The 122,889-nt window shown below is 48.2% G+C and overlaps 3 protein-coding genes across 5 annotated transcripts; 1 reads left to right on the forward strand and 2 right to left on the reverse strand.

Moving 5' to 3' along the window:
* Window positions 1-711: 711 nt before the first annotated feature.
* On the forward strand, window positions 712-25,656 carry TECPR1 (tectonin beta-propeller repeat containing 1). 2 transcript variants are annotated; one of them, XM_004774958.3, is made up of 25 exons: window positions 712-821; window positions 4,257-4,581; window positions 5,068-5,250; window positions 5,528-5,650; window positions 6,086-6,211; window positions 8,008-8,182; window positions 8,288-8,391; window positions 10,483-10,584; window positions 11,863-12,008; window positions 13,964-14,484; window positions 14,621-14,766; window positions 15,584-15,739; window positions 16,215-16,364; window positions 16,481-16,638; window positions 17,536-17,663; window positions 18,548-18,650; window positions 19,753-19,849; window positions 19,918-19,997; window positions 20,837-20,893; window positions 21,298-21,475; window positions 21,804-21,939; window positions 22,791-22,883; window positions 23,502-23,608; window positions 23,762-23,881; window positions 24,078-25,656. In XM_004774958.3, the coding sequence occupies exons 2-25, from the start codon at window positions 4,357-4,359 to the stop codon at window positions 24,237-24,239; spliced, it is 3,576 nt and encodes a 1,191-aa protein (XP_004775015.2). In that variant the 5' UTR covers window positions 712-821; window positions 4,257-4,356; the 3' UTR covers window positions 24,240-25,656. The 2 variants fall into 2 exon arrangements, with proteins under 2 accessions (XP_004775015.2, XP_044931050.1); XM_045075115.1 differs by lacking the exons at window positions 21,298-21,475; window positions 23,762-23,881; window positions 24,078-25,656.
* Window positions 25,657-25,709: 53 nt separating this feature from the next.
* Window positions 25,710-29,604, reverse strand: BHLHA15 (basic helix-loop-helix family member a15). Its single transcript, XM_004774959.2, has 2 exons — window positions 29,499-29,604; window positions 25,710-28,647 (listed from the first exon to the last, which is right to left on the reverse strand). Exon 2 carries the CDS (start codon window positions 28,592-28,594, stop codon window positions 28,031-28,033), a length of 564 nt encoding a protein of 187 aa, XP_004775016.1. The 5' UTR covers window positions 28,595-28,647; window positions 29,499-29,604; the 3' UTR covers window positions 25,710-28,030.
* Window positions 29,605-30,892: 1,288 nt separating this feature from the next.
* Window positions 30,893-113,242, reverse strand: LMTK2 (lemur tyrosine kinase 2). Of its 2 annotated transcripts, none has more exons than XM_013047071.2 (14): window positions 112,840-113,242; window positions 89,541-89,662; window positions 86,118-86,262; window positions 78,207-78,280; window positions 74,438-74,556; window positions 74,170-74,257; window positions 61,955-62,088; window positions 50,716-50,800; window positions 49,417-49,538; window positions 44,704-44,853; window positions 40,091-43,073; window positions 36,187-36,319; window positions 35,630-35,872; window positions 30,893-34,715 (listed from the first exon to the last, which is right to left on the reverse strand). In XM_013047071.2, exons 1-14 carry the CDS (start codon window positions 112,919-112,921, stop codon window positions 34,687-34,689), a joined length of 4,509 nt encoding a protein of 1,502 aa, XP_012902525.2. In that variant the 5' UTR covers window positions 112,922-113,242; the 3' UTR covers window positions 30,893-34,686. The 2 variants fall into 2 exon arrangements, with proteins under 2 accessions (XP_012902525.2, XP_004775019.2); XM_004774962.3 differs by having other exon boundaries at window positions 112,834-113,242.
* Between the last annotated feature and the right edge of the window lie 9,647 nt (window positions 113,243-122,889).

The raw sequence follows: 122,889 nt of genomic DNA on the forward strand, positions 1-122,889 counted from the left end.
AATGGGCGCCGGCAGGCGGCAGAGCACTCCCTTCTGGGCTCGCACTGGGTCCGAGGCCGGCCACCTCCCGTCAGGGGTCCTGTCACTGGCACCAGCGGCGTCTGTTGCCGCCACACCATGCCGTCCTCGCAGAAGCACGAGTCTGGAGGAATTCTCCCAAGAAGATTAAAGCTTTCGGCCTGTGCGCTCGAGGGCGACACGTCAGTCACAAGGGGAAGCACCTAGACACCTGTCCACCTGCGCCCGCCGGCTCGCCTCCTCCCGCCTCCGGTTGCCACAGTGCCGCCCCCCCCCCGGGCCCCTCACGGCCGCCCTCTCCTCGCCTTACGTCCTGAGAACCCAAGGCTGGCGGGCGGGTCCTGAAGGGCCGACAGGCCGGGTTCTGAGGTACAACCGCCCGGTCCTGAAGGGCCGACAGGCCGGGTTCTGAGATACGACGGCCCGTCCTGAAGGGACGACGGGTCGGGTTCTGGGGGGCGACAGGGGGTCTCTGGGAGGTTCTGGAGGCGTCGGTGGTCTGCGAGCCCGCTTGGGTCCCCACAGCGTGCACAAACCACACCGCACCAGCCGGCCAAGGCGCCTACTCCACGGCGTCTCCGGAAGTGGGTGGGCGCGCGACCCCCGGGCGGGCCCGTGATGCGGGGCGCCTCAGCCAATCGCGTGCGCCCGGCCTTGCGTCACGGCGAGGCCGGCCAATGGGCGCGGGCCTCACGGCCGCTTCCTGCCCGCCCGCTAGCCACGGCCGCCCGGGGAGGGCCGACCCGCTAGCCCGGCCGCGGACGAGCGATCGCGGCGACCCCGCCCGCCGGGCGCCCTCCCAGGTGAGTGCGGTGAGATGGGCGCCCCGGCCTCTTGGGACAGCTTGGGGCGGCGGAGGGCAGGGGGTCCTCCTCTCCCCGCCGCTGCGTTGGTGGGAAGAGGCTGTGCTCGTGCGATTTCCTGCACACCCTGCGGGGCGCCGTCGCCGTCCCTCGGAACGCCCGGTGACGCCCCCGCTCCAGCCTTGGCGTGGAGTGACTTGGGGAGCGGGTTTTGAGAGCCTGCGGGTTTAGAGGATCGGGCAGCGAGGAGCCCGTTTGTCCCTCCCCTAGGCAGCGGCAGGAGCAGATCTGCTTGTGGGATTAGCACGGGCAGATGGTGAGGGCCGGGCGCTCCCTCTGTGCCACTGGTGGCCGGGCAGGGGCCCCACCTGTCGCCCAAGTGCACAGAACCAGGCTGACCCGCCCGCGATGATGCGGGGTGGGATGGGGTGGGGTTCATCCCCAGATTGCCGGCTCGGGGCATCTGCTGCCCAGTGCGGCCGGTGGACCCTGCCTGCTTCGGGAAGGACTCGACTACCGAGCTTCTCCTGCCATTTTCTCCCGCGTCTTTGGACCCTGATGTCGCTTTTCCAACAGCCCCCGCAGGGGGCAGACCGTAAGCGACCATCCGAAGTCAGGGCTCTCTGTTTGCTCAAGGGGTGGGAGTGCCAGGGTGTGATAGAAAAACCAACAGGAAACCTTTCAGGAAGGAGCCCTAAGGCAGACTCAGGGGAATAAATGGTTCGGGAGCTCCCTTGGTCCTGCCATACCCTGGTCCTACTCCCCCTACCCTCACCGTCTCTTGAGTACGTTTTGGTCTCTGAAGGAATCTGTTAGTAAACCCCTGCAGAAAGGCAGATGGCTCTGACAGTGGTGAACAGGTGACTTCTTCGTGGATTGACTGAAGCTCCAGCTGAATGAAATTCATTGTACTGAAGTTCTCCATGAACCCAGGATTGCTTTCTTGGGAAGTGTTCACCCTAGCTCTACAAAACAAGGAAATCCCAGGATCCCAGAATCATGGGACTTAATGCTCAAACCTCCCTTTCAAGAGTCCTCTGACCTAGTGACCCCAGTGTCCCTGGATTGGTCACCTCACAGCCAGGAAGTGGCATATGGGGAGCTGGGGTGGCATCCTGGCAAGAAGAGGGGTGAGGCTGGCCTAGAATGTTCACCCCTGTCATCTTGAGCTGAGAAGCGATGGTGCCTTTCTGTCCACTCTGAAGTGAGTTTGCAGACATAACCCCCCTCCTGTCCTTTCTCTGCAATTAGCTGCCTGAAAGATTCAATTATGTCTATATGGAAATTAGTGCTTAGTCATTTCTCTGAAGGGAAGTGTACCAAGTAAGCGAAAGTCGCTGTTCATTGAACTCAACCTAGAGATAGCCTGACTTCATTGGTTTCTTGTACGGTGAACTCTGACCTGAGAGATGGCTTTGAAGAGTAGATTTATATTCACATGACATCGCAGGAGCCAATTCCCTTCACCCCCAAATTCTTCCTTTTCCACCCAGCAGCTTATGATGAGGATATTCAAACACATGGCCAAGTTTAAAGAATTGTAAGCCTACCATGTCGCCCAAGTGCACTTACGCCCACCACTTAAATTCTGCTGTTGATCTTAGTACTTGTTTTATCCCATACCTATCCACCTATCATGACCTCACTTTAAACCTTAAGTCATTGATGTCATTCAGCTTCCCTGGGGCAGTATTTCCATCTGAGCAGCGGATGGAGGCGGTAATGATTATCAGTCCACTTTGGGTGACCGCCCACTACATGCAGAGTACTGTTAGGTGCTTTAGAAATGAAGAGGCTGAAGACTCAGGCAGAAGAGAAGGATTTGATTTTTTTCTGTTTTCTAAGGGATGGGCGATCAGCAGTAGTTTGTTAAGAGCAGGTGCCAAGTAATAAAACAATTCCAATAACTCAGAGTTCTTGCTGCGGACTCAGCATTTTCCTAGGCTCCATACCTACATTACCTCACTTCATTCTTTTTTTTTTTTTTTAAAGACTTTATTTATCAGATAGAGATCACAAGTAGGCAGAGAGGCAGTTAGAGAGAGAGGGGGAAGCAGGCTCCATCCTAGGACCTTGAGATCATGACCTGAGCTGAAGGCAGAGGCTTTAACCCATTGAGCCACCCAGGTGCCCCTACCTCACTTCATTCTTACAACTTCATAAGTAGGTCTGTATTCTTTTCTGCCTTTAACAAATTAAGAAATCGAGGTGTAGAGAGGTTAGTTGGCTCCAGAAAGGGATGGAGCCCAGACCTAGATGCCAACGGTCCACCATGTAGTTGCCAGATGGGGAGAGTGGACCCCCCCAGGCTTGGTCAGGCAGGAGCGAACGGGTGTCTTGGGGTCAACACACCAGCTCTTCCATCTGGCTGCAGGTACCGGTTTTCAGATGGCTCCAGAAGACTGGTGTTGTGACTTCCCATGTGTTTGACCAGTCCTAGGTGCCAGGCCAGAGAGGTCAGGGTTCTGGGATGTCTCCCAAAACCTGGCTCCTGTTCCTTCTGCTTCCCTTCTTCCTCGTCCCTTTGTTCCTTCCTCCCCAGCCGGCGCTCTTCTTGGTGTTTGTAAGACGCGCTTTGTTCCAGAAGAGCCTATGTGCCTGTAGCAGTCCCTCTTGTTCTCTGCCACGTCGCCTCCGTCCTGCTGTCCCAAGCACCCACAGCCTTGGTTGGGCTGCAGGAGTTGAACAGCCTGGCCCAGCAGCCTCGAGGCACCCGTTCTGCCACTGTCTGTCTCCCGGCAGCTCTTCCCTCCTTCCTGGCCCTGGGGCAGTGTCAGGCTGCGCTTCTCACTGCTCCCCACCCGGGTCCAGGCCACCGTGTGTCATTCAGCTGTTCTGTTTTGCTGCTGAGATTCTGAACTTGTGGTCCTGCCTTGGTAGGAGGCTTCTCTCTACCAGAAGTCAGGCTCCAGGAATCAGGCCCCAGGGGGGAGCACCAAGCACAGGCAGCACTGGAGGTGTGGGCGTGGCCAGTGATAGAACTTATCAGTCCCCTTGCCAAGCCCCACAGAGCAGAAAGGAAGAGGAGAGAAAAAGGAGCAGGTGGGGAGGGGTAGGGAGGGAGGTGGTCCCCCAAGGAGGTCGAAGACAGGACCCCCATATCCCTGCCGTGCAGCTACAGGGCTCCACAGGACCTGGCCAGGGTGCCAGACCTATATGGAATTGTGACAATCCCATGGTCCCATGGTCCCGTGGGACCAGCCTAAATGAGGGGACTGCTCGTTATGGGGCAGAGGCCTCCCAGAAAGGCAGCGATGGGTGTAGGACTGAACTAAATCTGCGATGTCTCCTTTATTCTTTTGACAAAAAAGATAGGGAGGAAATGTTACCAAATAGTGACACCCATTAAATTTGGGGAGGTAGGTGCTTGGAACGTTACAATTTTTTTTTTCCCTCTGTACATTTTTGTGCATTGAAAACAATGCCCATGATTAGAGGGAAGGCGAGAACAGAGAAGGAAACCTGCCCCAGACTGTGGACACCGGGAGCTGCCCCCCGGCCTCCTGCCTCTGGCTCTCCTTCGGCTGCCGCGGCCATGCCCAGCTCGGTGCTGTGGGCTGTGGATCTCTTCGGGAAGGTGTACACGCTCTCCACGGCTGGGCAGTACTGGGAGCTGTGCAAGGACAGTCAGCTGGAGTTCAAGCGTGTCAGCGCCACCACGCAGTGCTGCTGGGGCATCGCCTGCGACAACCAGGTCTATGTTTATGTGTGCGCCAGCGACGTTCCCATCCGCCGCCGGGAGGAGGCCTATGAGAATCAGGTAGGGTCACGTGTGTTTGCGGGGGCTGCGTTGGGCCGGTCCTCTGGGAAGGAAATCGCCCCACCCCAGCCGTTCATGTCCTTAATCGCGCTTGAGGTCCGGGTTGTATAGTGTTCAGGGTCTTTGGGGCCAGGGCCCTCCTTGGGTCTTTATAAAGGCAGGCTGGCCGGGTCCGCACAAGGGTGGGCTGCTAGGAGCCTAGGGCAGGACCTTGACCTCTACTGCCTGCCCCTTAGGGCTCTGTGTCCTGCGGCAGGTTTTCTGCCCTTGGCAGCCATGCCCAAGTCCTGGCTCTTGGTGACGAGCCTAGGGAGGCTCTAATCCCTGAGCTCTGGGCAGACCCTCTGCCCACTCTCCATCCTGGAAGGAGGAGCAGGAAGGCCCCCCCGCCGTGGTGGGGTCCCACTCACCCCAGAGAGGTCCCCAGCACCCTGGACTGGCCGCAGGCCTCAGGCCTCAGGGCTGTCTCGGCTTCCCGGTCCTCAGCGCTGGAACCCCGTGGGCGGCTTCTGTGAGAAGTTCCTGCCAAGCGACCGCTGGCAGTGGAGTGACGTGAGTGGACTCCAGCACCGGCCACTAGATGGGGTGGCGCTGCCCTCACGGCACTGGGAGTGGGAGTCGGATTGGTATGTGGATGAGAACTTCGGAGGGGAACCCACTGAGAAAGGGGTAGGTGAATCCGGTTCCCACTGCGGCTCCCTTGTGGGGAAGGGGTGCTGTGGCCTGGACCCGTCCCCCCGTGCTGTCCCTAGCGCCCCAGCTCTGCCAGCACCCTGCATGTCCCCGCTTGCTGCTCGGGGCAGGTGACTCTGGGCGCTTCGGGCGGTACCACTGTCTCCCTGCCTGTCTCGCACCCTGCTCCCCACCTCCCTCGGCTCTGTCCTTCCCCAGGAGCCTTACAGAGCCCCCCCTCCAACCCACCCCCCACCCCCGCGTGGTATTTCAGGGGTGGACATATGCCATCGACTTCCCCGCCACCTACACGAGAGACAAGAAGTGGAATTCTTGCGTGCGGCGGCGCCGGTGGATTCGGTATAGGAGATACAGGTCCCGAGATGCCTGGGCCAAGGTCTGCGCCAGGGCGGGGCCCCAGGGTGGGGCAGCCAGGCCCCTGCTGGGAGGGTCGCCCCAGAGAGCACGGGCACAGCCAGCCTCATGGAGGCCTTACACTACAGGACCGGGTTCTGGGATCGGCCCCCTTCTAGAGGGGTCACAGCAGTCAGGCCACTGCAGGGCACAGAGCCGAGACCTTGCATGTGGACATCTGTCTTCCAGGCTGGAGCAGTAGTGACTCCTCGGGGATAGTGGCCCAGGCCGGGTGGCCGACAGAGGGGACCCAGGGCCAGGAGCTCTTTGTCCTAATGTTGCCTTCTCTGTGAAGTCACGCAGCTGTGGGCCCAGCGTGCTGGGAGGTGGGAGGGAGGGGTCCCCTGGGAGGGAAACAGTGCCATCTACTGGCCAGGTGCCCTTAGGGACTGACGGCCTCTGCCGCACCTCGTTTCAGATCCCTTCAAAGGATGACCCCGAGCAACTGCCTGACCCCTTCAATGACCTCTCTGTGGGGGGGTGGGACATCACAGACGAGCCTGTGGGCCGCCTGTCCGTGTGGGCTGTGTCTCTTCAGGGAAAGGTAAGGCCCGTGTCCCCCTGTGCCTAGGATGGGAGGGGGCTGAGGGAGGCTGGCCACAGGCAGGCCCGGAGAGACTGGTCTTCAGGTGTCCTGCGGGAGGGGGAAGAGACGTGGCGGGCTGCCCTCCTCACCTCGTGTCCTTACAACGGGTACTACCCTGCGCAGGCGAGGCGGCATGTTAGTGGGGTCCCCACAATAACGCCTCCTGTGAATTCTGCTGTCCTGTGGTCCTCCTCCTGCCAGACATCCCACCCATGCCTGGTCCTGGCCTGTCCCTTCTCTGAGCTCCCAGAGCATTGATCAGTGCTCATCCTGAGCTCAGAGGCCATCCACAGTGTCTCCTCAGATTCTGAGATCCCTGCCTATTCCCTTCTTGTGGCTTCCACACAGCAGTCTCCAATGGTATTGTGGATGGGGGGGAGGGATGTACATATGGCTAGGCGGATGGACAGGTGGACAGATGGGTGTTGGATGAGTAAGTGGATGGGTGGGTAGATGGCTGGCTGGCTGGGTGAGTAGGTAGATGGCTGGGTGCTGGGTAGGTGGGGGGAGGGGTAGATGGATGGGCGATGGGTCGAGGGGAGGTCAGTGGGTGGGTGGGTGGGTGGATGGATATTTAGAGAGGAGATTCTTCTGTCAGGGAGTTCATGAACTAAGGAGTAAAGCCAGCCCCTGATGTCAGGAACAGCATCGGTGGTCCTGCCTGCTGGTGACTGAACGCTTTAGCCATAGTGTTAGAGCAGATTTCATCTGTCCAGTACATTTGACCACAGATTCATCCAAATTCTCTGGTTGGCTTCAGAATAGACACAGTAGGTTTTAATCAGGCTTACCTCTGGGTCCTGTTTGGCGTGGGCTTAGGTCAAGCCATAGTTGTGGGTTTTCTCCGAGATATTCAGAGGGATGGTGGGGGGCTGGCCTGGAACAGAGCCTCCGTGGAGGGGCTGGGCCCACCCCGGATGCAGAGAGAGGAGAGCAGGAGCGTGAGAGCAGTGTGCGCGGTCATTGCACGCTGGTTGTGGGCCACGGCCGCCCCACGCCACTCCTGGGGACCTTGAGAGCTATGACTAGGGCCCTGGGCTCCAGGGAGAGCTAAAGAGAGGGGATCCCCAAACCACCAGAGGGAGGCTGCCCAGGTTCTGCAGTGTGGTCTGTAAGGGTGAGGTGAAGGAAGCCGTGGTCCCCTGTGTGAAGACAGTCTGGGAGGGGGTCCCCCAGCCTCCTGCACCAAGGTATAGCCCCCTCCAGGTGACGCGAGACAGTTTGGACAACATGTTCAGGTGGCTCAGCCTTAATATGTCATTATATTCATTGCTTTCAGGTTAAGGGGGAACAGAAGTGGACGTTTTAAACATTTGTATGAAACCCCATGGTTTGGGGGTTTCCCATCTAACCCCCAAGGACCCCACTTTCCCTGGAGACGGTGTGCTGAGAGTATATCACCACTAGGGGGCACAGGATACCAAGCTGGGGCCAGAGGTCTCACTGAGGCCCTAGGTGAACGAGGAAGGGGTTCTTGCAAGCAGTTGATCCAAAGGGGTTTGTCTCCCAGGATGGCTGAAATCCAGGGTTGCGTATTTTCAGGAGGGGCGGGGGACATCTAATCTGGCATGAGGATCCTGATGGCAGTGAGGGCAGGAAGAGCAAGTCTGGACAGTCAGGGCCCTCTGGCCCCTAAGACTCTACGCATGGCTCAGGTGTACACTAGCAAACATAGCCAGCTTGGGGCAGCTTTCCTGTCCCGGAGCCCTGGCTGGACCCTGTCTGACCCTGCTGTGGGTTTCTTCACCATCCAGGTGTGGTACAGAGAGGACGTCAGCCACCCCAACCCTGAAGGCTCATCGTGGTCCCTCGTGGACACCCCAGGGGAGGCGGTGCAGATCAGCTGTGGGCCCCACGACCTCCTGTGGGTCACGCTCTGGGAGGGGCAGGCCTTGGTCCGGGAAGGAATCAACAGGAACAATCCCAAAGGTGGGCAGCCCTACACCCCATACAGGGAGAGGCAGAGGACGCCCAGCTTCTCCCCAGCGTTCCGGCTGATGGGGGCCACCCGCTCTTTCTTCTGGGGTTGGGTAGGAAGTTCCTGGTCCATAGTGGAGCCTCCCGCCGCCTCTGAAAACGGGATCGTACACGTCTCCGTGGGAGTCAGCGTGGTCTGGGCTATCACCAAGGACCGGAAAGTAAGATGGGGTCCCTGGGGCTTGGGACAAGGGCTTTGTTTAATTTCTTCGCTTCCTTTGTTTCTTATTCTTAAAAGGAATCACTGGCCCTTATGGGAATCAGACTCAGGGCTGTGCAGTTTTTTTTTGTTCTTACAAGTGTGGTCTCAACCCCGTAGGACAAATCCAGGCTAACACTGTCCATTTTCTGGGCTTGAAGGCCTTGGTGATTTCTACCGTATGCCTGAACCCCGTACCAAGTGCAGAACAACCCTTTCACTCAGTAGGTAATGACATTTCAGAGTCAGATGCCAACTTTCTGAAATGCTCTCCTAACTGTATTTGTCCCTTTGCTTGTCACTTTACATCAACAAAGAAAGTCCAATAAAATAGGCACATTTCAGGTTGTTTCCATGGTCTCTTTAACCTCCCCTCCCGGGCATCCCCTAGCATGCCCGGGGGATGGATTCCCCCACACATCTGAGTCTCTGTCCGTGCAGAAGGTCCCTGAGCCCACAGTTCAGGTCACCTGAAGCCATCCACCTCCCACAAGGCCATAGCCTCTCTCAGAGCAACGCGTTCAGGGAGCAGAACTGTCGTATTTACCTGAGCCGTTTGCTCAGTCTTCAGCCAAATGTTTGTGCAAACCTTCTTTGGGTCAAGGAGACATTTTAGGCAGTCTAGAAATTGTTATAAAAGGGATGTGAGGGTTTCTCATTTAACTGGTCCCCTCCCTGCAACCCGCCTCAGGAACTGTGGTTAAACACGAGTGCTAAAAATGTGTGATCCTCTCAGCCTCAGAACTGCTGGGGTCTTGCTCACGTGGCCATCCAGAGTGGGTAAGGACAGTTGTGGGGAGCACAGCAGGGGCTGGGGTGGGGGAGTCAGCCACGGGGCCACATGTAGGCTTGAGGGAAATTTGGTTGGATTGTGTGTATTTTTATAAGTCAGCATGAAAAAATGTCAGGCCTTTTCTTTTATCTTTTTTTTTTTTTTAGTTTTTATTTATTTATTTGACAGAGAGAGATCACAAGTAGGCAGAGAGGAAGGCAGGGAAAGCAGGCTCACTGAGCAGAGATCCCGACATGGGATCATGACCTGAGCTGAAGGCAGAGGCTTAACCCACTGAGCCACTCAGGTACCCCCCCTCCTTTTTATTAAAGTAATCTCTACACATAACACGGGGCTGAAACTCATGGCCCTAAGATTAAGAATTGCATGCTCCAGTGCCCAGCCAGGCACCCCCAAAAAAGGCTTGAAGAGATGATTTCATAAAGCTATTTTCATATATTTCACATATCAAAAAATTCCAAAATAGGTTATTAATGTCATAAGTTTAGAAAAAATGGTTTTTCTAAATAATGTCGTTAAGACCATTATCTTTTTTTTTTTTTTAAGATTTTATTTATTTATTTGACAGAGAGAGAGATCACAAGTAGGCAGAGAGAGAGGGGGAAGCAGGCTTCCTGCTAAGCAGAGAGCCCGATGTGGGACTCGATCCCAGGACCCTGAGATCACAACCTGAGCCGAAGGCAGGCTTAACCCACTGAGCCACCCAGGCGCCCCCAGGCCATTATCTTACATAGAGCCAAGCTTGAGTGGACTAGATGGCATTTTCCAAGCATCAGGCAAAGATGGGGACTGCATAGAGGACCACGGGGGAGAGATGTCACTAGCAAGTTCACAAGGTCAGTGTCTGCATTAGAGATGCAGACATTGCCCACCTCCTGGTTCTATGTGCAGTCAGACAGCTGATAACCTGCTGCTCCTGCCTGATGCCAAGAGGTGCTAAATTGGTAGAACATTCTAGAAAGATTCAGGCAGCCTTATCTCCTGGAGGGGCCAGAGAAGAGACAGGAAGCCACAAGGATAGATATGGCTAAGGGCAGGTGACCCTCAGCAGTGTAGGACAGTGCCAAGCCCAGAGGGAGATGCAGCAGGCGTGTGGGGAAGAGGGACCTAGGTCACATCTCGTTTCTCAGTGATGTGCTGTGCTCCTTCGTGGCCTGAACCGAAGGACCAAATTATCCATTTGTTCTTCCAGAGCCTTTGAAAACCATCTTCTGTTTCAGTGACCCTCCACGGGGGCCTGTCGATTTCTGACTTTCCCAGGTGTGGTTCCGAAGAGGTGTCAACTCGCACAATCCCTGTGGCACCAGCTGGATCGAGATGGTCGGAGACATGATGATGGTCAACGTGGGGCTGAACGACCAGGTGTGCCCGGGACGCTGAGCCGTGGACCCGGCCGCCGGGGTCAGCAGCTCACCCCCAGTAAAAGTCTCAGAGTGGGGCCTTCCGCTCTGGGGCCCCCCTCCAGCCAGGCCCCACTCCAGCATGGGGGTGGGGGGGTGCCCCAGCTGCTCCTCGGGCTCCCAGCCTGCAAGGACTGGCTCGTCCCAGGCCCCTCCCCCAGGATGCTCAGCACGGTGGTGGGGAGCTCAGACCGGGGGCACACACCCCGGAGACCCGAAGGGTTTTGTCGAGCATTATTTGGACCAAATCAGCTCAGGAAATACAGAACGAAACTGATCTTCCCAGTTTTACAGATGCAGCATCTCTTGAACGTCACTCATATATTTGTGCAGCGTGGCGGCCTCAGAGATGACATTTGGCTGCTTTTCAGACTGCCTGTGGGAAGGCGACTCCTTTCCCAAGGCACTGCCCTAGAAGCTCTTTCCAGGGGTGCTGGCCTTTTCTGTGCCCCCACATGGTCCCCCCACCCACCCGCGTTGGCAGGGTGCACGGCAGCCAGGGGCAAGAGGGGTGCTGGCTGGTGTGCCCGGGGACTGAGGACGGAGGCCAGCCTGCCACGGCCCAATGATGGAGACACTGCAGCCCTTCCAGCAAGGCCGCCTGGGACCGCGCTGGGCAGGCCATGGCCCTTTAGGCACCCCCCACAGGCCAGGGCCCATCAGCTGCGCAGCACACCTTCCTTCCTCAGCACCCGAAGGCAAAGGGGAGGTTGTCCACCCAGCCACCTTTCTCACAGAAAATGAAGTCAGGATCAAGGAGGCTCTCTTGCATCTTTAAAAAGACCCCAACTGTTCTCTGGGTTCCCTTGGGGAGCAGCTTTTTTCCCACTGGAGGCTACACAGGAGATGGGGACACAGGAAGACTCTGTCCCAGCACAGTGCCCAACGGCCCTGCCACCTCCTCTGGGCTCTGTCAGCCCAAAAGGGTCTGCCTGAGGCCGGGGAGCCAGGACAGGGTCCCCGCTTCTCCTGAGCTTGGTGCTGTGCCCTCCCCTAGTCATCTCCAGTGTCTGTTCCCTGCATCTGACCCGTGCGCTGACCCGTGTCCTCAGCCCCCACGGCTGTAACACTCGTGGGTGCACACACGCCCCCACTGCATGTTTTGGGGGGGATGCTTGCCTGCATCTACAGACATGTCCTCCAGCCTTGGGGTGCTCTCCCCCATACCCCCAAAGGGACGCCCAGGGATCCTTCAGGTCTGTGCTGGCCTCTGACCCAGCCGTGCCTCTCTGTGTGCTAGGTTTGGGGCATTGGCTGTGAGGACCGGGCCGTGTACTTCCGCCAGGGTGTCACCCAGAGTGAGCTCAGCGGGAAGACGTGGAAGGCTATTGTCGCCAGCCGAGAGAGTGACCGATCCCACTCTGGTAGCTCTTCAAGTCTCCTCAGGTGATCCCAGGGGCACTAGGGCACGGAGGACACAGGTCGGGAAGGGCCATCGGTGGCCTCAGTGGGCAGCATCTGGGGGAGGCTGCGAGTTGGCCTTGCAGTGGGGCACTGGGCCCTATGAGGTCTCTTCCTCCCTGTGCATGGTGTCGGGGCTTGGCCTGAGGGTGGCCTCTGGGAGCAGGCTGGGGGCAGGGAGGAGGTGGCAGGTGGGTGAAGGTGGGGTGTCTGTCCATGTTGGAACCCGGGGTTGTCCCTGAACAGCGCTGGCCTTTTGGTTCTGAGGTCTCAAGGTCTGGGAGAGAAAAGGCTTCTCAGTGAGGAAGATACCAAGTCCCGTCTGTCAAATGAAAGCAGAGAAGAAAACAGAGGGTCTCTCTAGTCTAGAACAGGGACCTCAAACTTGGCCATGCACCAGAAGCGCCAAGAAGGCTTGTCCCCGCACCAACATCCAGATCCCGGCCCCAGAGCCGCTATTTCCGTAGAATTTTACATTCAGTAGATTTTGCGTTGTTTGCACGGTCCTAGGTGTGCCCACTGGTATAGCTCTGAGGACCATACCTTGAGAGCCATGTGTGTCGAGAGTGTGGATGAGTCCCGGCTCTGCCCACGGGCGTGAACAGCAGGCAGATGACTTAGCGTCTTGCGGGGGGTGCGGTTGGCGAATGCCGGAGCTCTGTACCTTGAAAGCCCGCAGTGCTTACCTACCCAGTCCAGTGGCTCAAGGGCCCTTGGGACAGCGCTCCACAGTAGCATGGACACCCCCAGACCCCAGTCCACATCCCTTTGCTCCCCCAGCTGACTCTGTTGCACTGAACGCCCAGGGGGCTGGCCAGGCTGGCCTTTCCTCATTAACCTGAGGGTTTAGGCTCTCAGCTGGAGGTACTCAGATACTGGAATCAGCTGAGAAGCTTCCAAAATTACTGACGCCAAACCTTACCCTTGGCAATGGCTTCTTAAATACGACATCAGAAGCACCGGAAATGAAGGGGAAAATAGAGGCATTGGAATCTCATCAAAATTAAAACCTTTTTGCATCAAAGGACGCCATTGGGAAAAGAACAAGACAATCCACAGAATGGGAGGAAATATTTGTGAAACCCATGTTTGACAAGGGTCCAGTACCTAGACTGTATAAAGAGCTCTTATAGCTAACACGAAGACGACAACTCAGTTTAAAAAGGGCAAAGATAGAGCGACCCCGTGACCCAGCACTCACCCCGCTAGATCTATACCCAGAAGAATGGAAAACCGATGTCAGAACAAAAATTCATATATGAATGTTTGTGAGGACGTTATACACAGTAGCCAAAAAGTACAGACAACTCAGATGTCCATCTGCAGATGAATAAATAAAACATGGCATATCCGTACAGCAGAATATTCTTCGGCAACAAAAGGATGTACTGATCCCCGCTACACCAGGGGTGAACCTTGACCTCATCATGCAAAGCAAGCGAAGCCAGTCACAAGAGACCGTGTCTTACGCGTTGCCATTTATATGCAGTGTCCCGAAGAGGCAAATCCATAGGGACGCAAAGCACATTAGTAGGTGGGGAAGTGGGGGTGGGGGGTGGGTATGGAGAGCTGCTCCTTAATGGGGACAGGGTTTCCACATGGGGGTGATGACGAAGTTCTGGAACAAGGTGGTGGTGGTCACTGTGTAACCTCATGGGTGTGTTTAATGCCGCATCGTTTGAGATGGTAAAATATTATATCACATGTATTATGCCACGTTAAGAAAATAATAATACCACCAGGTGTCCGGCCCCAGATAAATGACGTGATCGGCCTGGGCTGCGACCTGGGTGTTCCAGCTTCCTGGGAGGTAGCTGTCCCTGTGTGTGTGACGCAGCATGGCTGTGGGTTGTCGGGGTCACGATGGATGAGGCAGGCCTGCCCGCAGCAGCGCGTGTCCTTCCCTCGAGGGGTCACGGGTCTGCCCCTTTTGTCCCCAGTGCTGGCTGCTTCTTTGGCGACGAGGTAAGAGGCAGTGGTGAGTCCTGTGCACCGAGCGACACGGATGCCTCTTTGGAAGCCGACAGACTGGGGCCTGACCAGCCTGTTCCTGCAGAATCTGTGGACAGTCCCAGGAACTCCAGGGATAGCTCGGCCTCAGGCCCAGGCACTGGCAGGACCACGGAGCGTGCCGTGGAGGTCCCTGGCCCCGCCACTCAGACTTCTGGGCCCGAGCCTGGCCCCGCCACTCAGACTTCTGGGCCCGAGCCTTGCCCTGGCCTGGCCTCCAGCCCAGCCGAACTGCCCTGGACCAATATTGACCTGAAGGAGCCCAAGAGAGCACCCGGCCACTCGGCTGCTGGCTTCCCAGAGACCACCGGCCTCTCCTCGCTGGGGCTCCTCCCACTGGGCTTGGAGGAGCCCTATGGGGCCGATGACCACCCTCTGTGGGCCTGGGTTTCAGGAGGAGGCTGTGCCGTCGAGGCCCATGCTGTACTCAAGTGGTTCACCGTCCAGTCGGGTAAGCGCAGGTGTCTGGGGGCCCAGCACCCCAGAGGGTGCTCCTTGTGGTGGGGGGAGCAGAGGAAAGAGCCCTGGCCTGCTGCCCATCTGTGGGTGGGCCGGGCACCTTGCCCTGAGGCTCTGCTGGCCTGCAGGCCTGTCCCCGTCGGTGCAGACGCACTCCTTGTCCATCATGCCGGCCCAGACAGCCGCCTGGCGGAAGCAGATCTTCCAGCAGCTCACGGAAAGGACCAAGCGGGAGCTGGAGCACTTCCGGCACTACGAGCAGGCCGTAGAGCAGGTGGGCAGCTCCCGGAGGCACTGGCCTTCAGCTGGCACCCACTGAGCTCCTACAGTATACTGTCCCAAAGGGGAGGTGGAAGAGACAGAGACGCGTCCATTCCTTTGTCTGCCCAGCTCGGAGCGAAGCTGTCCCTTCCAGGCCCTGTAGATTCAGGGATGAAGACATGAGTCTATCCATCCTGAAGAACTCAGGCCCCATCACGCTCCAGGCACAGCCTCGGCCCTTGGGACCCAGATACCAGCCTCAGTGGGAGGCGTGGGGAGGGGAGTGCTGTCCTCCCCTCGCTGCCGGAAGGGCCCCCAAGAGCCAAGAGGGTGTGGCGTTTGATTGAGATGAGTGAGAACAGGGTTGAGGGCTGGCCTGGAGCCCCTTAGGCAGAGCCCACCTCCTGGACGCCCACAGTCAGGTTGGGGGGCGCAAGTTACGCCAGAAACATGGCTCCCTGGGCCTCAGCTGCTGGTGCAGAAGCATCTTGGCGGCCCCGAAGTGTTGGGCCTCCAGATGCAGGCCAGGTGTGGGCCCCAGCTTTGGCACCGACTTCTTAGGTGACATTGGATCAGGCACAGACCACCCCACCCCCAGCCCCAAGCCTCAGATTCACCATCTAGAGCATGCGGTAGCAGTGCTGAGCCCACAGGTGTTTGAGAATTAAGAGGGTGTGCAGAGACAGCGCCGGCTCAGGGGCCTGTTGAGTGTGAGTTCCACCTTGGTCACTAGTGGGAAGTTAGGGAGCTGGGTGCGCATGGGGCCGGAGTCCGGGGCCCCGCCGGCCTCCCTGTGACTCTGTCCTGTGCTCTTGGGGCCTGTGCCGCAGTCAGTGTGGGTGAAGACGGGGGCCCTGCAGTGGTGGTGTGACTGGAAGCCCCACAAGTGGGTGGACGTCCGCGTGGCCCTGGAGCAGTTCACGGGGCTCGACGGGGCTCGGGACAGCATCCTCTTCATCTACTATGTGGTCCACGAGGAGAAGAAGGTGCGTGGGGGGCTCCCAGTGGAGGGGGGCTGAGCGCTAGCCCGTGGGGACAGCGGGTGCGGTTGGTGGCCCGCCAGTGCATGGAGGCCCCTGCTGCAGCCTCCGCTGGCCTCCTCCTCACGGAGCCGCGGACAGTCGCTGGGCTGTCGGCTTGGGGAGTTAAAGCCCCTCTGCCCTTCCCACGGGGGTTCAAATCTGGTCAGTTGGGTTCTCGAGTGTCTTGTCGATGTCAAGAATGTCACTAAGGCACTTGCTCACGAGCTAGGTTTCCCTGACGAGCAGGCTTGGTCCCAGAGCCGTCTCGAACCCACAGGCCCCCGGACCCCTAGGACTCGCTTTCTGGAACCAGGGGCACCCCAGGCCTTCCCTGTCCCTCTACTGCGGTAGAGGCTTTACCCAGAGGCCCTCCGTGCCTCCAGCCCCACAGGTCCCCCTCTGGCTTGGTGACAGCTTGCCTTCCATCCTCCGTAAACAGTACCTCCACGTGTTCCTCAACGAGGTGACAGTGTTGGTCCCCGTGCTCAATGAGACTAAGCATTCTTTCGCCCTCTACACGCCTGAGAGGACCCGGCAGAGGTGGCCTGTGCGCCTGGCTGCCGCCACCGAACAGGACATGAATGACTGGGTGAGCGCACGTGACCCACGGGCCGGGCTCCAAGGGCAGAGCGGTCCTGGGGCTGGCTGGACTGGGCCTGCCGCCGGCCCCCTTCTCAGCGCTGACCGGCCTTCTCCCCGCACCAGCTTGCCCTGCTCAACCTGTCCTGCTGTGAGAGCCGGAGGGTCCATGGCCGCCCCTCCCCGCAGGCCATCTGGTCCATCACCTGCAAGGGTGACATCTTCGTGAGCGAGCCTAGCCCAGACCTGGAGGCCTCTGAGCACAGGCTGCCCTGCGACCAGATGTGAGTCAGCTGTGCGCCGGACTAGCTCAGGACTACCAGAGCTTTGCTTCTAGAAGGGATGTTCTAGAAGGTTCCCACAGGAATGGCTGGCTGGTTCCCAGGGCCTGAGTCTTCCCAGGCCTGGTAGAGGACCCTGGGGGGTGGGGCCAGAAGCCTGGCAGGGCTCAGGCACATCTCAGCACCCTGAGCAGGTGCTGTGAGTTGGGGGAGGTGGGAGGTGGCTCTGTAGGTGGCAGGGGATAGAATGAGGTCACCTGCAGCAGATCAGCAGATGCTGGTGCTGCTGTTCTGGGGCATCTGGCATTCAGGGTGAGAAGGCAGATAGGGACCCAGGAGGGGACACAGTGCTCCCAATTCGACCCAGGGTTTCCCCTAGGTCCCTCTGAGGCCCCTGAGGATGAGGGAGAACATAGGTGAGACTTGAGGCCCTGGGTGCCCAGCACCCGGATAGACAAGTCAGATGACCTCCGCGGATAGTGGGCAGGACCTGGGCACACGGGAGGGTGACCCAGGTGGCACCCTGTACCTGCCCCCCTGGGAGGCTATGCTATCACCCCGCAGGGTGCTGACCCAAGTTGTGGTTCATCCAGATGGGACGGCCCTGCCTTCTAACCCCACGTTCCAGGCCCAGAATCCCAGAGGCCGTGTGGAACGGGCCGCTGGCTCGGTGCCCCCACCCGCCGACCCTGAGTCTCCTGCACCCACTCTGAGGGCGTATTAGTTCCAATCACTGCCAGATGGGAAACCAGGCAGGTGCCATCAGCCTTAATAAAGTCCACCATTCAGAGCCCGAAGAGGAGTCGAAGTCGGATGTTCGAGGGAGGCCACGGAGCCGGAAGCAGGCGGAAGGCTGGCGCGGTGTGCGGCGTCTCCGTGACCTCTCTCCGCTCGCTCCAGGTTCTGGCGGCAGGTGGGAGGCCACCTGCGGGTGGTGGAGGCCAACAGCCGGGGTGTGGTGTGGGGCATCGGCTACGACCACACGGCCTGGGTCTACACTGGCGGCTACGGCGGAGGCTGCTTCCAAGGTGAGAACGGCCTGGATGCAGAGGCCGGCAGGACCAGCTCCCCGAGCCCGGCCCACAGCCTTCTCAGGCCAGTCCCTCCTCTAATCCTGCCTGGCTTCCCTGCCCCACTCTGGAGCCACTGGCCCAGTGTTGACTCTCGGCTGACAGCAGGCTGATAGGTGACCTTCACCACAGCCAGCCTCCACAGAGGATGGTCCCAGAGCCAACCCTCGAGGTGTGAGAGCCCAGAGACCAGGCCTGGTCTCCAATGCGCCTTCCTGGGCACCCACAGCTGAGCTGGGGGCCTTGCAGGTTCTAGAAAGGCAGCTGCCAGAGCCTCCACTGTGTCCAGCCCCTCATTTCACAGATGATGCCTCAGGGCACATTGGAATAGCCCCACGACCTGGCTGTCCTGATTCCCAGGCCTGAATTCTAGCCCCTGGGTCATGCCTTCTGGGATGAGACCTTGTTGGCTCCCTAAGTTCTAGGAAACAAGGTCCTGTGTCTCCTCCTGGGAAATGCAGGCAGATTCTCAAGTAGAATGTTTGAAGCCACAGCCCACATGCCCTACACTGAGGGACAGCCAGTCCTGGAGAACCAGCTGTGGTCCACTAAGACCATGGGAACTGCACATCTTCCTCATTTCCTTATGAGGCAGGAATTAAGTTTGTCTCCACTTCACAAATGAGGAGACTGGGGCTGGTGGACGTTATGTGAGTGTTAATAAGGAAGGAGCTGGTGGGTCTTCTCATGGAGGGTCTACAACCCCAGAATAATCACACAGCGAGAACCCCAAGCCAGGCCCGTGAACCCCTCTCTCCTGGCCCTCCCCACCCACACTCTGCGGCCTTCAGGGCTTCAGACGCAACCCTGAATCCCCAGCCGGCAGCCTCTTCTCCCCTCAGGCCTGGCCAGCAGCACCAGTAACATCTACACGCAGTCGGACGTGAAATGTGTCTACATCTACGAGAACCAGCGCTGGAACCCCGTCACAGGCTACTCCAGCAGGTGAGCGGTTCAGGCGCCAGCTGGGGGCCTGTCCAGCCCAGGCCACCAAGGTTTCGACAGGAACACAAAGTTGGTCTGTGGTGGCCTCACTGTCGGGTCCTCGAGGGGGATCCAGCTCATCTGAGCTCCGTTCCATCTGGGATGGGGAGATCACTTGTGATCTTTCAGTGTCACCCTCGCGGCTTGAAGGATTTCCTGGTGTGTAAATATTTGTGGGTTTCTCTGTTCACCCCAGTAAGTCAGGGTTTGAGCTTTGCTGAGGCAGTTAGTACACGGTGCCAAAGTACATCCCAGAGACCTCGACGTGGGTTGTGTGTAGCTCCCCACTTCCTCCTCAGTCCTTCGGAAGAGGGACAGGGCCACCATGTGCTCTCTGGTCCCTGCAGAGCGTGCACACCAAGGGCCACAGCCCCTGCCTCCCGAGCCCCGTGGCCACCTGCCCGACACCGTGGGGGGCCTGTCGCTCTGTGAGTGTCCAGGTCGGCTAGGCTGTGGTCAGCAAGCACAGACTGGGCAGACTAAAAGTGGACGTTCATTCTCTCCCTGTCCTGGAGGCTGGGGAGCCTGGAATCAAGGTGTGGGCGGGGCCACGTCTGTCCGGGGGCTGTGAGGGACAGTCCGCTCCCAGCCTCTCTCCTGGGGGCCTCAGCTCCCTTGGTTTGGGGCAATGTCCTTCCTGTCTTCACATCACTTTCTCTTTGAGAAATTTGAACTCAGCAAGGACACTGTCGTATTGGTTTAGGGCACACCCTAAGGACCCCATTCTGACTCAACTACCTGCAAAGACCTTTCCAAGTAAGGTCACACTCACGGCTACCGGGGATAGGGCTCCAACGTCTTCTGGGGGCACAGCAACCTGTAAGAGGGGAAGAGGCAGGCTCTCAGCTCTTGGGTGGGTGGCCTGGCCACAGGTGCCACCCGGGCTGCCATGTGACGGGAGGTCAGCAGGTTGCTGTCCCCACCCTGGGGCAGTTCTGGTTTTGCCCCTCACCCCCTTGGAGATGCAGGTGTCCTAGGTGCTCGTGTCTTGTCCGTCGCCAGCTGGTGCAGGCCGGTCTTCTCCTCTTGCAAGTCACCCCACCACCCTCATTGTCCACCACAGGGGTCTGCCCACGGACCGGTACATGTGGAGTGATGCGTCGGGGCTGCACGAGTGCACCAAGGCTGGCACGAAGCCCCCGTCCCTGCAGTGGACCTGGGTGAGCTCCGGGCTGCGGGGCCGGGGCTGGCACTGGGGGCCGCCCTGGCTGACCCTCTTCTCCTCCAGGTTTCTGACTGGTCTGTGGATTTCAGCGTTCCCGGGGGCACGGACCAGGAGGGGTGGCAGTATGCCAGTGACTTCCCTGCGTAAGTGTCTGTCCACGTGAGGAGGGGCCCTCACCTGCCCTGCCGTCCCGGCTTGCTCCGGCCCCTGCCAGTACCCGGGTGCAGCCGAGGCGCAGACCCCTGTACCCCTGTACGCCCACCTCGGCTGCCAGCAGGGTTTGGAGCCAGCCCAAGAGATGAGCTCAGGTCAGCACACCTGCTACACCTAGAGCTCAGCGGCAGGCTTAGGGAGGACAGCCGAGGCTCCCTCAGTGCCCTGCCGTGTCCCTCTTGCCCTGGAGGAAGGTTCGGGGGGATCTGGAATGAGGCCACCGCCGTCCTGAGAAGCAAAGGGACAAGTGGGTGACAGGTCCACCAAGCCGGGAGGCCGTGGTGGGCAGTAGGCCCTTCATGGTGCATAAGTCATATCCACGTGGAAATCCAGAGCTGTGGGAGCCCGAGCCAGGGTCTCTGAGCAGGCCCAGGCCCAGGGATGAGCCAGGTGTCTGCGACGGGCAAGCCCATAGGCATCCCCTCCAGCCACAGCCAAGCCTCCTGCACTTGACCCTCCCCTTGTCTTGGCCTCAGCTTAGCTGTTCCCCAGAAGGGCTCTCATGGGCCCAGTGGTGGGGAGGGCTAGAACCCTGGCCCGGCAGCCTCCACATCCTGGCCCCTGGAGACCCTGATCCCGGGGAGACCTGCGCCCCAGAGACCCCGGCCAGGCAGACCCCGTGTCCTGTGATCCCTGCTGCCTGTGGAGCGCACTCTGGCTCACACGGAGGCTCTGCCCCTAATGAGTGGAAAAAAATGTGTGTGCAGACAAGGGTCCCTTTCTGGAACTTCCACAAAGTGGTCTTGATTCCGGCTTCTTTCTCTTGCAGCTCGTATCATGGGTACAAAACCATGAAGGATTTCGTCAGGAGAAGGTGCTGGGCCAGGTAAAGACCAGAGTGACATGGTGACTGGGTCTTGTGGGCCTGCCCTTCCTACGGGGCCCTCCTGGGCCAGTCCGCGTGGGAGAAAAGCAGAGGGAAAGAGAATCAAAGTAAATGTCAGCCCAGGAAATGCCCTTGGGCTCCCAACGCTCTCTGGTTTCTGAAAGTTTGTTTGCAAGAACAAATAAGAGAAATGTCACTGGCAGGCTGTGCTCAGAGCAGGACAGGCGGGTCAGGACGGGAGGCCTGGCTGGGGGTGGGGCAGGGTGCGGCTCCTCTCCAGACCTCCAGGGGGGCCTGCAGAGGCCATGTGGGCCAACGGGTGGCCTGCTGCCCACCTGCGCATCTCTAGCAGGGGCCTTGCCAAAGCATCAGACCCCCAGGCTCTGCTCTCTTCCACTGTGCAGAAAATGTAAGCTGGTGACCAGTGGGCCCTGGCTGGAGGTGGCCCCTATTGCCCTTGGGGACGTGTCCATCATCCCAGAGAGCCCAGGTGCCGACAGGAGTGGGCACATCGCCCTCTGGGCCGTCAGCGACAAGGGGGACGTGCTGTGTCGCCTGGGCGTGTCGGAGCTCAACCCCGCGGTGAGCACCCTGCCTCCGGGCGGGGGGCCACTGGGTCCGCCCACCTGTCAGGCCCCGGGCCCTCCTGAGGTTCTGGCAGATTCTTCCCGAAAGAGAACTCTGGACTGCGGTCCAGCTGGGCTCAGGCCTCCCGGGGCCTGCCCAGGACAGTCGCTGGGACCGGCGGGCACTAGATGAGGCCTGAGGGGGTCACTGGGTTGTGTGGGCACTTGTTGCTGAGGGTGAGATTGGTGTGCGGAGCTGCCAGCTCCTGGGACCTTGGGCAGGGGGAGGGGCACAGGCTGGGCCCCGGCAGGCCTCACTGTCCCCCTTGGGCTCCCATCCCCAGGGCTCCTCCTGGCTGCACGTGGGCACGGACCAGCCCTTCACTTCCGTCTCCATCGGGGGCTGCCACCAGGTGTGGGCCGTGGCCAGGGATGGCTCCGCCTTCTACCGGGGCTCTGTGTCCCCCACCCAACCGGCTGGTGAGTGCCACCCCTCCCAGTGGATCCCCGCCGGTTGCAAGTAGGGACAAGGGGGGACTGGGGCTGGTCAGAGCGAGGCTGCATGTGCCTCTGCTTCCAGCGGGGAAGGAAGACAGGTCTCCTGTTCAGTTCAGCTGGACAAGCTTGGAGTGAGTGCTGCCTGTGGACCAGGCCCTGGGGCCGAGCGAGGACACTCCACAGAGGCTTCACCCCCTCCTGCTGAGACTGACTGGGGGTGGTCATCCCGGCGATGGGACGGTCCCTTGCAGCCGCCCTGCACCAGCCCCGGCCTCCAGCCCAGGGTATTGCTGTCTGTGGGCACTTGCATGTCCTGCCCTTTGGGATGCCCTCTTGGGATGGCCCCACCTAGCCTACTGCCCACTCAGGGCTGCAGGCCATGCTGGCTTGTTCTTGACTGAGTGTCGGATGTCCAGACGGTGTCTGGTACAGGGGCGCTCGGATGGGTGCTGGCTTGCAAGGTGCTGCCCTCCACATGGGGACAGGAACTTGCACATGGTGGTGCCTAGTGGCCCCGAGACAGACTGTCTACTCCATGCCAAGCTGAGCACCTTGGTGTCCCTGTTCCGAGATCATGCTGCTGGACCCCACCCTCTCCTGCCATGGCCTCTGAGAGCCCTGGGCGAGGTGGGGTGTTGGGGGGTTGCTCTGCTTGGCTCTCAGCTCACACCGGGCCCTGTGACATGCATGTGGCCTGGCTGGCCTGGGAACAGAGCCCGGCCAAACCTCTCTTGAGCCTGCGAGCTGCAGGGGAGGCCACGTGAACCACGAGCACAGGGGATGGCAGGTGTGGTGTCGCCCGGCTGCACCCTAAGTCCCACCTTGTGCCGCAGGGGACTGCTGGTACCACATCCCGTCTCCTCCCAAGCAGAGACTGAAGCAGGTGTCCGTGGGGCAGACGGCGGTGTACGCCTTGGACGAAAATGGCAAGTTGTCTCTGAGCCTCAGTGGCCCCCAGGGGAGACAAGGGCTTCCCTGGGCACCCCAGTGGGACGAGACCCTGGCCAGCCCCAGGGCCCCGACACATAAGCTCTGTAAGCCACCATGAGAGGCCGTCAGTCTCGAACAAGTCCCTGTCCCAAGCTGTGCTGGGTGGGGGGTGCCAGCTTGGCCTGGGGCCTGCGGTGTGGAGCCCCCCGGGCAGCATGGGACTGGCAGAGGTCACCTGCCCATGCCTCAGGGCTATTGCCAGTTCCCTTTCTTGCTTTGTGGCTGTCGTCACCACGAGCAAAGCAAGGAAAAGGGCAGAGTTGGGACTGGAACCAGGGCTTTGAGTCCAGACCCTGTTCTCTGTATCTGTCTAAAGAATTCCTTGTGCTCTGTTTCTCATGCGTAGAGAGAGCCTGACGCCGCCAGCCCAGCACAGCGGGACGATTATGAGGCTCAGGCCGAGTCCAGTGTGGGGAGGGTAGAGTTGGCCCCGGCCCTGGCTTCTCTCTCTTCCTGGGCCGGCAGGAGCCCCAGGAAGTTTGGGGACAGCTTCCGTTGTCTCCGTAGCCAGACCCCAAACGGGGTCCCAACACTCTGGGTCCTTCTCTCTCCAGGGAATCTGTGGTATCGCCAGGGGGTGACGCCCAGCTACCCGCAGGGCTCCAGCTGGGAGCACGTGTCCAACAACGTGTGCCGAGTGTCCGTGGGGCCCTTGGACCAGGTCTGGGTGCTCAGGGTTGGGGGCCCAGGGGCCGAAGGTGGACGCTTGCTCTGGGGGTTTGGGGTGCTCAGGGTTCCTGCTCCGGTCTCCGCGTGCCGTGCCCGCAGTCCCACTGGAGATGGGGGCTGGACCCTCGCTGGGTCTGTGTTTCAGGTCTGGATTATCGCCGACAAGGTCCCGGGGAGCCGTAGCATGAGCCGCGGAACTGTGTGCCACCGCACAGGCGTGCAGCCTCGAGAGCCCATGGGGCAGGGCTGGGACTACGGCATTGGGGTGAGCAAAGCCATGTGGGGTGGCTTACCTGGCTCGGGGTGGCGTGGTCACACCGCATGCTCTGGGACCTGCTGTCAGGGTGGGCGGGAGGCCCCAGAGAGAGCCCATCAGGGGTCCTTGATCTCCTGCAGTCTGGAAGCATGGTCTCTCCCCTTAACCCCTAACAGCCATGGTTGACGAGGCTCTCTCCTTCCAGGGGGGCTGGGATCACATCACCATCCGGGCCAACGCCACCAGAGCCCTCAGGAGCAGGTCCCAGGAGACAACCACTGACTGGAGTGGGGAGCCGGGCCTTCCCAGCACGCCCTCGAGGGTGGCTGGAGCCCTACACGAGGCCCATGGTCCCGTCTGCTGCTGAGCCCACCTCCCCCCTCACCTGAAGCAGGTTTCACGCAGGTGTTAAGGATCAAGGTGGATACGGGAGCCTTCCCATCTGAGCCAATCTTGAATGTGGATCCTGGAGGGAACCTGGCCGGAGGTCCCGGCCACCTCAGAGGCACTGGCTGAACCAGCCCAGAAATGTGAAGCTTTGTGGGCGCTCCTGCACGGGTCCCTGTCTGCAAGGAGGGCCACGGAGTGGGCTGGGGGCTACTTCACTCCCACCTGTCCGTTCCCACTCTGCCTCCCGCCTTTTAAGAAAGGGAACCTAGAGCCCCGCAGGAATGCTGCTCCGGGGAAGCCAAGCCCATGAAACCCCAGGGCACAGATCCCCCTACCTCCCGACGAAAATGGCTGTGGGGCTCACTCAGGGCCGCTTTGCCCTGTTCTGGAATGCTTTTTCAGAGCCAGATGCGGAACTACGGTTAAATTTCAAAAGTTAAGAGTTGGCAGCTTGGAAGGAAAGGCTGGGGAGAGGGGTCTTTCTCCTGGCTGGGCACAAGCCCTTGGCGGTCCTGGCATAAGCTGTCCATACAGAACATGCTGACATCTGCCCCCAGCCAGCCCCCCCCCCACCATGGGATTGGGGGCTGCTCCCTCTGTGATCAGCCGGGCGGGGCTGTGGGGACATGGGGTGTGCCGGCCGCAGCCCCAAGCCCTCCACACCAGGGCAGGAGCCCTCCCCACCCGGGACCGGTAGGAAAGCACCTCCCATCCTGCAGCTTCTCTTTCTTTTTTTTTTTAAATTTTATTTCTAAGTGATCTCTCCATCCAGCATGGGGCTCGAACCCACAACCCCGAGATCAAGAGTCGTAGGCAGTACCAGCTCAGCCAGCCAGGCGCCCCTTCACTGCTGCTGCTTATGTGATGACGGCCCCATCTGGGGAAGCCTCACATGTGCTTCCTGCAACCAGACACGTTGCCTGGAGGCCATCAGAGCCCAAGCTGGCCTCTGCTCATTTGGGGACAAAAACGGACAGACTCCAGCCTTCCCCGGAACTCCCATCTGGAGGGGTCAGGCGTGTGTTTGACCCCATCTTGCAGGGTCAGGCTTGTCAGCAGAGGCTAACTAGAAGGAGGTTTCCTGTGGGGTCCCCTCCTGCACCGGTGGGGGCTGACGGTCTCTGCGTTTGCCGGGAATGGTGGAGGTGCGACCGGGAGGTGTGAATGCGGGTTGGGGATGCCGTCCTGGGTGTTCACACCGGTCAGGTGGTCTCCGGGTGGGCACTGCGGGTTTCTTCTGAAGCAGCGATCTGTCATCCTGCGGTGACTTGCTGTCCGTAGCTGGGTGACTGTGTCCTCGCTGCTGAGCGCGCACCGTCTCCCTGCTCAGCATCACCGAACCGTCTTGATTCCTTGGCTGCTTTATTCAATAAAATCTCACAACGGAGCCTAAAGGACATGCTATTTCTTTATTGCTACCTTGTGAAAACGCACAGTTCCCCCACAGTAGCAGTCGTCATAGAATCTTTTTATTTTTGTTTTATGACACAGCATTGGTTTCATTAGTACTCTGAAGGGACTATTACGAGAAATCAAAGCAAATTTGGGTCACTTAAGAAACATTTTTACCACAATTACAGCAGGGGCACTGGCCGTTCAGTTCCAGGTAGGTTTTCCCACACAGAAAGGTCACAGTTCTGGTTCCTCAGCTCCAGTCCCTGGGGATTTCAGCCTCCAGAGCTCACACAGGTCTGGTCCACAGGTGGGTGCGGGCCCGGTGGCAGAGTTTGGGGACAGTGGGTGGCCAGCTTTGGGCTTCCTTGCAGGGCAGATGTGCCCAAGACAAGGGCAAAGGGAGCAGACCCAGCAGCAGGCCTCACTAGCCCATCACCAGACACCCCAAAGCTCGACTGGTACCTTCAAGCATCCTCTGTGACATGGCCACAGGGTATGCACATGCCCTCTGGCCACGAGGCAGAAGAAGGACCGGACATCTGGGCCCAGGTCACCCTCTGGGAAGCAGAGTGGACACAGGTGCCGGTGTGAGACAGAAGGAGCTCTGAAAGCTGTCACCTGCAAGGTGGGGACCCACAGACCCTCCCACCACCCCTGGTCTTCGGGCACGGTCTCTGGGACAGAGCCTCTGCTGGGTGCCCCTCCCGCTGCTTTCAGCTCAGTTTGTGGGTTCCTTCAGCAAGTTCGGGGGGTACACTTAGCTCTATGGCCTTGTGTTGCATTCCAGCTGGCCAGGTCACCCACAGCAAGCGTGAGCCCCGTCAGTCCTGAGCTCCAAGCGGCCCTCAACCCCGGCTCCCATCAGCAGAATGTTCTGAGCATTGACCTTCCCAAGGGGCCACCTCCAAGGGGCAGGCCAGGAGCACCTGGGGAGGGGGGGCACCTGACCGTGCTGAAGGATGGCTAGGGCGAGACCACGCCTCATGGGGCCTGGGGAGGGTCCAGCCAGCGTTGGACCCGGAAAGTGAGGACCAACGTGGCTAATGGCTGCTCTGAGGGCTGCCGCCTGCTGTCCTTGATACTGACGCCAAGCCTGGCAGTGGATGAAGCAGTTGGGGCCGGGACCCCTGGGGCTGGGAGGGTGGCAGCCCTGCTTCCATATTCCTTGGTCCCCACCCAGGAGGGGGGCTTGGTCCCTGGGGGCTTCGGGGACAGCTCTAGCCTCATACGCCAGGTCAACTTGACCCTCGCTCGCCACAGCCTCTGTCACTGCTGTTCCTGCCTGAGGCTGCCAAGCTTGTCCTGTCCCCTCCCCATACTGACTGTGGGCACAGGGGTGAGAGCAGAGAGATGCCAGGAGGCGTTGAGAGCAAAGTCGCCAAGCCTGTCGCTACAGAAGGAAGCTTGGCCTGAGGCGGCCAGGGACCTGCCAAACTGCCCAGGCCTGCCTTGAAGGAGCAGCACCAGGCTAGGGAGGCGAGCTCTTGCCACCCAGGCTCCTTCCCACAGACAGCCCTGCAGGGTCACCAACTCCAAGCAGGGCCCAAGAACACCCTGAATTTCTGTCAGACCGCCCTCTGCCACTGACATGTCCCCGGCAGGGACCAGTATGACAGCAAGCAGCAAACCTGTGTGACACGGAGGTGGGCGGCTTAGGGGAGGCAGTGGCTCCCAGCCTCCCTCCCAGACCTGTCCCCAGCCCCCCAGTGCCAGGCTGCGAGCCCCTCCACAGTCAGGAGCCCCCACCCTGCAGGAGCGAGGACAAGGTCCCTGCCGCTCTCCCTGCCAAGGTCCCTTTAGAATTAATTTGAGGTAATCGGATTAGTATCTCTAGGGGCTTGGGGGTTTCTACCTGACACACGCTGAATTACACGAGTCAGTCATCTTGGCTTAGCCACGCTCTGTGGCCGAGGACTTTGTTTGCTCGGTGCCTCAGTTTACCCCGAATGAGGAGGCTATATTGGAGGTTGGAGGAGGACCCTTCCAGGGCCTGGGCCTCTGCAGGAGCTGGGAAAACTTACCAAAACTGACTTTTTTCTGGAATCTCCCCATGCCTCAGGAGGGAGTTGGGAGTGAAGAGAATTTAGTTACAAAGGCCTGTCCACTGTGGCCCTAGTCAATTAAAAAGCAGGTCCTGGGACCTCTGCGGCGGTTTGGGCTTTATGCTGCCCGGAGCCATGGCCCAGACCAGGCCGCTCACTGGTCTCGTCCCCTGGAGGCCAGGACGTGCTCCACGCAGGCAGCTGAGTGTTCAGGGAAATGGAGCCACTGGGGCAACGTCCACGTGGGCTGTCACCACCAATCTGGGACTCTTGGCATGGAGGCAGCAGGGCTGGGGGGAGCGGGCCTGGCCGCTGCCCCCCAGGCCAGGCGCTAGGAGCCCTCTCGGAAGCTGTGGATCTGCGTGGAGTACCTGTGCAGGTGGCCCTCGGGCTGGGGCTCCGTGGCCCCCAGGGTGCCCCCAGCTGCCTGCTGCTGCTGGTAGTGCTGGTAGAGCTTGGGGCCCGGCCCATCCAGGCCCGGGAGGCGACCACTGGACATAGTCAGGATGGTAGAGGTCAGTGACTTGATGTAGTTCTTGGCCAGAGTGAGCGTCTCGATCTTGGAGAGCTTCTTGTCGGCCCGCACGTGCGGGATGACCTCCCGCAGTGCCTGGAAGGCGTTGTTCAGCTTGTGCATGCGCTGCCGCTCACGCTCGTTGCTCTCCAGCCGCCGCTGGATGCTGTTCTCTCGCCGGCCACCGGCTCCCGAGGGCCCCGGCCGCCGGCGCCCGGCCTCCGCCCGTGCCCCCTGTGCCCGCGCCGTCCTGCTCCGCAGACCCTTGGCCAGCTCCGGCCCCGACCCCTGCTGGGCCCTGTCCGGGGACCGTTCCCCTGCGGTGGCCTCTGTGTCCTGCGATGGCACCCGGCGCCTGGGGGGCCGGTTCTTGGTCTTCATGGCTCCAGGCCGGTTGTCCCCGCAGGTGGTAGCTCTAAGGGAGGCCCTTGGAACTGAAATCCAGAACACAGGCCACTGGGGGGTCACACAGCAGGTGTGGATGCTTAGGACGCCCAGCAGACACCCGGGGCAGCCATGCCCGGCGGCCCCCTCCCTGTCCAGTGGCAGCTGACCACGTGGTGCACAGTGACCCCAGGCCCCTTCCCCCTCACACATGGAACCCTCACCCCAACCCTCTGGCCATTCCAGTTTGACCTCACAGCGACCCCCCACACTTCTCTTTGACCTGGTGTCCACTCTGGACTCCACATGCGCTGATCCCGGGCCCATTCTCCGGCCCCTGCCCCTCACTGCCCCCTGGGCTTAGGTGGCCTTCAGCACTTTTCTCAGACCACCCAGACACGTGGCAGGACTCCAGCTCAGGGAGGAGGTCTGCCAGAGGTTGCTGTGTCTCCCACTCTGGACTCCACATGCGCTGATCCCGGGCCCATTCTCCGGCCCCTGCCCCTCACTGCCCCCTGGGCTTAGGTGGCCTTCAGCACTTTTCTCAGACCACCCAGAGACGTGGCAGGACTCCAGCTCAGGGAGGAGGTCTGCCAGAGGTTGCTGTGTCTCCCCCCCTGGCGCCTAATCGACAGGTGCCCACTCCAGCCACCTCACTGGCTGGCTGACCGTTGGCTGTCACACATGCAGGGAAGACATTGGGGCCACAACCGCTGAGGACATGGGGCAGCTGTCCGCGGTCAAAGATCGACAGTGGCCAGAGCCTGCCACAGCCCCCAGTCCCACCACGTGGACGGCCCACCCCCCCCTACGTTTCCACCCCCCCCCACGCTGACCCCACCAGGTTCCGCCCCTCGGTCCTCGCCCCTCGGCCCCACAGGGATCCCCCACCCCCAGTTACCTGGAGATCCGCAGCTGCACGCGCCGGGGCTGCCCACGGGGGACAAGGACACGTCGCTTTAGCCGCCCCGGGCGGGGCCGCGGCCGCATGTAAATGAGCCCTCGGGGCGGGGCTGGGGCGGGGCCGGTGCGCGCGTGTCCCTGCCCGGCGGCTGGGGGGGGCGGGGGGGGGCGGAGGCGCACCTGCGGGCGGTGGGAGGGCGGGCCGGCGGCGCCCCTGCACTCCAGGCGGCCGCCGCTGGCCCGCCGCGCGGAGCCGCAGCTTGGAGCCCATTCGGCGGAGTGGGAGACTGAGGCGTCTGCGAGCCCGCGGGCGCGGAGGGAAGCCCCGGGAGCGCGCCCGGCCGCGGCACCTGGCCTTGAGGTGAAGGCTGGCACCGCCAGCGGAAGCCCGGAGAGTTGGCGGAAAAGCCATTTTGCAGTAACAATGCTTTCTCAAAGGGGCAGCAGCCTTTGAAGCTCCGGGGGCTTCCCGAGCCTCCCCCGAACCCCCGACGGAGGACTGCCAGCACTCCGCAGGGCGCAGGTCCAGGGGCGAGTGGGCGGAGCCCTGCCCCGCGGAGCGCCTGCTCGGCCGCTGCGTGCGGGTCACGGGGACATACGTGGTGGTCATCGGTCTCAAGAGGTCTCCAGCGGGGCGAGAGGTGCACTCAGTTTGGGCTCAAACCCGGCTTCCATCCACCTGCTCTACTTAATCGCCGGCCCGCCTACCTCGGTTTCCTTACCCTTCAAAGGAGCGTGAAAAGTTGTTTAAAGCAGCCTCTGGCTCAGGGGTTTTTCCAGGCTGATGGGGCACACCTGCAGGGCCTTGAGGTCCCGCGTGGGCCTGGCCTCCCGCCCCTCGTGACCAGCAGAATCAGGGCCAGCGCTGATCTGGCACTTCTCAGAGGGGCTCACAGGGGTGCTCCTGGTCTCCATCTAGCCGTTAAGGTTCTCAGGGGAGTTAGTGTGACAGAGTAAGTCAGGGGCCAGACCGGCTTGGTAGGAGGCTGTTACTGTCCTCCGCTGGCGGCTGAGACAGGGCAGGGAGGGCCACAGAGGCACAGAAAGGCTGGTGCTGAGCTGATTAGCCTCTTGCTTACAGCTTAGTACAGGTTGTGTATCAGAAATTAAAGTGCCTCTTTCTGAATCTCATCAGTAAAGGCTTCCAATTGCACTTTGAGGAAGCACAAGCATATTTGCAAGTTCTGTTTTCCAGTGATTATGCAGACTTTTGCCTCCTCGGAAGCGTGGGGGATGTAGGCCATGGAAAAGGGCACATTTTCTCCAGGGACTGGGGCAGTGAATGACCCAGGGCCACTGGCTGCTACTGCCCAGGACAGGGCAGTGCCAGGTCACCCGCCCTGGGCCTCACACAGCAGGGGGAAAACCCAGGGAAGAAACGCAGCAACAGAGTTTATAAATATATAACTATATTTATTTTGAATATTAAATAGTTTTTAAATTACAAGCAATTTATTGAATCACACTATGCATCAATATACAGTAAAAATCTTACAATTTAAAAATGTACACAATTTAAACTGAAAGTTCATTAGCGGTGATATTGCCGTGAACCTCTCACAACTGTGTCAAGCACAACAGGGAAGCCGCGTGGGTGTGACTGCCCCCGTGGGTCTTCACTTGGAGAAGGGATTCAACAGTGGAGGCACGCAGGGCCCATTGGTGAGGTCTGTCTGCACTTGTGTGAGCCCAAACAACCTAGGTCAAGTCATTCAGGTAACAGGTTGTTGGTAATTCAATACTGTCTACACATCTTTCAGAATTTATCTGTGTACTGAAGAGGAGTTTCTTTGTTAATAGCCAAAACCGGAGCCAACCCCGCTATTAGGATTATCGTTTATGAGACTGCAGTCTGAGGTCACTGAGTTACCCATTCTTATTTTAAGGCTACTTCTCATAAGGCTACTCTTCTGAAGCCCCCATCACTGAAGCCCAATGTTTGGAGACTAACACTGGGTTCACTTCCGGAATTGTCAAACCATGGGCTGAGTAGGGTAAAACCAGAAGCTGCCTCCCTTGTGCCCCAGGCCCTCAGGACAGACATGCAGTAAGTCACTGACCCTACAGGTACCCTATGGAAAATATGAATACCAGGGAGAGGTTTTGAAAGGCGTTTTACGACAGCAAGACATACAAAGACTTTTCTGAGATAAAACCCACTTCATTACAAACAATCACCTGTACATTTAAAAATAGAACGAATGTTCTGTTTTCAATTCAGCTTCGTGGAGCTGCTTCACCGTTAAGATGAATGGCTTCTTACCCAGACGCACAGTCCAAGTTCCAGAAGGATTTGGGGAGCACTTTATCATTTTTTTAACATTTCTTTTTCTGGCTTATGACAGGTTCATTCGATAACACAAATTAACATCTAGCTAGGAAGGAAATGAAGGTCAGATTATTTTTATTATAGGATTTAAAATATGTGAACTCCACCAGAGTAGCACTAATTAAAACCTGATAGATTCCAAAGGCAGCCAGGAAATACCACTGTGAACTGGTAGTACCTATCTCACCCATTTTATCTGGAGAATGACACTGATTCATTTCATTGCATAACTTTTTAGAACAAGTTCCTTTTTAAAACCCACTGTTGGTAACCAACATAGTAAAAAGCAAAAAAACCAAAAAAACGAAACAAAAAAACACAAAAAAACCTGACTTGAACAACAAAGCACATGCTGACACCTCAAAGATGGGCTGAAAATTCTAATCTACATAATTGGTTTCCCATGTATTGCTTGAGATTTCAAAAGAACATGTTGACTCACGTGTTTATTATAAATATAAAATCTTCCCCACCATGCAACACCACAGTAAGATTTACTACTCCAACCCCCGCCCCCCAACTCAATGTATAAAATGCTTTCTTTTGGCAATTATTCATGACAGTAAGATAGACCTAAAATAAATTAAAATGGGAATTAGGTTGTTAAAATCTTCTTAATCATAGTGAAAAAGGTATAGCCCCTGAATAGCAATAAATTTATCCCGGGCTGATTATACAAGAAGACTATATATTCTATGGATCTGCTTGACTGTAGTCATTAAATCTGAACTTGTTAAAGTTTGAAAAAACTTGTATTAATTATCACCTCTCCTGTAGCTCTCAACAAAGACTGATAGATGTAAAAATTCAGGAAATTCAAGAAGTCTTCATAGCAAGAAATTCAGAGTTATGATAGTTTTGGCAAAATCACCTTCTAATGCCCTATTAACTTTTTCTTGTTCAGTATGCACATCCCAAGACCCCACTCTCCTGGCTGTGCTCCCCACTCACACCAAGTGGAGGGTAATGGAGGCTCTTTCTCCATTCTGAGTTCTTGCTCTGGAAAGTTATTGCTAGTATAAAATGTTAGTGGAGTGAACAATAAAGGTCATAATTCACTTTGTAAACTCTAGCCAATATACACTTGCATCTCACGCTAGGACCAGCATTGCTGGGATTTCTATCACGCAGCTCCAGTGGACCTGTGTTACACTGGAGTCAGGGAAGCAAATCAGCACCGGAAAACATTTGGGGTGAAGGCCAGCATGTGGTGGACACAGATCCAACGCCCGACCCCGATATACACGGCTTCATGGCAGACATGCCAACCCTCCTTCAGCACACACTGCTCTAGCCCCTGGAAACTTCCTGATGTCAAGGCAGAACTCAGACTGCAGAATGAGGTCAGCTTTTTATCGTGAACACCCTATTATTCCCGGCAACATTAGGAGGCAACGCTGGACACACTCGGTCCCTTTCAAGGCAAGGGGAGAACGTGGTGCTTAATGTGGAAGGGAAGGGTCGGTGCAGGTAAGTCTCAGGGCTGCGTCTGGGTGGGACAGCCACATGTGGCTGCCCAAGCTTCCAAGCAGGAGGACGTGCTGGCTGCGCAGGCTCCGCCACTGTCCCTCATCCTTCCTCCCGGCCACGGGATGTAATGTATCTACCCGGTTATGGAGCCCAGCTGCAGCCGGCCATGACACAGAGTAGTTCTTCCAGGAAAATTCACCTCCGGACGTTATGTGAAAGCCCAACACGTAGTGTGCACAAACAGCATGAACTCAGACTGTCCTCGGCAAGCAGAGACCCGTGTGGGCAGCTTCCTCTTCAGAGTTCGGCACCGTCTGCAGGAAGGCGCTACAAGGACACCGAAGCCACAGCCGCCTGTGCTTCCAAACACCAAGCAGCTGAGCCGGCCTGGGGGGCAAGTGGCACAGGGGCCACAGCAGAGCGCGGCACAGAGGGAGGGGCCTGCGGGTCCCCAGGGAGGGGGCAGGACACCGAAGCTGAGTTCCGGGGTGAACCACCTGTCAAGTTTTACTGAAGGGTTTAAAAAAATGGGGCAGTGGGGTGGGAGAATCACAAGGAGGAGCTCCAAGACCCCTCAGAGGTCTCAGAGACTGCTCAGAGAAGCCTCCCCTGCTACAACCTGCGTTATAGAAAGAGACAAATGTGTGTTTCATTCGGTCAAACAGAACGAAGCAGTCTTTTTGGACTCATCAAAAATATTTCCTATAAGAACAAAAAACACTAACATTCGGAATCATGTATCATTTACGAAAAAGTACCATATGTACAATTCCAACAACTCTAGACAGCAGAACACTCAAAATATTTAAACTTTACAAGTACCATGCAGAGCAAACAAACTATAAAACAGAGAAAGAAATCAAACCAGTGGATAGCACCAGCTTGACCTGCCTTATTTTCCTTGAATAATTTAAGATTCTGTACAATATCAGGTACTCTTAGAACATTTATCCACAGTGCAATTACAGAAAGCAATTAGTGATTTCTTTAAAAATAATAAATATGGCTCACTGGGGCCCATTCCCATCGTGCTCCTCTGGGCCCTCGCGCCCAGAAGGGATGCACAGTTGTGCAGTGAGAGAACACTCCACATGGAAACCAGAAACAACCCGGAGCCTACAGTTCCCACACACCGGAGCAGGGTTGATGCTCCCCAAGGACGACCAGGGCGCGAGCACCTCTGGTGCATGAGCGTGGCCACCGGACCTCCCTGGCCGGGCTTCCTGCCGTGGGCATGGAGCCAACGCAGCTCCCTCCTGGCCGCCTGAGTCTCTCTCCTGGGCCGGGCCCGCTGCAGCCGACGTGGAGGGGATGTCACTGCTGGGCTCCGCGCAGGAATGCCGCCCTGGGGGAGCAGCCCGGGACCTGGGAGCGCATCCGCGTCCACCTAATCCTTTTCTCCGTCTTCGCTGCTTCCTATTACAGGGAATACAAGCAAAGGTGGGTTTGTGAAGTGATCGGCACAGATAAAAATAGTGTGGACAGCCTCTGACCCGCGCTCCAGAAAGAGGAACTGAAGCTGGGAGTGGGGCTGCCCACCACCTGCGTGAGCCGCGGAGCTTCCTGGGACAGCAGCACCTGCCACACTCCCGCACACACATCTGCTCAGCTCGCACGCGGCTCAGGGACCATGCTTAGGGCACAGGAGAAAGCCAGCCCCGATCTCTGACAGATCCCTAGGTAATGGGCATTATCTAATCGGCACAGTTCAACAGAGCACGAACACAAGTGAAAGCTCTTTATATTTCATAGTTAGTATTTGAACGGCAAACTTCAAATCAAAAAATGTACCTATTAACATTTATCTTCCAATCTGGTTCTGGGGAACAAAGGATCCACATGTTCAGATAAGACCACTTCAAATGCGCCCTGGCCCGTGACTTCCCACCCAGACCTCTGCTATCACACAAGACCAGGACTTAATGGCAAAATCAATACTCCCCGGGAAGAGCCAGAGCACATCTGGGCTCAATCCCAGTCTCTCAGGCCAAGTGTTTTTAAGAAGGGCTTCTCTCTGGGGGAAAGCAGCAGAGATGGGCGGGGTGTGAGGGGGGGTTGTGGCAAAAGTGGAAAAAGGAGGAAAAAAGGTGGCAGATACGCTGGAGCCATGCTGCCACGGGCAGGCCAGGGGCCGGGAGGGAACAGCTCAAGTAGCAGTCAGCGTGCAGAGGGACAGAGGCCCACACACGAGGGACGCGGCTCTCGAGGCTGTGAAGGCTTTATAAAATAATCTTCTTACAATCTACTCTGCACTAGGAAGGCACCCAGCTAAAAAGCACGCAGGTCCGGCAGGGAAGGTCTCACGGGCTGGCCCCCCGCCCCCCTCTCACCTCCCTGCTCGATGTCCGAGTCCGTCAGGTGTGTGAGAGAAAAGCTGGCGATGTTGGCGGGAGAGATGGAGAATCTGGAATACGGCGGTGTGTGAGGCCAGCTCTGCTCCGCACTCCGGGGCGGCGGAGGCGGCGAGAAGTACTTGGATGTCTGAAGAGAAGGCTTGGAACTAAGAAGGTTACTTGTTGTCTTCGACATAAAAGGGTCGGGGGAGAAGTCATCATCCCACTCAAAGCCTCCACCTAAAAGGAAAAAATAAAAACAGTTCTCCTTTATGATTTCATGATAAAGAACAGAGAGTTGGGGCGGGACGGTGAGGGGGTGCTGTGGTGGAGTGGGGGACAGGAACACAGGTGTGCTCTGCAGATCAACCAAAACCGACTTGGGCCTGACAGATGGCACAGCTGCTCCGGGTATTTGGCTGGGGGGGGGGGTGGGGTGGGCCGAAACAGAGCCATTTAAAACAATCCATGATGTTCTCCTCCGAAAAGTTCACCTTAATTCACACCGCCCTGTTTTTCAGTTTCTTTTTAAACCCATCAATGAAGTGACGTACCTTCTTCATCAGTTGAGCTTTCCGAATTTATGCACCTGCTCAGGTAGGGGGAGCCTGAAGAAGGTGCTGGGCTGTTCAACTCCGGGCCGTGTGCATCTCCTCCGCAGTGCCCCAGCTCTTTGGTTGGGGTCTCCTGAAAAGTCAAAGAGAAACTGCTATCTGCGAAGGCCAGCTCGCGAGAGCGCCCCTCTCCCGTGTACACGTGACAGGCTGGCACCATGTCTGACGCACAGGGTGCGTTCCGGGCCTGGGGAAGCTGCACAGTCCCGTCTCCCCCACTGAAGCGGCTCTGGCAGCTGGGCAGAACGCGCGCAGCAGCTGCTGGAGGCCTCCGGAAAGTAAACAGTAGCAGGCCGGCTGGGAAAGAACACCAGAACTCGAAGTACACCAAAGCAGCCACAGTGTGCTGTCCTCCCACTGCCCCTGCCTCAATGGCTCTGGGCTGGACCCAGCACAGCTCGAGATCCAAAGTGGCCACTGGGGTGGACGGAGAGACCTCCAGAAGCCCTTTGGTTCTGGTTCTGAAGCAGGCAGGGGGTCTTCTGACCCTTGGGGGCTGGCGAGGGGGGAATTCCAGATTTTTTTTCCCTCCATTCTCTTGCTCCCTAGCCCTGAGCAATCCCGGGGTGACAGACACCTATATCCTGAGGGAGGTGACCTCCCTCTCCAAAAAGAAGGAACTGGGATCCCAAGAGGGTGAGGAGAAGCCCACTGCTTCTCAGCGGCATAAACCGTGCCGTAGAACATACTAAGGAAAGCCTCCGCTCTTCAGCTGGAGCACAGGGTGGAGGGGGGGGGCGCGGTTCTGGGGACACCATGGAGAGGGAGGAGTTCAGGAAAGAGACCCCATCAAGTTTATGAGCTCCCGCTGTAACTACCTCCGAGCTGCGCCTGGTAGAGCTGACTCAACAGCACACACCAAAGCTCTAAGAACTGAACCGCGGGGCAGACCACTGCCAAGACCCATCCTGGCCAGGGGAGGACATGCTGAGGACAGATTCAAACAGTACAGCAAAAGCTTTGGAAGGGTGACCCCAATCCACAGGAGGACGGTTAGAACTTGTGACCTGAATCCCGATGGGTAAATGCCTGCTAGAACAGAAATCTCTGCCGTCTCCTTAGAGTCTAAACGAGACAAAGTCACGAACACAGTAAGGATACAATCTAAAATCAGTCAAGGATTTTAATCAAGAAAACCTCAATTCACAGAGACGACGACGGTCAACAGATGCCGTGCCAGGGTGACACAGATGCTGGGATTCTCTGAAAAGGTGTCATGAAAACGCTTCCACAGGCAAGGGCAAATGTTCTTGAAGTGAATGTAAATAGATGAGAGTCTTGGCAAAAGAACAGATGATAAAAACCATAACTAAATGCAAATTCCAAAACAAAAATACAGCAGCCGAAACCTAAAAACCCCATAGATGGACTTAATATCAGAACAGAGATGACAAAGAGTGGATGCCTCTGAAGGAGAGCAACAGAAACGAGCCAATCTGCACAGTAAGGAAAACTGAAGAAAGAGCCAATCGACCACACACAGCGGCCTGACATTGGCGTACCAGCAGGAGGGGACCCATTTGGGGAAATACTGGCTGAAAAGTTCTTGAATTTGGTGAGACATAAGACTACAGATTCAAGATGCTCAGCAAATTGGAAATGGGGTAAATTCAAAGAAATCTATGGCCATAATCCAACTGCTAAGAAGAAAAAGAAATTTTCCAAAGAGAAAAGTCCTGACAGCAATCAGACATAATACTGAGAGAAGAGAATGGTCAATTCAGAATTCTATATTCAGAGAAAATATCCTTAAGGAATGAGGAAAACGAAGATAATCTGTTGTCAGTAGGTTTGATTTAAAAACACACACACAAACAAACAAAAGAAACGGGGAAAAAATGGCCAAACAAATTTCTTCCAACAGAAAGGAAAGAATCCTGGAACATCATAAATGAAAAGAGAAACAGTAGGGATGGTCTGGTTCAACAGAACCTATCAGTCTCCCCTTGAGTTTCTTAAAACTTGTTTGATCACTGGGAGTGAAATGCGCACACTGTGGGACGGGGCTTGTGAGTGGACTGTACCAGACAATGGTAATAAGGTTTCTGCATCCCACCTGATACGGTGACTCGAAGTAGACTGTAAAAACTATGTGTATTGTAATCCTCCAAACCACTACAAAACTATACTGAGAGAAGATACACAGCAAAAAAATGCGATAAATTCAAAGATTAATATTAAAAAATGCTTAAATTACCACAAAGAAGGCAGCAAGAAGGAAGCAAGAACCAGAGAAACAAAGAGAAACAGCGAACAAAATGCTACACCAAAATTCAATAAGACCAATTTTATTAAAAGTGGCTTAAAACCATCAATTAAGAGAAGTTTTTCAGACTTAGACTTAATCTCTTTGCTATTCACAAGAATCTCTTTGCTATGTCAAACATAACGACGTAAGACTAAAAGTATAAGGATGAAGAAATATACCTCATGCAAATACCAATGGAGGGAAAACCGGAGAGGCTATCTGAGTATCAACAAAGGAATACAGAAGAACATTACAGAAGAGCAAACAGGTCAATTCGACCTTTGCAAGATCTAGTGATCTTAAACGTGCATGAAGCTAACAACAGAGCCACAAAACAGAGAAAGGACAAATGAACAGAAATGAAGAAGAGAGTCAAATTCACAACTGCAGCTGGCGACTTCAACAACTCTCTCTCTGGCCACAGAGGGAACTCCGGGCACACAGGAAAATCAGCAGCAGTGTAGAAGCAGCAAACACTACCAACCATCTATACCTGATGGGCACATTCTTTCTTTCTTTTTTTAAGATTTTTTTTCTTTTTTAAAGATGTATTTATTTATTTTATTTTAATTTATTTATTTGAGAGAGAGAAGAGAAAGAAAGAGCATGTGCAACCATGCAAGCAAGGGGAGGGTCAGAGGGAGAAGCTGGCTCCCCACTGAGCAGTAAGCCTGATGCCTGACTCAATCCTGGCTCTCCAGGATCATGACCTGAGCTGAAGGCAGATGCTTAACCAACTGAGGCCCCAGGCATCCCTTAGGCACATTCTTTCAAGTACACATGGGAACATTAACCAAGATAGACCGTGGCCTGGCTCTTAAAACAAACCTCTGTAAGTTTAGAGGAACCGAAGCCATACCAAACATGCTCTCTGACTGTAAGTAACCGAATTCGCCTAGAAATCAATGAACGGATACGAGAACATCTTCAGCCCTTCATTTGCAGAGAGGCTGAAGCGTGAGCTCACAGAGCCGCGCTCAGCAGGCACAGGAGGGTGTGAGGGCCTCAGACTCTGCCACTGCCTGGACCCGATCCACAGGGGCCGTGGCTGGCCAGCACCTCCGGAGCCACCTGTGAGCCACGGACTGTTCCAGCTTGCACCTGCGTGCTGGCTACTGCTGCCAACTGCTGGGTTATACAAACTTGGTCTGTAAAGAGTAGCTAATTTCAGTAGAACTCTGCCAACAAACCCAGAAAGGGCATCCAGGTCTCCTTCTCGTCACTTAATAGGAGTTCCTTGTCCAAACTGCATTTCTGCGTATTCTCAGAACTGTGACCAACCCCAATTTCCTATTTTATTTATTTGAGAGCAAGGGAGAGAGCGTGCGCGTGCACACGAGCGGGGCACCGGTGGGGAGGGAGGGAGAAACAGCTCCCTATAAGCAGGGAGCTCAATGTGGGGCTTGATCTCAGAACCCTGAAATCATGACCTGAGCCGAGGGCAGAAGCTTAACCCAGGCCCCCCCAATTCCTATTTTTGAGGAATCATAAAACAGTTGGTGGCCTCAAAACAGCTATCAGGAAAACAAAGCACAATCGATTTCCTAACACACCTTGGAATTTTTCTAATATAATAGTTTGGAGATTAACAGGTACCTGGTCAAACAGATAGACTGTGACATCATCGAAAAATGTCACCGCCTTCTTTTCTTTTTTCCAGTCATCTGGGAGCTGATCAACCGCACCAGTGGCCGAGGGTTTCAACAGGCTCCGTAAGTGCTTCCCATCTTCGTTGCTGAGGATCACGGGCACGGGGTGCTCGGTCTCGTCCTCCGACTCGGAGCTGAGGCTGTGCAGGTTAAAGGCCCGCAGGTCCTCGTCGGAGTCGTCACTGTTTTCATCTTCCTCGTCTGCGTCAATGCCGTCCTCGGAGAGGTCGAGCATGCCCGACACACCGAGTTTCCCCAGGTATTTCCCTTCGATATCTGGCTCCTTCAGCTTGGGGCCCTCGGCATGGCCGCACAAGGACTTCTCCACCGTCAGGTCTGACGCGCTGCCGGAGCAGAGGGCGGAGTTTGCGAAGGCGAGGAGCTCGTTGGTGTTGGTTCCAGTGGAGGCGAGCGTGCAGGAGCGCTCCTCTTGTGCCTCAAAGTCCTCACCGCTGCTCAGCTCGGAGTTCAACAAACTCAAGGGACTGCCAGCCTCGTCTTCAGGAGGAGGCGTCTGCTTGGAAACATCAGTTGGTGCCGGTTCTGACGTTTCTCTCGATTCCAGGGGACTGGAATCCTGCGAGGCAGGTAGACAGCTTTGGTCTGGCTGGCACTGTCCGGTTTCCAGGCAACCGTCCTTGGCGCCAGGACTCTGCTCTGGGATGACCGGCTCAGGCAGGGGCTGATCTGTTACCAATTCCAAGGCTGAGGCTGAGGGTCCCGGGACCCCCTCCGACTTCTTATCTGGCTCAGAGTCGTTATCTGAGAAGTAAGCAGAGTCTCGGTATGAGCTCTGAGAGCCAGCTGCGAAAGTCTGCGAGGTCACTTCTGTACCTCTGTGGCCATCGGCTGTGTCTGAGATGACAATGACCGGGTTGGGAGGCAAACTGCCATGACTGTTGTCACCCGCTGTGGCCGCCTCTGAGGCTGAGGCGCTGTCAGCAGCAGGGTGCAGAGTCCATTCAGGGGACTCCAAGTTCTCTGTCTCGTAGCCACTGTCGGCAGGCTTATCGGGGGGCAAGAGTTTCTGAGGCGTGTGAGAGCCTAAAGAACCCAATAAAACTTCATGGACATCCACAGAATCCAGAGAGTCTGGGGTCTCCACAGACTGCTCTGAAGTCGGAATGGGTGTTGACAAGCTGTCTTCTAGAAGGCTGTCTTGACTGGTTGAGTCTGAGGAGAAGGCGGATACCAAGCCCCCCTCTTTTGTAGCATCTTTACAATGCAGCTGACTCAAAGTCTCCACAGCTTCCGCGTTTTTCTCCAGCAGACTATTGCTGTGATGGTCTTCTGAAAGGGGCTGGTTTTGTAAGTTCTGTCTCAATTCTGGAAGACTACTTCCTATACTCACCTTATTGGCCAAAACGTCATCAACGAGAACCGAGTCACTTTTGGTCAGTCTCAAGGCCTCTTGACCTAGATGGGTCAAGTCATGGGACCTGTCGCCAATGCCGTGTGCTTTGGCATCAGCTGAGGGAACTACAACTGTGATGGCCACAGAGTCTGGACTGATTTCTTGGCAGAGACAGTCTTCGTGGACACTGACATCAGAACATGTGGGTTCTCCCTGCTTTAGGAACGTATCTGGAGGTACATGGTGAGGCGTTCCTTCTGTTTTGAGAGAGGTAGGAGGTACCTGCACTTCCGGGGACGACGGCGATGAGGTGTTCAACGTGTTGTCCTTCAACACGACACCTGTATCTTTACTCTTTGTGCTTAGGTTTTCCTGCAACAAAGAAAAGTCTGGTTTATTTTCAGCAAGCTTAACTTCAGGATCTGAAGAATTTCTATGTGGAGTTTCTAATATTGTTTCAGCGAAACCAGCATTTTTAAGTTCTGTTTGAAGATCGTTTACATGTTCTTTGCTAGACAATGAGTCTTTTAGTAAGTTTTTCTCTTGAAGAAATAAAAAGTTTTCCGACAATTCTTGAACAGTCAGTGGATCAAAATTATCCTGGTGCAGAAGGTTTTCTGATAAGCAAAGAGGCTCGCAGTCAAAAAGCTTACGGGGCTTTTCTTTCTCCAAGTGGCACGCTGTTACTGACTCTCTAGAGGGATCCAGACTTGAACTTAAAGCGGTCGGCTTCAAGTCGGTTTGAACTCCGTTTAATTCCATTAAGTCAAATATTTTTTGATGACTGGGCAGATCCTCTGATTTGTCCAGATCATTAAATATACTGTTGAATGGGCTCTCGGGGCCCCTGGGAACATGTACGTCCTCGGGGATGCTGGAATCTTTGGGCTCTGCACTGCTTTGGAAGAAATCCTCATCTGTACTGGACTCCTCGAATTCAAGATTCTTGAGTGTCAGAAACTGGGACGTCTCATCACTGGTCTTCTCTGGGTTATCCATCTCTGTGGTGAGCAGTGCGGGTGGGTAATCAAGCTCCAAGTTGCTCCCACTTTTTTCTTCCAGCTGGATGTAATAGTCACTTCCAACAGAAAGGTTGTGGGCATCAAACACAGGAACCACTCCGGGGGCCCCACGGGGGACATCCTGGCCACTGTCGTCCTGTTTCCCTGGCCCGGGATCTGAAAGTGAACTCTCAAACACTTCAACCGGGAAGAAGATGCTTGTGTAGGACAAGGCTTCGTCTGGGGCGCCCCGACCGCATTCGTCAAAGTGGTCGTGCTTAGCCGCCTCCCAGACATACTCGAAGCTCAGGCCCTGGCTGGTCTCAGTCACGGTGAGGACCTCCTCCATCTCTCGGCCTAGCCGATCCCGGGCGAAATGGTCAAGAATTGGGAACGCGGCATTACTTGAAGTGTCTCTGCTATTTGTATTTGGTTTAAGAGCATTCCACTGCTGTTCAAAGTCGACTTCGGAGTCCCTTTGGCTCTGCATCCGCAGGTACGTGAGCAATCTATGCACATCCTCAGCTGCCGGTCTCTTGTCTGGCGACAGCCAACAGAACTGTAAAACTTCATACCTGCGCGAGAATTGAGAAGAAATTAATGGATGGACAATAGATTGCTTTAAAATAAGAAAGGACTTCACAAGGATTCCTAAGCCAACTCAACACCTGAGAAGCTTCTATGCTATGATCACTGTTGACCATATCAGTTCACAGGGAAAGAGGAAATAAAGAAATATAAAAATCATGCCACCTAGTTTTTTGTGTTCCCAGAACACTTCACAGTATCCGTGACTATCATTTGTTTTTCTGGTGTGTATCCAGTGACTTAGCCCCAGAATTTAGAAACAGTTGTTTTTTAAGATTTTATTTATTGGGGTACCTGGGTGGCTCAGTGGGTTTAAATAAGCCTTCGCCTTTGGCTCGGGTCATGATCTCAGGGTCCTGGGATTGAGCCCCGCATCGGGCTCTCTGATCAGCGGGGAGCCCGCTTCCCCCTCTCCCTCTGCCTGCCTTTCTGCCTACTTGGGATCTCTCTCCCTCTGTCAAATAAGTAAATAAAATCTTAAAAACAACAACAAAAAAAGATTTTATTTATTTATTTGAGAGACAGTGAGAGAGAGCTTGAGAGGAAAGAAGATCAAGGTAGAAGCAGACTCCCTTGGAGCTGGGAGCCCGATGCGGAACTCGATCCCGGAACTCCGGGATCATGACCTGAGCCAAAGGCAGTCACTTTACTAACTGCGCTACCTAGGCGCCCTAAAAAGAGTTTTAACATGATCTCTTCTTTCAGAAATTATCACAGGTATCCTGTGTGGTCAAGAATGGACTTGTCTCACATTTTTAGATTTACTCACTTTATGTTGCAAGCATTCTCGGAGATAAATTCTGTCCTAACTCATCTGTAACTATTCCACCCAGTAAAAAGTAACACAATATTATGTAGCACATGGTTTCCTTAGATCAGAAAAGTAGCTGGAAGTGGAGGGAAAGGGGAGAATATGAAGTCCAGAGAAGCCAGCGACCAGGAGCTGGGTCTTCGAAGGGTTGACTGAATACAGCTGACATCTCAAGCCGGTGAAATGAACAGAAGGGAAGACAAAGATGACATCGAAGTCTTAAATGTCTAGAGTCTGGGTCCAGTTATCCTGGGTGAAATGGGTTCCAGCAGCGTGGGGAGCTGAGCAATGCCTAAACGCAGGGGCTTCAGAGGCCGTGTGCATGGGGCACGTGCTGGTGCAGAGGCTTAGGAAGAGGTAAACCTGATCTGAACTGTCTGTGCAGTAAGAACTGGTCTGAAGACTCGTAAGAAGTAAATCTGTTTTGCAAATGTCAACATACATTATGCAAATTAGCTTCTGCTTTCTATTTAAATATTATCCTTTCTATGCTCTTTTCTCCCGTTATTAGGTATTACTTACAAAAAAGAGTCTCATTTGAAAGCAATTCCACAAGAGGAAACTTCCCTTAATATTGACTTTTCTAAATTAGTTCAGACTTCATTGCATGTAATTCATAAACCCCTACTTGTTCTACACATTTAAAAAAAAAAAACTTTAAATTTTAGAAAGAGATGTTAAATTTATAGTCAGTTGTGAATAATATACTAATATCTGCTTTTCATAACATTTATTGTTTAAAAATAGGGAATATGCAACTAACACCCCAAGAAAGAGACAAGAAAACGTAAAATGGAGTCACCCACCATCTATCAGAGTAAGGCTGCTCCAGTTGGGGTTTAGGGAGCTTTGTCTCTCTCTCTCGAATCACTTGATTGAGAACATCTAAGTTGGAAAGGTTGGAATAAGGCTGAGCAGCATTATCAAAAAGCTCCCAAAGTGTCACCCCCAGGGACCTGTGGAAAAAGAAAACAGTTATTTCTTCCCTTCAGAAAAGGTCTTTCCACAACATTTTCATTTGTATGCTCATTAGTGACTTTACGGACAACGTGTGTACTGAGAAGGTTATTAACGATAGCTCCTTAACGTGATTCTTCAAAAAGAGGTATTTTCAATAAAATGAGGACAAGTACAACTCCTCATATTTACATATTTACTACTGAGTACTCTAGAAGTTTTGGCCAATGCAAAAAAACCCCACAAATTAAACAGGTAACAGGCATAGTTATAGGGAAGAGCTAACGTGACTGTCAAGTTTAAAATTCAAGAAATTATTTGAAAGATCGTTAGGATTATTTCAGAGATCAGCGAAACAGTGAGATACAAAATAAATATCCTGAAGTGGATCCCCCCCAAAACCCCAAAACTCCCATTCACAACCGCAGTAAACACCAGAAAAAAGAGAAACCTTTATATTAACAGATCATCTCTTCTTTGATGGACCCACACATTTCCTAACGGTGCGAGTTTGGCTGCTATTATGAAGGGACTTCTTGCTGTCATTCTGCCCCCTATTTGTGTGTCTGCCACCTGCCTGAGCCTCTTGATGCCTCCAGGTTCACGGCTGCTACCGCAGGAAGGAGGGAACGCGCCATGGTACTCAATCCATTCTCTCTGGCCAAATGCTCTGTCACCATGGAAACGGCCTCTGCAGCTCAGTACACTTACTCTCCACCGCCTCTATGCAGTCTCTGGGTTTCTATCCCAGCACGAGCCTTTGGTCGTGTAGTAGCATCTCCTAGTCACTGCAGTGGCCCCCTAACCCTGGCTGGACCATCTGTGTCCTCTGGGGATACAGAGGTATTTAGGCCCTACCCCCAAGGACTCTCAGCGGGTAGATGCAGGTGTGGCCTAGGAAAGTTTATTTTAGAAGTTCTCTAGGGGTGCCTGGGTGGCTCAGTGGGTTAAAGCGTCTGCCTTTGGTTCTGGTCACAATATCGGGGTCCTAAGATGGAGCCCTGCGTTGGGCTCTCTGCTCAGCAGGGAGCCTGCTTCCCCCCTCCCTCTGCCTGCCTCTCTGCCTACCTGTGATCTCTGTCTGTCAAATAAATAAATAAAATCTTTAAAATATAAAAAATAATATAAAATAAAATAAAAAGTTCCCTAGTGGTTCTGACATCCTGCCAGGTTTGGGTTATTGATGGTTTACATGACTTGGATTGACACCTCCAGATGCTTGTCTGAATAATAAACTGCACTGAACGAATGTCTATTATGTGACTCTGTGCAGTAACATATACTTTATGAGTTAATTTCTCCACGCCAGCTTCACAAGTCAGTGAAAAAAATCAGCACATTCAGTATCTAAACGGAGAAATCACTTCTACCGGAGGAAATAAATGGACCCAAATTTCACAACTAAATTCAAGAAATTCAAATTCTTTTCCCTGGCACAGACTTGCCAGAGGCAGAGGGCCGTTCTCGATACAAAAGAAGTTTAAGACACTATTGATGACTTCAGCGAGTTTACAATTTAACTGAGGAAAATAAGAAATTCAAATGAAACACTAAAGACCACAGAGATAGTATATAATTAATGGCAAAATGAATGTTATGGCTACCATGTTTGGTGTGATCTTGGGCATTTAACTACTTGCGTCCATTTCTCCAAACCCTTGATTTAACTCACTTTCCCTCTCCCAACAGGGCCCATTCCCAAACCAAAGCCCTCTCCAACCCCCAGCCCACCCTGTTCTTCAGAAAACACGAAGCATGGGCTTTCTCAACTCCCCACTCCACCAATTCCAGCATTTCTGAGCACCCCCTACTCATTTCCTCAGGCCACGGAGAAAGATGAGACATGCCTCTGCCCCGGAGCCCTCTACCCCATGCAGTGTCCTCCAGGATAACTGCCACCGATCACTGCTGCCGATCCCCAGCTATTCGATTCTTCACTTTGCCCTGGCTCCTGGGCCCTTGAGGACCACTGGTCTCACCCCTCTGGGAAGAAAAGCGTCCTGTAGTTCTTACCCTCTCTTCCACAAACTCTCTGAGAGGCCCCTCTTGTTCCCCCCAGTACAGGGCAGCACAGGCCCTGCCTTGGGCCGCAGCTCGCACTACTGTCGGCCCTACCACCAGAGACTGGTTCTCAAAGTGTCCGCAACAGGGGGTGGGTGGGCTCTGTCTCTGGGAACACAGGCCAAGTCTGCAGGTTCAACACCCTGCTAGGAGGAGTAAAAATATGGATGAAGCATACAAAGCAGCTTTTTAAAGGCCCCAAAGTCGGGCTACCAGGGAACTGCCAGGAAAAATTCTAGAACTTAAAGAACTAAGGAGAACACCAAAACCACCTTTGAGCTGGTACCTTTGCTGAAGCACAGAACTCGGGCTTTTGGGGTCTTGGTTTATAAGGCAGTGCAGGTGGGGGTAAAGAGGCCAAAGCCCTGGGCCTGCCCAAGCTCAGGGGAATCACAGACCTCCTCACAGTGAGATATACCTGCCCCCTGCCTCCTCACAGGAGCCTGAAAGGCAAGCTGACTCAGCACTGAGGTGCTGTGAGTGTACATGTGTATGAGTGTGAGTGTGTGAGAGTGTGTGTGTGTGTGAGGTGTGGTCCCTAATAAGCTGTAACCTCAGCACCGGCCCGTGACTGGATATGCAGCCAAAATTCACATCACCTGAGTGTTAAAAAAAAAAAAACCCTAAGGCTGAATATGTGAGGCTCCCTCACGTGGCAGGGCTCCTGGGACCCAACACAAGCAAGGAAGTGTGGGTCCTGTCTGGAGGAATGCTTCCAGTTCTAGGTTTCCCAGCTCCCCACCCCAAGGAAACAAAGCACCATGGAGAACCAGCAAGATCAAATCCACCAAGACTTCAGCGACTGGAATTATCTGATGCAGATCCTAATCCAATTGTTTTAAAAATGCGGGACATGTTTTTTAAAAAAAACAGAGTTCCTAAAACTGAAAAGCCAACAGCTCAATATAGAAAGCTTAACAGAGAGATTTAACAGAAGAACAGACACAGCTGAAGAGAGAATTTTTAAAAAGAGGAAGAATTAGTGGCTGGAGCACAGGTCTCAAAATTATCTAGAGTGTGGCCCAGAGAGTCAAAGAGATAGAATGAAAGGAGAGATGAGACAGAAGGCAGAGCAGGAAGGCATCACACACATCTAAACGGACTTCCCAAAGAGAGAAATGGAGCAGAGGCAGTATTTGAAGGGTAGGGCTGAGAACAACGCCAACCTATAGATCTGAAAAGCCAAATAAATCCCAAGCAGAAAAACATAAGAAATCCACACCCACACACATCATAGTGAAACTACAAAAAAACAAAAGACAAAGAGAAGAGTTTAAAAGCAGCCAGAGAGAAAAGGTCACATTACCTTCAAAGAGCTTAGGTAGACTTATGGCTGACTTCTCAATAGCAACAATGGAAGCCAGAAGACAGTAGAATGATCTCTTCAATATGCTGAGAGAAAGTAACTGTCACCAAGTAAAAATATATTTCAAAAATGAGGACAAAATAAAGGTATGTTCAGACCTACAAAAAACTGAGAGTCTGTTACCAGCAGGCCCTCGCTATAAGAAATTCTGAAGGACATACTTCAGACAAAGGGAGAATGATCCCAGATGGAATGTCTGAGATTAAAAAAGAAAGAAAGAAAGAAAGAAAGAAAGAAAGAAAGAAAGAAAGAAAAAAAAAAAAAAAAGAATGAAGAGGAAAGTGATTTAATTATGTGGATAAACCTAAATAAAAAAGTGCTAAAAAACCAATCATAATATCTTGTGAGGATAAAAGAAAAAATAATACCCAACAATAAGATAATAGTTTGCGTGCGTGTATGCGTGTACACAGTTGCGTGTGCGTGTCTATGCAGGTGTGTGGTGTACAGTTAAACCAAGTTAAAGTATGTTAAAGTATCCTGAGGTCCTTGCATTGTTCAGAGGGAGGGTCAAAATATGAACAGTACACTAAAATAAGTGGAATATACATGTCATAACTTCTAGGGTAACCTTTAATAAAAGTATAGGGCTAGCACATACTCCTCCCAAACTAACAGGAAAAAGCAGTTAAAAAAATCAATCCAAAAGAAGGCAAGAAGAGAAAAAGAAAACAGAAAAAGCAGGATAATAGCACGAAAAAATGTATATATAAAATAAGAAAGCTGTAACAAAAATTGTTAGTCCAAGACATAAACACATTTTTTTCAACTTTCATTAAACTGATGTCCTATAAATCACAGTATTACATATTGGTCCAAACCTCTTTCTCTTTTTTTCAGTCATTTTAATAAATACTTAAAATGTCTACTATACTGTAGATCCTACAGTAGGCAAGAAAATAGACCAGGTTCCTGCTTTTATGGCCCTTATTACTGTTGAATGGATAAGAGAAAAGTTAATTATATCATCACAATTGTGATAATTACTATCATGTCAATAAGCTGTCTTTACCTCACCATCAGCCTTGGCTGTGTTCCTAAATCTTGTTCAATTATTTTTCTTTAAGTACTCAAGGGGAAAGAAGTTAGGATTCTGCTACTCAAAAGTCTAACAGAACGGTAAATCAATACATACCAGATATTACTATACTTAGTTTGATCTGCAGTTAGTAGTCTGTCTTGAAAGCTGGTTACTAATTCTGGAGCAGTCCATCGCAGAGGGAAAATTTTTTTATCATCCGTTTCAATATAATCCTCCTGTTTTTTCAGAAAGCATACAGAATTTTACATTTTATTACATCTTTTAGTGAACTCAATGATTTAACAACAGGTCATTCTCAGAAAACTCATACTGAACCCAAAAGACATATCAGAAAAATAAGTGGGCCTGGAGAGAGATTTTCTGGGCAGAAGGTAGGGGAGGTTTTTCTCGGAAGCCTCCTGGGCTCCGCGAGCTGCTCTCTGAACCACGAATGCTCGCTCAGCCAGCCTTCCTGGAAAAGGAAGGTACGCCGCGTTTGACACACAGAACACGGACTCTAAGCAAAACATCTTTTAAAACATGCTGGGCCTTATGCCCTGAGTAGGGCAGCAGTGCCCAAGGTTAAAGAGTAAGACTGGGTTCTAGGTCCATGCTAAACAAGCCTTTTCCTTGATCTATAAAATGAGGATGATACAAACCCACCTCCCTTCACGGTGAGGATTAAAATTGATACTGTGGGCAAGGTACATAGCAAGGGCTCAAGATGCTAGAGCAACTATGTAATCAAATTACCAACTCACATTAGCGTAATATATGTTAGTTACAGAATACTATGAAAACATGACCCCTGTGGTCCTTACGTGCACCCCAACAAACAGACATGATCCTCATGTGCTCTGCGGCTGGCATGAAGCCGGGACCAGTCACATTCTGTGCCCCGTATCATGCTACCTCATTCAGCTGGGCTACAAAAAAATACATGAAAACCTCACCTACTTCTTATTTTATTTGGAGATATATTTATGGCAGAGTTCAAAAAAATCTTAATTCCAAGCTTATTATAATTTGAGCCAGAATTTTATTGGAGAAATATATGTCATGTACAGTGTCATAATGATCATTACCATGATTATTACCCATGTGTTCATACTAAAATATATGAGGCACCATCAAGCTATATCAATTACATTGTGTAAAAGTCTTATTTTTAACCAAAACCTTTGGAAAGCTGTCACAAAACCTCAGCAGAGAGCCACCGATGTAGACAAACCACAAGTCAGAAGCCAACTCTGCTGTTAAAATGACTAGAACAAACCACTCTCCAAAAAGGCACTGTAACCAAGATTCTTAATCCCCCTTCTTCCAAAACCGGGGTGGCCTTTGGTGATATGACCACCTCATGTCTATGAAGTTAAATCAGCTTCAGGAGAGAATCTTTAAACACTGACTTACCTTGTACCTGCTGAATCCTATACCGTAATCTCCCACTTTCACATTCAGGTCCGAGGTAAGAAAACAGTTCCTCAAGGCTAAATCACTGAAAGCATAAAGAGTGAAGTGAACACAAGGACAAGGGGAACCCGTAAGTAGGACAATGTCACCCCAAACTGCTATGAACAAGGCCTTCTCTATGAAGCAGAGCGGTATGTTGAGCTTCCTGATCAGTAATGTTTCAAAATTCTTTCTTAGGGGCGCCTGGGTGACTCAGTCAGGTAAGCCTCTGCGTTTGGCTCATGTCATGATCTTAGGATCCTGGGATCGTGCTCTGCATCAGGTTCCCTGCTCGGCGGGGAGTCTGTTTCTCCCTCTGAACCTCCCCCTTCTCATGCTTTCTCTCTCTCTGTCCCTCTCTCAAATAAATAAATAAAAATCTTAAAAAACCCCCAACAATATTCTTATTTGTTTATCTGAGAGAGAAACAGGGATATCAAGAGAAAGCACAGGTGGGGACGAGAGGAAGAAGCAGGCTCCTGGCCAAGCTGGGAGTGGATCCTAGGACCCTGGGATTATGACCTGAGCAGAAGGCACCTGCTTAACTGAATGAGCCACACAGGCATCCTTAAATTTTTTAAATGGGAAAAGGATTATATACTGCATTTTTCACTACTAAAATCCACGGAGATGATCAGATTTCTTTTTCTTACAAGTAACTGTTAAGGCGGGGAACCTGGGTGGCTCAGTTAGCTAAATCCTGACTTGTGATTTCCGCTCATGGGTTGTGAGACTGAGCCCAGCACTGGGCTCCACGCTCGGCGGGAAGTCTGCTTGAGAGTCTCTCCCTCTGCCCCTCCCCCTTGCTGACTCACACTAATAATTGGGAAGTCTGCTTGAGAGTCTCTCCCTCTGCCCCTCCCCCTTGCTGACTCACACTAATAATTAAATAAATCTTTTTTTTTTTAAAAAGTAACTGCTGAGGTTAAATACCGACCATATCTGTACTTTGTGCTGCATCAGTACCATATTTCCTGGTATCTTAAGAGTGACCAAGAGCGGCACCTGGGTGGTGCAGTGGGTTAAGTGTTTGCTTTGGGCTCAGGTCATCATCTCAGGGTTCTGGGATCGACCCCTGCATGGGGCTCCCTGCTCAGCGCAGAGTCTACTTCTCCCTCTCCCTCTGCTCCTCCACCCTGCCTGTGCTCGCTCGCTCTCTCACTCTATTTCAAATAAATAAATAAAATCTTTAAAAAAAAAAATGACCAAGAATTTTAAAATACTATGAGCTAAAGTGTCTTGAGTAATTTTTTACAGTAACTTGTATTACTTGAGTCTAATGGTAGTCTACTTATTATAAGATGAATAAAATGACAGCTTCAAGTACCCAAAACTAATCAACATTACAAATGCTAATTTTTTAGCTTCCTTTTCAAAGACATGTGAGCATTATAAGGAGCCCTTTCCAAATTACTTCGCTTTCCTGCAAACCCCACCTCTCCATAGGGAGGGGAAGAGCACATTTTCAGGACTTATTGGAAAAAATTACATAGGTTATTTAAGAACAGGTTAATTCTCAAAAACATACATGTTGAAAAGTAAAAACTACTTTTTCTGAAGGAAACTTCCATATAGACAACAGAGTAAAAACACTTTGGATTTAGGTATAAGCCACTTTTTATCTTTTGCTCTTTTTATCTTTCTGATCATCTATTGGCATAGAAATTCAAGAGTCCACTAAACTAACGTAGAAAAGCAGACCCCATTTATAGTTTCAAATCATAAAGGCATAGGAGAAGAATAAATGAAACAAGATGGGATCGGAAGGGAGACAAACCATAAGTGACTCTTAATCTCACAAAACAAACTGAGGGTTGCTGGGGGGAGGGGGGTCGGGAGAAGGGGGTGGGATTATGGACGTTGGGGAAGGTATGTGCTATCGTGAGTGCTGTGAAGTGTGTAAACCTGGCGATTCACAGACCAGTACCCCGGGGATAAAAATATATTATATGTTTATTAAAAAAAAAAAAAAAAAACTTTCTGTAGTCCAAAACCCAAAATGTTTAGACAGGATTTTAGAAGACAAAAGCTTATATTAATGATTAAATTCTTCATTTTCCAAGATCTTAATTTCCAAAGTTTACATGGCCGACACAAGACCATGATGAGGCCGATGTAACTCCGGGACAGCCTACCTGGGACGTAAGGGCACTGAGCCAATCATACGTTAATGGCTAAGATTTATAAAGCACTTACTGTACACTGGGTATTGCTCTAAGCTCCATACATGTATTAACTCATTTAATCTTCACAAGGAACCTTGTAAGTGGACGCTCTTATCTTCCCCATTCAGAACTGTCTTCAGCTTACTATTTCTTATAGTAACTTCACCAGAGCTGCAAAGCCAGCAAGACGCTGTCCCCCCTCAGGAACCATCAGTGACAATGCACCAGCAATCAGAGCGCTGCCCCGGTCCCCGGCGAACACGTGCTCATCTAGACGGCCAGCGGGTGCTAGTCAGGCGGCTCCACGCCAGGTTTACTAGCAGTAATTTTCACGGTGTTCCCCTCAGAAGCCTTCATTTGGGCCTGTGGTGTCTGGGAGCAAGAGAGAAACTTCCAATCTCAAGGAAATCAGTATCTCTGTTTTGGAATGAAGGGAGGCAGGAGCGAGGCAGAAGCAATACACCCACAGAGGGCAGAAAAATGGAAATGCCCTCCGTCGGGCGGCACTGTCCACTGGACCGACAGCGGCAACAGGACAGTGCCATAGGTTCTGCCGACAGAGGCTCTGTCACCCAGCACCACTGATGGGCATTTCCAGAGTCTCTAGAAACAGATCCTTCTTAGCCTTCCCCACATCTCTCTCCTAAGGCCAGAATTAAAAGCTGGGTGGCCCGGCACTCCAACGGGGCCCTGTGTGTGTCCCTGCGAGGCGGGCAGCGGCCTCAGCCCTTGGCTCCCTCCCTGCGGGCCACCGGAGCACCTGACCCCTGGGCAGTAACTGGGCCGCCCTGCTCCCTCCCCCTCTCCTCTCTCCTTCCACATGTTCAGTGCAAGTCTTTAGACAGAGCAAATGTGAAGGTTACGAAAAAATGAAAAGCCACCAAAGTCCCATTAAGTAAAAGGCCATTGGCTTTGAGTGTAAAAGGCACCCTAAAATTCTAACACAATCCAACTGATGCTCTCAGGGGAAAGAGAAAGGCTTCTCCTCACCTAAAATCCGAAGTATTGAAGACCCAAACTGGGGGAGGCTGGAGGAGCTTCCTCTAAACCTGCCCCCTGCTCCCCCACAAACGTGGGAGCAGCACAGCACAGCGGGGCAGGAGGTGGGGAGTGGGGGAACCACCAGGGTGATCTGGGAGCTCCTTAGGAGCACTTAGGAGCAGTGTGACTTGGGGCAAGTCATTTAACATACCAGAGCCTCAGTTTACTCACAAACAGGGATGTGCTGTAGGAGCTAACTCACAAGATTTCGTGAGGATAAAATAAAGCGATATGTGAAATGTTCTCAAAATGTTAAGGCGCTGTCCAGTTCTAAGATAATGATATAATTCAATTCGGAACTGGAAAAAGCAAATGTTCTCTGAAGCCTAACCTGCAAAGCTAGAGAAGAGAAAAGCACAAAGGTGTAACTTAACAACACAGGTAATTCTTGACGTCAATGGCTGCTTTTGGTCAGGAAACACAAACATACCCAGTATATTCTTCCTTCAAGTTGAAAAACAGGTCTAGTGGTGAGGCTGCCACATGATCTGACAGCCTCTGGCTCTGTCCCCTCGGCTGGCAGCAAGGCCGTGGCCTCCACTGTCAGTGACGGCCTCGGCCGCGGGAGCGGTGCGGAGCGCTGCGGGAAGTGCGGATGCGCAGACCTAAAGAGCTCCCCATCCTGACTCCCAAGGAAGCGTCACTACGTGTTGACCCGGCCCCTGAAGGACCGCTGGACTGGAAACGGCGGAGAGGCTGCAGCCATTTTCAAAATCACCCACACCTCTGTTCGTGTTGTTTGTGCTTTCCCGAGCAAGCGGAACTCCTGATACACAGAGGCACACACAAGAAGCAAAGTCGCTGAAACTGACTGCTGAGTATTCTTCTAGGGCGTGGCACGCGTTATCTTAAGTCCTCTTGACAACAGCGCTTTAGGATAAAATGATCCCCATCTCATAGAAGAAACGAGTTCAGAAGCACTAAGTAATGTGGCTTATCTTGGTACAGCTGACAGAAAGGTGAATTAGCAACCTGAACCCCTCAATCCTGCTTTGCTCACCAGACCGACCTGCTCTTGGGAGTTTCTGAAGTTAAAAAAAAAAAAAAAAAAATCACTAAGGGTTTTGAAGAAACTGCCACTTATCACTCGAAGATGGGACGTAGCTCAAAGCGGTACAAGTTCAAGATGAAAGCCAGAGGACGGTGATAGGGCACAAAGGACGCAGGTTTGACTGCTTTTGCCCCGATCTATCAGGTCAGGCCTTGCTAGCTGAACAAGACTGTATTTACTGAGCTTCTCCCGAAGGTCAGGCCCCTGCTAGGCTCTGAGTGTATACAGGACACCTGTGCTGTCAAATTCTGGGTGGATGCCAAGAAGGTCGTCTGTGGCTAGAATGTGGGCCACCACTACTGGCCTGGGTTTTGAGAAATGGTGATAAAATGGGGACAAAGCCTTCAGTTCTCAGTTTTCTCCAGGGTTGGGCCGGAGCTGACACTGAGCCGGACACTCTGGCTTCTATGGGTCTCAACCTCTGGTTACAGCTTATCTCCTCCCTGGACGTGATTATGAGATCGGACGAAATACATAAGGAAGTAGTTTTCAGGCTCTGGACAGTGAAAAGCCCAGGTTCTCATCTTGACGAGAAACTACATAGCAGAGGTGAGCTCCACATGGCCTCCAGCTTTCTTTTTAGGGTCACTTTCCAAACCACGGCACAGAGGTATGGAGCCCAGAGAGCCACGGCTTCCCTGGATGGCAGAAACAGAGCCGGCCAAAGAGGCTGAACCGCAGGAGAGGGAGTAAGTTCAGAGAGCGGGCCAGCACCCCAGAAATCTGCAGGTGGGTCCCTCTGAGTCTTTGTCTGCAGTCGACTCCTGACTTGTGTACGTTGTGTGCCCTGGGAGAAAATGAGGCTGACAGGAGACTCACAGAGCTGGGTACTGGTCAGAGGGGAGAAACTCCCCTCAACAGCCTGGTTCCGCCCCTCCGAGTCCTTAAGAAGGAGGTTACTCTGACATCAGGCAGGCGATCCTCTAGGCCTGTCCAAAAGGTGCCCCACCAGGATGGAGCTGAGCTGCCAATCAACGGCCCACTCTAGAGAGTGGTACTTCTCACTCTGGGTGTGCACTGGAGTCGCCTGGGAGGTGAGTGAAAATGCACTAGGTCTGCAGTGGGGCTGGCAGTACCCCTCAGACAACCCCCAGAATCCAAGCCCGGCCTCGAAGGCCACATCAGATCAGGGTCAGGGAAGGCCAGTGTGGTTAACAAGTGATAAACCAGCTGGCTTCAGAACACGGGGAGCACTCCACCGGGGATTCCCGAACAATAATTTTCCCATAAGGCCTAGGGTCATCTGGAAAACTGGAACATTTAGTACTTTACTTACACCTAAGGATTTTAAGTTGAGGGCGAGGGTCCCGAAGACCCTCGAAGACCCGAAGACCCGAAGACCCCTGCTTTCATGTCCCCCTGCTCTGTACATAGGCACTCAGCCAGCAGCGGGTGTTCCTCCCCAAGGGCAGAGTACAGCCCGCCGGAGCCTCGAGCCAGTCCTCTTGTGCACACGCGCAGGCCTTCCGCAGTAAACGAGTTACGGGGATCCTAGGCTTCTTCCGAGGCTTCCTCAAGTGCCGCCATTCTTTCTTTTTTAATTAAAAAAATGTGGTCTTTTTCTTTTAAACTATCTTCCTCCCCCAACTCCACCCATTCCGGGTTAACCCGTACTAAGAAACTGGTAGGTATAATCTTTCTGTATTTTCCCATATACGCGGTGTATACACAAGAAAATACAGATAAGGGGAATAAGGAGCATGTGCTTTTATGCGACATTATTTATGCCTACCTCCCTATCTTTATTTCTCACCCAACAACATCAAGGCTGGAAAACCCCCCAGGGCAACCAGTCACCCCACAGCTCTGCATCTTTCTCTATGACAGCCGTGTGGTACTCCACAGCGCTGATGGCCTGGAACTAACTGGTTCTCAGGCCCCCCATGAACGCTTACTTTGTTGTGTTTATTTTGCCGCTGCCTCAAATGACGCAATGACAGATCATTCTATGCCATGTCCTTAAGTTCCAGGGCCTCTCTGTCCTATGGAAGTGAGTCCAGCAATAGGAATGTGTAATTTTAATTATACAGTTATCACCCTCGTAGCTCTTCAAAAACTGGTAATGTCCTGGTAACTCAGGACAAAACTTGCCCATATCCTTACTAGCCACAGACGCAGCGGTTCCTTTAGCTCTGAGGTTCCAAGCCTTTAACCTGCCCGTCCCTAACTACCAAATGGGATCGACTTTCCATCTACTGGCCCGTCTGTCTCGGGCGTACTCTCGCCAATTCATAGGCACCTGTTGCGTATCCTGAGAAGTCGCCCGTTGGCTGCCAACTGGTGTTGGCAGCTACACCTTCCCAAGTCTGTTGTCCACTGACTTTGTTGTGGTGTCTATTGCTATGCAAAATATTTAATTTTTATAGAACAGTCAATAAAAGGTGTAACAGCCACCCTTTATTTTACAAGGAAAAGAGGGTCTTTCTGGTTAGGAGGCCTCGCTCATCGCTAGGTAACACATACAGCTTTCCAGAATTCTGCCAATATCACACTTATTTTTTTTTTTTTTGGATTTTGATTTTCACATACAGACGGTACACAGGTCCAGTAATTTCCCAGATGGGTAATGAACTGCGCATGCACTTAACAGGGAAGCCCTCTCTTCCCCCCGATTTGAGTTTCACTTTGGGCACACACTCCCCTGCTCTATGTACTGTCTGCTCTCCACCAGTCTGTTTCTCCATCAAAACCAAACCAGTCTCTATCCCAGTGGTTTGCTGGGAGCTCTGACAGCTCGCAAAGCAAGCCTGCTTTGCGGCCTCAACGATTCACTTCTTTTTCATCCTCTACTGGCTCTTCTAGACACTATTTTTCATGTGAAGCTACAGATAATTTTTACCACCCCCCAAATCCTCTAAGGTCTCTTATCAGGATTACTTATGAAGTTCATGTATTAATTTTGAGTTAACATGGGTGCCTGGGTGGCTCAGTCAGTTAAGTGGCTGCCTTCAGCTCAGGTCAAGATCCCAGGGTCCTGGGATCGAGCCTGCATCAGGCTCCCTGCTCAGTGGGGAGCCTGCTTCTCTCCCTCTCCCACTCCCCCAGCTTGTGCACTCTCTCTCTGGCTCACTCTCGCTCTCAAATAAAATCTTTAAAAAAATTTTTTTTCAGTTAACTGACATTTTTGTGCTGTCTTCCCACCATAAAATGGGGCACACATTTCCATTTGTTCCCGTTTTATGTCCTGCAGTAAGACTGCATAGCTTCCTTCACATAGTCCTATATCTTTCTCACATTATTTATTCCTAAATAATTTATAATTATAACAAATAATTTTTGTAGCACTGGTGAAAACGGAATGGGGTTTTTTGCCCTATTTTCAGGTACACTTTAGTATATCTATAATCAAACTACAATAATTCTCTCATTAATTTAAAAAAAAAATTTTTTAATGTTATTTATTTGAGAGAGAGTGAGTGAGAGAGAGCACAACAGCTGAGAAGGTCAGAGAGAGAAGCAGACTCCCCATGGAGTTGGGAGCCTGATGTGGGACTTGATCCCAGGACTCCAAGATCATGACCTGAGCCGAAGGCTGTTGCTCAACCAACTGAGCCACCCAGGCACCCCATCTCATTAATTCTGTTTTTTAAAGAAACTAGTATCTTGCTTTTTTCCCAGTATACAGTATCATGTCACCAGTAGTAAAGAGTCACCAGTGATTGTTTAGGGTAGCTTACGGGATAAGAGCGTGGGCCCCAGAGTACATGGCTCTGGTTTTGAATACCAGCTCTGCTCTATGACCAAGATCTCCTAAGTGAAGAAGACGAGACTAGAGCAGGTGAGGCCCCACGTCTGGGACCCTCATTCTTTCATTTCACACACACGGGCCGAATGCCTGCAGACTTTCAGCTCAAGCCAGATTCCGCAGCCTGTGTAAGGAACGTCTTTGGATTTTCCTCATGGGAGCAAGATGATGGTACTTTTTCTTTTCATTTAATACCACTGTGTGCCACATACTACCTGTGGCTTTGATATAAACTGATCAGTCAGGGAGAGCTCCCCTCAACTTGGCAGATGGGGTGCTGCCCAATTCTTGGATCATTTAATAAAGCCAATTAGATCTTCAAAAATAAAATAATCAGAAGAATTAAAGCAACCATAGTTATTGCCATATAAACATTTTCCCCTTGAAGACTAATCTTTAAGAGAGGAAATATGAGAAGGAGTTTAGAAAGATACAAACTGAAGACTTTGCAGGCACACAAATTAATGAAATACCCTAATATTCCACCAGCTGAAAGAAACACTCAGCTAGAGGTGCAGCACAAGCCGATTAGGAACCAGATTTCCACATCTCTACCACTGTGGCTACAACACACAGTACAGATTAAGGAAAAAATCATGTAAAATGCACCTAACCCTAGTGTTCATGTATCATGCTCCTGCAACACTGGGTGGCCGCACTGAGAGCCAGAGAACTTCAGGGCTTCTCAGCAGAAAATTACCTGAACTTTAAAACCAGGAAAATCCTAAAGAGGCTCTCTCGTGAACAGTGGTGACCTGTGTACTCCTCAAGGCCATGACCACACAGGTCTTCGGCTACCTGAGCCACCACAAGGCCCACACCACCAGCCAGAACCTCTGTGTACTTAGCTCACTGTGGTGACCTGTGGTATCTCACTGCAAACGCTAAGGAAGGCTGACAGGCAAGGGACAGCAAGTCCCAGGCTCTAGGCCAGAAAGGCAGAATGCTGTGGAACGTAGCATACTGGCAGCTTCTGCTGTTTACATGGCCTTCACGGATGTCACATGTAAACTTCGGAGATGCAGGCTACCCAAGACCCAGGCATACGTCTCCTCTTAAATAATAAGCAAAAATACAATTTAACTGGGGGTGCTTTACTAGATCAGTTTCTAAAACAACAAACAGCTTTTAGTTGGACGTGTGGGCTATTATTCTATTTTCAACCAACACCAAAAGCCTGACTTTGAGTCAGCCAATAAATATTCTGAATTCTGATTTAAAAATATGCTATATGGTTTGTTATCATTAAAAAAATAATTTAAAGCACAAATTTTGCCCCAAGTGGGAATTTTACATAAAATATAGCTACTTAAGAGAGAAAAAGAATGAGAGAGAGGGACACCTGGGTGGCTCAGTCGGTTAAGCACCTGCCTTCCGCTCAGGTCATGATCCCAGGGTCCTGGGATTGAGCCCCACATTGGGCTCCCTGCTCATGCTCAGTGGACAGCCTGCTTCTCCCTCTTCCTGCCACTCCGCTGCTTGTGCACACACACTCTCTCCAACAAATAAAATAAAATTTTTAAAAAGAGAGAGAGGGAGGGAAGGGGACAGTTGCCAATTGTTTAAAGAATATTCTTTACCTTGAGTTTTTGTACCTGGATAACATCCAAATCATGTGATTTAATTTATCATCTTTATATGTTCTAAAGCACACAAAATTCTAAATTAAATAGAACTTTGACCTATAGAAACTCACAGGAAAAGAACATTTACTCTGATGTCTTTGCCAATTTTTAAAATACAGTAGGAGGAACACACCTGAACCTTAAGTGCAATTTCTAGCTGCCTCTGAGGCCTTCATGCTGATGTCTGACATGACACACTCTCTAAATGTCCCAGCCTCCAAGATCTAAAACTCCTAAACCACCTTTTAGAGACTAATCCACCATGTCTTACAAAAGAGGAATACAAATATGCTGGGCATTAACCTGTTAAAAGAGATTAAAAAGTGAAATCCAAGATTTCTCCATTATAAAGCAAACAGATATTTACATTTTGAAGTTTCGTGTAAGGGATTCTGCCTCGTGCTTGAAGAAATCCGTAATCTTTGGGGTATTTTATAAAGCCCTTAATCAGAATGACCTGCTCACTATGCATGTCAAGAGAGATACAGATGTATGGAAAAATGTTAATATTTTCTTTCTTCCCTACCTGGAAACAACGTTGACAATTTGATAGAGTACTTTTCCATGTCTGCTCTCACATACACGCGCGTGCACACACACAGGTACACACACTCACACCTCTACAAATACAAGCAGGTGTTTTCTTATTTAAAAAAAAAAGGAGTCACGTTATAAATATATTCCTGTGCGATCTACTTTTTAAAAAATAGAATACTCTTAAAAAAAAAAAGAATACTTTATAGCCCTTAAAGTCAACACACACACACACACACACACAACAGGTGCCCCTTTTCAGCTCTTTGGATCACTAAGAGTTAATTTATTTAGTTAAAGTCAACTAAAGAGAAGCTGGTTTCCCTGGAGACCTGGGAAATAATTTCAAACATATTTTAAACATAAATCAGAGCACAGAAGGCTAGAGGAGAGTCAGCAGAAATCTCCTTCTGGGTTCACAGAGCCATTACCTCAGACAGGACTCAAGCCCTTTGTTGTTTTAATTACGAAAATTACATCAATGGCCTGAGCAAAATATAACGTGCTCCAAAGAGCTGTGGCTATTCAAATCTGACCAGAAAGGTTTCTACACAAATGTGTTACACTGATGGGCGTTCTGCTCACACACAACGCCAGATCACCTACAAGTGGCCCAGGGACGGGGCAGGCCGGGGGAGGGGAAGCAGGCCTCTCCGAGCCCTGACCCTCCACAAAAAGATGATGCCAGCCTATCAGATCCTCTCTTCCTCACCCAGGAACCTCGAAGTCAGAACCACAGCCTGAAGCTGACACAAACGGGATGCACAGGGAGATGTCAGCACGGCGACTGGCACCGTCTGCTCTCATCTCTGAGCCAATGGTTTCATGTTCTCTGAAATTCCGGAAATGGCTTCTAGAACTCAGGCTGTATGAAGACATTCCGTTCCCCAGTTTTGGTTTAACCCAGCCCAACTCTGCCCTCATGCCAATACCAGGACGGACAGGACAGCTTCTACTTGTTCACCCTCTGAAGTCCTCTGCAGAACCTCGACAACCAGCGCCGCCAGACAGACCCAACTGCACCGCCGGCCGGACCCACCTGTGCAGGAAGTGTAGCTTGTGCATGGCGGCCAGGCCCGCGGCGATCTCGCAGGCCATCCGCTGCAGCAGCATGGTCTGCGAGTCCCCCCTCACGTGCTCTTGCTCGTTGCGCAGGTAAGCTTTCAGGTCCCCCTGCAAAAGGGAGTCCAGGTCAGCTTCCAAAGGGGCCGAGGTGAACCCACTGGCAACTCAACAGGTGCCTTAGCTAATGTTAACTACTTAGATTATTTACCAGAAATCACTTAGATTTGACCTTGATAAAGAATCTAATTCGAACAAGTCCCAAATTACAAAGAGTAATTCCACCCCAAAACTTTAAAGTACAGAAAACACTATTGTCTTTCAGGATCATACTTAGCTAAATATTGGTTAATCTTTAAAGAAACTAAATATTAGTTTATATGACCACATGTAAAACAAAAAGTCAAAATAAGGTAATTTTTTAATGATGCACAATATAAACTAAGTGCAGACGTAGAGACATTTCCAGGTAACTGAGATGATATGCTGCCGTGCGCGCTGCCTTTACGGATTTCTAGGAGACACACAGTCGGGGAGCATTACGTTACAAAGGCTATCATCAAAGCACCTGTGAGCAACAGAGAGGGAAAGAACCAAAGAAAACTGGATGGGAGAGGAAGGGGAGAAAGCATGCTGAGTGCTGGCCAAGTCTCTGCCAGCCTCCCCCCAGGGCCCTGTGCTGCCCAGCCACTCTGAAAAAGAACATTCCAGGCCCTCCAAAAAAATTCATAAAGTTACGAAGCCTATTCAAAGGGAGGCAGCACGGGCAGGAAAATGAACAAATTCACACCTGGACACTTGACCTGCAAACACTGAAATGCCGAGCTCTCCAGGAGCTCCTGCCAGACTTCCCCATGTTACTCTGCCTCTCTGAAGAGACTTTAATCTAGGAATGTGTGTTTTGGGGAAATATACATTTAAGGAAATAAAGTCTTCCATGTTCTCCTTATCACATGTGTAAGTATTTATTGATTAGACTCAATTCCAAATTAAGTGTTACATAAACGGCTAATACAATTTAGAAAGCAACTCAATAGCTTTCAGTGTGCATTACACCTGAGTCAAGGAAAGATACCTGTGGGGGGGAACCAACTAAGGAGCAGAATACACTTCCTACCACTGTGAGGAAAAACAGCCAATTTGTCAAATTCCTGGAGTAAAAACCTTAAAGCACAAATATTTGGTTACAAACATCTGCCGACTTTTAATGCTAAGCACATAACAACATAAATTCCAGGTCACTCCAGGAATCTTTCATTCCCAGTTTCAAGGATTTTTATGTGAATGACAATGCTGAGATTAGCAATCACTGCCATCGGAACTTTTGAGCAGTGTGCCAAGCACCGTGCTAGGAGCTTCTACACTCACTGCCTCAAATAATTCTTGCAATTTGAAAACACTTCCTGGATGTGAAAATGAGGCCCAGGTGGAGGCAAAGAGCTGTGCACAAAGCCACAGCCAATAAACAGGGGGGCTGCGCTCCTACTTCTTGGTTTTACCAACCTGTCAAGATCCTACTTAGGGATGCAAATCGAATCAATTTATTTTATAAGAATGAATGTAAAATAACTTATGCCAACCCTATGGATTTGTTGGATTCTCCAAAAGTTAATGGAATTTAGGTGGGGCAGTTGGGGGTGGGGGGGCTTGGGGTGGGGATTTCGGACCCTCAGAACCCATGTCTCTGACCTCTTATTTCCTCCCAGACATGATGCTGGAATTGCAAGCTGCTCCAGAGCAGAAAGAGACCCTTTCCTGCCTTTTACAAACACGGTATCCCTGCCTGCCCCTATCCCGCACCACACCCCCCAGGCTAGCCTCTACCCAGCGGTGGCAATGGTGGAATAAAGACGATTCTCACATTACATTAACCCGGACAAACACCAGCAAAAAGCTCCAGGCCTATGGGCTAATGGGATTTTCAAAAGGTGGCCCATGCAGAAACTAAATATGAAAATAAATAGTTTTAAGTTTATTTACATTACCAATGAAATGGCAACTTAAATCCCATTTGTCTAACCCCTCTCCTGCAATATCCATCTAAGGAAAAAAAAAATCACCTCACACAAAAGTAGCATTATGTTGCACCGTGTCTGGCCAATTCTCAAAGCAAACAGAAGCTTCTGGCAAACACTGAACACTTCACAAGTGACTTTGGCCATGAAGGCAGAATGGCAGAGTGGGTGTAGGTATTTTTCAAGGTTATCTTAAGTACAGTTTACCCTTGGACCAGGCAGGGGTTAGGGGCACCGAGGCCCGAGCGGTGAAACATTCACATATAACTCTAGACTCTACAAAAATGGAACAAATAACAGCCTGTTTTTGACCAGAAGTCTTACTGTATAATATGAAGGGCCACTTAACACACATTTTGTATGTTATGTATATACTATATTTTTAGAATAAGGTAAGACAGAAAAAATAAAATGTTTAAAAAATCATAAGGAAGAAAAAGTACACTTATGGCACTGCCCTGCACGTATCAGGAAAAATCAGCATCTAAATGGACCTGTGCGGTTCAAACCCCTGTTGTTCATGGGACAACTGTATACTCATTACCACTCGCTGTGTTAAGAGGTCTTATCTCCACGACAATTCACTCTCCAAATTTCACCAGAAGGCAAAATAACAAGCAAAGGGGATGTTGCTTAGGAAAGTTCATGCTCCTAATGTTTCTAGCTCTCCCCACACCTGTGCCGGAGGTGAACTTAGCAGTTAGCACAAGCCAGGCAAATACCCCTAACCTGGGTAAGGAGCTAACATCAATGAGTGAGGAGGAGCCTGGTCACTGTTTCTCCTGGATGGGATCGGCGGCAGTCTGTGCAGGACCCAGGGTTAGTTCTATCATCTAGAGAGATCCTCAGAGCTCTCCTGGCACCAGTGTTTAAATCTTTTTTTTTTTTTTTTAAGATTTATTTGAGAAAGAGAAGGAGTGGGAGGGGCAGAGGGAGACAGAAAGAGAGAGAGAGAATCTCAAGCAGACTCCACACTAAGTGCAGAGCCTGACGTGGGGCTCAATCTCATGACCCTGAGATCATGATTTGAACTAAAATCAAGAGTCGCATGCTTAAAGGAGTGAGCCATCCAAGTGTCACTGATACCACTATTAAAAAAAAAAAAAAATCAGGGGTGCCTGGGTGGCCCATTGGGTTAAGCCTCTGCCTTCAGCTCAAGTCATGATCTCAGGGTCCTGGGATCGAGCCCTGGGATCTCCGCTCAGCAGGGAGTCTGCTTCCTCCATTCTCTCTGCCTCTCTGCCTACTTGTGATCTCTATGTCATATAAATAAATAAAATTTTTTAAAAAAATAATCATATAGCCTTTAATTACAGTAAAAAATATTTATATTAAGTAAATGCTGAAAATTGATTCATTCTGTCCAAAACAGACAAAACTGTATTGAGATATCTGGTTTACTTAGGTTTCAGTGGAACTTAATGAGTAGAGAGGGATTATTTGGTCCCTTATTTAAAGGGGGGGAAAAAACCCATGAAGAACAGCAATGTATTCTGAATTAAAATACATTTACCTTTATCCAAGTCTTAAAAATTTCTCAGATCCTCCCCCAAACCTCCCAAAAAGACTAGAAAAGAAACATGTAGGACACTAGATGGCAGCAAAGCGCTGTACCAAGAACTCTGAGGGAGCAGGGACAGGGAATGGCCTCCTGCACGGAGTCACCCAAAGACCTTCACAGGGACCCTTCCACGTGTCCTCTTGACTTCCAACCCAAACCGAGATGAGAGCTCTAGCCAGCTTTCTGCAGGGCACTGAGAACAATAAATAAATTTCATCAAATTATAAAAACTCCACAAGTCAATAGTTCAATCACTGGAAAATTAGAGCCATTTATAGGCTTAACAGGATGACTTAGGGGGGGATTTATGATTTATAAACAAAAATCTGAATGAAAGGACGCAAGACGGGCATAAACAGCCACAACCTCAGCTCCCACCAATGAACGAAAACATCCACGTCAAAGTGAAAGCCCTGAGCACCTGTCTGGTGGTGATCCCCCTGCCCGCCCCGGGCTGCTTCCTCCACTGGCAAGCCCCCGCCTGCCAACACCCACACTCTCTTCTGCTCCTACGGATTATTCACCTGGTGCCCAAACACCCCTCAAATCAGTTGAACCAAGAACCAAACAAGCCTCCCTCTGCCTCCACCTGCCTCTCGCACTACCACCCCATTTCCCTCCTCCCTTCCCAGATGAGCTCTGCTCTGGCTGGCTCACCTCCTGCAGGGCCACTCTCTCAAGACCACGCCCCCACCCCCCACACTCGGTGGCAGCCGCTCCCACGGTGCCCTTCCACTGCGTCTCACCAGCACAGCCAAGGGGCCCTTCCTTATCTCTCCACCTTATCTCTCCAAGTCTCCTCCCATCTCACTGTGCTGGTCGATCTTCCTCCTCTCCCTGAGCTGTAAGTGCCGGCACAGCCCAGGGCTCTATCTTGGTTCTCGTTGGACACTCATTTCTAGGTCACCCTATCCACCCCATGGCTTTAAAAATCATCTCCAGGGGCTCCTGGGTGGCTCAGTGGGTTAAAGCCTCTGCCTTCGGCTCAGGTCATGATCCCGGGGTCCTGGGATTGAGCCCCGAATTGGGCTTGCTGCTCGGCGGGGAGCCTGCTTCCCCCTCTCTCTTTGCCTGCCTCTCTGCCTACTTGAGATCTCTGTCAGATAAATAAAATCTTTTTTAAAATTTCAAAAATAAAAAATAAAAATAATCTCCAACACATTTTTCAGGCTCAAAGCCTCCCCTCCCCTGAGCCCCAGACTCTTTCTCCCAGCTGTTGAATTAATGCCCTCCCCTGGATGCCTTAAGAAGCACCTCAAATCTAATAGGCCTGATACGTAACTTGGACAACCTGCTCCATCTCAGGAAAAGCCATCCCTGTTTTCCCTGTAGATGAGATCAAAACCAAAGACCTCATTCTTGGGTGTGCTGTCTCTAGATTCCCACATCCAGCCCATCATCAAGCCTGGATCTATTTTCACCGAGAACCAGGGCCTCAGGGCCCAGGGCCACAGCCAGACATGTGAAAGGAGAGACTACCAGCAGGGCCCAGGGACACCCTCTCCACGCAGGTGGCCATCCCCTCACTGTCAAGCCTCATTGTGGTAGGTCATCCTGTAACACTAGCAACACCCCCCGGGTCAGGGACACTGTCCACATGCATCTCCATTCCCCTGTAACTCCACATCTTCTCTTCTACACGAGCTCTAGGGGGGCAGGGACATGTCATTCGTCTTCGTATGACCAGCACCTAGAAGGTTTCCTGGTGCGTGAACTTACTTAATAAATATATTTATAAATAAGACATACCCTTTATTTAGGCATCTTCTGTACAAAAGAACAGTTCTACAACAGAGGCTCCCCACCGGTTGAAAAAATATATACAAGCATTAAACCACCTGGTATAAAAACACACAGAATAAAATGAAGCCATCGATTAAAATCTCCACTTCGCCACTGGTAATTACGTGACCTCAGGCAAGTCGATTAACCCGACCAATAAGGAACAGAGAGCATGGCGCGGAAGCCAGACAGACCTGGGTTCCACCCTTCAGTGAAGGCCCTCATCTCTCTCAGGCTGTTTTCCAATTGTAAAATGAAGCTACTGCCACCGTCTCACAGGGCTCTCAGCGAAGGGACATTCCCAGGCCATTCCCAGGCCCAGCACAAGGCCTGGCACAGACAAGCTAGAGCCCTCCCTTCCTCAGGACTCTTGACGGGCATCCGCCAAGGTGCCTTCAGCTCTAAGTGCCCACGACTCCAAGTGTTACAGACTCTTGATGAGAGACGGAATAAAGCAAACCCCACAGCGGAATATGCCACGCATCGAGAATCCCAAACAGACTTCTTTCCCATTCTCACGTGGCCACTGCTAATTCCTCTCAGAAACTCCCTCCCTGCTTTATCAGCTGATTATCATGAAGGAACCCCGACATCAAGAACGCCCCCTTGCCAAAAAAATACCATCTCTTGCTTTGGGTCAGGCCACAGGATCAAAGAAACTGGTGACTCTTGAGAAAGATTAAGACGGAGCAACGTTGTCCGTCACCTCAGCTACAGTCGAGGCTCCAGAGGTCTGTCTCTGCTCTTCATACTTCCAACTGATCTCTCCCAGCAGACGCCAACCTCCTTCTCCAGTCTCCGCGCCCTGCGGAGCACTGCGGGCTTCTCTGCCCGGCTCAGGCCATTCCTGCTAACACGGGTCTTTCCAGCCACTCTGCACACTCCAAGCAAACACCTTCTCCAGTGATCCTAGTTCGAGCTGCTATACTTTTTTTCCCCTGAGGTCAGGGGAATGCACTACAGACTGAGCTGCCAGGTGCCCCAGAACTGCTTATATTTCTATACACATGACTCAAACCTCTAATCATTAATTATGACCACTTAGTATAACTAACTAAAAATGAATAAAAATAACTACCATGTCCTAAGCACTTACTATGTGCTCCAAAGTTTATATTTATCATCTTACTAGTGGTCAGGGTTGTCCACTCGGTACGTGGTATTATCCCCATTTGACAGATGTCTACACTGAGGCTTAGAGAGGTCAGGGAGCTTCCCAGGGTGATAGACAAGTGGCAGAACGAGCACCCGAGGGCAGGCCAGCCTGGCTCTAGAGGCAGGAAACACAAGGGTCCCAGTGAACTGCTTGTGTTCTCAAGGGGACCGCACGGGAGAGCAGTGACTCACCTCCGTGCAACCCGGGGTGCTGGGCACAGCCCCTTGTACTTCTGGCACACTCTGCTGAATGAGTAATCCTTACCCCCAAAACAGTCTCCTCGCCTGGGTATTCACGTAAGAGCACTGTGTACCTGCCACGGCAACAAGTTACGGACAACACCCTGCCATCCTCTCGCCGCCCAGGCACACTGCGCCAGCAGCATTAGAAACCGCTGGCTGCCGTCTAGCTACCGAGCTCGCTCAGAAGAGTTTTCATTTTCCCTCATAAAAATCCAAGATAAAGTGCTTCTCAACAACAGCCTTGTAATTCCATCTCGCAAGAATTACTTAAGTGCAAAAATATTCTCTCCTTTCTACTTAAGTGATGTTATCACTGAGTATGATCACTGCCCGATGACGACTGAAAAGGCCAATGTTCATTCAATAGCTCTTGACCTACTAAGAACATGTGAAGATAGTGGCTCTATTCACTGTGGCTGCAGCTGCTTATTACCAAGACTGAGCTATTACCCTCTGTCCTCTGGACCCCTGCCAGTGGGCGGCTTTGCCTTGGATGACGCCCCTCTGCTCGGGATGGCCTATTTCTGGGAGGGTTGTGGGGCGTCCAGGCTGGGAGCAGGGCTCAGTGTTGAAGCAAGGCTTTGGTGTGTCAGAGGACCAGAGGACGTCTCTGCTGGTGGGGGTCCCTCTTTGGTTCACTGGGATGACGCTACCTGACGCTTCCTGCCACACAGCCACTGCACAGACTGAGCCCAGACAACTGGACTTCAGAGCTGGCGACCCTGCCGGGACCCCAGAGCTTGCTGCTGCTGCGCCTGCTCCCTCCGAAGCTCCCTAGTGCCCAGAGGTGATGAGCACAGGAACTGACCTCACAAACATGACCCCTCAGCTGCTGGGCCAGGTGGAGAGTTCCCTGGGTCAACAGCCTCTATTTGGATGGGAGACTGGCTACTCCAAGCACTGCCAGATTTCCCAAGGGCATAGAAGCATCCTGCTAGTACAGGTGACACCTGGGACAGCGCCTTGACCAAGAGCAGGTGTGTGCGTGCGGTAAAAAATGTGTAACATAACATGACCATCTTAGCCGTTTCTAAGTGTCCAGTTCAGGGGCACTAAGCACCTTCGCACTGTTGGGCAGCCGTCCCCACATCTGTCTCTTCCCAGAGACTCCGCCCCCTTACATTCTCGCTCCCCATCCCTCCTACCCAGGACCTGGCACTCACCATCCCACTCTCTCTGTGAGTCTAACTCCTTGAGATGCCTCACACAGGTAGAAGAATCATGCAGTCTTTGTCTTTTTGTGGTTTGGCTTATCTCGCTGAGCGTAAGGCCCTCAAAGTTAATCCCTGTTGAAGCAGGTGCCAGAATGTCCTTTCTTTTCAAGGCTCAGCAATACCCCACTGCAGGGAGGGACTCTATTTCCTTTATTTTTTCATGCACTGATGGGACGCTCGAGTTGCTTCTACCTTTGGGCTGTTGTGAATTACACGGCTATGAACAAGGGTGTCCAAATATCTCTTTTGAGTTGTTTTCATTGACTTTGGATAATATGTATACTTAGAAGTGAAATCACTGGGTCAGATGGTAATTCTATTTTAACTTTTTCAGAAACAATTATTGTTTTTAAAGTTTTACTGTTGACCAGTGTACCACTATTGAATTAAAGATAGCGATGAAGTCTGCACTGCTAACGAAAGCTGCTGGTGAGGGGGAGGGCTCCTTCCACACGTCTAGCCCTCAGGAGTGGACACGTCCCCATTATGATTTAGGAAGTTCACAGAAAATATGTTTCAAGAAGTCATAGCTCTTAAACGTGGAGAGCTGTCTGCATAATCTTCACTGCAAAATACGAAAGCCAGTACAACATAGGCAAGTTCATATTCTCTGAATACTCAAAGTACTTGGAGAATACACATTTAAATGTGAAACCTAAAAGTACTGGGGAAAAATTTTTTTAAAAAGATGTCAACAGAGGCCTCTGTGGGGCTCAGATGATTAAGTGTCTGCCTCTGGCTCAGGTCATGATCCCAGGGTCGTGGGATCAAGCCCCGCATCGGGTTCTCTGCTCAGCGGGGAGCCGAGCCTGCTTGTCCCTCTCTCCCTGCCTCTGTCTCTCAAATAAATAAAATCTTTTAAAAAATTGTTAACAAAAAGCATGTATTTATTATATTTCTATAAAAACAATGTATAATGATAAAGATAAAAATAATACTCAAGAATCTTACCATGGGTATTTATGAGGATTATAAAGGTGCTGTTTGTGTATTTTGTTATGTTTCTGAGTTTCTTTACAAAGCTGGTTAAACTCTTCCTCCCAAAAAGAACAGGTAACTTTGTGAAAAAATAAATTAAAATAGCACAAAAACTAAATCCATTGCCTGAACCACTCAGAGGAAAACATCAAGCTGAGCACCCAGGGGCCTTTCCCATTCCAGGAACAACCACCACCTCTAACAAACTTCCAGGAACGCTCAGGGAGGGGGAGGAATAGGAAATACCCGTAGTATAAGAGAGATTAACCCAGAAACCTGGTATTTCAAGTAGATTCGCTTCTTGCCGCATTTCTATTATGTTCAACTCACATAGACTGTGGTGACTTTCACTCAGAAAAAACAAGAGCTTAGGGATCCAGAAAAGCCACCAGAGAGTGTCTCAGAAAACAAGAACTCCGACAGCACACTTGTCTCGTCACAAAAAGCTCCATCTTTATGTTTTTTTCTCAAGTGCTGGCAGCACAGTAATCACCCAACACTGGTCACCCTGAGGCCATTAAAATAAGCCATTCTCATATTGTAATAACTGAGGACCATAAATATTATAACTGAAAATACTGAGATAATCCAAACAAAATATACATGCAATAAAATGATCTGAAACATCACTGAGAACTCCTCCGTCTTAGTTCTCATGCCTCCATTCAATAATTTATCAGGCTAAATAGCAATGATCACATGTCTACTCCCTCTACGGAGCAGCTCTAGAGGACAAGGACCTCACTTTCCTTCTGTACCCCCTGTCTTTCCACAGCAGCAGTTCAACAAATAAGCATTCAGGGCTCTCTGACGTCCCAGTTTCCTTGGAGGAGGGTTAAAATATTAATTTTAGACTTAGTAAAATTACATATGCACATTATAACTTCCAGTGTAATCATACAAAAAACTAAGAATGGTATCTAGTGGGGGAGCTTGGGTGGCTCAGTAGGTTAAGCATCTGCCTTTACCTCGGGTCATGGTCTCAGGATTCTGGAATAGAGCCCCTCATCAAGTTCCTTGCTCAGCAGGGAGTCTGCTTCTCCTTCTACCCCACTCCCCTGGCTCATGTTCTTTCTCCCTTACACTCCCTCTCTCAAATAAATAAATAAAATCTTTAAAAAAAAAATCAAGAATCCAAAAGAAGGCTAGCAAAAAAGCAAGACAAAAAAACTGAAACAGGTAGGTAGGAAAAATAATATAAAACAGGTACATAAAATTCCAAATATCTCATAGATATAATAAACATAAATGGAGTACATGATCATGTTAAATGATCAAGACTGACAAATTAACAGAATTTTAATAATAGGCTATTTAGAGTGAAATAAACCAGAGAAAAGGACTGAAAAAGATAACCACGTAAATTCTAACCAAAAGAAAGCTGGGATAACTATATTAGTATCAGTAAAAACAGACTTAATCCTTAGTAACGCTTAAAAAGAGTCCCTTCGTAATTATAAAAGCTTAAAATTACAAGATGTTGTGTATCAAGTCTAAATGGTATCCTTGATTCAACACTCAAAGCAAATACAACTGGAATAATATGGAAAATCCATAATCAAAGGAAATTATGTCTCTCATAAATAAACAGAAAACAGACTCAGACTCCTCTACCAATGCCCTCCCCAATCAGATGGATGAGGAGACCTAACAACCTCACAAACGTGACCCAAAAAGAGCCACTGAGATATACCCGTATAGAATACCAGAATACACATCACCCCCCCGCCACCTCCCACAGGACCCTACAGATACTAAAAAAAAATACACTGATCCCAGGGTGGGGAAGACTCTAGCCCAGGAGGGAGATGCCGCTGCCCCAGAGCTGACGCATAAGGTGAGTGAGAACCACTCTGCTCTTATCAGTCACTGAGGTTTGGGGGTTATTCTGATATAACCCAATGAAAGCTAATAGACCAAGGTTATTAATATTTCTTTGGAAATATTCTTTGGAATTAACCACCTTTGCCAATGACCATAATATTTGAATCACATTTAGAAATTAAAACAAAAATCCACAATGGCTGCTGCTCTCTTTCCATTTTACCAGTTGAAAATATTGTCTGAACTAACTGGGGACTTATCCTGATGTACTCCCACTTTTCTGTGGATAGTCTTAATGTTTTAATGTTCTGAAAACTGAGACAATGCAAGGAAGTCGATTAAAACTCAGCTTTTAAAAACAGATGATTACAGGAAATTTTCACATAAAAGTTATTATTCATAAAAACTGTATAAAAACAGTTTTTCCAACTATAAATCTCAGTAAGTAATATGAGCATGCTAAGAAATGAGGCTATTAATTTTCGGTTAAAAAAATCATCTCTTTAGGGGCACCTGGGTGGCTTAGTTGGTTAAGCGACTGCCTTCGGCTCAGGTCATGATCCTGGAGTCCCAGAATTGAGTCCTGCATCGGGCTCCCTGCTCGGCAGGGAGTCTGCTTCTCCCACTGACCTTTCTTCACTCACGTTTCTCTCTCTCTCTCTCAAATAAATAAATAAATTTTTTTAAAAATCACCTCTTTATTTAAAAATATAAATGGCACACACATTCACTATTTTAAAAACCTGACAGGTCGGGAAACCTGGGTGGCTCAGTCGGTTAATAACGCATCTCGCTTTGGCTCAGGTCATGATCTTAGGGTCCTGGGATTAAGCCTCTGAGTTAGGCTCCCTGTGGAGCAGGGAATCTGCTTCTCTCTCTCCCTCTGCTCTACCCCCATCCCCTTCTCTGCTTGCTCACTCTCTCTCGTGCTCTCTCTCAAATAAATAAATAAAATCTTTAAAAAATAAAAATAAAACAATAAAAACCTGACAGGTCACAAGTACTCTGTAAGATTACGTTAATGGGGAAAGTGTTTCAGAGTGCCTAGCTGAGTCAAGACCTCAAGCTCAGAACGGTGATCCTGAATCCACGCTCTGGCTCTGCCATGTACTCGATAAACAACTTTCTCTTCATCTCTGGGAACCTTACTTTAATCATATATACATATATATCTATATATAAAGTGTAGACAAATATGATTAAATGTAATGCATGCAAACAGCTTAGCATAGGGATGGAATATAAAACACGTTAAGTGTCAGTTGATAGTATTTTCAAAGGCAATGACGTAGTACATCACAAAGTTTTAAAAACAGGGGGCAGAAGTGAAAGCAGTCCCTCATCCACCACTTCTATGTGTCAAAATCACTTGGATAAAACCTTTTAAATGCTTGACCTTGAATTCCCACTAAAAACTTACCAAGTCACAGAACTCGAACACCAGGAGATAGGGAATTGCTTCTACACACTGTCCAACACACTGAAGAACATTCGGATGCTGAAGAATGCTGGAAAATAAAATCACAGTGTTGTTCACTAGGGAGCATGCTAGCAGAACTGCTCAAATAGTGAACTAAATTTTAAATTCATGATGACTAAAATATGCTAAATAGCAAAGTCATCTTAAAGATGTGATTTCCAACAGACTACAGACCATGTTTACAGAACGCATATTAAGGTTTACTTACTAGTAAGGTTCTCCATTTTTCAAAAAAGTATCTTGTTCCTTTGGGCTTGCACTTGCTTTTAACTCCTTCACTATTACTCTTGCTACGCTGGTGCCCGTGTAAATCTCTCCAAGGAGGACCTAAAACCAAAGAACAGTTTTTCACTTCACTTCCTTCGAAATGGTAAAGTAGTATGTCTTTCTATCAGGAACAGAGTACGGGAAAAATAAATTAAGCAACAATTAGGCCTTCTGCAATGAAAATACTACCTCAGAAAAAAACTTGAAAAATGAAACCATTTTCTTTCAGTATGAAACTGTTCACTGGGTACTGAAGCACTCATACACGTATCTGCATTTCTTTTTTATTTATTATAAAATTGTACCATACTTTCACGGATATGACCAATGACATCACAGAAGAGTCATTTATAAGTTCAGTTCAAACATAACTCAAATGTTTCCCAAAACACTTCAACTGGGTTTTGTTATTTTGTCTCCTTCACATAAGAGAAAGTAAACTGATACACAGGCAATGTACAAATACACTCTCATTGCATTATAACTTTAAAAATCTATGGCATTCCAATTATTCCAGACCTGTATCTTATACTAAAACTTCAGTCAAAACACAAGAAAAAAAATATGACACTGAAGTGAACAGAATATAAAATGAATGAAAATAATGGGGTGCCTGGATGGCTCAGTTAGTTGCACAACTGACTCTTGATTTAGGCCCAGGTCACAATCTCAGGGTGGTAGGATCGAGCCCTGCACTGGGCTCCACGCTCAGCACGGAGTCTGCTTGGGATTCCCTCCCCTCCCTCTGCCCCTCCTGCTTGTGCTCTCACTCTCTCCCTCTCTCTCTAGAATAGATAAATCTTTTTTTAAAAATGAATGAAAGGGACGCCTGGGTGGCTCAGTTATTAAGCGTCTGCCTTCAGCTCAGGTCATGATCTCAGGGTCCTGGGATTGAGCCCAGCATAGGGCTCCCTGTTCAGTGCGGAGCCTGCTCTCCCTCTGCCTTCCCCTCTGCTTGTGTGCATTCTCTCTGTCTCTCTCAAATAAATAAAATCTTTTTTAAAAAAATGAATGAAAATAAAAGCACACTACAAGTAAAACAACAAATATAAATACTGGACAATACAAAGGCATTTCAAAACATAATATTTAAGACGAAAATAAGTAAAACTTTTTATTTAAATTAAGAATGATCAAAACTAAAAAGCCTTCTTTTTAAAATAGTTTTTAATAGTTTTATCAAGTAGATTAATTTTAATGCCCTAGAAATAGACAGTAAGGCTTTGAACAGAATATAACATGTTTATTAAGAATGTAAAGGCAGAATGGGGTGCCTGGGTGGCTCAGTGGGTTAAAGCCTCTGCCTTCGGCTCAGGTCATGATCCCAGAGTCCTGGGATCGAGCCCTACATCGGGCTCTCTGCTCAGCAGGGAGCCTGCTTCCCTTCTTCTTTCTCTGCCTGCCTCTCTGCCTACTTGTGATCTCTGTCTGTCAAATAAATAAATAAATAAATAAATCTTTAAAAAAAAAAGAAGGTAAAGGCAGAACAATAAACAGAACAAGGAATTCTGATAATTAACCAAGTCATATACTATTCACTGAATAAAATATCCAGAAGTGAACGTCCTCATTTTAACACCAAATCTACCTGCACCTGTATCCGCACGCTGTTTTTATCCCCTTTTCAAGAGCACTCTTACAGTAACCTTCCTCTCTCCTGCATTAGCAGTTTCCCCACTGTAATGTAAAGAGGCTAAAAGAGCAGCACATCCTATAAAAACCAAAGCAAAGCAAAGCAAAAACAAAACAAAAACCCAATACCTTCCCTTGGCCCTTGGATGGTCCCAAACAGCTTGTACTCCATTTCTCTGCTCTCTTTTACAGTAAGACTCCTCAACAGGGTTGTCTAAATGTGCTGTCTCCACTTTCTCCCTTGTGCCCACCACATGTGAGCACATGACCTCTCTACAGCCTCTATGACAACCCCATGGCCCTCACGTGCTGGGCCCTACCTCTCCCAGTCCTCATCTTAGCTTGCCAGCACCATTTACTACCATTCATCTTCATGGCACTCCGTTTCCACGGACTCTCAGAACACCCCACTCTTCTGCACCCCTTCCTACTCCTGGCTGTCACCTCAGCTTCCATCACCGACCTGCGCTGACCTCTCCTTGCCGCAGACCCTCAGGGCTTGGTCCTTGTGCCTCCCCCTCTTTTTGACGTTCACAGTCTTGGTGATTCCAACTAGTCTCATACCTCTGAATACCAGTTATAGACAGAGCTCTCCCAAATGTGTATCTTTGGCCTGGAACCTCTCCCTTGAGCCCCAGATGTATACCCCAACTGCCCACTCCGTACTTCCATCTGGATGCCTAACAGCCATCCCATCTAACCTAACCCAAAGCGACCTCCTGACTTCCTCCTCCATGCCCACTTCTCCTTAATCTTTCCCATTTCCCGGGCCAGCAATTCTGTTCTTCCCGCCAATCAGGCCATAAGCAGCCATCCTTGATTCCCCGCCTCCAGACTCCACATCTGACCGACCTCCAGTCCCGCATGCTCGTATCTGAAAATCCACACTGACACGCACCACTTCTCACGGCTCCATGCTGTCATTCAAGTCCAAGCCTGCCTGCATCTCCCCCTGTTGTGACTACTGCAGCCTTCTGACCAATTTTCCCACCTTCCCCTTCGTCTTCCATCACATAATCGCCCAAGTGATCCCTTTATAGGAAAGCCAGATTGCGGCAGTCCTCTCTCAGACGCTGGAGTACTTTCCCAGCTCACTCTGAGTAAAAGTCCCTAAATGCATATACTCTATCTCACATCACTTGGTTCCCCCACACCCCTCTGAGCCAGTCTCCCACTCCTGATTGTCTGTGGTCTGATCACTGGCCACCACACCACGACAACAGGCTTGGGTCTCGGCTTCATCAGGGCAAGGGTTCTCGTTTGCTTGCTGCCACACAGGCCAGGACTTCACCTACCTTCCTCCACACTGAACCCTCAGCACCAAAAACAACATGTGATGCACAACAGGTTTTGCCAAATGGCTTAGAAGATTTGGTCACTAATAAAGGTTGGATGACATCAAAGACACAGGACTGACAAACAACTCTGATGGAAAGCCAAGACACACAAGATGGCTGATCACTGAACAAACACCTCTTCTTGTCTTGACCACCCTGTTTATGAGGCAATCGCCACTCAGGAACCTTTGACACAGAACCACTGTTAGTTACATCACAGAAATAGCTGCGATAATAAGATTATTCCTTCTGAATATCCCTTGGTAAAAAGACCAACAAGACACTGTTTCAATTTGTCCTTTGACAGCCTATGAGAAATAGAGGACAGATCTTTGCCATGGTTTCCATTGTAGTAATACCATGTATCAACGGTTCTAAAGTGGTTTAAGTATTGTAAGGAAGAGCGGGGAGAAAGGGAGAAGAATTAAAAAACAAATAATTTGCCTTGAGGAGGATAAAGAGCTTCTAAAATTCCAGTCTCTCATCCCTTCTTACTGTTCTATGCCAACAATTAGAAAAGTACCTGATATATAAATAAAAGACCTTCTTGGAAAAAGGCATACACCTAGAAACCCTGAAGTTCAAATTCCTGTGTGGTTTCAGGGTGCAAAGAGTAGACTTAACTGGTACCATAGCAACTAAGAGAATATGGAATGTTCTACAATACAATTCTTCATTAGCTTTAGATTCTAAACACTGTAAGTAGAAGGGGAAAAAAAAAAGATGTAAACAACATTTTACCTTTCCAAACCAGCCATTTCCAATTTCTTGAATGTAGTTTAGACTGTGGCGGGCAACTTGAGACTTCAAACCTTCTGTAGGAAAAAGAATATAAAAAGTAAATATGGGCATTTAACTGAAATAAAATATTAAATATATAATCTAAAGAATAAACAGAAACATAAATTTAAAGCTTTGCTAATTAAGGTAGAAATCAATTCAAATAAACATACCATCATTTTCAAACTGATAAGGCCAAAATCACTTCAAGTTTTAAAACTGACAATATTTTTCTGAATGCATTTCCTACCTGATTATCTTTAACACTTTGCTCTCTGTTTTCTCATCTAACCCCTCTCCTATAGCCACTAATCACCATTCCAGTGGTTTTTACTTAGTCCTTAGCTTCACAGTGGAGGTGAAAATCTTGTCAAAATCTGTCATTGTCAACCTTCCCAGAACTTTGGAAGACAGTCAATGATTTCTGGAAACCAAATCAAACCAGAAGAAAGGCCACTGAAACAGGGTAGAATTTCTCTGTGTCTTTGAATTTATCAAGGCCCCACTCATCCCAGCCCCCGGCGCAGCAGTCAGTCTTCATGATGGCACATATTCTAGTGTGAATCCCAGTTCCAGACAGAGCGCAATGAGCCTTATTATTCCCAAGGAACTGTGTTTCCTTGTTCTGGAAGTTTCCCTGAGGGACTGCCACACTCCCTTGGTTTCACCAAACTCAGAACTCTATCAGGACAGAGGGTTCCTCAAAAACATATTCCTCAGAGCCCCTGGGTGGCTCAGTTGTTAAACAACTGCCTTTGGCTCAGGCCATGGTCCCAAGGTCCTGGGATCAAGCCCCAATCTTCAGGCTCCCAGCTGGGCAGGAAGCCTGCTTCTCCTCTCTCACTCCCCCTGCTTGTGTTCCCTCTCTTGCAGTGTCTCTGTCAAATAAATAGATAAAATCTTTAAAAAAAAAAAAAGTTCCTCAAAAACAGTGAAAGCCAAATGGACAACACTTCTATCTGGGGCAAAATGTAACAGTAGAGGCAAACAGTAGACATGCTGAAAGCTTTAGTGGAAAAGCAGGGGAGTGAGTTTTGGGAGATGAACAAGGGCTCTGAAAAGTTATTGCAATATACAGAGGAACCTTGAGAGCCACCTACGTGCCCAGGGAAGGACACACACTCATGGAAGGCTTGAGAAGAAGTAAACTTTCATCTCTAGCCAGGTCATGCCCAGCACAAGCAGGAGGTGATGACAAGGCAGAGTTGTAAGTAGCCTGGATAAGGAGTGTCCCAACATGGAGCTAAACTGCAAAGACCAAAGAATGCTTTTTTTGTTGTTTTCTTTCTTCTTCTAAACATATCGTATTATTCAAAAAGGTCCAATTTTCAACAAAAAAGTACAAAACATGCAAAGAAACAAGAAGGCATGGTCTACTCACAGGTACAAAGGAAATGTAAAAGAAAGTGTCCCTGAGAAAAGACAGACAGTGGCCTTACCAGGTAAGAATTTTTTTTTTAAAAGATTTTGTTTATTTGACAGACAGAGGTCACAAGTAGGCAGAAAGGCAGGCAGAGAGAGAGGAAGCAGGCTCCCTGCTGAGCAGAGAGCCCAATGCGGGGCTTGATCCCAGGACCCTGGGATCATGACCTGAGCCAAAGGCAGAGGCTTTAACCCACTGAGCCACCCGGGCAGTCCCAGATAAGACTTTAAATCAACTGTCTTAAACACGCTCAAACAGCAAAAGGAAATCATGGACAAAGAACTAAAGGGCACCAAGAGAATGATGTCCTGATAAGTAGAGAAGATCAGTAAGTAGATTCAGATTAGTAAAAGGAGCCAAATGCCAATTTGGAGCCAAAAGTATAACTGAAACAAAAAAATTCACTAGAGGGGTTCAACCAAAGACGGGAGCAGAGAGAAGCAGCAGTGAACTTGAAGAGAGTTCAAATAGAATTATCCAGGCTGAGCAGAAGAAAAAAGAATAATAAAAAAAAAAATCAATGAGCGGAGGCTAAGGGACTTGTGAGACAGCACCAAGGAACCATATACACATAAGAGCCCCAGAAAAAGAGGGGGAAGGGGGGACAGAACGAATATTTGAATATATAACAGTAAAAAAAGGTCTGAAGCTGATAAAAGGTTTGAATCTACACATCCAAGACGTTCAACAAATTCCAAGTAAGATAAACTCAAAGAAACGCATACTGAGACACATCATAATCAGACCGTCAAAAACCAAAGATGGAGAATCTTGAAAGCACCAAAAGGGACCCACTTGTACATATATAAGGGATCTTTGATTAGATTAACAACTGATTTCTCACCAGAAACCATGGAGGCCAGAAGGCAGCAGAATGTCACCTGTAACGTGCTGAAGGAAAAGAACCATTAAGCAAGAGTTCTATACCCGACAAAACTGTCTTCCAAAAAACTAAGGAGAAATTAAGATATCTCCAGATAAACATAAGTTTAGGGAGATTACTGCCACTATGCCTGCCCTCAAGAAATGTTGGAAGGAGTCCTTCAGGCTAAAGTAAAGGGACACTAAACAGTAACTGGAAGTCATATGAACAAATACAGATCACTGTTAAAACTACAGAGGTAAATATCAAAGCCAGCATTATTGTATTTTTGGTGTGCAGCTCTTCTTTTATTTTCTTATGTGATTTAAAAGACACATAAATTATAAATCTGGGATGCCTGGGTGGCTTGGTTGGTTAAGCAGTTGCCTTCGGCTTGGGTTGTGATCCCAGGGTATTGGGATCAAGTCCCACAGTGGGCTCCTGGATCAGTAGGGAGCCTGCTTCTCCCTCTGCCTGCTGCTCTCCCTGCTTGTACTCACTCGCTCTTTCTCTTTCTCTGACAAATATATAAAATCTTTAAAGAAAAAAAACTTAAAAAAATGAAAAATCTATGTTAATGGGTACATAAGATATGAGGATGTAATTTGTGATAACATAAAAGGACTGAATTGCAGAGTTTTTATATGGTACTGATGCTAAAAGTTGGTATCAATTGAAACACAACTGTTATAAATTGAAGGTAGTTGTGATCCCTAAGAAAATATCTAAAAAAATATAAACAAAAGGGAATGAGAAGGGAATCAAAATGGTAAACACACAAATCCCAGTGGCCTGTTTTGCAGAAATGGAAAAACTGATCCTACAATTCATACGTGGGGTAGCTCCGTCAGTTGGGCGTTTGCCTTCAGCTAGGGTCATGGTCCTGGGGTTCTGGATTAATTCCCATGTCTCAGACTCCCTGCTCAGCGGGGAGTCTGCTTCTCCCTCTCCCTCTGCCTGCTGCTCCCTCGTTTGTGTGTGCATTCTCTCTCTCTCTCTCAAATAAATAAAAAATCTTTTTAAAAAATAAATAAAATAAAAATCATATAAAATTTCAAGGGACTGAATGGCCAAAACATTCTTAAAAAACGAAGTTGGAAGATTCATAAGCGTCTCAATTCCAAAGCTATAATCACCAAAACACTGTGATACTGGCATAAGGCTAGATAGATACAGATCACTGGGATTGAGAGTCCTGAAATAAACACAGATATGATCAACTGATTTTCAACAAGGTGCTAAGATAAGCCAATGGGGGAAACAGTCTTTTCACAAATGGTTGCTGAGGCAACAAGCTACCCACCTGTAAAAAAATGAACCTGGAACCTTACTTCATACCATATACAAATATTTATGGGTCAAAGACCCAAATTTCAAAGGTAAAACTACAGAAGTAACAGAAGACAATATTGGTGAAAATTTTCATGACCTTGAGTTTGACAAAGGTTTCTTAAGTATGACACAAAAGCACAAGCAACAAAAGAAAAAAATAAATTGGACTTCATCAAAATTTAAAACTTTTGCATATCAAAGGACACTATCCAAAGAGTGAAAACACAACCCACAGAATGGGAGAAAAACTTGCAAATCACAGCATTATTGTGAAGCTATTAAATAATTAAGACCGTGTGGTACTGGAACAAGGAATTGACAAATTACTGAAATAGTACAGAAGGCCTGCAACAGACACATACACATATGGTGGGGTTTTTTTGTTCTGTTTTTATTTGGGAGAGAGAGAGCAAGAGAGAGGGGCAGAGAGAGAGGCCGACTCCCCAGTGAGCAAGGGCCCGACGTGAGGCTTGATTCCAGGACTCCAGCATCCTGACATGAGCCAAAGACAGACATTTAACTGGCTGAGCAACCCAGGCGCCCCTACATATGGAACTAAAAAGCAGAGAAGAATGAAAGGACCAATCAGTGAAGAAAGCTGAGAAAAGCACAGTAATCTACCAAAAAAGATTCATGGGTTCCCTAACACCATACTCAAAAATTAACTCAAGGTGGGTTATGGATTTAAATTAATTTAAATGTTAAAGCAAAACCTCAAAACACTGTAGGAAAAAAAAGTAGTTAAGTATCATTTTGACCACAGAAGAGGAAAGGATTTCTTGAGACATAAAAAGCTCTCTTAAAAAAAAAAATTTAATTTTTAAAATTACACAAAAAGAGAGAGGGATTGCATTTCTAGCTTAAGAGGCTGTTAAATTCGGCTGTATTAAAATCAGGAAACATCAAAAAACTCTTTTTTCATGTATATTTGACTAATTTTTCTTTAGTGTACATTTTGATTTCTTATTCATTTTCTGTTTCCATATTTACTAGTTATTTTCTTAGTGGTTGCCATGGAGATTACAGTTATCACTCTAAATTTATAACAATCTAATTTGAACTGATACCAACTTAGCTTCAATAGTAATAGATATATCATTTGACATCCAAATAGCAGGAACATAAATTAGCACAACTCCTTGTGGAGGTTTTAAGCTGGCAATATTCCCCCAAATTATGTACCTTTGACCGCCTCTGAAAATTTATTCTACAAATATACCAGCCCAACATCAATGAGCAAAACAACACAGGTACAAGCTTTATTTTTAATAGCGTAAGATTAGAAATAATAGCACAAGATTAGAAACAACCCAAATATCCATTAATAGGTTAAATAAATTGTGCTAAGTCCATACAATTTAAATAGTAGAAGTTTGTTAGCAGGAATAAATAAACTCTCTTTATGCATATGGAAAAATCCCTAAGGTACATCTGTAAGTGAAAAAAGCAAGATGCATAATAATGAATTTACCGTGTCCCATGAGTAAAAAAGTGTGTGTTTTGTGGCAGTGGGGGGAAAGGGGCACGTAAATGGGAATATTTATATCAAGAAAGTCTGGAAAGATGTATAAGAAACAAAGAAGAGTGGTTATGTACAGAGAGTGAAGGTAGGAGCTGAGGTCAGATTCAAAGATTAGAGGCTTTTCACTACATATACCTTTTTATGTTTTGATTTTTGAACTGTATGAATATATTATGTATTTGTAAAATAAAATACATTTTAAAAAGAAAATAAAGGAAAAACATGCAGAGTTTCTTCTAGATTTGCTCTTGAATATATGGTGTACTTTTTTTCACTTTATCATGAATACCTTTCCTCCTCTTACAGGACTACATAATACTTCACTGGATGGGCTTAAAATAACTTAGCAAGTTATTACCAACACACATTTATAACCTGATGCTGCAATAAATTCCTTTGTAGGTATTTATTTGCATACTGATCTAAATTACTGAGAGCGGAACTGCAGGATCAAGGGTAAACACATTTGGATACATATTATCACAGACTACCCTTGGGAAAGAATGTCTCTATCAATTTACAGTCCTGCTAGCAGGGAGTGTCCAAGGGCCTGTTGCCCACACACATCCCTCACCCATCACTACCTTGCTTCCTTTCTTCTCATCTCTGTTTAGCTGTTATCATCTTACGTTACACTTGTATTTCTTTAATTAATAGAATTCCTATTTATTATTGGCCATTTGAATTTCTTTTCATGAATTTCTCCTTTCACATCCTTGACTTATTCTTTCCTATTCAAGTGTTCCTCTTCTTCTACATTTGTTTGTAAACTTAGTATATATTAATAATATGAGGGTTTGTTTTTTTTTTACCTTCTTTGTTGTTTACAAATATTTTACTACTTGGTCAAATTTGTTTAGTCTCTTTTTCCATACAGAATATTTCATTTTATGAATCAAACTTGGCAATATTTTCCTTTATGTTTCTGCATTTGGTCTCAAGCTTGGAAAGCCCTTTTCTATCCCAAGATCATAAAAATATTCTGTGACTATTCTGTGCAGAGAAATTGAAAAGAATTTCTTCCTATTAAGAAGGAATTTAGAATAGAGGGTTCTAGAAACACAGAAAGGTGTAGGAATGTAATGAGGACGGCTCTCCAGGTCACTGCCATTTCTGTTGTGCCCATGACCGTGCTCTGGTCCATCCCCACTATATCTTGGACAGAAGTCATCAGGCTCTTCTCTGTCATGCCTTCTTGTCCACAGTAAGGGGTCAACACTGCCAGACTCAGGGGAAGCCAACCAGAATGGCTCTCCAAGGGTTTTCTTTCTGGTCGAGGAGAGAGATGTTCTTTTCGTCTGGTAGTAAAGCTACAAGAATCTGCACCTGGAGTTGGCAGCAGCCACACTCCGAGCCGGGGAAAGAAGGTGGTGTGTAGGATTTAAGCTGATATGCAAAGAGGAGAGAAACAAGGACTGAACAAAGGAAAGCATGATGGTGTCCAAGTTCCCAGCTCCAGTTGCCTCTAAGGTCTGCCTAACCCCTACTCTTCCCATCACCTGGTTCTAGCATCAAAAAAGGTCCCCTTTCTGTGTATGCTAATCTGAGTCAGGATTCTATTACTTGAAATGAATTCACTAGTGTTAAGATTCCAAGAAGATAAAAGCCCTAGAGAAGTCCCTCAGGGTCTCCCTTAAGTACAAAGGAAAGCCTATGATCAAGAAATGAAGAGAAGGGACGCCTGGGTGGCTCAGTCAGTTAAGCAGCTGCCTTCGGCTCAAGTCATGATCCCAGCGTCCTGGGATCGAGTCCTACATTGGGCTCTTTGCTCAGAGGGGAGCCTTCTTCTCCCTCTGCCTGCGTCTCCCCCTGATTGTGTTGTTTCTTTGCCTCTCCCTGACAAATAAAGAAATAAAATCTTAAAAAGGAAAAAAAGCAAAGAGAAGAGAAATTACTTCCATCTAGAGAGAAGTATACCTAAGTTACTTAAGTGATCCCAAGGGTATCTTAGACTCCTGTTAAATTTCACTATTTTGGTTGAAGGAAAGGTATTGTTATTTACTAAAATTAAAGGTAAATACTACATGTTAGTTTTTTAATGTTGCATATATTAAATATACCTAACCATACAGATATTTTATAGAAAATGCATCAGCTGTGTCATATTTTATCTTATGTCTTCTCTTAGTCACGTAGGCCTACAGCAGTGCAATCAACTCGGGTTTACGCTGCCCTCAACTTACACCACTGTATGCAGAACCACAAGAGGCAGGAATGGCACAAAGACCCCACAGCCTTCTCTTAGAAATCTCAGAGATCCCCGATGCTCAAAATGCCAGTCATATCCTATCTTACAACAATAAATCGATCAACATCTAACCAAACCTCTACCTCAGGACGAAAAGTCAATCCAACTCACATATCCAAATATACCCCTCCTCCCCAAACACAGGACATCCGGGGGAAAGACGGCAGTGTCCTACTCAGCGAGACGAGCAGTGACGAGAACTACAAAAGCAAAGGCCAGGAGCTCTGTGTTCCATTTCAATGAACAGAGGAGACCAGTTTATTCTGATATCAGACTCAGGGGCCAAAAGCAGAGGACTCAGCTTTTGCAGGCAGGCACTGGACCAGACCACTACAATTCAGCTTCCCCAGGGAGCAGGAGGAAGAGAAATACGCAAGCAGAAGAGAGAGGCAATCCAAGCATCTTTATGGTTAGCATCAAGGTTCCCACTCTCACCTCTTGAGAAACGATTCACGAAACCATGACGCTGGGACGTAAGGCCTTACCTACAGAAGGCTGGAGCTGGGACGGAGCTGGTAGTGAGATATTTGGTACTGAAAGTGTGAAAACTTCTGCCGGGGACTGAACAGAGGGAGTATCTTCTGCTGGTGGTGTGAAATCGATCTCATCATCAAAATTATCTTCAAATTCCTAAAATAAAAGAGGAGCAAGGTTATATCTGATATAAACCAGCCTGAGAGCAAATATTAAAAACATATGCTAACATCGGAGACAAGAGCATTTACTCACTCATCTGAAACATACAGTCTTAAATTTTTCCCCCAGTTTGTACCTACTTAAGTAAAAAATATATATAATTGTGTTCTCCAATGCCAAACAGCAGAATCAACAAGGTTTAAAAATAAATTATACATACTTTATGCAACTACTTCAACTGAGAGCTTGAAGTTAAATGCAAACTTTTCTAAAATGACCATGGAACTTCAAATGGAAATACTCTTTTAGGTTGGAAATTTTAAGTTACTAGAAGTTTAGCTATACTTTATTATTCACTTTCACAAATCTCTTTGCATATGGAATCCAAACAGATTTGTTTTATTTTAAAACGCTATATGAGCATCTAATTGAAATAGGATTTTAATCAAGGTAAGATAAGGATAGTTAAAAGACTCAGGGAAGATATTTTCTTGGAAGTCCTGTTTCTCTGGGAAGAGTAACATTAGAAAAATTACTAAACTGGGTAGAAAACTCATTGGTGTCTGAATGAAGGTCTAAAGCTGTGTAGCATGTATGTACTATTAACACAGAGAGAATGTCTGGTTTTCTTTAACTTTAAAACTCCCCTGGCTGCACCTCCAACCCCTACAAGGGAAAAACCAGGAGTTGTAAGGGTAGATTTCTCTGATATAGTATATATGTTCTCACATGCTTGTGGGACATTATTCTCATATCTGCCATCTATGTTGTCAAATGCATTAGGACATTTATTGCTATCTGTAATAGACAGGGGGCAGGATGAACAAGTACCATAACTTCAATCCATGAAGCACCTCTGAATGCAAGAGCTTTGCTCGATTCCCCTTTGGACATTCCTAAAGCTTCTCGCATTAAAAAAAGACTTGGGGTGCCTGCGTGGCCCAGTCGGTTGAGCGTCCGACCCTTGGTTTCGACTCAGGTCTGATCTTGGGGTCGTGAGATCGAGCCCTGTGTTGGGCTGCACGCTGAGCACGGAGTTTGCTTGGGTTTCTCGCTCCCTCTTCCTTTGCCCCTCCCGCCTGCTCTTGCCTTCCCTCTCCCTCTCTCTAAAATAAATAAATCTTATGGGGTGGCTGAGTGATGGACACTGGGGAGGGTATGTGTTGTGGTGAGTGCTGGGGGTTGTGTAAGACTGATGAATCGCAGACCTGTACCCCTGAAACAAATTATACATAATATGGTAACTAAAAATAAATAAATCTAAAAACAAAACCAAAAACCCCACTTTACCCATCACTCCTACCTTAAAAACAATGCCAACTGAAACCCTGGCAGCATCATGACATACCATTGGGCAGCCAATGATGTTGAGGATTCAGAGAAGTAAAGCAGTGTAATAATAAACATGGGGCTACAGAGAATAGCCCGGGTCACTATTCTAGTTATATCAAGTGGCTGCCCAGATACACTCTGGCAAGTCGCTTCCACTGCGAGGCAGCAGCTTCCTGGTCTGTAAGACGACTTCCAAGGGACCGAGTCTCTAACACTGTCCAGTTCTAAATCTAAAGGAATGGACACTCGCCTTCAGTCATGGCTTAGACAGCTGGAGAGGATCCTCTTTACTGTGTGCTCCTGGGGCCACATGCACCAGAACCATCTGGGTACACCTGACAGAAACACTAATCACAATAAACTCCCTCGGTCAATACTGAGACCTAGTCGGGTCAGAACAATCGAAGGCAAGAATGAGGCATCACGACATTTGAGAGAGCCTGGCTTTCAGTTTCAGCAACACTGATCACACTTGATCTTTGTCCCCAGAAGACAAGGTATCTGTACACAGTCCCTCAGCAAGACTGAGGGTCAAGGGACAGAGGTGCTCTGCCTACCACCGTGCCCCCATGCAGTCATTAAGTTCCCACAGACGTGTCTGTAGTGATTCTAGGGCCTGGGGGCTGAAGTTGTGAATAAAACCCTATGTATGCTTGAGGTAGAATCTTCGAGGGAAAATGGCCTGTGCTAGTAAGTCCTTTCCTTCAGCCTCCCTCTGCTCTCATCTTTCCACATGTGTAATGTTAGTGTTGAGCCAAAAGGACAACACATCTTATCTCTCGGAGCTGCAGTCACACTCAAGGTAGAGAAAACACAGAAATAGTGTGAGGTCTACAAAGAAGGTTCATGCGTCCACTAAAAAGAGGGTTGTAGCTAGAAGACAGCTTTTTCCCGCAATTTGAACCAGTGGTCCTCGGGGCCCCCTGGACAGCCCCAGGACAACTGGCAGGGCTGGACAGTAGTGATCATTTTCTCTGTGTGCTTCCTTCTTTTTCTTCAAGAATTCCTCTTTAACGAGTATTTGCTGAGCCCTAACGCACACCAGCAGGCATATGGTTAAACTCTACAGCGTGATATCCCACTTGGTTTCCAGCAGATTCCACCCATCTGCAGCTCAAACATCAGCCCTTCTATAGTATTCCCCACCACCCCCTACCCCCACCAGAATTTACAACTGGTACCATTCTCTCTCCTCCACCGAGAACTCAAGGGTTCAGGTAAAATGGAAGATGCTCTTTCTCATATGCAAAACACACTGGGGATCCCTTGGCCTCGATAATCTTCACAACCACAATGCACCAGCATATAAAAGTTGGAGGGGAAAAAAAAAAAATCAGCCTGCTTTTCCTTACAGGCCTCACAGCAAGTGAATTCAATCACTCTGTATTCCTCACTTGGTGAAAATTAAAATAGGCAAGTGGTTACTGTCGATAATGCTCTGAAGCAAGGTCAGCAAACTACAGCTGGTGGCCCAATCCAAGCCACCTTGGTGTTTGTAAATACAGTTTTACTGGCACACTGCCACAACCTGAGGCTTTGTGTCTCATGCCCATGTTGAGGAAGCGCGACAATGGTGGGGTTGAAGCGGAGGGCTCGTGACAGAGAACGTCCAGCCCCCAGGACTGCCTATTTACAATGGCAGAATATATTTACTGTCTGGCCCTTCCAGAAAAATTCTGCCCGCCCCTGCTCCCGAGGCCCTGGGTGTTACGCAGCCCATGTATCACGCAGCCCATGATAAATATATCAGAGGATTTTTTTTTTTTTTTAGATTTTATTTATTTGACAGAGAGAAACACAGCAAGATAGGGAACACAAGCAGGGGGAGTAGGGGAGGGAGAAGCAGGCTTTCCACTGAGCAGGGAGCCCGATGTGGGGCTCAATCCCAGGACCCTGGGATCATGGACCTGAGCTGAAGTGTTCCCACCATCTGCACTCACCTTGAAGTCTATTTCCGGGTCCTTACAGCAGGATACACAGTTTGCAATTAACACTATTAATACCAGTAAACTGCACACAGACAGGATCACAAAAGATGAGACTTCCGCAGCAGGTGCCTCCCCTAGAAAGAGAAAGAACTATTAATGTATAAAGCACATTAACAACATGGACATTCCAGACTCAACTTTAATACGCAAATCAAATCAATAGATTTCCCACCCAAGAATTAAGAAAATAGTGCCTAGATGCTGAAGAGGAAGTATATGACCAATCCAGAATAAGAAGTCAGGGTTTAAAAAAAAAAACAAACTTTGAATATGGAAACAATTTTTGATTTACAGAGGTGCTGCAGGAACACCCCAAGCACCCCCATTCACCCTTCACCGGGCTTCCAAATCTTATGTCCTCACAGCAAAGTAATCAAAACGGTACAGCACTATTAAATGAACTTCCAACTTTACTCGGGTTTCCCCCAGTTTTCCCACATCCCTTTTCTTTTCTAGGATCCAACCCAGGCTACCAGCGCTGCACTCACTCCTCCTGCCCCTCTGACTCCTCCAGGCCCTGAGCTTCCTCACTCTTCCCTCGAGTGTCGTCACTTGGACACTTCTGAAGAGTGCCAGTCAGCATTTTGTAGAATGTTCCTCGGTCTGGGCTGCCTGATGTTGTCTGCTTAATGACTGGACTGAGGTTACAGATAGGCAGGAAGAATCTAGAATACCAGAGCAAACTATTCTTCTCATCACATCAGGAGCACACAGCACTGGCACAACTTACTCCCAGTGATGTGAACCCCCCAACTCCTGGCCCAGGTGTCACCACTGAGAAGTTACCAATTTCCCCCTTCATGTATTCCTTAAAAGTGGGTGACGAAACCCAGGCACTCACTGGGAAAAGGATTTAAACTGCACACCTTGGAAGGAGGAATACTACAGAACTTGCAGATAGATGTTAAAAATGCCACAGAAAATCTTATTTGGGAAACATTCTGAGGCTGTGCAAACACCCCGTGTCTCCCTAAAGCTTGGCACTTTGTCTCTGCGCTTTACCTGCCATAATTACCACTATAACATTCTAACGGTGATCTTCTATTCCCTCGTCCTTTCTACACTTATTACTTGGAATTCTTCCATAAGGAGGATTTGTCGCTTCTCCTTCAATTATTTATCTGGTCATTATATAGCTATGAACTCATAGACATTTATTTTATATTCTTTAGGTTATAGTCCACTGTTAAAATTATTTTGTAGCTCAAATTATTCCAGCTTTGGCCCTTTCAAGCTGACTACGGGGTTTTTGGACATCTTTCCCTCTCTCCAACACTGTCTCATTTTCTGGTACTACCAGAAGCTCCAGACTTTTCTATTATTCCCACTCCAGTTTTAGAGCCAGCCACTTCTTCAGGGAACCTTGGTCTAGTAAGCAGCCTCCTACCTCCTACCAGAGCAGGGGTCTGCAAACTGAAGCCTGGGGCCTGGGTTTCGCATGCAAGTGGGGGGACTCCAGCTTAGAATGAAAAAGTGTTTTTCAAAACAAAACAAAACGCAACTTTACTTTCAGTAAAGAGTTATGTGGAAAACATCATTTTCGGTGCGCCTGAGTGGCTCAGTGGGTTAAGGCCTCTATCTTTGGCTCAGGTCATGATCTCAGGGTCCTGGGATCGAGCCCCACGTTGGGCTCTCTGCTCAGCGGGGAGCCTGCTTCCCCCTTTCTCTGCCTGCCTCTCTGCCTACTTGTGATCTCTGTCTGTCAAATAATTAAGTAAAATCTTAAAAAAAAACCCAAAAACATCATTTTCAACTAGGGCTGTTCTGAAGCTTTTCTTTGTTAGGGTGAATTGTGATGTCTCACCTAGTGGTGTTTGATTAAGAAATAAACTCCCCCACCCCACTTGCTTTTTTGTGATATACAGGTAAGCTTGATGTTCCAGGGCACCAAGAGGAAGCATGGAGACAAGTAAAGGAATGATGTCACCATTTTCCTGAAGTGAAACTATACCACCTGAAGAAAGTAAGAACTAACCCAAACTCCTTTGTGGTCAAAACACATCCTTTTTTTTTTTTAAGATTTATTTATTTATTTGAGAGACAAAGAGAATCTCAAGCAGACTCCACATTGAGCATGGAGCCCGATGCAGGAGTTGATCCCATGACCCCGAGATCAAAACCTGAGCTGAAACCAAGAGCTGGATGCTTAACTTACTGTGCCGGGCAGGTGCCCCGCAAAATGCATTTCTGTATATAGCATGACCTCAGTGAAGAGCACAGAAGTCTAAAATCAAGAGCAAACAGGACTAAATTCCTTTCCAATAACAAGAGGTCCCTCTGGGAAATGACAACGCTGACACCCGTGCTGTTGCAAGCAGGACTCGGGCTGGCTGAAGCCTTGCTCAAGTCTGTACTAAAAAAATAACAGTTAACCAAGGCTTGTCAAGAATCTGCAAGCCCCAGACGGAGCCTGGGTGGCTCCATCAGTTAAGCGTCTGACTCTTGATTTCAGCTTAGGTCCTGATCTCAGGATTGTGAGATCGACCCCCACATCGGGTTCCAAGCTCGGCAGGGAGTCCCCTGGAGATTCTCTCTCCCTCAGTGCCTCCCTCGACGTGCACGCATGCTTTCTCTCTCTAAAATAAATAAAATCCTAAAAAAAAAAAAAAAAAGAAGAAGAAGAAGAAGAAGAAGAAAAATCTCAAGTTCTAAACCAAAATCCATACACTGAACACAGAAAATAACTTGGTGATTCCTCTAAAGTCAGCTGCCCCTAAGAGCAAAGACTCCCGAATCAGACACCCGTGCCCAACATGGAAAGCCAAGTACGAAGCGGAGAGCCACTAAGAAGCACCTCTCTGTGAACGGGGGCCCAGACAGACGGCACTTCCTCTCTTCCTTCTGGCAGCTACCTGCTCTCTCATCCTGCAGGGCCTCTGCTTCCCACTGGTATTTATTCTGACAACTTTGTTTCACTCCCTTGACTCATATAATGACGATTAAATAGGACTCCTGAGGCTTAGGCAGCAAAGCACTTTTATAATACACTGTATTTTATTGATTTTTAAGATGCTGTTTGGTCCAACCTCACTTTAACTTTCCTAAATGTCAGGAGCATCTTACACTCCAAAGAAAGCTGGTTTAACTGGCAGCATTTCTTCTTTCTTAATGGCACAAAAATAAGGGTGTGTCATAATCAATCATATCTGAGGTATGATAAAATATAATATTACTCCATTTGATGGTCACAACACCTCTGAGGGGATGTGACCACAGACGAGGACAATGATAAATCCAAACACACAAAGCGGGAAAGCGGCAGGGCCAGACTCTGGATCCAGGAGTGCTGAGAATAAATCCCCCCTCACTTCCCTTGATACCACATGGTTTTGCCCCAAGGAGGTTAACTTTTAATACTTAAAAACAACTTAACCTAAGTCCTTTGAACCAAAGTCCATTGCTATTAATTAAAAGCTCATACTTCTAGGGCTCTCCTCCAAACGCCACAAAGTGGGTATTAAATTACCTTTTCCCCCATAATTTTTTATCATCACATACTATCTATTTATTATAAAATTTGATGAGCACTGCCTGTGGGCCAGCTCAATTATCTGGTTCATAAAACTGTCTTCTGTGAGTCATTAGGTAGGCATGAAAAAGTCAGACTCGTGTTAAAAATAACTAGTTACGAGGCGTTTTGCCCCACCTTGATAATGTACTTATTTCTGTTAAGACACTGCAGGGGCATCTGCTCTCCCAAACTCGAGATTTCTTGAGATTTCTTCCGTGTAGGTGAGGTCTACAGACCCTCCCGTCCTCCAGTGCCACCGAAAGGCCTCTACAAATTACCACCTAAGAAGAAATTCACCAGGTAGGCTCAAGAGGAAATTTTTACAGCTGTACCACTTTTAAAGAGTATTTTATTTACTGTAATTTTTCTTTGATGAGTCCAAGGCACTGTTCTTTAAAAAATTCAACGTACCAGTGAAAGGAAAACTTCCATAACATGAGGAAATCAAACCCATCTGTGAATAGGCTGGAAGGCTAAGATGCGTTTGCACAAACCACAGAGAGGAAGCAAATTCTAGATGTGAGGAACGACAACTAAAATCCCCAGGCCCCAGCGGTTCAAACTACAAACTGGGCCCCTGGAAGGTTCCTGATTACAACAGTTAGGAAACTATGAAGAAAGACAGCTTTCCTTCCACATTCTCAGCCTACAGCATTCAGAAATGCATAAAATGAACCAATCACCTACTAAAGAAAAACATCAATGACCACAGGGGTGTCTCTACTCTTTTAGGCAGCTTTACAGATTACAACCGAGAACAAGGATAATTAGAGGTTTGGAGTAGTTAGTATGTTTCCCCAAGACACTGATTAAAAAATACTTGGCATCTCTAAAGCTCATTCTGTGAGTTTTCATTTTACAGTTTTCAAACCACTTTAATAGATATCTAGCGCTTGATTTAATAAGCAGAAAACTTGAGAAACTCTAAGAGGTGGGTATATATTACCTGTTTTATAGACCAGTAATTTGGAGAATGCAATTTCACGGCAATGACTCAGAGTAAGCCAGGAGTACTACCCGATTATTAATTCAACCATTATAAATCCCTGCCTAGAGCCTCCATCAGAACTTGAACTCCTATGTAATTAACTAAAGAGTTACTTGTGAATCCGTTTTTGGATTAAATAAAATTTTCTTAAGGACCACAGATTAAAAACAAGTGATGGTTTGTGGAAGCCCATTAGGGACTAAAAATGCCAATAATTCTAATTTTGTTATTCTTTCCTCAGTCAGGAGCTGATACACTTTTATAGAAAAGTTTTCTCATATTTACTGTTTGGTTATCCAGTGGTAAATTCAAACCATTTAATCCCCTGATTTGTTCCTCTGACCACTCCCCATCCTGAAGCTCTTTAGAAGGAACACCCAAGAGTCACCTCATTAGCATAAACTCAAGTGTGGTTGAAAGGGCCTCGTTATTAATAACTAGAGATGCTCCTATCACTTCATCACTGGGGAAATTACAACAGTTTTAGGAGTTTTGTGCCAGGAAAGGGGACAAAGGCCAAATACATATTTCCTATTCCATCACAAATATGTATATACATTGGAACATGGATCCGGAGACTCTATGACCTGCCTACTGTTGGCTTGGGTACGGCCTGCGACCTAAGAATGGTGTTTACATTTTTAAATAGTCGCTTAGAAAAGAACAAAAACAGGAGAATAATTTTGCTGAATGTGACATTTATATCAAGTTAATAATGCAGAAAGAGACAACCGGACATTAGTGGCTCCCGACAGACAACCACCACCACCTGCTAAACCGGAGACTGAAAGCAAACAACAATAACGAAATAACCAAGCCCGTATCTGACGAGCCTCTAGCTCTAAATGCCAATTCACAGGAAAGAAAGAGAATTGTGGAACATATCAAATACCAGCACAAGAATGTGATCGGCACAGCAGAGGCTGCGAGGAACGTTAAGGAGAAAGACGTGAAGAGGAAATTTTTACAGCTGAACAGACGGAGCGACCGACTGCGAGGTATGGGCACCATCGGAGTCATGACTCGAACTCAAAAAGATCAGGACATCTGAGACAACTGGAGATCTGAATGAACACTGGTAACTGACCATATTAAGGAAGTATGACTCACTGCTCCTAGGAGTGATAATAATAACGTGATTATGTTTTTAAAAGTAGTCCCTTACCTTCTTACAGAGAGTGACCTGGAATTTGCTTCAGACAGTATGGGGCAGTGAAAAAGAGATGGTTTGACTTGTATCCCTGCTCCCCCAAAGTCATATGTCGAAGTCCTAACCCCTGTGACCTCAGAGTGTGACCCTGTTTGGAGATCAGGTCTTTACCAAGGTAATCAAGTTAAAATTACATCTTTAGGCCCTAATCCAACATGACCTTGTGTTTATAAAAAGGGGAAATCGGGATGTGGAGACAGATCCGGAGGGAAGACCAAGAGAAGGGGACGCAAGGAGAAGATGGGCATCTCCCAGACGGCGGGAGAGAGGCCCCGAGTGCTTCCTTCCACGCAGCTCTCAGAAGGGGTCAGACCCGCACGAAAAAGGACAAACAGGGTCACACTCTGAGGTCACAGGGGTTAGGACTTCGACATATGACTTTGGGGGAGCAGGGATACAAGTCAAACCATCTCTATGATATATGTTTAAAAAGAAAACAAGACAAAATGAGAACAGATCAGAACAGTGTGCGCGTGCACAGTGCTATACTCCTGGCCAACAGTGGCCACTAACGGGGAGGGAAACCGGGTGGCTGGGGGATGAGGAGAGGCTGTTATATCCTTCTACAGCTCTTGAATTTTGTCCTGGGGCTTCCCACGGTCTTTAGCCTTATGCCCACACTCTGTAACAAGTCCCAACGTCCGCCGTCATCAGCTACCAAGCCCCTGCCTTGGGCTCTCATCACTCCTAACTCTCTGCTGCATCTAGTTTCATCTACCACGAACCACTCTCAGCCCACCCAGGCAGATCCTCTGCCCCTCCAGAGTCTGCAAGTTTACATCCCCTACCAGGAACCTCCCACACTGACACACCCCCTCCACTAATTCAGCCTCACCACTCAGATCTCAACTTGGAAAGCGTCCCCGAAGTTCCACGGGTCAGAGTCCCCGCCTCTGGAGCCCCAGTGCGCCTGTACTGTCCACCGTAGAGTTTCTCGCACTGAGTGTTTCAAAAGCCCAAGTGTCCTCCCCACAAGACTGCAAGTTAAATGGGGTCAGCAACCGGGTCTGTATACTCCAGCAATGACTCCAGGGCCCAGGACAGAGCCTGGATTCGGTCAGAAGGGGGCATGGATGGAGTCAGAGAGACAGCAACTAAGAGGCTTGAGAAAGGGAGGGAAGATTAGCAAGAGAGAGAGAGAGAAATCCATAAATCTTCTACTTGTTATGAGAAGAAACTTTTATTTCCAGGGTCAAATAAGATTATAAAAGTAGCATTCCTTCAGTGATTTTATGCTCTTATCTGGCAAAGATTTTCCTCCCATTACTAATCACACCCCAATAGGCCCTATACTGGGATGGTTCTGATTTCTCCCACTATTAATAGTTTACCATTTATTCCCTAGGTCACAGACAACTTCCACATTCCTTGTTTACCCATTTTGCAATTCATGTTTAGTAATGTAACTATTCAGTTGTTTTCTTTAAAAAATAAGTTTTTTTCCAAAAGCAGACTTCCCCCAACTGATGTTCTCCTGTGATAATGAGTATTTATTCACACCTGTGTTCTCCACACAGCTGCCCTTCACTGGAAGCTGTCAGAGCAGGTTCGCTCCGCCCACAAGGGAGGAATGCAAAGGGACCCTCTCCCCTGCGGCAGCCCCGGGGGCATGCTGGGCTGAGGGGAAAGCCCAGAGCACAAGGGGGGGTCCACTGGGACACTGATAAGAGGAGGAAGAAAAAAGGAACCTTAACAGATGCCTTCTAAGATGTGACTCTGAGTTTTCTTTAGTCTGAACACACCGTGTACTCATCTGCTCAGGCCGCCCTAGCCGTTCTGCACACACCAGTGACTTGAACAACAGAAATCCAATGTCTCACAGTTCTGGAGGCTGGACATGCAACATCAAGGTGTGGCAGGGTTGGTCCCTTTTGAGCCTTTCTCCTTGGCTTGCAGAAGACAGCTGTGTTCACACTATGTCTTCACATGGTCTTTCTGCACATCCATGATATCTCTTTGTATGTTGCATATTAGATTAGCAACTAAGGAGTTAATGGCCTTATATTAACATATTCACTTTTTTACTCATCTCATAAAGTGAATTCACTTTATTCACTCATCTCCAAATACTGTCACCTTCTGGGGGGGCTGGGTATGGACAGGAACTCAGTTAGGTCCATAACACCGTGCATCCAATAATTCAGGGGCACCCCCCGACCCCAGCAGGAGATCCATCTTGGGCAGCACTCAGGATAAGTATATGCTGCCTTCCTCTTTGGCTTCCCAGGAAGCAGCAGGTTGGGAATGGAAAGGATCAGTGAGACAAGTGTCAGAGGCAGATGTCACCCTCTGTTCTCTCTGCTCTGCTCTCTGGCCTCCGGAAATTCACGAGAGATTTATGTGTCTACTTAACAGTTAAAACCGGTGGCCACTGGGCTGACTAGACAAAGGGAACTCGGAACAACTCAGGGGATTTGGGGATCAGAGATCTTCCAAACTGCTCCTGACATAAAGTCCACTTTTTTTTCTTTTTAAGATTTTATTTATTTGACAGAGAGAAAGAAATCACAAGCAGGCAGAGAGGCAGGCAGAGAGAGAGAGGGGAGGAAGCAGGCTCCCTGCGGAGCAGAGAGCCCGATGCCGGGCTGGATCCCAGGACCCTGGGATCATGATCTGAGCCGAAGGCAGAGGCCTTAACCCACTGAGCCACCCGGGCACCCCATAAAGTCCACTTCTAAATACAAAGTTTTGGCTTTTTCTTTTTTTTTCTGTAAAGTTAGGACTAATAATTGGATCTTTTCCAATATCCTGACAAGTAGCTTCACATCCTGGAGACCGAGTAAAGTGAATCATCAGCATACTACTTGGGGGAAAAAATTTAGACAATGATCGCAGATCACACATTTCGACGTAAAATCTCGAAACGACACACCCATCTATCATAAAGCTTTCTCGTGCACAGAATCTTAAGTCACTAAATGTTTTCCTTGCCTCTTAGTGTAACATATTTATAATAACATTAAATAATCTAGAACACCCCTAATATATTCTAATATTAGAGAGAGAAAATGAAGCCTAGCACTAAATATGTCCAAGGACACAGACAGTAAACAGTGGATTGATGATCTAGCCGATGAATCAGAGATTCCACAAAGACCCCTAAGCCAGAATATCAACAGCCTAGAAAAACAAACCGCACTGTGTGCTAATCACAGTGGTGTTCTTTTTGTTCAAAAATGACTTTCAAGGTCAGCCAACCCAACTGTTCTCTCATACTTGCAGAAAGGTTATATAATTTGAGCACTGACTGAATACCTGTGAATGAGATCATTTTGTATGAAGTTGCTGCTGTTTCTCTCAGCCTATTCCACCGAACTGTTACTAAAGTTTCATTTCATTCCAATTTAAAAAACACCGAGGAGGATGAAGACTACCACAAAGGACTTTGTCTAACATGGTAACAGTTCCGCCAAAGGAATGTCAGGCTCACAGAGGACTCCTGTGAGATGACTCTGCCCCCACCCCAGGGAAAACCATGGCAGGGATGATATTTTATGAACCAGAATCTTAATGAAGTCGATGTCATAGTCAGGCTGTGGAGTCACCGACAGTGCTCAGATGTCTGCCACAGCTCTGAATCAGGGTTTTCCTGCAGTCCAGGAAGCCAGCTCAGGAACAGGCAGCATCTGGTCCCAGAAGTAGAAACTCATGGCCGGTTTCCCAGGGCTCCATCCCCCATAACTGGTCCCTTCAGTGCCCGGCTAATATCTAAGGGAAAGGACATTCTGTCTTTCCATATGACTTCCTGTTGAAATGTGGAGAAATGTACAGGTAGATGAATGGTAGTACAGGAGTCACAACACTTAGTCAACACAATTTCTGCACAGCAGGACCCAAAGGATGGGAGAAACAACCTAAATGTGTGCTCCTTACCTCCCGGGTAGGGCAGCCCTTAAATACCCTAGAAAAACATGTCTAGCTTTTCCTTAAATTTTCCAATAAGACTGATATAGAGTCTATGGTCTCAGAAACTTTCCAGCTTCCTAAGATCTCATTTGAACTCCTGCTAATACAATCGTAATGTATTCTTAGGCTGTATGTCTTTGAAAGTTCTCTCTTCAGAGAGGAAGCAGATTGTGATGGATGCAGCCCAAATGGCCATAGGGATGGTTGGGACTTAAGGGCGGGTACAGAGAATTCAGTATACTCTTCTGTGTATGTTCAAAATTCCCCACGATAAAGTTTTATTTTTTAAGTACTATCTTTGTAACGAAGCCAGAAACTGCTTATGACACGGACCTTGACAAGATTCTATGGTACATGCAGGCAATATTACCTAGGATTTCCTCTCTGATAATGCTTCACTGATACGTCTTTATCCTTAAAACATAGACCCAATGATAATTTAACCCAATATAACCAGGTGCCTCCAGACACTCAAGGGTCCAGCACAAGATAGAAGAGCTATAGATAATTAAAAGAGCCAAGGGGGGTGGGGTGTCTCCTATCTACACACCTGCCCCATCACCCTACTATGAAGTCCACGGGCCAGCAAGTCCCGCCCAACACATCCTTCATTCAACAAATGTTTACTAAGCATCTTCTACAGAAGCATTGCTATAGGTTCTGGGAATCTAGAAGACCCCACACTCACAGTTTACATTCTTGTGCAGGGAGACAGATGAAATATATAGCAGGTAAAAATATATAGCACCTCAGACGGTGATGAGCAATATGGAAAAATTAAGCAGCAGACTGGGGAGATTCATTATTTTATGTAAAGTGACTGGGGAACACATTTCTGATATTACAATTAACCCAAGAAATGACAGGAGTTTGGCCCCAAGTGGTTATATAATTCATGCTGATACTTAAATGGTGCTTACTACGTGCCAGGCACCATTCCAAACCCACCCAATCCCACAACAAGCCTTTGAGGTAGGTACTACTATTTGCCTCATTTTAAAATGGAGAAACTGGGACGCCTGGGTGGCTCAGTTGGTTGGACGACTGCCTTCGGCTCAGGTCATGATCCTGGAGTCCCGGGATCGAGTCCCGCATCGGACTCCCAGCTCCATGGGGAGTCTGCTTCTCTCTCTGACCTTCTCCTCGTTCATGCTCTCTCTCACTGTCTCTCTCTCAAGTAAATAAATAAAATCTTTAAAAAAAATAAAAAATAAAATAAAATAAAATGGAGAAACTGAGTGACGCAGAGGTGAAGGTGCTTCTCCAAGGTCACAGCACCTATGTGACACTGTTATACCAATAAAGCTATCCAAAACTAAAGCTCTGCAGAAAATCACATATGTTGAGTTGTTCTCTTATGTATTATGTGTTAACTGAGAGAAGGGGCCCAGGAGAGAAAATATGGATGACAAAGAAGGATGTCCCTGATGACTAAGCCCTGGAAGGAAGCCAGGGCTGGAAAAGGATGGGATTTAGGGCATAAATCAAGAAGGTAGTCTTAAAGAGCTGAGAAAAAGAAAAGTGACATTCGTCTAGGACTCTGTGTTTCTCAATACCTATCTGTGTGAATCTTAAAAAGTATACACAAAATATTTGCTCAATGAGCGTTTTTTCTTGGGATCCGCAGCACTCAGCAGATTTTAAAAAGGGTCTATTCCTCCACAAAAGCATATAAATTGATGGTATTTCTCATGTTAACAAGTTTATGATTACATTTTCTAAAAGAAGTATTTTTATCACCTTTAATTAAACAGTGCAACTTCATTTCACAGGCGGAAACTAAAACTAATTTTTTAAAAGATTTTATTAGAGATAGAGTGCGCGAGCGTGAGTGAGCACAAGCAAGGGGGGGCAAATGGAGAGGCAGAGTCCCCGCTGAGAGCTAAGCCCAATGCGGGACTCAATCCCAGGAACCCAGAATCATGACCTAAGCTAAAGGCAGATGCTTAACCAACTGAGCCACCCAGGTGCCCCTAAACTGTTATTCTTAATTTTTTTTTTTTAAAGTTAAACATTAATGTGAGTTTTGGGCCTGTTTATAGAAGTCTGCACTTCAGTTTCCTAATTTTCAATAAACAATTACCTTTAGTAGTTCAAGAATCAATTATATGACAACTACTGTTAAATTTCATCTCTGGGGGTGCCTGGGTGGCTTAGCCACCTGAGCGACCAGCTCTTGATTTCTCAACTCTTGATTCTGGCTGAGGTCATGATCTCAGGGTCATGGGATCAAGCACTGCGACAGGCTCATTCTCAGTGTAGAGTCGGCTTGGGAATCTCTATCCCTCTAAGTCTGCCCCCAGACCGTGGCTCGCAAGCTCTCTCAAATAGATAAATAAAATCTTAAAAAAAATTCATCTCTGGGAGTGCCTGGGTGGCTCAGTGGGTTAAAGCCTCTGCCTTCAGCTCAGGTCATGATCCCAGGCTCCTGGGATCAAGCCCCGAATCGGGCTCTCTGCTCAGCGGGGAGCCTGCTTCCCTTCTTCTCTCTGTCTGCCTGCCTCTCTGCCTGCTTGTGATCTCTGTCTGTCAAATAAATAAATGAAATCTTTAAAAAAAAAAAATCATCTTTGTACTTTCAGATAGTAAATAGAAATAACCAGGGACACCTGGTTGGCTCAGTGGGTTGAGCAACTGACTCTTGATCTCTGCATAGGTCATGATCTCAGGGTGGCGGGATCCAGCCCTAAGTCGTGCTCTGCACTCAGTGTGGAGTCTGCTTGACAATTCTCTCTCCTTCTCCCTCTGCTCCTCCTGCCTGTGCTCTCTCTCTCAAATGAATTAAGAAAGGAAGGAAGGAAGAATGGATGGAAGTAAGGGAAAAGAAAAGAAAGAAATACCCAGAGAAGTGACTGCAATCAGTCTGTGTGCATGTATGTATCACACAAATGAAAGCATTCTGAAAGTACTAAGCAGTGCACTTGGTGAATGGCGGCGGTGCGGTGGGGTTCTGGCTGTTAAGGGCCCTCCCTCTGGATTCTGTTTGCCACTGACTAGCAGAATGGACTCGAACTCACTACTGAACTTCTCTGGGCCTCAGGACCTTCACCTGTAAGCTGGCACATCAGCTTTAAAATCCTCTATACAAGAATTCATAATTCCAAAATTTTATGAGTCTACAAGTACCTGTAAGTAAAGTTAATTTTCTTTTTCTTAAAGAAAACGAAGATAAACAACAGATTTCTGGAGTGCACCCGGGCCCCAGGCCTCCGGTAGAGCACTCCCAGGGGACTATTTTGGTAAGTTTGTTATTTTTCTGTGCCTCACTAGCAATCAGTGTCCTGGTGTTGCCTTTTAATAATAGTCTGAAGTCAGAGTCAAGTGGGGCTCTGCGCTGTGACTGGCAGGCGGGATCCTTGGAAAGTAACCATTGCTGCTGACACAGAGAGAACCATCCTACACAGGCACACTGCCAGGTGGAACCAGGAAGAGGATTTTTTCCCCCCTTGTGGAAGGAGCACAGGCTGAATTTATCGGGGGTTTGGGGAAGAAACAGTAATGTGAAAAATACTTTCAACTGAAAATTCAGCAGCTCATCCGAGAGGCCACCAATAAACCACAAGGGTCTGGTTTCGCAATTTAAAAAAAAGCTGAAACTACACAATTTCACAATTACTAACTGGTTAAAGAAGCTACTACAAATGTGCAAAATGAGTGCACACTCATCCTCCTCGACCTTCTAAATCTAAGACGCCTTAGAGATTTACTTCCTATAATTAAAGGTTGTGATGTCATCATGTCAAACTAGAGTCTCCTGGGCAGTAGAACAAACAAGGCAAAAAGACATTCTTGGGACGGACTTTGAACATGGGCCTCAAGGAGGGAAAAAAAAACCATAAGCTTTTAAAATATTAAATAATAGTGTTTTCACTTTGGATAAAAGCAACTTCCCTCTCAAAAATCACTATCATAGATGGTTGTAACTCAGTTATTTTTCTCCCACCCAAGGCATTCACGTGTTGCCAAAAACAACAGTCCTGAAATATCTGTACTAGTATGTGAGCCCAGGATGTGTTCTTAATCAAACTGGATTTATTATACTATCATTACAATGTAGCAATTTCAGAGATTAAATTGTGTACTTTCTTTAGCTCATCATAAGGCTATTTTGTACATACCAATACATCCACAGCAAATGTATCAACTGGCTAAAAAAAAAAAAAAGGAGCTTGTTGAAAATATGAAATAGGGGCATCTGGGTGGCTCAGTCAGTTCAACACCTGCCTTCAGCTCAGGTCATGGTCCCAGGGTACTAGGATTAGGTCCCTCATCCTTGGCTCCCTACTCAGTGGGGAGCCTGCTTCTTCTTCTCCCTCTGCTTGTGCTCTCTCTCTTTCAAATAAGTAAATAAAATCTTTTAAAAAAAGAAAGGAAAGTAAGATACAAAATGGGTTACAAATCCCAGGCTAGTCTAAAATAAACTAGCTTAGAAAAATAAATTTTTTGAGGGCACCTGGGTGGCTCAGTGGTTTAAGCCGCTGCCTTTGGCTCAGGTCATGATCTCAGGGTCCTGGGATGGAGCCCCGCATCAGGCTCTCTGCTCAGTGGGGAGCCCACTTCACTCTCTCTCTCTGCACCTTGCCTCTCTGCCTGTCAAATAAATAAATAAATAAAACCTTAAAAAAAAAAAAGAAAAGAAAAAAGAAAAATAAACTTTTTGAAAGCAAGACGTTAATGACACGATATTATCTCAGAAAGAAACAACCCTGAAAGTTACTGAGCAGGTCACGAATCCAGGGCTCTCACACTCTCATGCGCACATCTCACCTGGGGAATCAGGAATGTCCCTGAGTTACGCCAGCTCTAGCTTAATTTCCTTGCTGAGCTAAGCTCCAGCAGGCAAAACCCTGGTCACTCCGGGGCTGAGACCACGAGGCTCTCAGCTCACAGCTCTGGCATTTGACCATCAGGCTACCAGCTCGCAGTTTCTACCGATTATTTATACAGGATATTTATAAAACATAAAGGTCATTATTCATACTGACCTCCAGAGAAGGGGCTGAAATTTAGAAAAAAAAGCGGGGGGCGTTTAAAGCTGTAACTGTTCTGCCCTGCAGTGTTTAAATTGCTTTGCAGTTATCACATACCTACTTTTCACAGGAAGATTCCTCAGAATGATATTCACATACCATGGTCAGGAGCAGAAGTCTCCCAGAACTTAGATGTTGACATTAATTTTTAAAATCTAAATTGTTCTTCCTCCCTTGAGTCTCACTAGTTACCCAAGCCAAAGGATTTCCATCAAATAACTGATTTTATCTTATCTCTAGTACAAGATGAAATATTTATGTTGTGAGGGCAGAGAAATCACCACAAAACGAAAGTACTACAAATGCAGATTTCCAGGCCAACCTCCAGAATTCTGATACGTTCAAAATGTTATTTGTTTGCCATTCAAAAATCTGCATTTCTATAAATGCCATGGTGATCCTCATGCAAGTCCTGTTTTATAAAAAAAAATCTTCACTTTTTCCTGAAACACTTTCAGCTCATCAGGTACCGTGGCATTTACATCAAAGCAAGGGGGAGGCTGAGCTAGTAGGAAGCATACAGGTGAACAAGATTCACCACAAATAAAAATTGTTGATGCTGAGTTATGGGTACCTGAAGATCCACTATATTATTTACTCTACTTTTGAATATGTTTGAAATTATCCAGAACAAAAAGTGAAAAGAAATGAAAAACTCTGCAAACAGATCAAAACAAGTCTACAGCTCCTTGTAAACTTTTACCAATTAAAAAGTTACCAATTAAAGGAGTTACTTACAATCCTTTCCAACAATTGCCAAAGCTGACAGACCCGTGCTAAAATAATTCGCTCAGAGATTCGTTTTTTGAGACAGTAAATCACATCTATCTTTCAAATATCTATTGCTCTAAAAATAAAAATAACATCCTGCCAATAACATTCTATCACAAACATAGGATGTAGAGTGCTTAAGGTAATGCTGACGGTCGGTGGTCAAAGGACAGGAAGAACCCATGGGCAGAGCCCTTCCAAGTCATTTGTTCCTAAGAGGTCCTTCGTCCTTCCAAAATCTCTTTCTCTCTTCTTCCCAACCCATAGGATTAGCTATAGGAAGGAGAGAATCAAAACCCCACTACTCAGGGGTGCCTGGGTGGCTCAGTCGGTTAAAGCCTCTGCCTTTGGCTCAGGTCATGATCTCCGGGTCCTGGGATGGAGCCCTGCATCCAGCTCTCTGCTCAGTGGGGAGCCTGCTTCCTCCTCTCTCTCTCTGCCTGCCTCTCTGCCTGCTTGTGATCTCTGTCAAATAAATAAATAAAATCTTTTAAAAAACAAACAAAAAACCAAAAAACAAAACAAACAACAAAAAAACAACCATCACGCATGCCCCAGCAGCAGCAAGCAAATCCAGGACCCAGATCTTGTTTCTAATATCATTCTCCAAAAAAAGGTACCAGCCTGAAGATATGGCTAATGCTACGGCTGGACAGGAAGAGATATAAGATGAGCCTACAGCTTCTTCAGTGCCAGAAAGTAAGAAACTGCTTTTAAAAAAAAAAAAAAAAAAGTGGAGGTGGTGATACCAGAGCAAACTGAAGGAGCTCCTGATGGCCAAAGCTGGTACAATTTAAGCAGCAAAATAAATAACCTGGTATTGGATTATAACCCCAAATGTAAAATCGATATCAACTCTGATATAAATAATTGAGTAAGAAAATTAATGGGGAAGAAAGTTGAACCTCCCATACTGGAGAATTCCAGATAACGTGTGTAGGTACTTGTCCAGGAGGTGAAGCCTAACTCACCGCCCCTCAAATGTGCACCATGGAGAAGGGAAGGAAAAGAAACTTCACCACAGAGAAAGCTGACAAACGGTGATCACAGTCAGGTGATCACATGACCAGTCTGTTGAAAGCATGTACTCTTGACACGATGTGATTAGAACGGCACTTTATCTCTGTGGTCTTCCTCCCAAAAACATGTCACCCCAGCCTAATAATGAGAAAAACATCAAACTCCTCAAGAAGAGTCAAGATCATCAAAAGAGAGGAACATGGCAAAGGAGCCGAAGGAGACGTTGACACCTAGATGTAATGTGGTATCCTGGGACAGAAAAGGACACTAGGGAAACACTGAAAAATACGAAGTATGGACTTCAGTTAATAATCACATATTCGGGGGCACCTGGGTGGTTCAGTGGGTTAAGCCTCTGCCTTAGAGTAAGGTCATGATCTCAGGTCCTGGGACCGAGCCCCACATCGGGCTCTCTGTTTAGCAGTGATCCTGCTTCCCTCCCGCCACCCCTCCCCCGCCTGCCTCTCTGCCTACTTGTGATATCTCTCTCTCTCTCTCTCTGTCAAATAAGTAAATAAATAAAATCTTTTAAAAAAAGAAATCACGTATTCGTATTGGCTCCTTATCATACAAATGAAAGACGTTAAGAGGGAAAACCGGGCAAAGGATATGCAGAACTCTTTGTACTGTCTTTGCAACTTTTCTCTAAATCTAAAATTGTTCTGAAAGAGGTTTATTATTTAAAAATAAGACAACTACAAATGGCCTCATTCCAGGCAGTGGGCTGTGGATGGATGAAAAGCAAAGTCTGCAGGAGAATGAGAGGCTGTAAGCGCACATCCTCTCCTTTTGGCTCACACACTCTCCAGAGGACTGACTGGTCTGTGAACTTCGATCCCCAGCCCCATCCTCACCCACAAACTGCTAAGCATGCATCCACATCTCGTGAGATACCATGCAAACACCAGAAACACCGAGACAGGACACAGTCCTTGCAGTCCGGGTCAAGAGACAAGGCTTAAAGAAATGAGTGTCATTTGCTAAATGCAAATGGTAGACTGGTAGAGCCGATCCAAACTTTTTTTGATCAAAGCTCATCAGTAAATTTTCTTCACATTCCTTTCATTTCACGCACACCGATTTACAGAGCATTAAAAATATGTTAGTGTACCAATATATTCTGTACCTTAAAAAGTCACATAAGTCAAAATTTTTAAAGAATGAAATGAAAGTAAATAAAAACTGAAGCTCCAATGTTTTCATCCCGCACCCAACAGAACATCTTGTTCCGCCAGCGAACACTCTGGTAGGAGTTCATTGCAGCAGGCAATCTCTAGGATCTGGGCAAGAAGAAAGGTCTTGGTAGGGAGACTGGGGCAGCAAAGGGCTGAAAAGAAAAGACCAGAAAGAAAAAGACAACAGCAGAGAGGTGCCGGAAGAGCCAAACAACAAAGAGAATGTAAGGAGAGCTGGGAATAATTTACAAATGAGAAGCAGATTAACTTTGCTCTTGAATTGCCACGAAAGGTGGACAGTGGAGGCAGGGACCACAGGAGGCAGGGACCACAGATGCCCTACGGCGGAAATCTGGTTGCACTGACTTTTCCTGACTAAGGCTTCCCAAACTGGGGTCCGATGCCAGAGGCCAGGGGCTACTACTCTAGCCATGGCACATGGGTCTTGGCGCACCTATCTGACTCGATGGTAATTTAGGCCTTTTAAAAAGACACGTTATACCGTAAAATGCAAAATCTGCCAAACTGTTCAAAATAAAAGCTGTGCCACCACTATCCCTGCAAGCCCCAGGAGGGCAGAAGAGTACAGGGGCTGAGCACGGCCTTAGACCAAGAAGGGCCATAGAGAATGAGAGGTACTCCCCATGCTGTGGTTTGGGGCACCTGAGGCATCTAGTGTCAACAATCTTTATTTTTCCCATTTGACTCACAATAAAGTTAAATGAAATTTGGAATCTCTGCATTGTGCTAATCTTTGAGGGGAGAAAAATACCTTTTTTTAAACACTGAGGTTATTTTTCTGATATGCCTGTTCTTTGCGGCAAATAACTGTAATGCCAAGGCACGGTTCCAAATTAGTCACTTGCTAACAATTTAAAAATACTTCACTCCAATATTTTGCTCTGACACACCGATTTTACCATATTTCCTCCATTTTTTCTTACGGGGTCCTCACCTGATGATTTACAGAAAAGTTGAGAACTGAAACTAAAAACAACCCTAGATAGGAGTGTTTTAGACCAGGATCATTTGTACAACTTCTCCTCTTTCTAATATTCCTTTCCTCGTGCCTGAGTAATAAATAAACCTCTTAAGGAAAGCCTGGCTGTCTTAGATGGGGGAGCATGTGGTTCTTGATATTGGTATCAACTCATGTTGGTATCAACTCAACTCATCGACTCAACATGGTATCAACTCATGTTGAGTGTGGTGATTACTTAAATAAGCTTTAAAAAGATAATAAAATAAAATAAATAGACCTTTTAAGAAAAGTAAGACACAGAAGACAAAAAAAAAAACACATGACTTTTTAAAAGAGAGGGAGGAAGAAACTCAGTTACAGTCATCTCTCCAAATGACACCTTCTAAGGGCCCAGCTTAGCAGGCTGTTTTCAGGGATGCTTCATTCAAATTTACATTTTGTTTGGGGTCAGCTAGACCTGCATTGCTTATGGTTCCTTTAGGTACACTAAAACGAGAAACTGTTCACATGCAAGAGCTTTAATAAACTTGACATTTGAAAACAGGTTTATTACATAAAAGTCGACTAATCCAGATCATCCTAAAAATTTTTAGCACAATTCCCCAACATTATGAGTTTCGAGAAGTAACAATACCAGCCTATGTATTATCCTTAAATAAACCAGATTTCTCCGTGAAAGATCTCTTCTTTACCCATCATACAAGTTATTTTAAGTAACAAAGGTTTTTAAATCCAGTAAACTCTAGGCATGCCATGATAATAAGCTACCACTTAGAGTTCATTCTCTGAACCATACCACTCACCATTGGTTGATTCCATGGTAACCCCTCAATTTTACAAGGAAATCTGAAGCAATGAAGAAGCCTAATGTAGCAGGAAAGGCACACCACCATGATGTGACCTCCCACAACTCTTAGGGTAAATATCATTATCCGTTTTCTGAGTTGAGTTCTGAGAAGCTTGGAAGGTCAAGGAACTGGCCCAAGGTCTCAACACTACTGAAGAGGCAAGGGAAGGCCTCCCATCCAGACCAACTCCAAAGTCCAAGCTCTGTCCTTCCACAACATCCGCTCTTCTTATGATTGGTTCATGACTTTCACTCTTAACAGGACTCAAAGGTTGACTTAATATGTCCACCTACAAGGACTCTTTTGAAGACTCATTTGTTGCAGAAGCCCTTACGGTTCTTTTACATTTTACATTCCATTTACATTAAAAGTCTTTTTGTGACGTGTTACAGCTGCTATCTAAGTGACACAGCAGGCCTGAGGACTCCCTAAATTTCAAGAGAATTGCATGAACAGTCAACACGTTGATATCAGCCAAACTGTAGGGATTTGATAACTTTAATGCTGATCAGCTACAAAACTGTTGGACAGACTTCCTAATGCCTGTGCAAATGAGCATATTTAGTTAACCCCAAAATACCACCAACTGAGCAACTACAACACTCCCAACCGAAATCAAATCTCAAGCCCTACAGCCATAAATCCTGAAAATATCTGCCTTGGAATCCTGTTGAAAATCATTTTTATTTCTCAGAAACTACTGAAATAAACACAAAAATTCACACTTTTAGAAAGCACTTCCTTTACTGCAGAATCTTTTTCAAGATCCAAGTCTGTTTGTTTAATCTAAAATGAGAGCCCCGGTTTCACAAGCCGCTGTTTAATAAGTAGCTGAGTCCCACCGGCTTCACAGACTTCCGTGAGCTCCTTTATCTGGAACTGCTAAAAGCTTCCTCTGTACTCGGTGACCTAATATGCCACAGAACAATAGAAGTGGGTTTCCTTGTCTAACCACTATCCTAATATTAATAACAAACTGCGGACTTAGAAAAATGCCTTCACAAATACAAACAGAAGATCTTTACGATGTGAATCTCAAGAATCTTACAATAGGTACATAAATGTTTTCTAGGAGAAGAATGATCTCATAACTATGAATTTCTCAACTCTAACCTTAGTTTGGTAATTTCACTATGTGTGAAAACAGTGGACTCTCTCCCTTTATGAGTGAGGACCAAGGGGATCTCCATCTGCCTAACAAGGGCCCTTGCAGAAATAGACATTCTCAGGAAGAGGCCCCCAAAGAGGGTATAAGCAACTTTCAGAGCAATAAAGAGAAGCCCAAAATAAAGTTCAAGCAAGAAATGTCTTCCTTGTACACCTGAAACTAATATAACACTGTAATAAAAACTTAAAAACAAACAAATGAAATGCCTTTTTGCCTGATGGCAAAGGCAATCCACATAACTTACAAAGCTTAATTACGACTGAACGGGTACATATCCTTTTCAACTTCCAAACCTAGAAATGAATTTTGGCTTAATTTTAGCTAACCGACTCATTTCTTTCTGCATACAAAGGTTAAACTCAACCATTTTTCCCAACCTATTTTTGATATGCCATGCTTTCTTCAAGGCATTATTAACCAGTTTGAAATTCAAGGAGAAAGAAAAATGCCAAGGAGGCAAATAATACTATGCGATGGCTCTATCCTTAGTATGAAAATGGCCAGTCCCCCCAGATAATCAAAGGCTTGAGAGTTACTGTGTTTTTAACACTTAACTGCTCTTTTATCTTGCATATATGTTCAAGAGGGGTTCATCTTTCTTAACCAGTGAGATCACTTCCCATGATTAGCTCAAAGGTTTCTTTATTCTTCTTGGCCTAATACATCTTCATCAAGAATCCAGCTCTGTTACCGGGAGCAATAATCTCTTTTGGATAGAAATACATACCCCCAAATCTATGTATGATTATGCATCTTTCCCACAGAATTTAACCTTAGGAAACTGTCATTCGTATACCATATGTCTAATCATATACCTTTTGATCAACAGAATATGAAGGGAAAATCTGCAAAAGCTGCTACAAGTCAGCAAATATGCTTTGTTTATGTCAAAATCTGGTATTTCTACTTATAGATTAATTTTCCTGATTGTTTTGTTTTACAACGCTCCCAAAAAACCTCAGATTTTGTGATTCACACCTCCACAGAAGAGTGGAAGAATGGAATAAAAGTCCTGTTAAGAGATTTATAGGCAGACACTCACATAGAACCTGTCTTTCAAAAAATATAAAAATTTAAGTGCAAAGTCATCTGGAAACTTCTTGAATCCCTCTCACGAAATACTCTCTGTCCACTATCCTACTCTAGTGCTAATTTTCAATTTCACCATCGGTTTCTTTCAATATCAATATCAACATCTTTCTATTTGGCATTTTATAACTTCCCAGATATGTTCTGTGACTCTTACCTGAGCAACATACACTTCGAATAAGATTTATTTTTCTTATCTATCAGATCAGAAATCAGAATTCACCTAACAAATATTTGATCTAAGGCAGTGGCAAAAATTTTGCGATACATTACATGGTACTATGATAACAGTTAATACTCAGCTAAAGGACACTCAATGACATAACCCGGTGTAGCTCTGGAAACAATTATACATAACTTTCATCGTAGATGTGTTTGTCTTTACTAGGGAAGGTAACGTCCACATTGTGTACCCAGTGAACATCATTTAAAAATAACTCTTAACCTCAGGAGTATGCCTAAACATTTACAAGGCTTGAAGTGGGGAAGTGGAAATATCACACAACTAGGGGAATCCAAGACCTGGGTATTAGATGTGGCTCCACCAACAATTTAGCTGTGTCACCTTGGCTAGGTCATTTGACCCCCAGGGCCTCAGTATCTTCAACTGCAAAACAAAGATATCCAACTTAATTTTCTTTAAGGCCTCTTCCAATACTAAAATTTCACGAATCTACGAAGTTTCAGTCTCTCCTTAAAGATAAACACTAGATCTTACCCCAGATTTTTTTTAAGGAAAAAACAAAAACAAACAAACAAACAAAAAAACCAACTTTGGACACTTTCCTGGGGTAAAGTTTTATCTGGGAGAATAAACCACAACTGAAAACGATGTTGAGAAAATGGGGAGAAAAAAAAGAAAATCACACCCTGACGTAGCTAAAATAGAAACTTCAATCACCCTTGGGTCATTCTGTCAATAGTTATTCAAAGGCTGCTTCTCTAATCACTGGCTTCCTAAAATAGAAATATTTACAGAGTTGTTTCCTTCTCATCCCCAGAAACTCAATCCGAATAAAAAGCACAGCATCTAAAATCAATTTACAACTTCAGAACAAGTTGCAGGGAGCGAAGGAAACTCCGCACATCTCACCAGGTCATTTGCATTTAAGTAGGATTAGGGCTAAGAAACGGTTCTTATTATAAGATGTGAGAAACGCACAGGAGGCAGGTGACATCTGAAAGGGAAGCAGAACTGCCAGAAAGGGATGTAGGCTGAGAACCTTCGGGCAACAGGTTCAGAGCTGGTACCGCAGCCTACCCCGGGAGGGGTCGATCGGCAGCCCGCTTGCCGCCCTCCCCAGCCCCAACCGCATCGCCTCGCCCCCGCTTCGGCCCTGGAGAGGCTACCCGCTCCCCCACCCCACGCCCCTGCGGCAGAAACCTCCCTAATCGCGCGCTTCCCCCGGCCTCCCGCCACGGCAGTCTCTCCGATTCCTCGGCGCCGACGCCGGACCTGGCCCGCAGCCTCCTCCACGGCCACCCCCGTCGCAGTGGCCCCGCAGCCTGAATTCCCGCAGCCCCGTCCCCGCAGCTGGCCCGCTCACCTGCACCTGTTTGCGGAAGTGGCGCGGCCCCGGCATTGCCGGCGGCCAGGAGCAAGAGCAGCAGCAGCAACGCCGGCGGCCCCGGCATCTCGCCCACGGCGCGGCCCCGGGGCCGGCTCTCGGGTCGCCTTCCGTCGGTCTCTCCGTCAGTCGGTCCTGCCTGCCTCAGCGGCACCGGCGTCGGCTGCTCCTGAGCACACGTCGCTTCGGCCAAACCTCAGCCTGACTCCTGGTCCGCACCCGCCGCCCGGGCCACAGAAACACCATCCTTCCCGCCCGCCCGCCTGTGCCGCCGCCGCCGCCACCTCTCAAAAGCAGCAACGGCAGCAGCCCTGCGGAGACGCGGGCCAGGGTAGCCGCGCTCCCGCCGCCATGATGGGCTGCGTCATGTGACGTAGGGCGGGGGCGGGACGCCGTGACGAACGGCCCATCCAGCCAATGGTTAGTACCACACCGGCCCGAGAGGCCCCGCCCATCAACCTGAAAGAGGGAAGGTGGCAGCCGGTGCGCCCCCTGCAGACGGAGGAGTGCGTGGGCAGCAGGTAATGCCGACAATTATTTTAATTTTTTAAATACAGAGAAGTATAAAGGAGACAATAAAAAGCATCAGAATCCATCTGAATTTTTTCAGTATTTTAAAATGAGCAAAAATAGACCTGTTTTTGTTTCCTGCCTTTTTTGTCATAGCCGTTTTAGGCCATTCTGCTTAGGTTGACCTATACATCCTACCGGCCATCAAAGACACCCGGGCTTTCGTTTCAGTTCAACAAGAATGTAATGGCTCTCCCCTCACACCCACTGACTCAGTTCCTCAGCTTAAGATGTTCCCTTTGCCAAGAGCGCCCTTCCTGTCCTCTCTTGGCCACCTGGCACGCTCTATCCACAGTCAAGAGTCACCTAAATGCTGACGTCACCTAAAAAGGCCCCGCCCAGCTCCCGGAGAAATGACTGGCATCTCTCAGTGCCCCGCCCTGTCCCTAGACAGACTGCTATCCCAGCCGTCATATTTCATCGTTCCTGTGACTGTAAGCTCCCTGAGGACAGGCACTGTGCCCACGTCAATGGGAGTCCCTCAGGGGCTGGCACAGAGCCTGACTCCGGTAGTTGTTTTCTAAAGGAATAGTGCCCTGTCCTGGTGCTGGGCACTCCCAGCTGCCAACTTTTCCCTGCCAAGAGACAAGGTCCAGCCAACAGGTGAGGAGAGACCATAGTACAGAAACTTCCAGGCAGAAGTAACAAAATACTTAGAAGCCTAGAGGTTGGGAAAATGCTGGGCTTTTCTGAAGAATGTACTTGTACCAGTTTGTGCATGAGAGGAACTGATTTGGATCTTATCAGATGAAGCTCTATAAACTGCCAACAGGGGAGCCCAGTTCTTGGAACTCCTCAAATGTCCATCCTAAATGTCAGCTCTTGGCAGTGCTAAGCCAGCACTGGACACACAGATCATGCCCCAGGGAATATTTGTTGAATGATTAAGGCAAGCCAATAAACACCTAAATAAACAAATAGTTGGAATGTGAAGAAGTACTGCTTTAAAGCATCCCTGCCTGCTGACCTCTGTTTGGGATAGGGGAGGTAGGCAAAGGTCTAGAAAAGAGATGCAATCGCTCTGTTGTGCTTCTGCTTCTATGAGGAAGCTCTAGACTTTGAGTTTGAGGAAGCCAGGGAATGCTCATGCTGGATGTTGAGAGGAGTCACAGCTGGACTTGTTGGCAGCCATGTTGGCCCAAGCAAGGCCCTGCCTCATAAACCTTGTGGTTAGTAATCATAATTAAAGTGCACCCCCAACAGCACCATGTTGGGCCACAATCCCAAAGCGGGTTTCATTACTATTTGAGCAAAACCCAAAGTTTAAGAAAAAAAAAAAAAAACCAAAAAACTTTTTTTTTTTTTTCACTTCACAGACCAGGAGTTAAGGTACACATTCCTCAGAGGGCGTCTAATGGAAACATTTACCCTACCATCCACCTCACCCCGGCAACTTTTGCCAGTGCTTCTCTCAAAGATTTCCAGTTAGAGAATGTATAAAACAATTGAAAACTTGTTTGCTTTGTTCGGTTTCACCTAGGAATCAGAAAACAGCCTTCGGCACAATTTGGGATTAGATCCCTAAACTGAGAAACAGTAGCTTGCAGTGTGTTCCTATAGCTGTTCTTACCTGTGTTCAACCTTTTCCAATTTGCCAAGCCATCACTTGGGCAACGCTACTGGCATTCTTGTCCTGCCAGCAAGCTCGTACTGAGGGCTGGATGCTGAGGGATATGGAGTCAGTTTAGTACTGGGTGAGCCGGCATCTCTGGGGGTCTGGTGTCCAGCAGATACCGTAAATGCAGGGCTAAGCTGGGTGCATGCATGAGAGTTCTGTCGGTGGTATACAGAAACCAGCTGGTATCAGCTCATGAGAGCCAGTTGTTAAATCTCTGGGAATTTTGCATGCTAGTTGTTAGACACAGTCATTATTAAAAGTTAAATTATGTACTTTTACAATTAAATAAATCATTAAAAACAAAGACAATAGGGCACCTGGTTGGCTCAGTCATTTAGGCTGTGGACTCTTGGTTTCAGCTCAGGTCATGATCTTAGGGTCCCGGGATTGAGCCTCAAGTCAGAGGCCATGCTCAGCAAGGAATCTGCTTGAAGGCTCTCTCTCCTTCTCCCTCTACCCCTCCCCCTCTCTAAAATAAATAAATATTAAAACAACAATAACAACAACAACAGAAACAAAGGCAAAAAGGACAAGCACTTGCAGGATGAAAAGTCAAAATCAACTTCTTCAAAACTAGAAGTTAGCCAAAGGTTTGCAACAACACAAAGAGGATTTAATAAAGAAAAATGGCTGAATGTCAGTAAAAACTTTGAGTTTCATGGTGTTTTCACTTGCTGTATTCCCATTCTTCTCCCCCCACCTCCATGGTAGCCTTAAAAAAACAAACAAACAAAAAAAACCCAGTAGCCTCAGGGTGCCTGGGTGGCTCAGTCCATTAAGTGACTGCCTTCAGCTCAGGTCTTGATCCCAGCATCCTGGGATCAAGCCCTTCATCAGGCTCCTTGCCCAGCGGGGAGCCTGCTCCTCCCTCTGCCTGTCACCCCCCCCCCCGCTTGTGTTCTCTCTTTCTTTCTCTTTCTGACAAATAAATAAAATAAAATCTTTTTTAAAAAGGAAAAGAAAAAATCAGGGAATGAAGTATCAATGGGGATTTGAAAAGCAAAACCCAAAATATTCCTAGAAATCTAGAAAGCTATGTGCACATGGAAGGCTGTGTATATGCCAAGGAAAGACATGAGAAGCCCTAAATCACCCATCCCTGGCTGATCTTGAGACACTGGGCAAGCAAGATGTGAAGGCTAGGGCAAAATGTTAAGCTGCAGAGCACAGAAGGCATGCCTTAACATACACAGAGAGACCCTTAGCAAAACTGAGGAGATATAGTGATCCAAAGCATTTAAGAAAATCTTCATACAATCATCAACTAAGCATTAGCTAGCTGAACAGAGACTTCAGTGGCCACACATAATAAAAAATACAGACTTTACAGAATTAGTCCAGGAGAGTCACTAAACAAAGAAATGGTGATAGCAGCAGTTGTTGCAACAACAACAAACAGCAACCACAAAACCCAACTCTGGGGCAGGGAGATACTAGAGAAAACTGGTCTCCAGAGTTGCCCTATTATGTGATTTTAAATGTGCAGTTTAAAAAAAGAATTGCAAGTTGGGGTGCCTGGTGGCTCAGCGGGTTAAAGCATCTGCCTTTGGCTCAGGTCATGATCCCCAGGTTCTGGGATAGAGCCCCGCATCGGGCTCTCTGTTCAGCAGGGAGCCTGCCTCCCCACTCTCTGTACCTGTCTCTCTGCCTACTTGTGATTTCTGTCTGTCAAATAAATAAATAAAATCTTTTAAAAAATTGCAAGACACAAAAAGAAACAGAAAATAATGCACCATACACAGGATTTAAAAAGTAAGGGAAAACTTACTGTAAAGAAGCTGAGAAGATGGACTTAAAAAACAAAACTTTAAATAAATAAAGGGAATAGAGGGAAATAGAGGGAACCTAAATAAATAAAAAACCTAGCAAAATCCATTGAAAAATAAATAAACAGCTATTACAAATATATTCAAGGAGCTAAAGGAAACCATGTGTAAATAATTAAAGGTTCATTGAAAGACAATAAAGAAGGCCTGGCTAAATGGAAGATATCCCATGTTCATGGACCAGAAGATTTAATATTATTAAGAAGGCAATACTCCCCAGTTGATCTTCAGATTCAATTCAATCCCTATCAAATGCCAGCTGGCTTCTTTGCCAAAACTGAGAAGCTGATCTTAATATTCATATTGAAATTCAAGGGATCCAGAATAGTTACAATCTTGGGGGGAAAAAAAAAAGAACAAAGTTGGAGGACTCACCCTTCCTGATCACAAAGCTAGAGTAATCAAAATAATGTGATATTGGCATAAGAACAGACATACAGAGCAAATAATATAACAGAATAAACCTAAATATTTGTTGTCAATTTATATTCAAGAAGGGTGCCAATACAATTCCTTAGTTTCTCAACAAATGGTACTGAAGCAATCCATATGAAAAGCGTGAAAACAAACCCCTTCCTCGTGCCATACACAAAAATTAACTCAAAAAGGATCAAAGACCTACATAGAAGAACTAAAACCATAAAACTCTCAGAAGAAAACATACATATATATCTTCATGTTCTTGGCGATGGTTTCATACCTATGAACACCACTAGCACAAGTAACAACAACAACAACAAAATGATAAATTGAGCTTCATCAACATTAAAAACTTTTTTAAAAAAGATTTTATTTATTTATTTGACAGACCGCTATCACAAGTAGGCAGAAAGGCAGGCAGGGGCAGGTTGTGGGGGGCGGGGGGGCGGGGCAGGGAGAACAGGCTTCCCACTGAGCAGAGAGCCAAATGTGGGGCTTGATCCCAGAACTGTGGGATCATGATCTGAGCCAAAGGCAGAGGCTTTAACCCACTGAGCCAGCCAGGTGCCCCAAAATTAAAAACTTCTGTGCTTCAAAGAACACCATCAAAAAAGTGAAAAGATAATTCTCAGAATAGGAGAAAGTATTTGTGAAGCATGTCGTTGTATTTCAAACATATAAAGAACACTTGAAATTCAATGATAAGAAGAGGGAAAATCCAATTAAAAGTGGGCAAAGGATATAAATAGACATTGTTCCCAAGATGTACAATAAAAGAAATGAAGGGGCGCCTAGGTGGCTCAGTGGGTTAAATCTCTGTCTTCGGCTAAGGTCATGATCTCAGGGTCCTGGGATCGAGTCCCGCATCGGGCCTCAGCAGGGAGCCTGCTTCCTCCTCTCTCTCTGCCTGCCTCTCTGCCTACTTGTGATCTCGGTCTGTCAAATAAATAAATAAAATCTTAAAAAAAAAATAAATGAAAAGATGCTCAAAATCATTTGACATCAGGGAAATGGAAATGAACACCACTTCACACATTAGATGGCTCCCATCAGAAAGACAGATGATCTTAGGTATTAGGGAGAATGTACAGAAAAATTGGAACCCCCTACATTGCTGATGGGAATATAAACTGGTGCAGCTGCTTTGGAAAATAGTCTGAGAGTTTCTCAAAATGTTAAACATCGAGTTATCATATGATCCAATAGTTAGGCTTCTAGATATAGATCTAATATAGTTGAAGACATGTGTTCACAAAAAGCCTTGTTCATCAATGTTCACAGCAGCACTATTCACAATAGCCAAAAAGTGGAAACGACCCTACTGCCCATGAACTGATGAATGGACCAACAGAATATGGCATATCTTTATAATGGAATATTATTCAGCAATAAAGGACAGAAGTACTAGGGTACCTGGGTGGCTCAGTCAGTTAAGCATCCGACTCTTGATCTCTCTGCTCAAGTGCTGATCTCCAGATCATGAGTTCAAGCCCCATGTTGGGCTCCATGCTGGGTGGGGAGCCTACTTGAAATAAATAAATAAATAAAGGAGGGAACTACTGAGACAGCTACTACATGGATGTAATTGAAAATACAATGCCAAGTGAAAGAAGCCAGTCATAAAAGGTCATATATTATACAACTCTATTTTTATGAAATATCCGGAAGAAGAAAATCAATGGGAATGGAAACTAGGTTAGTGGTTGCCTAGGGCCAAGGGGTGGTGGGAAGAAATGGAGAGTGACCGCTATCAGTTCTCATTATTTTACTACATTTTACTATTGTCTATGCTTTGAGCTTATTTACATATAACATAGTTGTATAGTAAAAATACTATATGGTAATATACTAGTGGACACCTCATCCCAACTCCAACTTCAGAGATACCGTGTTTGTAGCTTGAAATAAGCCATGGGGTAAGTATTTACACCATGGAAACTGGCAAATGATACTGATCAGGGCCGTTTCGCTCCCCGACAGTTGCCTGTTACACACACTAGAGGTCTTGCTGTTGGGGGCCCTCTATAGGGTCTTTACCATTGTCCCTCCCTGGCTTGAATCCCCTTTGTGATTACGTTACTTTAATCCAGCCTTAGGCAAATGAGGAGACCACAGCAGGTTGTAGGTCGGAGTCTTCCTAGTTCTCTGCCAATCAACAAAGGCCACATGCCTCATCTCTGACTGTCCTTGTAAATGCCTTTGTGGGAAGTCCTCACCTTTCTTTGCCTTCTAGATCCTGTGCCCAAAGCTGTCTGAGTCAAGGACAGCTCACCAGCCATAACCGCCTTTCAGAGCTCTGAGCCACCTCCCATTTTAGGAGAGTGCACACTAAAATCAATCAATCAAAATAAGAAATGCTGAAGGAAAGCTCAAATATATGCTTAAGTTTACATCTAACAAATTAACCTTTCTAATATATATATAATGTATAATGCAATATGACAGTGCTATCTGCAAGGTCATTACAGGATTTATTTATTTATTTTTTAAAGATTTTTTAAAAAATTTATTTATTTGACAGAGAGAGATCACAAGTAGGCAGAGAGGCAGGCAGAGAGAGAGAGAGAGGAGGAAGCAGGCTCCCTGCTGAGCAGAGAGCCCGATGCGGGACTCGATCCCAGGACCCTGAGATCATGACCTGAGCCGAAGGCAGCGGCTTAACCCACTGAGCCACCCAGGCGCCCTCATTACAGGATTTATAAAAAGCACACAATAGACCATGAAATTCAGGAATGGGATAACACTTTAAGATCATATTATAAACATTTTTTTCCAAATTCATCAGTGTATATGTTTTTATTTGGAGGTGAGTTTTATTTAACCACAAGTTACAAATCACTTTTTATGTGTCAGGCACTACTCTAAGCACTTTATAAGTAATAAGGCTTTAAACGTTATCAAATTTTAGAATATTTTCACCATTTTGGAACATTTTCAGCATCCGTAAAAGAAAGCAGCACCCATTAGCAGTCACTCCCCATTCTTCTCCTCCTATAGTCCCTGGCAACCACTAAACTCCTTTTTCTCTCTATGGATTTATGTAATGTGGACACTTCCATAATTTTCCTTTATTTTATTTTTCTTTGTTTTGTTTTATTTTTATCTTATCTTACTTTTTACTTTATTTTTCTTTATTTTGGGGGGGGCAGAGGGAGAGGGAGAGAATCCCAAGCAGGCTCCAAACTGAGTGTGGAGCCCGATGTGGGGCTTAATATCACTACCCTGAGATCACAACTTGGGCCAAAATCAACTTCCCAACTGAGCCACTTCCCAACTGAGCCACCCAGGCGCCCCCGGACATTTCCTTTCAAAGGAATCAAACAATCTGTGGCTTTCTGTGACTGGAGTACACTCTTGTTCCCATTTTACAGATGAGGAACCTGAAAAACAAGAGAAGTCAAGTCCTTTGGCTTAGGTCATGTGGTAGAGGCAGGATCCTAACCCAGGCAGCCTGGCCCCTGAGTCCTTGTTAATCCTCAAAAATCAAAACCAAATAATGTCAAGAGCATACCTTGGGGTGGGGGGGGGCTTTTCTGAACCAGGTCTGGACCAAATTATCCAGGTGTGCCTCTCGGGTGAGAGACCCTGGTGGGGAAAGAAATGGAGGTGTAGGAAGAGTTGGAGGTGGGGAACCACATCCTGCCCTGAAAGCAGTAGTTGCTTAAAAAAACAAATCTGTCCAATGAGAAAGACAGTCTCTCCTCCTGGGATGAACATTTGCATTTTTCTCTCTTAGCCTGCCCAGCAGCTGAATCGTTTCCTATGTTGAGAAATAAGAAAGGGCCATAATCTGAATCTTGGTAGGAGGCAAGTCACCTTCCATTCTGAAGACCAGGGGGCCAGACATCCTTCTGGGTGCTGGCTGCTTCATCGTCCCAGCACACAGTTCCCAAGGCAGGGCCTGGTGACTTTCTACTGCACAGCCCCCTTGGTGGCTGCCTATGTCCTGGGTCCAAGTCCGGAGCCCAGACCCAGCACCTCTGTGGCTGTTTGCTGCTCTCCTGTCACTTCCTGGTCCCGTACAAGCTCTAGGGGGATCAGAAGAGCCTTACCACCAACTTTCAGCTAGCTACTTCAAGCTTCTGCAAAAACCCTTGACCTTGCCTTAGGGGAGCAGCCAGTGCCTGGGAGCTGCTCCCAAGCCAGGCCCTCACGTACTCATGGGGCATCCCAGGTGTGTCAGTCACTGTGTTGGGCACTGGAGTTGCCATGACAGGCAAGACCAATGCTGTCCTTGCACTGTGGCACCTGTGCTCTGCTGGGGACAGAAATCGCACAGCTGGTCACACAAGTAATGGTCAGTGCAGTGTGGCAATAGTGAGAGGTGGTGAAGTGTAGGTAGGCAAGGCGGCCTGATTCAGTCCTGGGACTCAAGGAAGGCTTCTCTGAGGAGGTGTTACTTGAGCGGCAATCCCCAGGATGAACAGAAGGTAGTTTATTATGGGAGGAGGGTGATAGGGCTCCAGATGGAGGAAGGAGCGTGGGTTTTAGTGTTTCATCTCTCCTGCGTCAGAGGGGAGACCATCACTATCTGATACAAGGGCAGGTGAGTTTTCTTAAGGAAAGGGAAAAGCCCAGTGTAGACCCCGGGGATTGTGGGACTGGCTTAGGAAAAGGGCAGGGTCAGGCTGGAAAGCCCCTTCCCAACATCTCTGCTCGTTGGCTCCCAAATATCCTCAGAGGGGCCACCCTTCCCTGTCACTGTCTGACCCCTAGCTCAAGGTCATTTCTCCTCACAGCGCTGTTCATCCTCTGACTCTTTCCCATATATATGCTCATGGTGTATCACCTGTCACCCCCCATCAAGATGGGAGTCCCCGGAGGGAAACCCTGGCTGTTGAGTTCCCTGCTGTGTCCCCACTGCTGGAAGATCACTGAGTGGCTGAGGGTCCGGGCGTGGCATGCTGGAACCCAAGCGTGTCCGCGATGCCCTCTCTCAGTCTGTCCGCAGAGCAAGCTAGCCAGAGGCTGGGCCCCAGTGGCCACATCCACTCCTGCTGGCAGTCTTTGCAGGGAAATCTGGCACAGGCTTCTCTTTCTTCCCCTCCGCCAGCTACACACAGAGCTTGTGGTGGACTCCCCTGTGTCCCTCCCACGTTCGCTCTACCCCCATCTGACCACCACCATTGCCAGGCTGGGTCCCCAGGCTGCTCTCCAGTTGCCCTTGGGGCCATTCCGGTCTTCCTTTCCCAACCCCTCCTCCTCTACCACGTCCACCTTGCCCAGTGCCGTCATCCTAGACAAAGGTCCAAGGATCACTCTTCTCCTTAAAGGTACCAAGCAGGGTCCTTGTCCACCAAGGCCTCCCACTGGCCTGGCCAGGAGCCATCCCACAACGTCCCTCCTCACACCAGACGTCTCACTTGGGAACTTTTACATCTGTTCCCTTCATCCAGAAGGCCCTTCCTTCTTGCAACTTCCTCTGTCCATTTTCAAGACCCCTCTCCCGATTCCTCCCCAGCTCTCTCCCCTCACCTCCCATAGCCCCCGGCTCTGGCGCAGCACTGTGTCCGATGTCATAATGGTTGGCTTCTCTGGGGCAGGCCACACGTTCTAGTCACATCTACTCCTCACTGGTCATTCCTCAGTGATTTTGACAAA

The sequence above is a fragment of the Mustela putorius genome, unplaced genomic scaffold (assembly GCF_011764305.1).
Source record: "Mustela putorius furo isolate JIRA1106 unplaced genomic scaffold, ASM1176430v1.1 tig00000139_pilon_pilon_pilon, whole genome shotgun sequence".
NCBI lineage: Eukaryota > Metazoa > Chordata > Mammalia > Carnivora > Mustelidae > Mustela > Mustela putorius.

Coding starts and splice junctions, on each gene's coding strand:
- TECPR1 (XM_004774958.3), top strand. CDS start 4,357: ATGCCCAGCTCGGTGCTGTGGGCTGTGGATCTCTTCGGGAAGGTGTAC. Junction 15,740..16,214: donor TGGTCCACGAGGAGAAGAAG/GTGCGTGGGGGG, acceptor CTCCGTAAACAG/TACCTCCACGTGTTCCTCAA. Junction 23,882..24,077: donor GCTGGGACTACGGCATTGGG/GTGAGCAAAGCC, acceptor CTCTCCTTCCAG/GGGGGCTGGGATCACATCAC.
- BHLHA15 (XM_004774959.2), bottom strand. CDS start 28,594: ATGAAGACCAAGAACCGGCCCCCCAGGCGCCGGGTGCCATCGCAGGAC.
- LMTK2 (XM_004774962.3), bottom strand. CDS start 112,921: ATGCCGGGGCCGCCGGCGTTGCTGCTGCTGCTCTTGCTCCTGGCCGCC. Junction 89,663..112,833: donor ACTTCCGCAAACAGGTGCAG/GTGAGCGGGCCA, acceptor TTCTCTTTCTAG/GGGAGGCACCTGCTGCGGAA. Junction 35,873..36,186: donor AAGCTCAACTGATGAAGAAG/GTACGTCACTTC, acceptor TTTTCCTTTTAG/GTGGAGGCTTTGAGTGGGAT.